We start from the raw sequence: 122,500 nt of genomic DNA on the forward strand, positions 1-122,500 counted from the left end.
TTTTAAACCTCCTTTTGTATGAGAAACACATCTATGGTTGAACGGCACCAATTCGCGCGAAAACGAAAATTCACTCAAGGAACATGTGTTGCATTATTCACACGGCACCTCCTTTGGAGCTCGAATTCTCCTTCGATGTCCTGCTATTAAACAACCGTGGTCATTTTATTTATCTTCGGAGAAATATTGGATTTACTGTGTGAAGAACAACAGGAAGAGAGGAGCGAGTACGACGCGATGACGTGATTTTTCTCTGAGCGTCAGAGCCACGCGCTGTGCGTGAAATAGTCTCGAAGCCAAAATCTGTAGCTGGCCTAGAAAATAGGTTCGCTGCTGATTTCATGTTAGAATGGTGCAACTGGTGTTTTTGAAGAGTCTAGGCATGACCAAGTCTAGTTCCACTTGTTGCCAAGTCTGCATCTGAATATTATGGCCGCCATGACAGTAATCAAAATGGCCGCCATCAGATTTAGTCTTTTTCTTACTGCAAATTGTACTAGCCAGAAATTTGTCATGATTGTGAAATACTATGTAATCTGACACGAGGAACACTATTTTGTGCTTTATTTTTGTACTGGATCACAACTTTTCACATAATTGACAACTTAAAGACGAAATTGAAAATGCACATACGAGCAACAAATGTGAAAAAGAAAATGTTTAGCACTATTGATGGAGATGGGTTTACAGTCAGTCAAAGGTTATTTCAACAGCTGTCAGATTCTTTCTAACACAAAATTATGTTGCTTTGCAGAAGAGAAAAGTGTTGTGAGAACACCCAAGTACAATTTTCAGAGCTATTGATCGGCTTGTACACTGAACGGGTTCCTACAAAGGGCTTTGCATCCACATGCTTTCGTGCAAGGCAGTCCATTCCGTGTACATTTGCACCGTCGAGTTGAGCATGACCCACGGCATTTGCATGTCGTCAGTTCTACACAGTAAGCAGTAATAGGCTGTGCTGTCATGAGTCGCGGCTGAAATGTCTCGTTGCCATCTTTGACGACCTGTTCCCACCCACAGTTCTCAGGTGCAGGTAGATGTGGTTCAGATTCCAAGGCTCTTCTCCACACAAGTCTGGTAGTGCGCTCGCTTGATGTGTAGAATCAGAGCATCGCGAGTTGGAGGCAGATTCTCAATAGCTTTGGTCAGACTGAGAAACAGATCACATCTTACTCGCTGAATTGAGTTATCTTGGCCATGAGGGTCATAAAGCCTGCAGACAAATGACTCAGCATCTGCAATCACACTCTCATCAGGAATTTCCTCTTTGCCTAGGTTATTCAACAGGTGGGAGTTGTTTTGAAAGACAGCCCATGCAGAGCGCTTCGCAATTCCAGCAAACTGGCTTGTGCTGTCTGAACCTGTCACTGCATGAAATGCCAGAAGTGACTCCTCTGCGAATCTGGGATATTGATGGAGTCAATGGGAATGTAGTGTTGCTTTTTGGGTGTCCCTGCATTCATCCAGAGAAAGGGACTGAGATGCGGCTGATAGGCAACAAGGAGAATGAGGACATCAGTGTCCCGGCTAACAACAACAGTTTGCATGTACCCCTGTTCATATGCTTCCTTGGCATGGAGAAGAATGCGAGTATCAGCCTCTTCGTGCTCAGGAGATGACAAGTGTGAGACATCTCTCCCTGACGACGTCCATACTTTTGCAGGATCTGTGAAGCCTCCATTCAGTACCAGCTCCTGTTCGTGATTCTGGAACTTGTTTGCTAACTCTGTGCATAGAAAATTTGCTAAGCTAGCTTTGTTTTCATCGAGGCAGATGAGTGTATTCCATTGCCCCATGGACTGGCTTCTTGTTTGCACGTCTCTTCTGATTGCTTTCTTGCCCCGTATCCTCTGACTTCGAGCTGTTGATTTGATCGTTTTCTTCCTATACTGATCAAAGGCAAGATCAACCCTGGAGCAATAGTTGGAAAAAACATGACTAATATGATCTGCAACAGAATCTGCCCATTCACCAAGCGATTTAGCATTCATCCTGTTCCCGAGTGCCTGGATCAGTGCCATGCCATCGATGATAGTGCATGTCGATAACGGTTCTGGAGCAACGTTTGGCAAGCCTTGCTGGAGAATCTTGCCAAGGTCAGCTTTGTTCAGAGGTAGACGTAATCTGCCATTAGGCATTGCCAATGACAGAGGAACTGCGCATATCTCTTGCTCCAGCATTTTGTTCATGTCAACGTCTCGGCCTGCCTGCATTGCCGTCACCACACGTGTCAGAAGTTTTCTGTCTGCCTTTAGTGTGACCATTTTTTCCTTTCCCACTTTGACTTCAACAGTGTACATGCTCTCGAAAGTGTGCAGATTCTTAGACTTGATTCTGTCATGAAACCTTGTTGTCTTATTGATCAACCGGTCCTCCACGAAGTCTATGACGAGCTGCTTTCCAGTGATTTCAGCATTCAAGAGATCACTTGTCACAACATCACTGGCAATGTCCCCTGTCGTAATTGAGACTAATTCTGGGGAAGTGCGATCAAATGGATTGTGGGTCTTGAATAGGTCAATGAGCTTTAGCACATACTCTTGGTCTTGGATCATTCTCTTGGGACCGAAATCTTTATGCGCACAGTCATGCTCATCATCGTCGTCTTCCTCACTGCCAGCGAGTGTGAACATGTTTTTTGTGTCTCTGGTAAGCTGAGCTCTTTCGTTGAAAGAGAGAGCCCATCTGTCACGGGCAGAGTCTGTTTTTGTTATTCCAACCAAACCTCCAGCTACTTTGCCGGCTTTGTTCACATGTTCAATTGCCTGGTCATCAGGTATTTCATTGAATTTCTGCTTTGTTTCTTTTGTGACAAAGTCTCCTGCAAGGAAACCTCTGTGCACTTCTGGAGCTGTTGTCGGCAACATGTGCATGTCAGCAAGGAAGACAGCTCCCCAGTGAGAGTAATGGAAATGATCAAATGCTGCAAACCAGGGAAGCATTTCAGCAAATGATGTCAGGAACAGGATCCAGTCTCCTTCACGAAGAGCATATGTGAACCTCAAGAGGATGGAGATCAACTTCATGTATGTTCTCCAGAATCTAAAGGTGGCATTTTCTGAACAAGTAGCTTCAAACTCTTGAAACAGGACCTGCACCTCTTCCACCTCAGACAAAAGTTCTCCAAAAGAGGAATTCATTCCTCTATCATCTTTGTTGGCAAAGGCATCTGAAACTCTTCCAGCTGCACCTTTCAAGTCATCCCGGATGAGCTTGTCATTTTCTTTGGCCCATGCTGTGAAGCATGCCCAGAGAACGGACCAAAGTGCCTCTAAAGTCAACTTGTGAACGCGGATGACACGGTTCCACCCTTTCCCTTTGATTACTTGTTCACATGCCTTTCCACCAAGGACTCCACTTTCCATCCAAATGTTCTCCAGGCCTGACGAATCCATGTACTGTCCGAGTACTTTCGTGAAATTCAATTGGATATGAAATCCTCCAAGCATGATGACCAGATCCTGACAGCCGTTCTTATCCCATTGCAGCATCTTTGCTTTGCAGTAAAGCTGTTCATCAAAAGTGATGACAGTGTACTTCTCCCCAATCTTCTTTGTCATTGCCTGGCATTTCTGTAGAACCGTCCACAGCGTGTCAAAGTCATGTGCTGGGGCATTCAGAATCGGCATTGGCCCGATGACTGTCACTGGTGGCTTAACTGTGGACATCTTCTGGTTAAAGCCACTCCAGCCTGGAACGGCCTGATTATTTTGTTGATGCAATCTGGCCAAGATCCAGGCAAGCTCCTGAGTGTTGGCTGCTTTGATTTTCTGTTCAACGGGTGAGTACCATGTATGCTGCAGTGGTTCAGAGAAAACAGGTTCTGGCTTCAAGTTGGTCATATTGGCCTCTTGGACGCTTGTCATTTCAGGAGGGGCACTGAGAACTTTGGAGCGGCCAGGTTTAATCTGAATGTCCATCACTGGCTCTTGTTCTCCCTTGCGTCTGAGGGCCACGCACTGACTTGCATGAAAAGTGCCAGACCCAGTCAGCGTCTCCTCAATTATGTCAATGTTGTCATTAGAATATCTCAAATATCCTGTGGTAGTTGGGATGTTGAGAAAGTTCCTTGGGATCATGACATTTCCATTATCTCGGAAGCATTGTATAACATCATTGGCAATTGCTGTGTCAATGCGCCTCACTGTATCGTACCCAACTGTGTGTGCAGCTGCATGAAAAAGATTGACAAGCTCTTTTGAGCGTGTAGCCTGGTGAAGAGCAAGGCCAAGGCCCAGGTGTTTGGGGGTCAGTTTTTGCCTCCTGAAGCCACATGAATAATGTCTTGGCAGATGCACAGAACTTTGTTCTTGGTATCTGTCTCATCCGCTTCTTCATTGTCCATCTTGTCAGTGCTGTCACCACCACAAAGAAGCTTTACAAGCATGTACAGGGTTTCAGGTACAATTCACTCTGCATTTTCTGTGTTCAGTCCACCGATAATGCTATGCCCTGGAGAGTGTTTTACGTCACTGTAAATCTTTATACCCACTCTGAAGATCCAGCTAAGGATTTTGTTCTCATGATGAGGCAGACTGCACTGGGCCAATTCATCTTCTTCAGAACTTTCACCTTCTTCAGATAAATCATTCACGGCGGTTCTCATGGCAAACTTTGTCACAGTTGAGGACGCAACTATGAGGGGTTTTGTGACATCCAATGGCTGCACGAATGTCACCTTGTCACTACCAAAGTGAACCTCCACTTTCTGCTTGAAATTGTAGCTTTTGTAGGCTCCAGCCTCAATTCCAAAATCATTCAATAACAGCATGCTGTAGTGTTCCCAGATGTTTATCAGGGTAAACACATGTCCCTTCTGCAGCTCTTTCTCAAGCTGGTTCATCACATTTCTGAAACAGATGCTTTCAGGAGACTGGTTTTTCTCTCCACTCTCCTTTTTATACTTTCTGCGAAAAGAAACATAACACTTGAGGTGATATTTACCTTCAGCTGCCATCAAGTCTGAAACACCTGCAAATCTGTGACGCATGGTGGGGTCAAATTGGGCCAAACTAAGCATCCTGGATGATGTGTGATCAAATTCAACATTTGTCAGGACACCAGCTTTTCCAGGAATGTCAGTCTGGCAGAAAGCGCATTTTGACCAATCCATAGCGCTGTGCGCGGATCTTAGTGACTTTGGGACATGGTATTTCTCTGAGGAACCTGATGTTGTGGGTATCTCTTCTGCGTAAGTCACAGATTGTGGCTGAATCCTTGACTTCAGTCTGTCTATTTTTTGTGCGTGAGTAAAGTCACTATAGCAGAATTTGTGCCATTGAATCTTTTCAACGTGCTCCGGTACAGAATATTTTCTGATTCTTGAGAATGAGTCAACATATTTAGCGTCATTATATTTCTCTCTTCTTTGCAACATTCAGCTACAGTTTTCACACCAACGATTGTAGTCTTTCGAAGTGGCGTTGACTTGCTAGTTTTTGAACTGTCCTGGCAAATAAAGCATTTATTCCAGTCTACATGCTCTTCTTCTTCTCGATCCCTTGAACCCCCTGTGAGAAATCTTGCGGCTTTCATTTTTCAGTTAGTCCTGGGTAACAGAAAAACACACAGTTATGTAGTTTAGGTTCATTTTATAGCAAAGTTGTAAAATTCATTGATTGTGCTTTGTATAATCAGACATTCTAATTCGAGCCTGAACATTTCTTTAAAAATAATATAGTGAAAAAAAAAGTCATATTATTTTTAGAAAATGGATGGAGCAATGTTTTTTTCTATACTCCCATCAGCTCAGGCATGCTCAAAAACATGGAAATCGACCCTAATTTTGTAATTTCATGTCAATTTGCGGCTGAAATATGACGAAAAGTGTATTTAATGGCGACCATTTTGTAAACTGTCATGGCGGCCATACTATCCATATCCAGAGTTGGCAACAAGTTGATTCACGTTTCTGTGTGTCTGGACAGTCAATTTACACCTGTTGCACTATTCTAACACGGAATCAGCAGGGTCGTACACTATTCTGCATTGGGCCTCCTGACTAATAATCTTTCCTGGGAAAGCCACATTTCCAACCTTGCCTCCAAAGCCAGTCGCTGACTGGGAATCCTCCATCATGCAAAGTCCTTCCTCGGCCCACCTGAACTCCTGACCAAATAAAAAGCTTTCGTCCGCAGCCTGATGGAGTACTGCTCTCTCCTCAAGGCTGGTGCTCTTGCCCCTCATCTTTCATGGCTTCACGTTATGGAAACTAAGGCGTTTCAGATCATTGGCATCTCCCGCGATGAGGCCAAGTCTTTGGGCCTCTCACTCTCTCACCGCTGGCAGGTCGGTGGCCTTCCTGTGTTCTACAGTCTCCTCTCCGGTCTCGCCCCCATGCTCTCTCTGCGATTTGTCCCCACCATATTTCCCACAGGGGGCTCAAGGTCCACCAACAACCCCCTTCTGGTCAAACTACCAAAATCACGAATCACTGCTCATCTCCCCTCTTTCATTCCTCTTTTTTCCCACCTTTGGAATAAACTCCCTCACTCTGTTCAATCCCATCCTTCCCTCCGGGCCTCAAAACAGTTGTTCACCACCACCTCTTATCGTCCCCCATCCAAAACCTCAATCTTTTCTACCCCCCCCCGTTAATAAACCCCAAACCCACCTCCTTCAAATTCCCTGTAATGTCCATCTTGTACACCCCATTCCCTCTCCCGTCCACAGATCTCCTAATGTCTCTGGTCCCCACAGTTTTGTCCTTCCCACTTCCACCCCTCTTGTCTCGTTGCCGCCTTGCTGTGCGTTGTGTGTTCGCTCTCATACGAGCCTTGACAAGGTATACAAAAAAAGAAAAAAAGAAAAATCTCCCTTCAGCTGATGGTTATGTCCATCCACTGAACATGGCCTTCCTGGCTGTTTTAACTGGAGTTTAAAAAGAAATATCCAACTTGCGGTGTCGTCCGGGTTCAATTATCAATCCAGCATTCAACTGCTGGAGTGGTTCTTTAGCCAAGATATTGCATCCATCACAAAGTGTGCCTCTCAAGGACAGGAAGAGCTCAAAATGGGAGGTTAAATATATTTCTTAACAGCAAAGAGAAAAATAATAATTCAGGAGCGAGGCAGCAGGATGTTGCTGCCCAGCTTATAATTTTCCCACAGGTTTTGATTAATTTGAAGGATCTTTTACTTGGGTGTTTTTTTTTTCTCTCTGAGGAGTGTTTCAGGGTGGGAGAGACAGACAGACAGACACCATTAGCCTCATATGCAGGGTGGGGCAGAGAAACGGGAGATTATAAAAACCGATCTCCGCTATGCCAACATGATCGCAACTTTTTTGACTAATGGACTTGCAACTAGGTTTCCTCAAGTTAATGAGGCCAGTTGGTTTCAACAAGATGGCATGACGTCTCATACCGCCAGATTGTCAATGGCTGTCGTACGCCTACTTTTTCATAACCACATCATCACCAGGAATAGTGACATTACTTTAGGCCATGGGCCAATCACCCAAAATGGACTTCTCATTACCATTTGGGTGGCAAAGGTTGACTGTACTTTTTGGAAAGATCTTTGTCTGGGCCAACTTTTTGGGTATGATTTCCACTCCAAATCGGTAGCTTTATTGTAGTTTTTGGGGAAAATAGGCATTTTTGGGTAAAATCGTGTTTTTTGAATTTTCAACTGGAGAAAAAATATCTGCAACAAAACAACATATTTGAGACTTGGAATAAATAGCTATGCAAAGTACAACCATTTTGGTGTGCTTTGTGTTGGGTTTCAATCGCCGGTTACCATGGCAACAGTCATTTTAAGTTAAAAAAAAAAAAAAAACATGGTTTTTGATCGTGAAACTTAAAAAAATTCATATCTCAGAAATGAAAAATGATTTTTTTAACCATTAAAACGATAAACACATACTGATGCATCTGGGCAGTTTTTAAATTCCATAGTATGAGGGGAGGTTTAAGATAAATATATCGTTTTAGGGTAAAAACATCACATTTTGAATTGCATTTCTCGGTAAATGGAGAGAAAACCCAGTTTTTTGAGCATTTTAAATATTTCTAAATTTTATAAAGTATCAAAAGTCCATTTATCTCTGTAGATGTATTTGCATACGAGGTTGGATGAGATACCTAGTTCAAATAGATTGACGTTGCCATGGAAATGACCAATTTTGGGATAAAACACATTTTTTGACAGTGAAAGTTTAAAAATCCATAACTTGGTAGAAATGTAATATTTTCGAGCAATTTGAACGCCAGCTACCACCCTGACACCATAAGGCTGTTTGTTTGTTCAATAGGTAGAATAACCTGCAGGCAGCTGTCATGTAAGTGTCTTGGATTTACATTCCTTGATCGCTATCATCATCATCATCATCACGTTCATCATCTGCATATACGGTTACGTCTGTGTCTGCTTCGTCATCCTCCTATTGGTTGTCACACAACTGGTTTTTACACATCTTAGTGCATTTCAGTCCATTTCGGATGCACGTACAGTCCTTTGCATCACAGTGGCGTACACAGCTACAGCTCATGAGCTCCAAAACAGCTGATGGAGCTGGTGGACCAGTCATCCAGAGAATCTCAAGGTCACCGCTGTCATCTCTAGACCATCCACAATCTGTTGGTGGGATTACATCAGGAGTGCATTCAAGGGATCTACGCCATATGGCTGCTTGGTAATTTGCCCGCTTGGCATGCTGGAACAGGCAATCTCTGCATGGTGGCAATTGTGCTGAAATCACGTTGCCCTCTTTGATGTGAAGAGCTGATAACGACACTGGTTGACTTCAACTATAGCTCTGTTAGAAACATGGAGATGGCAGGTGAATGCTTCAAGCTTTGCAAACAGTTCATTGGATATTTGCCATGACCGTCCAAGCTCACTGAAGCACTGCTGATAGTCCACGGTCTTCTTGGTAAGTTTTAGTGCATTCAGTTTTCCCTTTCTGGAAAATGCACTGACCGTATCGCACCCCGTAAAGGCGTGCAAGCCAATTAAGGCCTTGCAGACATCTTCACCAAGGGCGTTGGCAATCTTGGTTATGTCAATGTACTTTTGCCGAGTTTTTGTTCCAACCTTTTGATACATGGGTGAACGGATGATTTTGCTGAAACCAATGCAAAGTACCAGAATGTCCGTGTCTTCAGCAGTTATCACAATAGTGTTGCACCCATTTTCTGCTGCTCTGCCGGCATGCAGAAAGATACGAGTGTCTGCCTCTTCCTGAATAGACTTCATTTCAATGACTTCTTCCCATTGGTCCTTGACAAGCTTGAAGCATCGTTCCTCGCATGTAACGTACAGAACTTTTATTCCCAGTTTGAGTCGGTTCTCTGGCCTTTTCCATTCATCAATGATGAATCGGATGAAACAGGATTTGTTTGACGATCTGCGCAAGAATTTCCGCCATTGCCTAATTTTGTGCCCTCAACTGATATTCTTGAACTCTAGACCCTCCGTTGCTCCACGATTTGATCTTTCTGCATTCTTTATAGATTGTTTGCGGTACACGTCAAAAACTACGTCGATTTGTTGGCTATTTTCACCTTCATGAAGTGCATGAGCCAGGCAACAACTGTCTGCAACTTCTGCGAAAGTCTGATTGTCCCCTTTCAAGCGCTGAACTAAACTCATTCCATCGATAATGGTTGCAGACGGTCGAGGGATATTCTCGGCTACCATGCCATCATTGGTCAGCGCTTTGGCGAGAGCAGCTTTGTTTGTTTTCCTCAAGGACCCCTCAGACATTGCTAAGGTTGGACAGACTAATAAGCTTTGAGGGTTGCGGCGGCCATTCAGCCATTAGTTCCTGCCTTTTTATGTCACCTCGCAATAGCAGGGCGGCCCTTGATAGCTCTGCCATCGAATTACTTTGTGTAGCCAGCAATGTTTCAACTTTCATTCTAAGTTCGATGATGCTGCAGGCAAGTTCGTCTCTTGTCAAGGTGTCAGGGTAAACCAAGACTCTGCGACCGTGGCTTCGGACGAAATGGAGTGACTCACCAAACTCACTCTCCAATTTTCGACGCATATGTGTCTTCGTTGAGTCGCTGATCTCGTTGAAACCGTACAAGTTCATCAGTGAAATTAAAGGGGATGTCAAATCAGTGAGGTGCAGAACCTTTGGATTTGGAAATATTTCTTTCCTGATGAAGTCAAATAACTCTTTGTAAGCGGTAGTTTCAGCTGATTCATGGAGAGTTTCTGCTGATGCCTTACTGGTTGCGGCAATTCCACTGTCCGAGGTAGTCGATGCCTTTGTATACTGCTGGTAGCAGGACCTATGGTAATGTGCTTCAGCTGCAACAATCTCTTGACTGACTATGCTAAGAATCTTATTGTCCATTTTTCGCACAGCAGCTTGTCTGATGGCTGTGTCCGCTTCGCAGCTGTTTACACTGCACAAGGGTTTCCTTAGAACGCTGTCCTTTCAAATATTTTGCAACTTTATCACAAAATATGCACTTTGCCTTGTACATGCGGGATGAGACAGCCCCTTGCCTAGGTGTCCCATGTCGGCTGGGTTGCTCGTGTATGTCTGTTTTCTCACATTTAGTCCATTGAGATCCTTTTTGTTGGTAAACACAGAACGGCACCTGCGATGATATTTCACTGGCACAATCTCTCCTTCGGATAAACCTTTTGCAGCAGATAATGTTTTCCATGACCTCGAATTTCTGCAGCCTTTAACAGAGTTGTCCATGAACCGAAATCTATTGGTGACACAAGATCAGTGTCGTCATCAGTGCAGTGGATAACACAGTTGGTACGTGGCCACTTTGGGGGAGGCAATGACTCTTCCATGATCAGTCAGTCACCTGAAAAGAAAAAAAGATGTAAAAACACTGTAATATTTAAAAACACTTCACAATGGTTTCTCCACAAAATTACCGTTGCCATGGAAACGTCATTCTAGTTCAAGTTATTGATTGCCATAAGAGAGAATTCATACAAATTGTTAGCCAAAATGGACTTTTGATATATGGTACGATTGAAAAATCTTTAAAACCAAAGACTTCTCAAAATCTCTGCTTTGACAATTCTATCGAGGAATACTATTGAATAGTTGATGGTTTCACCCTAAAACGAGATAGTTTGTTGACAACCTGCCCTATACATTGAAATAAACAACTTTCTGTGTGCATCGGGGTGGTTTTAGCCTTCAGATCTCTGAAAAATATTATTTCACTTGCAAGCTACAGTATGAATATTTCAACTTTTACCGTCAAAAATCGTGTTTACCCACAAAATTGATCCTTTCCATGGCAACGCCAATCTATTTGAACGAGGTAACTCATACAACCTATACTTGTACATGTAAAGTGATACATAAATACATGTAGACTTTGGATACTCTGTGAAGTTGATAAAATAAATCTTATCTCAAAAAACGGGATTTTCTTTCAGATTAGCAAGAAATGCAATTCAAAATGTGATGTTTTTACCCTAAAACGATATATTTATCTTAAACCTACCCTCATACTATGGAATTTAAAAACTGCCTTGATGCATCGGGATGTGTTTATCGTTTAAATGGTTCAAAAATCATTTCTCATTTCAGAGATATGAATTTTTTAAGTTTCACTATCAAAAACCATGTTTTTTTTTTACCCTAAAATGGTTGTTGCCATGGTAACCGGCGATTAAAACCCAACACAAAGCACACCAAAATGGTTGTATTTTACATAGCTATGGTAAACATATACATAGCATTCGGATAACTCTGCTCTTTGTGTGTTCACTCCCCCCCCCATTGTAAACAAATCCCCTCTTGTTGAATGTCCCAGCTCGTCCTTGTCCTTTCTGTCATTGGTTTGCCGCGCTGCGAACGGGAATTAGGAGGCCTCATTGTTGCCGTAATTGTGAAATTGGCCCGACAGGATTCTGGTACTCTCCGCTCGGGGTACGACTTGGATCCGGCTCGGGAATGGCCCGGATCGCGCAGATCCTGCCGAGGGTGAATTTCCCCGGGAGGTTGGATGACGTGGGTATTTAGGTATATTGAAATTGTCAGTTGACCCTATCCGACATGGTCAACCTATTGGTGATCTTTGGTCCGATAAGGGACCCGTGATCTTTCGGATTTATCGGAAAGGTACAACCTAAATTCCGGGTGTTCGGTGGACCTGACTCTACTGCTCCCTCGAGCGATCGTGCTCGCCACCGAGACCCGGTCCCCAAACAATATCACGTCATGTGTCGGAGTTCAGTGAATCTGTGTTGTTGGAAGCATAAAAGTCTTGCCAGATGGATGTGAGACTTGGACTCTGACCAGGAATCTGAGGCGAAGACTTAATTCCTTTGGTAGCAGGACTCTTCGGGGAATGCTTGGATATCGCTGGTCGGACTTTGTGTCCAACAAGCGGTTGCTGAGAGACTCAAATGAGATTTGTTACCTGCATAGTCTGTGAGCGTCAGCTGTGGCTGTATGGACATGTGGCTCGTTTTCCTGATACTGATCCTGCTCACCAGATTCTGTCAGCAAGGGAGCCTTGTGAGCGGAGGAGGCCAATGGGCCGACCCCATGTCTCATGCTTTCAGCAGGTTGATCAGCATCTTCAGGAGATAGGGATGGGCCAGAGGCATCTGCCTGGTGGATGGCCAGACGGAGGCAATTGGAGTTCCGGCGGAAAGTGGACGCAGCGACGCGCTACTCCAGCGCATGCTCCCATACCTGACTTGACCTGACCTGACCTGACCTGACCTGGCATCCGATGACAGTGCCACATTGAAAGTCACTGAGCTCTTCAGTACAGTCCATTCCACTGCCAATGTTTGTCTATGGAGATTGCATGGCTGTGTGCTTGATTTTATACATCTGTCAGCAATGGGTGTGGCTAAAATAGCCGAATCCACTCATTGGAAGGGGTGTCCGCACACTTTTAGCCATGTAGTGTATATATTGGATATGCATCTTTGAGCCCCTTTTTCAGTTTAAGCGTTCACTTCTTGGGAGAGAAGGACATGTTGAATTTCCAAGCATTCTTTCTGGATTTTGTGGCCTTTTTAGATCAACTTGGAGTTTTAAGTGTTCGTGATAGTCCTTGTTATTAATATTTTGTACAGTTGGTTATTTTCCATCTATAATGCAAAGATGATTCAAAATAAACAATTATTTGATATTTAAGGCTGGATGGAAGCTCAATTCCACACATAATGTGGTAAATCAAGGTCGTGTTTTGTGATGAATATGGATCATTTGATAAACCTACAGAAAAGTTCAAAACAAGGTCCTTATCACACTTCCCTCCTTATTCAATCATCCCTCCTTGATGTCTGAAACATCGAGACTTGAGCTTCTTCAATAACTTGTCCAAGCTCTCAGAAAGTCCTTTCCACTTCACGGGAATCTTCTACTGGAATTGAGGGTGAGAAATTGAGGCTGCGGTGAGAAAAATTCACACAAATTATCTTTACGTCACTATTGCTGTTCCTATCAGGAAACAATGCACTCAAACACACCTGGCACAGTGTAATCCATGACGGAAATGCAAAATTAAAAACCTGAAACAAGCGTGACGTGTCAACAAAAAGAGAAGCAAATGTTCGGCTGTGACTGATAAAATCAGTTTTAAAACAGAGAACTTCAAGAAAGAATAATTTGAAACTCGCCTGCCTGTTACAGTGTTGCTTGGGAAGAAAAGAAAAAAAAGTTTAAAGATTTCTACAGTAAAAACAACAATTTCTTTTTTTGCCATAGAAATCCATTCATTCATTGAAGGAAGGAGTGAGGGGAGAGGGGAGTGGGGGAGAGGTAAGGGAGAGGGGTGAGAGGGAGGGAAGTGAGGGGTGAGAGGGAGGGGAAGTGAGGGGCATAGGGAGGGGGAAGAGGGAGAGGGCAAGAGAGAGGGGAGGAGGAGGGGGGAGGAGGAGGAGGGGGGAAGGAGGAGGAGGTACTGCAAAGTTAGACCGCTTCTCGAAGGGGTTTATTTTTTAATAAATATATCAGGTAATTGTTCTATTTTTATATTTAAACGTATGAGTACTTGCATATAACTCATGAACCAAAACAAAGGGTAACATCATCAGTAAAAAGCAAAATACAACACGTGAAGGTTTACCAGAGCACCGACATGGTGGGTGTATGATTTTCCAAATTACGATTGCCGGTGGAGTCATACCAACTGTCCAGCCAATGGGGTTTCACAGGAACGCTACAGACCCATGCACACAGACAGCTTCATCAACATTTCTAATATATCGGATTTCTTGTGCAGCTTCTCGCCAACACAACAGGAGGTTTTGAAGCTGTTTTTACCATGTGAAGAAGATAGAAAATGAGGAGAGTCTCACAGCTGGTCCGCATGTCAAACAATTTCAAAAGCTGTCTAAAAACAGAAACTCGACTGGGTTTTGGAATTCAGGAAAGAAAACTTGTCAACAACAATTAATATTAAAAACACGGAACGAACCATTTCGATGTCATGTTAAAAGTGTCGGAAGAGTCGAGGCTGCTATTCATCTGGCTCGCCTGTGTGGAGACAATAATAAGTGTGATGACACATTGTGGAAAATCATGGTTTTATTTTGTGATTAACAAGAACCTTTGAATACTCCTCCAGAGAAACTCGAGTACAAATAAGGTACTCATCAAATTCCCCTGATTATTCAATCCTCCCACCTTGACATCTTAAACATCGAGGCTTGAGTCTCTTAAAGAACCTGCGCGGGCATTGCCAAGTTCCTCTGTGCGTCACCTGAATCTCCTGTGAGGGTTTGGGTGTCTCCTCGAGTGGAAACAAAAATCACATGAATTATCTTAAAAAAACGAACACTGTACTCAGCAAGAACGATACAATCACACAGCTCCGGCATTCACGTGTTACCCTCACGAGAGGGTATTGTATTTGGGTCCATTTGTTACTTTGTCTGTCTGTCGACACAAAATGTGCTCTTTTAGGCCACAAACACCACCTGGTGATCGCCATTGTTACATACATGTTATCATTTTTCTCTATAAAGTGTGGTGCCTCGAAAAAGTATGACAATTAGAATGTGAGCACGTCTTTAAAGTACGTTCGATGAGAATGAAAGTCTGTCTATAAAGGATGTACTATTAACATTGTGTGTACGTCTACAAAATATACATGATCGGAACGTGAATCCATGCAATGAATCAGGAAAGGTCTGTTTGGCCGCTGTATTAACATAATCATACGTCGGTCGTGAATACACCATCTCTGAACCACACAAACACAAACACACCAACACACAAAACAAGTCTTGGTGAGAGTCTGCAATTTCTGATTGCTCTTTCGAGTTCCATTTTAAAAATGCATAACAACAAAAAACATCAAAACTATCACGAAGAAGAGATGAAAATGTTCTGTTGTTTTTGATCAATTTACTTTGAAATCTTCAGCAGAAAAATCTAAAATGCTTCACAGCTTCACATCACAACACAACAATCATTAATTCACCACCATGAAGTACAAGGTGCTTACCTCTTCCTGGACAGGTAATGATACCGATTCTGATTCTGGATTGCCATGCACACCATCACTTCTGAAAATATGTATTGATTCAATGTTCTCATAATTCATTTCCATTCCAGCAACTCCTTCATGGACTCTTTTCTTTTCAGCAACAACCTTTGGAGGGCAGGATTCTGAGAAGAGGTCGAATGAGAACAAAAACAAAATTACAGGAGTGAGAATTCCTTTACATGTGATATTTTCTCAATCTAAAAATGGCAAAACTCTGTGAAAAATTGATGAAACGCTGTGAAACTCGAACTTCTTCTGCAACTTATCATAATAAAGCCATGCACAAAGTTTCAGGTGAATATGTTAAAGGGTATGAGGAGAAAAGGCTGAAAAATCACAGGTGGGACGGACAGACAGAGAGAAAACGTGTTGTCCCCTCCGGTGAACGAGCATGGAGTTTTTATTTATCATAAATTCTCATCAAGATGATTGCACACACTCAGGTGATGTGATCACATCATTATCATTGCTGAATTTCAAAATAAGATTTCACTTCAAACACTCAATGTCTCCATGAAGTGGACATTTACAGCGACACCTCCATGTCACAGAGGAAGAAACAGCATCATGACAAAATCTCTGATGTGAGGACAAGGTTCACCAAAGAACTTGAACCTCACGAATCTATCAACGAGCCACCCGGTCATCATCACTCCTGCATCTTATGACCTGATCAGATGTATTTTAAGATATCGATACCATCCCGGCTTTTAACACATATCTCTACAAGTTGATCAATTCTTATATTGAGAGCCCTGTTAAGTGTAGCCATTGCAGGTACACTCAACAAAAGCAAGTCAGTCATTGAAGTTCTTTCAATAAAAAAAGGGTTTTTCTTTAATTTTTGCTGAAGACGTGAAATATGGAAGACGAAAAAAACTCATCAGGGGAAAAATTGGGATCCTCAATGGCAAATTAAACAAATGATGAGTGATGATGCATGGCTTGCATTTTGATGGGGCCGATCGGCCTCGCCCCCGTGATTGACCCGGTGGTCGATTTTCAGGGGGTCTTTTATCGGCCTCGTAAAATTAAGCTGTGAAAAAAAGAAAAATAAAACCTAAGATTACCTGTATGGCAAAACAAAATACCTTTGTTCAACACCATTGGTCTCCTTTTGGACGCGAGAAGCGGACAATGACATGGTTGAAGCCATCTCCACAGATGATGAGAATATTGTTGTGTTGGACTTATCTTCAGGTAGCTCAGGGGATGAATCTCTTTCACAATTATCTGATGAGTCTGATGACAGTGACTTTTGGAGGTTTCTGCCTGAAGATTTACATCAATACTAAACATACTAAAGTTCATTAGTATTTGGTAGAATGTACTGAACACATGTATCTGTTATGTTTCTGGACTGGAGAGAGAGATACTTGTAGATAAATTAGTTTTGTTGAGACAAAAATGCATCAATAAACTCATTAAATTTGCGACTGTTCAGATTTTCTTTTGGGTCATATAGTTTTGCAGCGAATAAAGTTTTAAATTTGTTATGAGAATAAATCTTTTGACATTGTTACTATGTTACTAGTGGATCCAAGTGTGGACATTCAAGTACAACCTACATGACAAGGTAATGGCAGTGAAAAGTCAAGATTTATCCCCATGTACATGTTGAACATAGTGGGCTAGTCCAGGGGAGAAATGGGTTGGACTTGTGTACGTAATACTTGAATGGTCCCAGTTCAATGGCATACATGTAATGTATTGTACCGGCACATCATTCATGCAAATTATTCAGAACATTTGTCATTACAGGTAATAATCCACAACAACAAAGACAACTTAGTTCTTATACTTTTTAATGAAAAGGATTGTGGGAAAGTACTGTGCTTGAGCAGAAAGTTCTGTTTCTCAGAACTTTGTGTTTGGCCCCAAGAAGGGCCGTTTAAGGTACATTTTGAAATTACATAGCTAGGATTAGGCTCAGTTTATTCAGATTCTTTGGCAGTTCAGTTTGTACGGACATTGGTCAATTTGGACCACATGTTAAAACTATTTACAAAAATAGCACCGCAAAGCGGGCGTAACCGCTCAGCCCCTTGACGCAAACCAATTTCAAGATGGTGGCCATATTGAAAATCGCAGCACGGCGCACGCACGCACGCACACACAACACCAGATCAAGTGCGAGTAGAAAAAAAAGAAGAAAAAAAAGAAAAGCAGAGCACCCCATCTGTGATGTCATTTGACATTTATTTTTGCTTTGCAAAATAAAATAAAAAATAAAATCAATCTGTCAAGCCATTCTCAAGTTGTTGTCCGGAAACCAAATTCAAGATGGCTGCCCTAGCCGCCATATTGGATATCGGATTGTGCTGTATATCGAAAGGAACCTTCCTCAAACCACCCCCATTATACCCCCATGAAAATAAAATCAATCTGTCAAACGGTTCTCAAGTTATTGTCCGGAAACCAAATTCAAGATGGCTGCCCTAGCCGCCATATTGGATATCGGATTGTGCTGTATATCGAAAGGAGCCTTCCTCTAACCACCCCCATTATACCGCCATGAAAATAAAATCAATCTGTCAAACCGTTCTCAAGTTATTGTCCAGAAACCAAATTCAAGATGGCTGCCCTAGCCGCCATATTGGATATCGCTTCGCACTGAATATCGAAAGGAAACTTCCTCTACCCAGCCCCAACACAAACTGCAAAAATGGATTTAATCGGACAAGGCGTTCTCCTCGAAATTGATGGAAACCAAAAGTTGACAGACGCCCGGACGGACGCCCGGACAACGCCTATGACGACAATACCCCTAAGCCAATTCTGGCTGAGTGGTAAAAACGAATTCACAAGATTTCGAAGCAATTTTAAAATCAGCCCCGTGGGCAAAAATCAACCCACTCACCCCACATGACGAGGCCGATTTATCAGTCCTGTCCGATTTTGAAAATGCAAGAACTGATGTTCATTCCTTCATGAAGAGAAGGCAAGCTATCGCCGGCACCATGGCCAAGTTCCAACTTCCTTCCAAAACTACTGCAAGGAAGGCGACGGAAAACGACCAAGTATAACCCTTGCTCAGGAAGCTGTTTCGATGGCACCGACGCTCTGTGATGAGCGTGGACCATCAGTAAAAGAGGGAGATAGAGAGAGACGGAGAGATCAGACAATGAAGTCCACAATTGGCATCCCATAACATTCAAGGCAACAGAGAGGGTGTGTGGTGAGAAAAGAAATCAGGCAATTGCTGACAGAAAACAAAAATCAGGCAGGAAGTGTGAAGGAGGTAGCATGGGGAAGATGTCAAATGTCAACAATGTGTCAGTGATAGGGTTTAGCAGTGAAGTGTAAAGGATGAGTCATTGAGAGTGAACACTGAAAAAATAGGGGGTCTGGGGGTTCCAGATCATGACCTCTCCTCTGCCGTTGGGTTGTGTTATTGGGCTGAATGCTCATTACAAACTGGTGGGAATGGCTCTTTCCTTGGTCTTTTTCCTTGTCGGCCTTACACCTGCAGCTTTCAAACGACTCTCATCTCCGAGCAACACTTTGATCCTGTTTTTTTTTTTTTAATCTCCTTGACTATCTAGCTTGAGCAGTTATGAAAGTCTGTGAGGGTCAGACCAATGAAAGATCTTGGTTGGTCAGAATCCCAGGTGCCTTTTAGGTCTTGCGACGACTCGGGGACATTGTCGTCCATCCTGTTTATCAACACCTTTGAGGACATGAAGGACATGAGGACAACACCTTTGGGTTCTATGAAGCAGTTTCTGATTGGGTAAAATAGGGGCAATGGATGTGGTATATCTCGATTTTCAGAAGGTATTTGATAAGGCACCACAAAGAAAGTGGTCAGACATAGTAAGGTGAGGGCTTGCGGAGTGGTTCGTCAGGTGACTGACTGAATTGAAAGCCGCCATGGTGATAGGAAGCATCAAGTAGTTATGACTGACAGGATATAAGTCGTGGGGTATCCCAGGGTTCGGTATTTGGACCATTATTATTCAAAATTTACTTCGATTTGTCCCGTGGTGTTCGGTGTTGGGTTATTAATTTGCAGATGGCATAAAGCTTTGACGTCAGGTAGAGAGCGGAGAGGGAGGTGATCAGATTTTAAAAAGTCAAGATGTTTTCAAACATTGAGCAACAGATTGGGAGATTCAGTTTAACCCTTTGAAGCCTGAGCTCCTTGGACTTTTGGCTTCCCCACCCTGGGCTCCCTGGAGAAAAATCTGGCCGTTCCGGTATGTGGAGGTTTGAATAGCGGCTGGAAAAACGGCCGCTCAGGTTCAAAGTTTTAACATAAACAAATGTGAGGTGCTGGGGATGGGTAAGAATCATAAAAGTGTAGATTACATGCTATAAGGAGCAATCTTGGAACGTGTTGCACACGAGAGGGATCTGGGGGTGGTAATAGATATGGGGGTGGGGGTAAGCAGATTGGGCAGTGCCAGGTGGGTCGAGCAAATAGGGTTTTTGTTTGTATTTACAGGGGGTTAAATTATTAATCAAAAAAGGTGGTTTTAACATTTTATCGGAGTTTAGTGAGGTCTCATCTGAAGAAGGACTTGACTGCCTCAGAGAGGGGTCAGTGTACAATGACAATATTGATTCTGTGACTCAATAGACTAAGCTATGAACAGCGAATGAAGGAGACAGGACTTGAGACATTAGAAAGGAGATTACAAAGGGATCTCACAGAGATTTTTCTTTTTTTCTGCACAGGAGTGGGCTCAGACAAGAGCAAGGTTTGTCTAATAGTGGGCCAAAAATCAAGGCAGAAAACAAATAGAATAAGAGGAAAGGGAGGATGGGAGGACACACTGAAATGAGCAAGAAAAGATGGTTGGTGATCAGATAGGTTATTCATGCAGGAACAAAACTGGGCCCAAAACACTGCCTTGGGGAACTCCAGCCTCCATTGGAAGAGGGAAGGAGAGGGTTCCATTGATGTCAACCCACTGACTGTGTGAAAGTCAAGAGTCCAGGAAAGAAGGCGGCCTCCTATCACAAAGCCAGAGAGCTGTGAAAACAATACAGGATGACAGACTGCATCAAATGCCCGAGATATATCCAGAGAGACGGTCCGAATTAGAGATTTGGTACCTCCAAGTACTACTCAGATTGGAGAAGAAGCATATCCGGAGTTGAGGGACCAGGACGGAATCCAAACTGATGGTTGGAGATCAAGTTGTTTGAAAGCAAGATGGACTGGAACACAGCAATAATGATGGATTCCATGACTTTGCTTGCAATTGTAAACAAGCTCACTGGCCTATCATTGGTAGGGTCTGTTTTTATCCCTTTCTTGGAGATGGTAGTGATGTTTGCTGACGTTGAAACAGAGGGGTGGGTGCCAAAGGAGAAGGACAGACTGAACAGTGCAGATGGAAGGGAAGCAACACCAGATTTTAGGATTTGAGAACATGGCCACCGATGCCATGAGGGCCCAAAACCGAAGCAGGGTCAAGGCCGGAGTGCACTTTCTCTGCCTTCTCGGGTGAGTAGCGTACAAAGGAAAAGTGAGGGTTGGTATGTCGGTGTGCCACAGGGACAGGACAGGATGGGTTAGAAACCCAAGATTTGGAGGCAAAGACAGAGTTTGGACATTCTGCCCTTCCTTCTGCAGTTACACCAGTTGAGGTGATTGGGGGCAGTGGAGGGGGGGGGGTGATAAAAGGGGAGCAAACACCAGAGAAGACTTGACAAAGCACCACCATGACTTGGAGGAAGGAGATGAGCTTGAGAGTTCAGCCTTGAGATTTGTAACTTCATTATTTCGAGCTTTGCCCAGGATGGAAACATATTTGTTGCAAGCCTTAAGGAATAAGTGAAAGCTTCCCTTCATCAGATGAACTTTCCAAACTGAGAAAAGACGCTGTGAAGAGAGGGCATATTGAAGTCCCATCGTTTGGCTCGTGTGAACAACCATATCCTGCATTGGTTGAGGTTGCTCCCTTATAATAGCCAGATAATTAAGACCTTTCAAAGAAAGTGACGTGAAGTTTGCTTGAATTAAACTGTTTGCTTGAATCAATTGATCTGGAGATGTTGTGCAGGCTAAATGGACCCTATTGCCTCCTTCTTCATCAAAGTTCCTTGTGTTTCTTTTGTGTGTGTATCCCAGTGAACAAGATTCATTGCAAAGAGATTCCTCTTCCAGCAAGTCAATTCTCCCACATATTTAGAAAATGTGATAAAACTATATGTTTTTGACAATTGTAATGGAAAAGGAACAGCCATGACTTTGTCTGCAGAAAATCCACCTTTGTGATTTCATGCTTTAGGAGAGTCACAGAAAGGATCAAATGATGATCAAATCATGCGTGCACCAACTTCTGAAAATTACTTCTCGATTGTGACTGAGTTTACCGATTCCTGCTATCACGGAGAAAACATGGCTGTCACTGAAATTCACTCCAAAATGGACAGTGGGGAAAATAGCGCCACCTCTGGTGGGAGCCGGTGTTACACATCTTGTTCATTTATCTTATGATTCGTTTTCATCAATAAAAATTTCTTACAAAAATGACAAAGTGCTTTTTCCAAGACTGACGCAGTACATTACCCACCCAAGGTGGGCTGAGAAAGACACTCCGGCTCGGAGGGCAGGAGTGCTCGCTTGTATTTCCAATTATGCATCCATCGAAAAACCTGAGAGCACAACTTACCATTGACGCCGTTACATTTACCGTTGTTTCTTCAAGGTGTTCCTGGAAAATTCTAAAACCGTGGGTGGTCCACTATTTCCTGATGACAAAACGTTGTACAATAAAGTATTGGAATCACAGAAAAACACCGCATAACCTTTCAACCCTCCCCCCCCAAAAATACCACAGCAAGAACACAACACAAGATCGGCGGCCCAGACCGGACTACAGAACTCGTTTGTGGATTCAAAATAAAATCTCCAAAATTTCCTCTCATTGTGGTCACCAACCTGCATGGAGATCCTCTGCTGCATTTTCACAAATCATGGACAACAAGAGGGAGGGACATGATTTTCTCAGCATTGCTGGAGGATGATATGGAGTAAACTCTTCGAAGGGTGACTCGATTTTCTGTAATGAGATGGTACAGGTACCAAATGATTCATCAACGTCTATAGGTAACGTTCACACTCACCTTGAGCAACAAAAAAAAACACGATGCAAGAAGCCTCACTCCAATTATATCCAAGATGATTTTCAAAGGAAAAAATGAAATGTTCTCTTTCTTTAAAATCTTGGCTCAAGAAAAACTTTACTCAGGTGGGAACAAATTTGGGTAAATAAAAAAAAATTAAATTGAGGAAATTAATCAAAAGGAAGGTGTGGGATGTGAGGTTCATCCCACAGATCGGCAAGCAGCAGCCTCTTCACCCTCTGCAGATGTGGATAAAATCACAAGCTGGTCCAACACATGGAACAGGTCTTTCAATCCTGGCAAATCTCACACTCTCACTGTGTCTCTCTGAAAGGACCATCTGAAAGGACCATCTGGAACACCCCCACCCCCACCCCCATCCACTTTCTCAACAATCCTCTTGAAAAAGTCCTTCCATTCAAGCTTCTGGGTCTCACGATCTGCCATGATCTTTCCTGGGAAAGCAACATTTCCAATCTGGCCTTCAAAGCCAGTCGACGACTGGGCATCCTCCATCGTGCAACATCCTTCCTTGGCACACCTGAGCTCCTGACCATATTCAAAGCTTTTTTGTCCACATCCTAATGGAGGACTGCTCTCCCCTCTGGGCTGGTGCTCCTGCGTCTCACCTTTCTCGGATTCACGCTGTGGAAACCAAGGCATTTAGGAGCATTGGTATCTCCCACAATGAAGCTAAGTCAGTGGGTCACTAACTCTCTCACCACAAGCAGGTCAGTGGTCTTTCTGTCTTCTACCATCTCCTCTCCAGCCTCGCCCCCCACCCCTGCTCTTTCAGAGACATGTCCCCCCCCCTCTTATTTCCACAGGATGCTCAAGGTCAGCCCTCACCCCCCTTCTTGTAAAACTACCAAAATTAAGAATCACTACTCACATTCACTCTTTCATTCCTCTTTTTTCCTGCCTTTGGAACAAATTCCTCCAGTCTCTTCAATCCCACTCTTCCCTCCAGGTCTACAAAAGAGCTGTTCAGCACCATCTCATATCATCTTCCCTCATCCAAAACCACGATCTTTTCAACCCCTGCTCATCCATCGCAAACCCACCTCCTTCAAATTCCTGCTTTCCTTCCTGAAAGTCCCAATCATGTGGGGACCTGCAAGTTCCTGTTGTGTCCATCTTGTTTGCTCTGTGTGCCCTGTTTTGTCATTACCTCTCTCCCACCCTTGTTGTCTCCTGCTCCCCTTGCTGTACGTTCTGTGTGTTCACTCTCACTGTAGCCTCGACAGGGTATATTGAAAAAAAAGGTAGGTTATGGAATTACGAATGGAATGAGAAGATCATTTCAGAAAAGTTTTGATGGGAAAAGGGAGGGGGATTGGATGGGGTGTGTTCAGAGCATTTTGGGAAGGAAAGGGAATGAGGTGAAAATTTTGCCTCATTTTTGGAAATAATTAATAGAGTGTACGAGGTGCGGTGGGACGCAAGAAGCACGTGGGCCACCATCTACTCCGCTTTATTGCGCGACCAGAAGCACAGTCTTCCCACCCCTAGCGGGCGAGGCATGATATACGAAAACCCAATCACGTGACACAGCACACTCCTCCCCTCGTAAAAAAAAAGACCCGTCACACGATGAACAGACAATCACAACATGACCATCTGAAACCCATCAACATTCATAATCCTCCAAGTACCGCGGCCGCACCCTGACCCGCCTCGGATGGGCAGCGCCACCAGACAGCCTAGGCTCAGACGCCTCCCGGCTCGGCCGAGGTGACACCCTCGCCGGACTCGCACTTTCCGCAACACCAGCCACCCCCGACCGCCCAGCCTGCTCGACGTCCCCGGGTAGGACGGCATCAGGCGAAGACCCCCTTGGCGTCGGCTCAACCAGCCCCGGCGACACAACGTCAGGTGCCGGCGATACTACCGGTGGGGGTGCCGCATCGTTCGGCCCGGGGAGGGTGACGGGTGGGGGGGGGTGACGCTGAACAGCGATCATGCATTTGGTCCACGTGCCGCTTCCACACATCCCCACCATCAGTCCGCACCATGCAATTCGCCGGCCCCAGCACCACAGAGACCACCGCCGGCACCCATTTGGACCCGTGGAAATAATCGCGTACCATTACCCACTGCCCCACCTCGAAGCTGCGCAGCCGCGCCGGACGCGACATCGCCCCACTCCCCGACCCTCCAGGTCGCAGCAAATCCAGCCTGGACCGCAAAGCCCATCCATAAAGACGAATGGCAGGCGAATCACCCGTGACAGGATGAACTGCGTTCCTGTAATGGAGCAAAAAGACATCGACCACCGTCTGCACAGGTGCAACACCCCCCCTGCGCAAAGCCCGCTTCAACATCTTGACAAACGACTCAGCTTGGCCATTCGTCTCAGGATGATACGGTGCGGACCTTAGGTGTCGAATACTATTCTGGCGCATAAACTCATCAAATACACCCGCGATGAACTGCGGACCATTATCAGAGACTAAGATCTCCGGCAACCCTTTATTAGCAAAGATCGTCCGCAGTTTCTCTACTGTAATGCTTGCTGATGTATGCTGCATTACTACAACCTCCGGCCATTTAGAGAATGCATCGATCACAATCAAAAACATTTTGCCATTAACCGGCCCCGCAAAATCTACATGGACCCTCTGCCAAGCTCGGTCCAGAGCGGTGGTACAGGCCAGAGACCCGAAGCTCGACGCGGGTTATCAGCATCTGTCTGGCACGTGGCGCAATGCTTAACCAACTGCTCAATGTCTTTGTCCAACCCCGGCCACCACAACAGGCTACGAGCAAGACTCTTGGTCTTCACAATGCCAAGGTGACTGACATGCAGTTCATCCAAACACCGCTGCCTGAACTTCGGTGGAATCACGGTCCTCATTCCCCACATTACGCACCGCTGGACCAACGACAGCTCCGCTGCGCGTGACGTGAAAGGTTGAAATGCCGGTGTCGAAGGCAGATCGCTCCAATTCCCCGTAGAAATCGCCTGGACGACACGGGGAAGCACCGGATCACGAGCCGATTCCACCGCGACCTGCCTGGCCGTGACCGGCCCGCTTTGGACCTGGCCCAGCGCGAACACATCGACCCGGTCGCTCAACTCAGACGCAGCTGGACCCTCCGCACACGGCAAGCGCGAGAGCCCGTCACAGTTAGCATGCTTCTCGGTGCTTCGGAACTGAATATCATAATCGTAAGCACCCAGAAACAGACACCACCGCTGTATTCGCGCGGCTGCTACCACCGGCACCCCGCGTTCGGGTCTCAGGATGAATTGAAGTGGTTTGTGATCCGTCTGCAACGTGAAATGCCGCCCCAGCAGATATTGATGAAACCTCCGCACACCCCAGACGAGGCTGAGAGCCTCACGCTCAATCTGGGCATATCCGCGCTCTGCTGTGGACAGGGTCCGGGATGCAAAACAAACAGGCCGCTCGGAACCATCGTCCATCCTGTGGGAGAGTACTGCCCCGATGCCATATGCCGAGCTGTCGCATGCCAATAGGAGCGGACACGCAGGCTCGTAGTGCACGAGGACCGTATCCTCTGTGAGCAGCCGCTTGACGCGGTCGAACGACGCCTGGTGTGCAGGCCCCCAAGTCCAGCGCTCGTCCTTCTTGAGCAACCGCGTTAACGGCGCAAGTTGTGAGCTGAGCCCGCGCATGAACCTTTGGTAATACTGGGCCATACCAATGAACGAGCGCAGCTGCGTCTTGTCGCGAGGCGGTGGCATGTGTTGAATCGCTTCCACCTTCCGAGGACCTTTCAACAGCCCCTCCGGCGTGATGATGTGCCCGAGGTATTCCAAGCGCTGCTTGAAGAACGCGCACTTGTCCCTGTTCAAGCGCAGGCCGCACGCTTCTAGCTTTGTCAGCACTTGGGCAATGTTCGCAAGATGCTCGTCCGCCGTTTTCCCCGCAATGAGCACATCGTCCAGGTAGGTCTGAGCGGGCAGGCCAATGCACACCTGATCCATAGCTTTCTGCCACAAGGCTGGGGCCGAAGCAATCCCAAAACAGAGTCGGGTATATCGATAGAGCCCTTGACACGTGTTGATTGTCAAAAGCTCGCTACTCCCGGGATCCATCGGCAGGTGAAAATATGCATCACGCAGGTCTAGCTTCGTGAAGTATTGACTCCCCGCCAATCGCGCATATATTTCATCGATTGACGGCAATGGATATTGCTCCACGCTGAGCCCCGGGTTAACCGTGGATTTGAAGTCCCCGCACAATCGGACGTCTCCATTTTGTTTCAGCACCGTGACAACCGGGGTGGCCCAATCCGAGCACGACACCCGTTCGATCACTCCACAGGCCTCCAGCCTATCCAGTTCACCCTTGACCTTGTCCCGCAGGGCATACGGCACCGGACGCGGCTTACAAAACCAAGGAACCACCCCCTCCTTCAGGAAGAGCTTCGCCTCCATGCCCTTGAGTTTTCCAAGGTCGTCGCTAAACAACCCTTGATGTCTTTGAAGAATCTCCTCCAACCGATCCTCCCACCGGCTCGGCACGGGTTGCACAAGGTGAACTGCGGCCCAGTCTAGCCTGATGCGGGCCATCCAATCTCGGCCGAGGAGAGACGGCCCGCTCCCCCGCACGACGTACACCCGAAGCGTGGCGACCTGGCCTTGGTACCACACAGACACGTCTGCCATCCCGACTGGCGTTATCTTCTCGCGGGTGTACGTGAACAGCGCGAAGTTTGACCTGATAAGCTTCAAGCCGTTGAGTCTACGCGCGGTCTGTTCACCGATGAGCGACACCGCTGCTCCCGTATCGACCTGGAACGTGATCGGCGTTTCGTTCACTTCGACTTCCACCGTCATCGGGCGAGCCGTCGCCGGGCCAATTGAAAACAGGCTCAACAACGGCCGCTGGTTCCGCCCCGAGTCGCCTCGCACATCGCCATCCATGACCTTAATGGTGGCCGGCGCCCCACGGCACACACGCGCCAAATGACCCACCTTGTGACAATTCAAACATACGTTGCCTTTACACGGGCATGCAAGGCGCAGGTGTCGACCTCCACATCCCAAGCATGTCCGCGGGGTCGCCCCGCCGCACGCGCGGCCGCGCGGCGACGTCCGACCCGAATCGAAGGTCATGCGCGCGTCCCGGGGTGCTCGCGACCCCGCGTGGCCGGTGATGGCTCGAACATCCCCGCGAGTCTGCTCGACCGCTGTAGCCGTGCTGATCGCCGAGTCGAATGTAATGGCTTCATCCTTCAGCCGTAACACCGCTGAAACCATCTTCGCATCTCGTAAACCAGCAATAAAACGATCTCGGAGCCGAGCTGGCCGCTCCCCCGCCGTGAACTTGCAGGCCATGGAAGAATGCTTAATCCGCGCCACGAACTCAGCGATGCGTTCCCCTGTACCTTTCGAGAGGCGATCGAACTGGAATCGAGCGAGCTGCAATGACTTCTCCGGCGCCATGTGTGCTTTCATTTTCTCCACAATGTCCCGAAACGCCAGCCCGTCATCCCGGGGCCTGTTCGGTGCCACTAAATCACCCAGCAGCTGATAATGCTCCGGCGAAAGCGAAGCGAGCAAGATCGACTTCTGTTTGCTCTCGTCGACCACATCGTTCGCGTGGAAATAGCATTCCAATTGCTCCGAAAACAATTCGAAGTCGTCCCCGTCGAAAACGGGCATAAGTCCATATTCAACCATCCTCGTCAGCCAACTAGAGTGTACGAGGTGCGGTGGGACGCAAGAAGCACGCGGGCCACCATCTACTCCGCTTTATTGCGCGACCAGAAGCACAGTCTTCCCACCCCTAGCGGGCGAGGCATGATATACGAAAACCCAATCACGTGACACAGCACAATTAATGCATTGGACAACGATGTCTTGCAACATAATTAAATTCAGAATATTTATACTTAAAAAATCCAAAGCAGCAACAATACTGCTGTTTGCGAATGAAGATGTTTTTCATGATAACTATTGTTAAGGTTGTAAGCATGGGGGGAGGATAGTTGGGAACCCCCTCCCCCCCCCGGGGAAGGGCAAGCACATGCACGTTGGGTTGAAGCAAGTTATGCCGGAGTATCCTGTTTCACAATTAAGTTATATCGTATGTTTTTTGTGTTAATTTGGGGGATACAGGTTTATTTCTTTAAAAGTTTGATATGCCTTTCGGAAAACAAATCAAAGATTTGTATGCATTCCTTCAAAAAAAATTACTAAAAAAAACATCCAGAGAGTAAAGACATAACCAACGACAAAGAGACATAACCCAGAGATTCTCTATCACAAGGTGCTGCTGAAGCTGAACAAAACCACGTCAGAAAATTTGAATTTAGCCAACACTTTATGAAAGGTTGTGTGGCATCTTTCACATACAGTATAAGTAAATAGTGGAAAATCGATATAACGCTCACTGGTGGGGTCCAAACCGACTCGGGAGTTATAAATGATACAGCGCTATACTGATGCAGTGAAAAATATTTTATGTTACATACAAACCAGAGCCAAAACACGTGGACATGTACTTCCGCCATCTTGGATTGTTGGGGTTGATGACGAAGCGGTCAAGTGAGTTACAAGAGATACGGATGCTATGATGATTTGAATTGAATTGATTTTGTTCATCTCAGCTTCGCCATTTATCTGGGAAAGGTGCGAGAAGATAACAGCTCGTGAGTATTTTCACACCACACGTCAACTCAACACAGGGCGATGACAGTTTGAATTTTTTTCGCCACTTAGCGCTATTTTGGACTAACTTTGTCTCTATTTTCTCACTTTTTTGCCTTTAAACATGAAATAGTAGTATTTTTGGGGGTCCAAGGTCTATGAGCGTTATATCAGTACAAGCGCTATAACGCTTAGCGTTATATCGATTTTCCACTGTACTGTCAGAACACTACAATCGCGGTCCCGTTATTCAAAGAGCCCATGTATTCACTGATCATACAGTGTGTCCTGCTTCCACATTCGTGCATTCACGTTTTATATTTTTGTTTTGAATTTTTTTGCACTTTCGGACTTGTCTCCTCCATCCACCACCACGAATATGATTTTAGCGTGGGAATTCTTCCATAGAAAACGTCTCTCTCTCTCTCTCTCTCTTCTCTCTCTCTCTCTCTCTCTCTCTCTCTCTCTCTCTCTCTCTCTCTCTCTCTCTCTCTCTCTCTCTCTCTCTCTCTCTCTCTCTCTCTCTCTCTCTCTCTCTCTCTCGCACAGATTAATCCCATCTTGTCTTAAATTATCTTGCCATACTCCCGCTCATGCTTCTCTGAATCCTCAGGTGAGACTGTTGCTTTATATAAAACAACTTGCATTCTCCTTCTGGAAGGCAAATCCGACTGAATGCAACCTCAGATCAATCCACAAAGCCGACAACAAGTGTGTGTATACCCTCAGGAGAGAGAGAAAACAACTTGCGTCCAATCTCAAAAATGAACTTTCAAACTTGTTTCCCTCCTCTAAAAGCTGGGGGCACCTTGCCAAGTCTGTCTCTGGTGTATGTTCCCGTTCCATCCCTTTCCTCCCTTCAAATGGCACCACAACCGATTCCACTCGTGAGAAGGCTGAATACCTCAAATTTTTTTGTCCCAAACCTCTTCCTCTCTGAACCCAATGAAGTTGTATCGTGTTAATGGGGATAGGTGTGCTTTGTGAATGCGAGTCAGACCAAGTCCATGCTCTTTCCTTCGTTGACACCCTCATCTCAAACCATTTCCCATAAAAGGCACACAAAGACACATCACAATGTCCCCACATCCTTCCTTTCGCAGAGAAATTGTGGAGAATCCCGCACAATCGGCTCAAGTAAGGAAGGGAATATTAAGGCTACGTGCCAGCTCCCCACAAAAGGAAGCTATCCATCCATTCTGACAGGTGAGCACTCATCTCCGAGGCCCTCCCATTTCTGGAAAAAAAATTATCTGGAAAGTTTGTTCCACCAATCAGGCACTATTGGTTGGTCGAAAGAGAGGAATCCATCAATGACCATCTCGGAGGGTCTTGACCACCCCCGCAAGTCTTGCACCAATGAAGAGTTGCGAAGCAGAGGAGTAAGGGAGGGGGTGGGAAAAGGAATTAAAAAGGAAGGAATGCACAAAGCACAGAGAGAGAATTTTGGATACAGCGTTGAACAGCTTTTCTCTCACCGACCCTCTTCCACACTCGAAAGAAAACTTTTCCCGACACTTCTTCATGTTTCGACTTAGCCAACTTTCATTTCCTCACATTCTTCCGACCTTTTTGACCTTCCATTCCCATCTTCCATACTTTCCATGGCTTTCACCCAGCCAGTGACACACACTTCAAACCCGGCGCAGAATCACATCGTCCTGTTGTCACCACAAGACCACCACATGAGCTCGAAACACCGCACGAGATTCCTGCCAACCATGCCATCCATCGTGTTCGACCGAGGGAACATCTAACCACCCCCGCATGACCGGGACCCTGATAGATTGGAGGAAATAGTCCAGGAGGGAGTGTGCGGAAGGCGAGCCTGAACCCCTGAGCAGAGGTTGACCACAGCTTCAAACAGGATTGCAGGTGTGTAGAGGTGCGTAAAAGACCCCACACTACTTCTTTCTCACCACCATTTCTCACCCGTTTCCTCACATTATTTCCTTTCCTTGGGTGTATGGATCCATTTCACCTAAAGGTGCAAAGTAATTGTGTAAGGCATCTTACGGTGGGTATATCGCACAGTGGATAAGAGGTCGTGTACATGTTCCTGTAAATTTCTGAATTTTGCTTGCCTTGCGTTTCCTGAAGTGTCCCACCATTTCCCATTTGAATTCCCAAAACACCATTTCTCCCACCAATTTTCTGCTTCTGTAACAAATTAATGAAAGACGTGATATCGTGTCCTGACCTTTTGACTGCTGGGGTTTGATCTGAAATAGCGCTCCTGGGATTGGACCAAGTGAATAATTGGTGTGATACCCGAGAGCATGTGGAGCGTAACACCCATTCGCTCGGTCAATTAGTAGTCATTACACAGTTGCAGTTGCGGTTCCCCATCTGCTTCATTCATCTCACAAGTACGGTAAACCAACCCTGGGCATAAAGATTCAGCCGGAGGTGAGTGTTGGAGATGGTGTCCGTGGTCTTTTGATAGACACGCTGGGCTTTCAAAGTTTTCCTACCCATGTCCATAACAATATAAAGGAGGAAGAAAATGGGTCGGTGACATTTGTGAGGTGGGGAGGTGCGGTGTGCAGCCAGCGTGAGTAGGGTGAGTATACTGATTCTGGCTCACTTTTCCCCATGTAAGTGAATGGGGGATTTTCAGCGATTCATATTTTTTCCCCTAAAAAATAAACCCCCTTTTTAGTCCAAGGTATATTTATTTGTCTCCCCTTTTAACCTAGGGGCACTCTATTCAAATAACCAATGCAATAAAATAAAGATTTGTTCAAGTAGTAAAGTGGTAATGTGATTTGTTAAAGGTGATTCTAAAGAAATATCTGAAACATGTAAGCCTCGGGACACTCTATTCAAATAACCAATGCAATAAGATAAAGATTTGTTCAAGTAGTAAAGTAGTAATGTGATTTGTTAAAGGTGATTCTAAAGAAATATCTGAAACATGTAAGCCTAGGGACACTCTTTTTCAAATAACCAATGCATATTGTTAAGCTCACTCATTGAACCTATAATGATTTGTTCATTCTCAAATTCCTTCAATAGTTTAATTTTCCTTGCACAATAATCCCCATCTAAAATATTTAAAAATAAAACATTTGAATCTTTATATTTTTCAAGATACCCCTTTTGTGTCATTATGAAATGATATACTTCTCTCATTGATCTCATCTGACTACCTCCTGAGTTGAATATCATTTTTTTTGCATAAACCACGCCATAAACAAGTTTTGTTTTAAATGTTTTCAGTTCATGCCGTGAAAATGAGGAAGTGTTTTTCGACACGGTCGTGCTGTGAAAATGAGGAAGTGTTTTTGGACAGTCATACTGTGATAAAAATAGGAACTATTCTGTGGGACAAGGCCTCGTGTTTATATTTTAAATCAGAACACTAACAGGCTTTCAAACATAAGTTTAATCAAACTCATTTAAGGGCATTTTAATTATGTTTTGAAAATGATTCATATAATTTGAGAATGTATCGTCCAATTATTTTCCAAGCTGTCTCACCCGAAGCGTCATTTCCTGTGGCCACACCCGATGATTAGGCAATTGCCTCATCGTTGCGTTATAAGTGATTCGCCAGACAAAGTTTCTGCCAGACGGGATTTTCATTTTTACAACTGAGACATGAACGATCTTTCTTCCGACGAACAAAACTGCTCACCCCAAAGTTGGTAAACTTGTTTATAGGTTCCTCTTTGAACGATGAAGCAATTGATTATAAATTAAATAGTGATAATCCTTACATATATTTTTTTTCCTGGCAGGTCCTTGGAAGAAGAGGAGTTTACATATCATGACGAGGTGCATGAAATTAATGCTCTTATTGAAGAGGTCAATGATCTTAGAAGAGAATTGAAAAACATTTTTAATGACTGGTACGAAGTCTCATCACGGCCTCTGATCTCGAAGGAATTAAACCAACGGTGAGACACGTGCGTGTGTGTGTGTGTGTGTGTGTGTGTGTGTGTGTGTGTGTGTGTGTGTGTGTGTGTGTGTGTGTGTGTGTGTGTGTGCGTGCGTGCGTGCGTGCGTGCGTGCGTGTCTCTGTCCCTGTCTGTGTGTCTCTCTCTATCTCTCCCTGTCTGTCTCTTTGTATCTCTCTCTCTGTTTGTCTCTCTGTCTGTCTTTCTACCTACCTCTCTCTGTCTGTCTCTCCATCAATACCCTTGACTCATTATTTTATTTTTTTTCAGCTCGATCACACAACGTAAGCTGTTGAAGCAATCTGGTACAACACATGATTTTCTGGAGGTAAATGTTTCTGAATTATTATTTAGTTATTTGTTTATTTATTCTTTTATTAATATCACTCTCTCTTTGGAATGTCGCCTTATGTTGGTTGTATCATTAGTTTGGACGCGGTTATGCCTGTACACTGGAATTCATTTTATTGGCCTCGGAAGGATGACAGGCTGAGTCGGCCTCCTGGTGTGTTAATTCAGTGGTCAAAGAGGCTTGAACTTAGAACCAACACCAGGCTTATTAATATTACCATGTAATTATCTTTATAAAACCTAATTATTATCCACTTTTTGTTTCAAAACAGAATATGGTGTCTGAGTTTCGAAATCACAAGACATCTGAAGAAGATTGCTGGGAGAGATTATACATTCTCGCAAATGAATATTTAATATTTTCAATTTTGATTAATTATATATATGTATATATATATATATATATATATATATATATATATATATATATATATATATATATATATATATATATATATATATATATATTTTTTTTTTTGTATACATTGTTGAGGCTCGTATGAGAGCAAACACACAACTCACAGCAAGGGGGCATGAGACAAGAGGGGCGGGAGTGGAAGGGACAAAACAGTGGGGAACAGACACATTAGGTGAACTGTGGAAGGGAGAGGGATGGGGATGGGACGGGGAACATGGCGAAGAGAAGATGGACATTACAGGGACTTTCAGGAAGGAAAGCAGGGGAATTGAAGGAAGTGGGCTTGGGTGGATTATCGTGGGTAGAAAAGATTGAGGATTTGGATGGGGGAAGATAAGAGGTGGTGGTGAACAGCTGTTTTGAAAGCCTGGAGGGAAGAATGGGAAAGAATAGAGTGAGGAAGTTTATTCCAAAGGCTGGAAAAAAGACGAATGAAAGAGTGAAGATGAGCACTGATTCGTGATTTTGGTAGTTTTACCAGAAGGGGTTGTTGGCGGACCTTGAGCGCCCTGTGGAAATGTGGTGGAGACAAATCGCAGAGAGAGCAGGGGGGCAAGGCTGGAGAGGAGTCGGTAGAAGACAGAAAGACCACCGACCAACCTGCGGTGATTGAGTGAGAGGCCCAAAGACTCAGCTTCATTGCGGGAGATGCCGATGATCTTAAATGCCCTGGTTTCGACAGCATGAAGCCGAGAAAGGTGGGAGGCAGGAGCACCAGCCCAGAGGGGAGAGCAGTACTCCATCAGGCTACGGACAAAAGCTTTGTAAGTGGTCAGGAGCTCAAGAGGGCCGAGGAAGGACTTTGCACGGCGGAGGATTCCCAGTCGGCGACTGGCTTTTGAGGCGAGGTTGGAAATGTGACTTTCCCAGGAAAGGTCATGGCAGATAGTGAGACCCAGAAGCTTGAAAGAAGACTTCTTCCAGAGGATTGTTGAGAAAGTGGATGGGGGTGTTTTCTAAATGGTCCTTTCGAAGAGACATAGTGAGAGTGTGAGATTTGTCTGGATTGTAAGACATGTTCCACGTGTTGGACCAGTTTGTGATTTTATCCAGATCTGCAGTGAGCGAAGAAGCTGCTGCTTGCCGGTCTGAGGGATGACAGATGGTACGGCAGAGGGTGGAGTCGTCGGCAAAGAGATAAAGAGGATTTTCCAGAGAGTCGGAGAGATCATTGATGAAAACCAGAAAAAGAACAGGGCCCAGAATTTTGTTGACAATTACTTGATTTTGAATTTCAAAAAAAGAGTCAAGACATGAAGGAGAGGGAGGGGGGAGGGGGGTAGGTGCGCTCCCCCAACGACCCATCACCCCCTCATCCCACCCCTCCCCTCCCCGTGTGTGGGTGGGGCTTGTGTGGGCAGGGTTTATGTGGGAGGGGTTTATGTGGATGAGGCTTATGATGATGAGGTTTGTGTGGATAAATGGATGGGTGGAGAGATGGGTGGATGGGTGGATGGGTGGATGGGTGGAGCTTGTGTGGATGGGTGGATATTTTTTTAATTAAATAAACATGTTGTGTGTGGGGAACTAATTAACTAATTATGTGAATATGATGAATGTGGGTTGAGCTTGTGTGGGGTTTGTGTGTATGGAGCTTGTGTGGGGTATGTGTGGGTGGAGCTTGAGTGGGGTGGAATTTGTGTGTGGAGCATGCGTGGGGTTTGTGTGGGGTGGGGTTTGTGTGGAGCTTGTGTGGGGTTGGGTTGATGTGAGTGGGGTTTGTGTGGGCAGGGTTTATGTGGGTGGAGCTTGTGTGGGGTTTGTGTGGGGTGGGGTTTATGTGGAGCTTGTGTGGGTTGGGGTTTATGTGGAGCTTGTGTGGGACGGGGTTTATGTGGGTGGGGTTTGTGTGGGCAGGGTTTATGTGGGTGGAGTTTGTGTGGGCAGGGTTTATGTGGGTGGAGTTTGTGTCTGGAGCTTGTGTGGGGTTTGTGTGGGGTGGGGTTTGTGTGGAGCTTGTGTGGGGTAGTGTTTATGTGGGTGGGGTTTGTGTGGGCGGAGTCAAAAAGGGGCAGAGTCAAAAAATTCCAATTTATCTTTGTCTTTTGTAATTCCTGTGAATAAAATGAACCTAAAATCTCTTCCATTTTTAAATCATATATCTTATAAGTCCAAGGAACCATATCTATTACATAAACAATTTTAAAAAGTTCGTTCGTCCATCGTTTAACATAACCTTCTTCAAAATGAGATTTCCAACAAAAAATTCTTACGATATCACCAACTTTGAACTTAGGTTTTCTGACATTAATCTCTTTTTCATATTTTAATTTTGTAAATGTTTCTGATGGTTTCATATTTGTTGACGTGTGAATTGTGTCATTATACTTATCCACAATATCCTGAATGAAAGATGACCATTGTTGTGAACCGAGTTGTGTGATTTTTTTATAGTCTCTCTTTTAAGGTACGATTAAAACGTTCAACAACAACGGCCTTCCCTTCATTAAAGGTACTGTATAATGTAATACTCTTATTTTTTAGAAAATTCATAAATGTCTTGTTATAAAACTCTCTACCCTCATCAGTCCACAATTTTTTAGGTTTTCTCTTACTTTTATTAAATATCTGTTGAAAGGCTAACATAAGAGTATTACCTGTTTTGTTTTTAATGGGACAACCCATGCGTATCTACTCCTCAAATCAATAACGGTTAAAGTATACTTGTACCCATTATCATTAATGGGTTCAATCAAATCAGCGGACCAGATATAATCAACTTCCTTGGAATAAACTTTCCTTCTCTGAAACTTTGTGAATATTGGTTTATTTAATTCATCAGCTAATTGCTCTTCAGTCTAAATGACATCATTGGAGCCTATCAGTTTTTGAATTTCCAAATCCAAGTTTCAATTTAGCACTGATCATCTTCTTCACGATGAACCTATCAACTTTTTCTCTCAAGGTTGGATTTTGTATCAGAGATAAATTATACAACATTTCTCTATCGGCTTCATGTTTTTCTTCCAAAGTTGTGGTATTCCCATAATCAATATCGTGTCTCATGCACACTTCATCAACTCTCTTGATGGGCTCACTCCAGGATTTAGGATTGTCTGCCTCATCTAATCTTTTATCCAAGTTTGTGCCTGGACCACAGAAAGAATACCCTGGTAGATGTAATTCCCTGGTATTCCAGTAGTTGTAAATTTACTTCCTGATAAAAACTTTTGTATATCTCCTCCGAGTTTGTGTTTGGAGATAAATTGATTTTTTTTTGAACCACATACCGAACATATACCTTTTTGTATAACCCTGTTATTTTTACTTTTAAAATATGAGATTTTTTAGTATAAGTTTTCTTTTTACATTTGAGACAATAACTCATTTATTTAGGAGAAAAATTCCGACAGAGTGCAAAAACCTTTTTAGTTTCCAACATGCACATTTGAATCCTAATTTTTAAAACATAAAGAATCATTCGAAATGCCTTCACTCTCTCCTCCATTAATTGAAGAAAAAAATAAAAAAAAACTTTAATTAACATCAATATCCTCTCCATGAAAACGATGTCAACGGTCTTGTCGAAAATACTGCTAATAGACTTGTCAATTCTTTGTTTTCCTCCTCGGTGGGTTGAGTTATTTTCTGTAATACCACCAATCTTTTTTTAATCTCACTGGTTTCCATATTTTGATATTTATTCAGTCTCGCTCTTTCCTCCCTCTCCTCCCTCTGTCTCTCTTGTCTCTCTTGTCTCTCTTGTCTCTCTTGTCTCTCTCTCTCTCTCTCTCTCTCTCTCTCTCTCTCTCTCTCTCTCTCTCTCTCTCTCTCTCTCTCTCTCTCTCTCTCTCTCTCTCTCTCTCTCTCTCTCTCTCTCTCTCTCTCTCTCTCTCTCTCTCTCTCTCTCTCTCTCTCTCTCTCTCTCTCTCTCTCTCTCTCTCTCTCTCTCTCCTTCTCTCTCCACCTTCTCTTTCTTCTCCCTTTCCTCTTTCTCTCTTTCCTCCCTCTCCTTTTCCTCCTCTTCTCTCTCTTCACCTCCTTCCTCATCCCTTACTATCCTTGAATCACTTACACCCCATAGAATATCATACATATATTCATCGGGATTTCTTGTTATTCCTGTATCCAAAATAATTTTTTTTACAACAGGAAACCAATAAAATTTCTTTTGAATTTCTAAAAGAGCCTTTCGTTTTCTTAACTTAATAATTTTTTCATGATTTAACATTCTAATTAAATCCAAAGTTGTTGGTTTATTTACATCAGTAGAAAGCCAATCTTTCATTGAAAATTACTCATTCTTATGTTGTAGAACATATTTATTAAAATACCAAATACCCTTTTCTTGAAGGTATGCTTGGACACAGAAATGATAATTTTCTTGAAGCCTTCTTGCTGTCATTTATGTATTAGAAATATATGTTAGAATAATATTATGGCATGAAACACCTCCCAATCTTCCCATAGTTAAATCATTTTGTATTTCCCTATTTATTTTATATAATCCTGTTTTTTCTGTTTTCATCATATAAACTAGGGCAAAACCATTATTATATTTACCCTTATTAAATTCTTTTATTTGTTGTTTACTAATCGTGGCTCCACAAAACTCATTCTCGATACCAAGTGGATAACATTCTTCCTTACGAGACTGATTTAATTGCTCCAGGTCTTTTAGGTCAATTTGAAACGACCAATTATACCCTAAATCATTCATATCATACCCCCATTGTTCTATTCTCATTCAAACGATACGCCCTCCTTTATAAAAATTTATTTTAATTCGAACTGTGAATTCTGTATGACCTGGAGATAAAATCAACACTTCTGTATCTTTGGAATACACGGCCGTTTTATTTAAGGATATATATTGTGATAAATCGCTTAATCTCACCAAGTCATTCGCGTCAATCGGGCTTGGATAATTTTTTAATTTATAAGATTTTTCAGATGAATATATTTGGTTATATTATATTTATGTCATTCAGCCTGTGCCTTTACATAATAATTTGATAAATCAATACCCAGTTCTTGGGATACACCAAAGATAGAACCATCTTTCCCAACATAAGTCATTAATATTAGATTAAAAATAATGTCATAAAAAAATTCTTTTTGTTGAGTTGAAATAACACATATAGACATAATTGACCACAACACTTGGAATTTAATTATTGGACTTGAAATGTTTGATAAACACCATTCTGTAAGAACTTTATGACTTCAACTGGTGGTGGAAGACCAAAACTATCAAAATAATATTTGTCTTGATTATTAAAAATACAAACCCAATGAGAACCGTTCCCATTATTATCTTCTAAGTTCATAATAATATTCTTTGTATGTTTAGGCACGTTTGTTAATTCATCTCTCATACAAATAACCACATTATGAATTTTTAATTTCTTACAATATTTGACAAGCTGTAAATTTGATGTTGTATTCTTTCCAAATTCTTGAAACCACTCATCAATGCTCATTTATTTATTAGAAAGATACAATCCATTACCCCTTTTAGTTAATTTTACACCTGCTTGTGCGACAGAAGAAAGTACATCTCCAACTAACAATCTCACTTTATCAGGCAGACCTTCAAGTTTTTCAGCAAAATCGACAATTACACCACTTCCACTAATTTGTTTCTCCAACTCTTTGTTATGTCTTTCCAATTCTTTTTGAGCCCGGAGTTGAACCTTCCTTTCGTTGGCAGTTTTCACCGCTGTTGAAATACCACCCGTCAATGCTCCAACCGCACTTAAACCAGCAAATAAAGGAATTATAAATGGGAGAAATCCTCCACTCGTCTCTCTTATTGAATATTTTTTCAACATTGCTTTTGTCATTTTAATTTTAAGTGAGCCAGTATCGTTCAAGATTTTAACCTGTTCTCTTGTGAGCAAAACATCAATTCTTACTGCTCCTTTTCTCTGAATTGTATTAACGTTAATCGTACAAGGCTTTTGATTTTGAATGCAAGATGATAGTTTATGAAGATTGATTTGACTAACATATACCCCAGTTGGTACTTTGCCACTCATTTATTTAACAAAAAATTATGTGAGACTAATCATAACACCATTATGTGTATTAATCTGCAATTCTGTTTCTTCCAATAGCAAACAATATGTATCAACTTCTTCACTCTCTCCTCTTTCAATGTACGGGGAAGTATCCACTTGATTAGACTTTATAGTTTGTTTTTGAGCACTCAGGTCAAACGCATAGATTGTATACAAACTTTTAAATGCTATCATATCCAAAATAGGTTCTTTATTTCCATTACTTTCGCACACCTTTTGGTAAGACTTGTATGCTTCAGCAAAATCATTTTTTTCCCCAATTAATTTCCAATCTATCTCGTGGGTAAAATGTTCCATCTCGAGAAACACGAAGTTGTTTCACCTTAGCATTATCACTCAATGCATTATTCTTATCAGTCGCAGTATCACCATCTGGCTTTTTTAAAATGATCCACAGATATCGTGGCTTTCCTTCCAGAACACCCAAATTCCACGTGTAAGTGGTTTGGTTGAGTTTAACGTGTTGACATCTTCGTTTGAGGTATGATACACCGAGGGGTTTCTTTGAGTTAAGTCTTCTATTCAACATCTCTTCTGTTTTAAGATTAGGAGTATATTCACGAATATACCAACTCACTTCATCAATTACAAATTTATTCTGCTCACCAAAAGCACTACCAACACCAAAAAGTAATCTATTTTCATTATCATTCCTTTGTAGTTGAAATCTAATTTTAACTATTACCTGCTATTGTATCATCATTATACATTCCTTTCCTTTGAGTATATCCAGGGTCTGTGTTTGTTCCCGTTGACATATCAGGAATAAAACCTTCGACAGCCCCCTTTCCCATTCTATCATCGAATGAATATAGTGTAAATTTTATCATTTCAGATACAGCAGAGACATAATCAACTGCTTCAACTTCTTGTGTTCCAATGTAAAAACGAACACTATCAAACATTTTCCAGAAGAAATAATTTACAAGTGTAGCGTTTGTGTTATTCCCAGCTTTATTGAATTTAAATTTACACAACAAGAAACTTTCGGAGAGATTCAAATAGGTTTGTTGATTATTTATTTCAAAAATTTTTGTACCATTTGCATTCCAGTCTGTTCCAGTTATTGCATTTACCTTGAAGTTATCTTCTTTTTTAGTGGAGTTTGAGATAATAATAGTATCATCCAAATAATAGATACTATCAATTGCTTCCATACTTGTATTTATTTCGGAAAAAAGATGTTAAAACTTTTGAAACCCTGATCCAAGTATTCAAATTATTTTCTCTCATTCTTGGGGAGACAACTGGGTTTTGCCTTTCTTAATTTCTTTTATTGCTTGTAATTTATGAGATTCCTTTTGGGCATCTTTTATACTCTTTATAGCACCTGCTACATTTCCCACAGCAGAAGCAGTTGAACCAATTAGGTCTTTATGTTCAAGAATAGTTGAACCGATACTCATTGGAGTATCAATTATCCCATCTCCTCTAAATTGATGTCCGACACCCCTTTGTCTCGTAGGTTTATAGTATCCTCTACCAAGATACATACCTTCACCCTTGTAGTATGGGGAAAGGAACATCCCATCCCCTGTAATTATTTTATATTTTCCCAACTCGTGTTTCCTCACAATAACCATCGTATTTATTTATTGGAAAACTTCACGTAGGTGAATTCTGATGGATATAACTTCCCCATTGAAAGAAATCATACGATTATCTTGGTCGGTTATCCTAAAATTTACTCTGTGTATGTTTTTTCCTGACACAGGGAGATAAACCAAATTTTTGGGTTCCATATTGAATTTATAACCAATTGGGGTTGAGTTTGCGCTGAATGAAAATATTGTATTTGTTTTTATTCCATCATTATAAACACCATCAATCAAATCACAGTGAATTAATACCGAATTTATTCCTGAGGATATTTGAATGACATTATCACTGTAAAACGTCCCATTAGTTTCAATCTTTTTTGAGGAGAAACCCAATAACTCTCTGAATGAATTATCAATTGTGAAATCAACCTTGTAGTTATTTTTAAGTTTAATCGTTGATTTTGAAGTATGTTTTTGAATATCTAAAACAATATTTTTTGGTTGATCACCCTGTTCTTTCATAAGACGAGCAATTTCGGAAGATATTTGAGAAATCTCATATGCTCCGGGTGAAAACTTATCGTTTTGTATCCACTTCCCGGATTACAACTAAACTTGTCATTTTTCTCGATTATATGAAATAAGGTATTATAAGTTTCCATGGACAATAAAGATGCCTCATATTCTTTTGTTGGGTCAAGTTGTATTGGGTATGGGAATGAAGATGTGTGTTCGCTTGTTGTGAAATTGAAACAAAAGATTGTGCTTCTCATCTTATTTAATATGAGATAAAATGTCTTTATATTGATATTTATTAATTATTTTCATGTTCATCAACTGCTCTAAAATGGCTGATGCTTCATTAAAACAATTGTTATTTCCAGCCTTCTTACTGCCTAACAACAATAACAGTCGATTAACTAATTGTGATGGGTCATTTGGAAGAAAACTAACACCTGAACCAAGGATACTTAAAGCCTGAATAATGTGTTTCTCCTTCTCATTCTTCCTACTTTTACCAGAAAGAATAACCCTATAATCAACAGAGTTCAGCAGATCAATATATACTTTATCATCATTATTTTTCATATCCAATGGTTTATCAATATACTTTGATTCATCCCTCACAGTTGAACCTTGTCTTCCATCTTTTGTGAGAAGAAACATAAATCTCGGAGTTAGTTTGACAGGGGGTTGAGCAGAACTCAAGAACCTTAATTCATCATTAAATATCAATACCTTTTCTTGAACAAGATGAAATATTGCTGATTGTTCTGTTGGAATGAGCCCTGCTTTGGTTTTTGAATCCGCTGAATATTCATTGCTTTGAAGAGCATTCACAATATAATCAGGGGGTTGATTGATCTCTTCCAGTTGTTGAAATAATCCTTCATCATCATATTCTAATTCTCCTATATGCTCTAATTCTTCCTTCGTCATTTGACTGAAATCTTTTAACATTTTGAGCTTTCTCGGAGTATATTTTATTGTGGGAACTGTGGAAACATCTAAAAAATTTTCTTGCGAAGTTTTTAAAAGTGGTTAAAAAAATTTCTCTTGTTTTCTTTCAAATGCTTCTTCACCCGTTAGTTTTTGTCTGCGTTTCTTCTTTATGTCTTCCTGTTGTTTTTCAACTTTTGAAACCAATTCTTGATGTTCCCTAAATCTTCTTGCTCTTTCTTTCGCGTCCATTTATTGATTGAAAAATATCATTTAATATCTCATCTTGTTTCACAACAATATATTTATATTTTTCAATCGTGTGTTTCATGTAATCCCCAAATTCCTTTTTACTACATAATGTAGAACAATTGTCTCTCCAAAAATTGTTTATATCTATTGAATTTAACTTGAATAAAATAAAAGTATCAGCATTGTTTCTGATGGAACGACGAGGAAGTTGAAAGTACGATTGACTATGATAAATACAATTACAAGAAGAATGTCTCCCTCTTGTGTAGTAGCTGTCCATTATCATTTCGTTTCTCTCATTAACACAATCATCAAAGATAACAAGGTTCTTTTTTGATTTATCCAAATCTTGGGGAGACGGTATATCATCCGTATTATCACTGAGAATACAAGTTATCGGTTTTGATTTCTTTTTACATCTCTGTGTATCACAAAATAGTTGAATTATATCTTCAATGTTATAATCATTTCGGTTTTTTTGAAGTTTAAATAAACCGATTATATCTTCTTTTTGAAGACCAGCATTAAAACCTTGTGAGAGTAGTTGATACTCTGGTTGAAAACTGGACTTTGTAAAAATTATTAAATTATCATAATCTAAAAAGTTGGGAGTCAGAAGCATCGTCAAAAGTAAGCAGGTTTTTCCACATCCGCTTGAACCAACAATGAGACATCTTAATGAATTTGGAAGATTTTTATGATTGTTAAATTTTATCTTATTTTCCCAAATGGGTAAAAAATCATTCATTTATATCTTTGGAAAACAGGTTATTTTATTTATTATTGGCTTTTTTAGAAACTCTATATTTTATCCTAAGTTCAGGTTTAATTTCAAGATAATCCATTATTTTATTGTTGCAATATCTTGTGTTGATATTTCCCTGAAAATGACATCCATGAATAATATATAACAACAATCCTTTGAACATTTCTCGAATACTTTCAGGTTCTTCCATTGTAAGGAAAGGTGTGTTATCACCCTCATACTTTACATTCATTTCTCTAATCAATCTTGCAAAGTAATTCATTTTTGGTGTAAATCTAAAAGAATTATTTTCCTTTTTAAATTTTTTATTATCATTAATTAGAAGATAATCACAGAGTATACATTGTTTATAGGCTTTTGACTCTGTGTTTAACCCCCGTCTTTCACATGCAGGACAATTCTCAAATTTGTCATGTGGAGAATCAGGAAAGTCTAGCATATTTATAAAGTAAAACTTTACTTAAATTGAAATTCATCTATACTTTTCAGTTGCATATTGACTCATATTTAACAATATTACCATCGATATCTATATACTTTTTTTCATTACCAGATTCAACGACAACATTTTTTATATTAAAGGTAATTTTAAAATGATCCTTAACTACTATTGAACGAAATGTCATTTCACCTGATATATTAACATCCTTTATTTCATCAGGATTTACATCTTCAGGGTTGTTGAAAAAATACAAATTTCTCCTTGCATATTACAGATGGTCTTATCTTTTCTTTCTAAAGCTTCATCCATAAGGTTTTTGTTTTTTGATACTTTTTCTTGTTTCATTGCTTTTCTAGTTTTGAATATATTACCAGAAGGAGAGGAGAAACTTTTGTTAGAGATACTTTAATTGATGTTCTACCAGGTATATTAAAAGCCCTTCCACTGAAGGAAATTGAAGAACTCATCATATCCACCATAATTGTTTTTATCCAATAGTTGTTATATTTATCTTTGTTCAATTTTACATCCTTGACATATTTCTCAGTATCTTTTACAAATGAAGAGATTGATTGAAACTTGTCTTTTGTGTCTTGAAACATTGTATTTATAAAGTGAAAAAAGTTGGAGGATAAAATGGTTTGAAGCACAGATTCACCTATAAATTAAACAAAATTTTCATCAAGAAAATTTTAGTTTAAGCAAAGTTTTATGATATAAATATGGTGAATACAATGTACTGCGATGTTTGTAATCACGAATATAAACATTATAAAAAACACCTTCGAACCAACAAACACACATATAAACTAATTCATCAAATATCTCCTCTTGAGTTGGAAAGAAAACATTGTGATATCTGCTCAAAGGATGTTTTGAAGAGTCGTTATAATGGACATCTTCAATCATAACAACACAAGAAAAATGAGTTTAAAGTAAAGGGAGACTATTATATTGAAACACTGATGGGGCATTTAAAGGGCATATAAAAATAAGGATTTTTCAATTTGGAGAACCCGGTCCATCATCAATAGCTGAATCAATTGAAATAGTGAAACCTGATGTTGAAAAAGTTATTAAAAAGACATTAAAAGAAATGAAAACTTTAAAGTTTTATATGGGAGTGAAAATGAATATGAAAATACAAGATGAAGAACAAACTCCTTAAATGAGAACAGATCTTCATTTTATAACATCATTTCAAGATTTTTTGAACAGTGGGGTTTATGAAGAACTATCAAGACAAGAGGAGGATGTTGATAATACAGTGGTAGGAAGTGGATTTTATCTTTAAAAAATCATCTTTTTAGATATACACATTCTAAAATCAAACCCTTTTAAAGCTTCTTCTTATATTGAATTACCAAAAGAAATAAAACTAAATAAGGCAGTTGTTAATATTAAGAACAATGATAATAAATGTTTTCTCTGGTCTGTTCTTGCTCACTTACATCGACCAAATTGTAATTCAGAAAGAGTAAAACAATATATGAAATATGAGAATACCTTGGACATTAAAGATTTTAAATTCCCAATGCCACGAACAGATATTCCTAAATTTGAGAAAAATAATAATCTTTCTATTAATGTATATGGATTAACGGATACAAACAAAGTTCAAATATTAAAAATTTCAAACAACTATAAAAATGAAGAAACACACATTGATCTTTTATATTTTAGTGTTGGAAAGAATTCACATTATACATACATGAATAATTTAGTAAGATTAATCTCTTCTCAGGTATTCAGAAGAGCAAACAAAATATATCCTTGTAAGCGATGTCTTAATTCATTTCATACAAAAGAACGATTAGAACAACATTCAAAATATTGTAGTAATCATAAATCAACTGCAATTACAATGCCGAAACCTGGTGCAAAGATTTCTTTTGAAGATTATAATAAATCTCATCATGCACCCATTTGTGATATATGCTGATTTTGAATGTATCCTAAAAAAAAAAATACTGCTTCTCCTAATCCAAAAGAATCACATACAAATAAATGTCAAAAACATATTCCTTGTGGTTTCTGTTATTATCTCAAATCATCTGTTGGAGAAAAGTAGAATAAACTTGAACATTATAGTGGAAAAAAAACAACTTGTACCGGTGTGTACCCCGGTCAGAATAGGTACACCGTATCCCTGCGTGTCGTAAAAGGCGACTAAAAGGGTTGGCTAAAAGGGGGAGTGTTGTTGAAGCTGAAGGGAAAGGTGTATGCTTCATGTGTGAGGAGTACGATGATTTATGGGAGTGAGACATGGGTACTGAACATGGAGCAGCAACAAAGGCTGGAAAGGGTGGAAATGCGAATGGTTCGGTGGATGTGTGGAGTATCGTTGAGAGAGAGGAAGACAAATGATGACTTGCGGAAGATGATGGGAATAGAGTCTGTGATGGAGGTTGTGAAGAGAAACAGGTTGAGATGGTTGGGTCATGTGTTGAGGAAGGATGAAAGTGACTGGGTGAGAGGAGTGTTGGAAATGAGTGTAGTTGGAAGTAGAGGACGGGGAAGACCGAGAAAAACTTGGCTAAATGTGGTGGAAGAGGAAATGTGGGCAAGGGGATTAAGAAGGGGAGATGCAGAAAACAGGGTAAAGTGGAGAAGATTGTCATGGGGCCCGCAAGGCTAACCCCCACTTTAGCGGGGAAAATGGCCTTTAAATGCTTGTGTGTGTGTGTGTGTGTGTGTGTGTATTATAGTGGAAAAAAAGCTTCACAAGAGTTTGTAAAACGATTAGAAAAGGATTGTATAAGACTAACTAAATTAATGAAAGAAACAAATGAACCGATGAAATTAACCGAATAAGAAAAATTAGAATTTAGAAAGACCATATCTGTCATATTTGTGAGGAGGAAATTGAGGAGTCAAAAGTTAGGGATCATTGTCATCTTACTGGTAAATATAGAGGTCCCACTCATTCCTGTTGTAATCTTAATTATAAATTTCCTTCTTTTATTCCAGTCTTTCTTCACAACAGCGCCAACTATGATACACATCAATTCATAAATGAACTTTCAAAAACACCAGGGAATATTTCTGCCATAACAAACACAAGTCCAAAGTATATTTCATTTACAAAAATGATATTCACAAAACCTTTAACTCGTATTCGGTTTCTAGATTCTTACAAGTTCATGGGAACACCACTAGCCTACCTAGTATAAAATCTAAGCTCCACGAGGTCTTTTCCAAATCTTAATTCATTCTTTCCAAAAGAGGAAATTCCAACGAAAGAGGAAATTCAGATTAAAGAGAGAATTCAAAGTAAAGAGGAAATTCTAATGAATGAGGAAATTAAGGAAGAAATTCTAACTGAAGATGAAATTCTAATTATAAAGAAAATTCAAACAATGAATGAAATTCTAACTAAAGAGGAAATTCTGATTAAAGATGAAATTCTGATTAAAGAGGGAATTCTAACTGGAGAGGAAATTCAAACAAGGAATGAAATTCAAATTAAAGAGAAAATTCTTACAAGTAAGGGAATTTATCCTTCTGATTATATGGATTCATTTATGAGATTTAAAGAAACATAACTTCCTTCAAAAGAAAGTTTCTATCATAACCTTTATGAAGAAGAGATAAGTGATAAGGAATATAAACACGCACAAGAAATTTGGAAAATATTTAAGATAAAGAACCTTGGAGAATATCATGATTTGTATCTAAAAACAGATGTTTTATTGTTCGCTGATGTGTTTGAAGCTTTTAGATGACTCTGTCATAATAAAAATTGTTATGGATTATATCCTGCCCACTATTTCACAGCTCCTGGTTTTGCTTGGAGTGCAATGTTAAAAATGACAAAATAAGATATAGATTTAATCAATGATGTAGATATGCTTTTGATGATTGAGAAGTCGAATAGAGGTGGAATATCACAAGTATGTTCAAAAAGATATGCTGAAGCAAATCACAAATATCTTCCAAATTATGATAGTGAAAAAGACAGTAATTATTTGATGTATTTTGATGCTAATAATTTGTATGGATGGGCAATGTCTCAATCTCTGCCTTGTTGTAAATTAGAGTGGGTGGAAGAAAAGGATTATGAAAAGGCTTTGATGAATATTGTTATTTCTTCTCAAGATGAATTGAATGAGGAAGAAGAAGGTTATTATTTTGAAGTTGATTTGAGGTACCCGAGTGATCTTCATAATAAGCATAAAGACCTTCCTTTTGCATGTGAGAAAGAAACCCCAAAGAAAGAATGGTTAAGTGGTTATCATAAAAGTTTTAAAATTAAACGCAAATCAACAGAAAAGTTATTAACAACATTCTATGATAAAGAGGGATATGTTTTGCATCAGAGAAGCTTGAAACAGTTTTTGAGAGAAGGATTGAGAGTAGCTAAAATTCATAGAGTTTTAAAATTTAAACAAAGTCCTTGGATGAAAAAGTATTTTAAATCGAACACAGATATGAGAACAAATACAAAAGTAAAATTTGAAGGGGAATTCTATAAATTGATGAATAATGTTGTCTTTTGAAAGACAATCGAGAATGCTAGAAACAGGCAAAACATTATATTTGTAACATCTTGGAAAGAAGCTTCGAGATTGATTAATAAACCAACTTTTAAGAGAGAAGAGGTTTTTTCAGAGAACTTTTCTGCGATTCATATGGAAAAGGAAAGTATTGTAATGGATAAACCAATTTATATTGGAACAGCAGTTCTTGATTTCTCAAAGATATTGATGTATGATTATTTGTATAATGGCTTAAAGAAAGACTTTGGTGAAAATGTTTATTGTTGTATATGGACACTGATAGTTTTATCCTCGATATAAAAACTGATGATGTTTATAAAGATATGAAGAAAAATATTGGAGAATATGTAATATGTAATATGTAATGAAGAAATCAATAACTTTAAGAAATTATTATAATTGTTTGATGAAAAAGAAAGAAGAATATAGGAAAATGAATACAATAACAAGTTATAAACATAACATATAGAGTGAAGAAGTAAATAAAAAGGCATTAGGAACCTTTGATGAAAAGAGATTTATTTTAGATAATGGAATAGATTGTGTTCCATATAGATATTGTATGATAGAGTGAAAAGAATAGATTGTGTTTTAATGATGGGAAGATGGGAAAGGGTTTTTTAAGGCTACCGCCACATTTTTTCACAATATATATATGGTCAAACCAAGTATTAATCAAATTAAAGAGCGAGAAAATCTCAGTGTTGGAATATAAATGGAAAACATAATGAATGTGAAAAATATCAAATAAGTCTTGTTGAAAAAATAACTAAAACAAAGGTAAATAAAACAAATAAGCGAATCAATTTAAAAACTAGTAAGTTGGAGGATGTAAAGAAAAAAAAAATATCCTTGAATGGACTGAAAACTTTGATGGTTATTAATTGAACAATGAATAAACAATTTACTATAATCTCAAAATGATATGTGGCTCAGGAGGTGGTCAAACAACAGCATGAAGAGAAGTTTATCATTTCGTAATGGCACAAAAGGGGTATCTTAAAAAATATAAAGATTCAAATGTTTTGTTTTTAAATATTTTAGATGGGGATTATTGTACAAAGAAAATTCATTTGAAATTTGAGAATGAACAAATCTTTATAGGTTCAATGAGTGAGCAAAACATTATGCATTGGTTATTTGAAAAAGAGTGTCCCTAGGCTTACATGTTTCAGATATTTCTTAAGAATCACCTTTAACAAATCACATTACTACTTTACTACTTGAACAAATCTTTATCTTATTGCATTGGTTATTTGAAAAAAAGTGTCCCGAGGTTAAAAAGGGAGACAAATAAATATACCTTGGGATAAAAAGGGGGTTTACTTTTTGGGGGAAAAAAATATGAATCGCTGAAAATCCCCCATTCATTTACATGGGGAAAAGTGAGCCAGAATCAGTACATTCACCCTACTCATGTAGTAGCTGGTTCCCTCCGAAGTTTCCCTCAAGAGAGCTGGAGCTATCGCTGGATGCACAGTTTTATCCGGCAAAGCGACAGACGAGAGGCATTGGGGCCGAAACGGCTTCAACCTATTCTCAAACTTTGAATGGGGAAGACGCCCGGCTTGCAGATTCGGAGCCGGGCGTGCGCGGTGCGTGGGTGAAGAATGCGAGCTGCCCAGTGGGCCACTTTTGGGAAGCAGAACTGGTGCTGCGGGATGAATTGAACGCCGGGTTAAGGCGCCGATGCGAACGCTCATCGGAGCCCTGGCAAAAGGTGTTGGTTGGTCGAGACAGCAGGGCGGTGGCCATGGAAGTTGGAATCCGCTAAAGAGTGTGCAACGACTCACCTGCTGAATCAACTGGCCCTGAAAATGGATGGCGCTCGAGCGTCGGGCCTATACCCGGCCGTCGCAGGCGATGTACCGTTACTTTGCTCGTCGCCGTGATGCGGCGCACGGTTCGTGCGCAACGCCGCGACAAGTAGGAGGAGGGCCGCCGCGGTGGCGCTGAATACTTGGGCGTGGGCCCGGGTGGAGCCGCTGTAGGTGCACATCTTGCAAACGAGAGACTTTGAAGGCCCAGGTGGAGAAGGGTTCCATGTGAACAGCGCTTGGACATGGGTGAGTCGGTCCTAAGTGACGGGCGAAGGCCTTGCGGACGATGTTGGGCGATGGGCTCTCATCCGCCCTGGTGCGAGCGAAAGCGAAATGGGCTCAGATCCCTGAACCCAGAGTGCGGAGAAAGGTGGGGGGATGGTTCGCGTGCTTGCACTTTGTGCTCGTGGTGGCTGCCCAACGTTGCGGTAACGCAAAGCGCGCCTGGAGACGGCGGCGGGAGTGCGGGGAAGAGTTTTCTTTTCTTCGTGAAGGGACAGGCGCCCTGGATTGGGTTTTACCCGAGATTTTACCCGGCTCCTGCGGCGTCCGGCGGGCCCTCGCCGCCCCATGAAAATCCGGGTGCGATGACTGAATCTCGCTCTGGGCCGTACCCATATCCGCAGCAGGTCTCCAAGGTGAACAGCCTCTGGTGCGATGGAACAATGTGGGCAAGGTAAGTTGGCAAGCCGGATCCGTAACTTCGGGACAAGGATTGGCTCTGAGGGCTGGGTCGGTCGAGCCGGGGTGCGAAGCGGTCTACGGGAACGCGCTCGCGGTCGGGCGAGCCTCCGTTTCCCGGGGCTCCTGGCCCGTCGCCCGGTCCGCCGGCGCCATGCGGCGTGGCGTCGGGTTCTACCGCCGGCGTGGGCGGTGTGTTCGGCCGCGCCGTTCGCTCCTGCCGTCCGGGGCGGTGTGTGCGGGGTGCCGTTCGGGGCCGTCCCGCCCCACCCCCCGCTCGGGCGTCTTTCCTCCACCGTTGTCGAGCGCTCCGTGTGGCGCGCGGCGACCCGCGTTCTGCGGTCGCGTTTCCGTCGCTATCTTCCCCTCCCCCCTCCTTAGTGGGGGTGAAGGGGGGTCGCGGCGGGAGCTTGGCCGCAACGCCCGTCGTCCACGCGTCCCGTCGGGGGTCGAACGTGCGGCAGGGGAGGGGGGAGCGTCTCGGCGGGGGGCGGGCGAGACGCTTCGGCCAGTCTCGTCGCTGCCCCGGGCGCGGTCGCGTGTCGACGCGCGCCATCGATCCCCGCCTTTGCGCCGGCGGGCCCGTGCCCTCTCGCAGGGCGTCGGCGTCGGGCGTCCTGGGCCGGATCAGCCCGGCGGCGGTCCCTGAGCGTGAGGGACTCTGTTGCGAACGTGAGCCGTCGCCTCCCCGTGGAGCGCTCCGGCTGCGGCGCGCGCGGTCTGCCCGGACCCGCCGCGTCCCACGCCCGCTTCCGAGCCTCGGTCGTCGGGCAAAGGTTTGATGGTGCGAGGCTCGGGTAGGCGCGCGCGCCTCGGCCGGCGACCAATAGTCGCCTGAGAACCGGTGTGGACAAGGAGATTCCGACTGTTTTAAAATTAAAACAAAGCATCGCGATGGCCGGCGATGTGATTTCTGCCCAGTGCTCTGAATGTCGAAGTGATGAGATTCACCGACGCGCGGGTAAACGGCGGGCCCCGATAAGGTAGGTTTGCTGGGATTTGGTGTTAGATTTGTGCAAATATGAGTGTTTAAAGCGAAGGGCGCACGACGCGCATGGCCGACGGCGCCTTGCCTAGTTGTAGGCCGCGGCGCGTTTTCGATAAAGAGGGTGTTTAAAAGTCATTTTTCATCCCAATAAAGGTTATCATCACATGCCTGACTTGCTAAGCCGTCGGATTATGTCAAGATTGTTGGTGGATGGCTTTGAAATCGTATTTTCTGACTTTCATAAAAAATAATTAAATAATTGCGTGAATTCCTGTGGAGAATTGAAATTTTTTGCTTCGTTCGACGTTACGAGTCCGTTTTAACTTGAATCGCAATTCTGTTTTCACTTTTGGTAATGGCGAAGTATGCCGAACACTCGGTTGTCGAAATTCCGGAAAAATCGGATGTTTTATGAGACTTAGGTTGGGTGTCGTGTCTCGTCTTCGCGTCCGTTTCAATTCTGTCTTCACTTCAAATTCAATTATGTTTCCATCTTTCATGTTGCAGAATGTTGATCGACACTGAAATAAAGCGAATTCGACGTGAAAATCACGTTTAATGAGGAAAATGCATCGAGTGCGTGGGGTGGTTGTGGATGCCGGGGATGCCGCGGATTCTGGCAGACACGGGAGAAAGCCGATAATTGTCTCCTCGAGGGAATGCTTACTGTTGGCGTTTGGGAGATTAATGTTTACATTTCTGAAGGTTTTAGAACACGCTTTACAGGTTTCTGAAAGAATTCCGGGGCAAAATAGACGTTTTAAGATTGTATAAAAATATTTCGTCCGCTGCATCACGGCTCGTCACGTGACTACACGTTGAGTTACGTAACGCTTTTGCGTGTGCGCGTTGACGTCATCGCGCGTCCTCCCGGCTTCCTTTCGAGTTTGAAAGGGCCGTCGTGTCCGTCCTTTACGTTATGTTAATCCGCGGTTAGCTGTAAATCGTTTCGTAATACCCCCTCTCCCAACGTCTGCTTTTACCTGCCTAATTGATCGCCTCATATTTCTCCCTTCGGCATATACAAGTGGTCAGGGCCGGATTAACGACAACGCCCGTGAGGCCCGGGCCTTGGCCTACGAAAATATCCGACGCCGTTTTTTTTTTTTCTTTCTTTCTTGTCTCTTCCAGTCTTAATTATGTGACTTGACATGTGCAGGAAGGCTGACCACACCGTAAGCGAAGGCAGCTGGCACGCTGCCGGACAGTGATCGTCGACAGCGAGCGTGGGAACCATGTGATCACATCACAATCAGCCAATCACAGGCGTCGCCGCTATTGTCTGGCTGATGGGTGGAGTAACGTTCGTGCTGAGTATGAACATACTGGCACCCTCTTACTTTCTTGTGAGTTATCGAGCATCCTGACGCTTGCAGTTCTTCGTTTTGCTCTTATTTGTCGTTTTTTATTCTTGACTATGGCCGACGGATATATTCGGCACCACGAAAGTGGTACTTGCAAACGCGACAAAATGAAGAGGCGTGAAACAGAAACAAAAAGACTGTCTGGATCCATCTTGAAGTTTTTTTCACCTCACCAGAGTCGAGATGAGCAAACGGAATGTGCGCATGCAGAGTCTTCTGATGTCAATGTCGAAGGATAAAGTAATCTCGCACATTTAGTCCTCTTTTATTACCCCATGACAAATCTCGTAATCACGAGGTGAAAACGGAGAAATGTTTGTTCAGGGGAAAACGGTTCCGGTTTGATTCGATGGTTTTAAAATCACGTTACCATGGTTACCTGACATTGGAGCTCCCCTTCTCAGTTCAGCTCAGTCCATCGCCACATCTCGCAACAATGTCTATGGACATCCACATATTACGCACCAAAATTTCGGACAATTTTGTTAAATCCTCTACCCCCTCTTAACACGACACATAATTTTTTTTTGGTGGGGGAGGGGGTGTGATCTGTGCGGGGAATAAAACGTGTTGCCACGACCCAAAACGACCGAAGATGAAGAGTGTGGCAGATCGTTTGGACCTCCCCTCACATATCGCACCCTGAGATTTGCAACAGGATTTATATGTTTAGACCATGACATGACCTTGATTCCTTTCAACATCGGTATCCGGGTTCGGCAATGGAATTATCACCCCCATCTTTATTCTATAATACAATTTGAAGAAAAAAAGTATTTTCATTTCATGCCGCCAAAAAGAAGGGAAACACACTTTCAGCACCTTTAAAGTAAAAAAGAAAAAATCCTCACTTTACTGTCATGCGAAGGAAAAGACATTTAAAACACCATCTGAAGTGAAGAAATCACTGTATTACATCACAAGAAGAGGCACTCAGTGCAGCGCAAACCTCCGCCACTGAATATCTCATCTTCGAGAACATATTGGGCCCAATGCCTTTTTGAAATATCTTGCTACATATCGTTTTTGGCACTATCTCTCAATGGTGAAGGAAAACTTAAAGAATTAAATAATTCTCGTATCCAGATCAGATTTGGATCTTCACCAAAATCGAATCAGTTTGTCCTTGTGTCTTCAAAATTACATCCGAATCCATCCACAACTTTTTGAGATGTCCTGCAGACAGACAGACAAACACACAGAAAGGGGTGAAAACATAACCTCCTTCACCCTCGGTGGTGCAGGAAAGAAGGTGCAAAAACTGATCAACTTTACTCCAGCCTGATCAGTTTACTTCCAATTATCAACAAAGTCCGGGAATCCGCCATCGCAGATTAGAGGAAATTCTTACATTTTTCAAAAAACTTCATGTCAAATCACTAATATGGTTTCAGACCACGTCACTCAACCTTGGATGTGGTACGACTACTCATCAAACAATGAATCGAGGCTCTTAATGTCAGACATGACATCAGGGTCAGCTCTTTGGACTTTTTTACGTGCTTTTGATACAGTCTGGCATGCAGTCTTGCTCTTCAAACTCTCTACATCTGGCATCCAAGGTCAACTCCAGAAGTCGCTACATTGCAACACTTTCTCAACTCTCATAACCAACATGTGGCACTCAATGGAATCCTTTCATCTCCTCTCCATGTCAAGTCTGAAGTTCCCCAAGGCAGCTTTCTGGGCCTGTTCTTTTTTGGGTTTTCATCAACGATCTCGCCGACTCTAGAAAATCCTCTATCTCTTTGCTGATGACTCCATCCTCTGCTGTACCATTTGTCAACCCTCAGACCGGCAAGCAGCAGCTTCTTCGCTTACTGCAGATCTGGGTAAAATCAGCAACTGGTCCAACACGTGGAACATAACTTTCAATCCCGACAAATCTCACACTCTCACTATGTCTCTCCGAAAGGACCGTTTGGAACCCACTCCATCCACTTCCTCAGCAATCCTCTGGAAGAAGTCCTTTCTTTCAATCTTATGGGTCTCATTATCTGCCATGATCTTTCCTGGGAAAGCCACATTTAAAACCTGGCCTCCAAAGCCAGTCATCGACTGGGAATCCTCCATCATGCAAGTCCTTCCTCGGCCCACCTGAGCTCCTGACCACAAGCAAAGCTTTCGTCCGCGGCCTGATGGAGTACTGCTCTCCCCTCTGGGTTGGTGCTCCTGCCTCCCTCCTTTCTCAGCTTCACGCTGTGGAAACGAAGGCATTTCAGATCATTGGCATCTCCTGTGATGAAACTGAGTCTTTGGGGCTCTCACTCTCTCAACGCCGGTAGGTCGGTGATCTCTCTGTCTTGGACCACCACCTCTCCGGTCTAGCCCCCCCCCCCCCCCGCTGTGTCTGCGATTTGACTCCACCATAGTTATGCAGGGCGCTCAAGGTCCGCCAACAACCCCTTTCTGGTATAATTTCCAAAATCACAAATGACTGCTCACCTTCACTCTTTCATTCCTCTTTCCCGCCTTTGTAATAAACTCCCTCACTCTGTTCAATCCCATTCTTCCCTCCAGGCCGTCAAAACGGCTGTTTACCACCACCTCTGATCGTCCCCCATCCAAATCCTCGATCTTTTATACCCCCATCAATCCACTCCAAACCCACCTCCTTCAAATTCCCTGCTTTCCTTCATGAAAGTCCCTGTGATGCCCATCTTGTATACGCCATGTTCCCCGCCCCATCGCTCTCCCTTCCACAGACCTCCTGTCTCGGTTCCTCACTGTTTTGTCCGTGTTGCCCACCCCATCCCTCTCCCTTCCACAGATCTCCTGTCTCTGTTCTCCACTGTTTTGTGCTTCCCACTCCCGCCCCTCGTCATATACGCGCCGTTCTGTGCGTTGTGTGTAAGCTCTCATACGAGCCTCGACAAGGTATACAAAAAAAAACAAGTGAAATCCTTCAATACAGCGCGTGTGGTGAAGCAAATGAGTACAATAATGTTAAAATATGCAATTTATTCTTTTTCAGTTGAAAAACAATTCAAAAGTGTACTCAATATTTGAAATGCAAAAATCTTATTGTTGTGATAAGCACCTTTATATATAACAGAAGGAATGAAATCGTTCGATTCAGTGTGGCAGGAGGCCGCAAAAGAATGACAGCATAAGAAGAACTTAGCTTTCAGCGTTCGGCTCGAAATGCGATGGTGCGCGGAAAGGACGTCTTTCATTCGTTCGTACATGAGAGGGGCACGTTTCTTGGTTTTTTTCCGTCAAGCAATAAATTCAATGGTTTTCACATATATAACACGTTAGTTTCACAAATTTCCATTGAAATACTCGGGTATTTCCGTCAATTGTCACCATTTCCGTCAAGGTTACGTCTAGGACAGGCGTCAGCAACCAAAACCAGGCCGCGGGCCACTGGGCCACGTTCGGGCCACCTCGCGGGCCGCACCCCCCTCCCAACCCAAAAAAATAACAAACACACCTAAAATCAATGATAATAAATGTAATTGTAAATTGAACCTGAAGACCTTCAGCCATCTGAAACAACAACGAAAAAATATTTTAGACCAAGTTAAGTGGACGAGATGCGAAAATAATTTATTGTGACGTACAGAGACTGTGATATATGTGGAAGAATCATATGTCCACATATGTTAAATTTGCCGTCGGCTGAGAAAAATGTTTCACGGGCCGCACGTAATGGAAATCCGGACAAGGTGCCGTGGGCCGCATTTGGCCCGCGGGCCGCAGGTTGCCGACCTCGGGTCTAGGAAATGGTTACGCCATTTCCATCTCCCGGACGGCTGTCATTGGCTGTCTTGAGCCACGTCGTGGGGGGGGGGGACACCGCAGACGTGGTCGACACCGGGGACATTTCACACTCGGTGCAATTGTATGCAGCACACGCTGTAAAAATGCATGTCTGAGAAATGGTTGAGGACGTGTTCAATTCTGGGTTATTTTCCAACTAAAATGGCCACCAGTCTACCAGTCGACCATTTTTCATCAGATCACAACACAAAGTGAGGTGCATGTGTACGTCATCCAGTGCAGACTGTGCTTGTGCCAAGTTTGAACAAAATGGCATCCAAGGTCAACTCCAGAAGTGGCTACATTGTTACACTTCCTCAACTCTTATAACCAACATGTGGCACTCAATTGAATCCTTTCATCTCCTCTCCATGTGAAGTCTGAAGTTCCCCAAGGCAGCTTTCTGGGCCCTGTTCTTTTTCTGGTTTTCATCAACGACTCTGGAAAATCCTCTTTATCTCTTTGCTGATGACTCCACCCTCTGCTGTACCATCTGTCATCCCTCAGACCGGCAAGCAGCAGATTCTTCGCTTGAGGCACTGTCACACCTTGACGATTTCGCCAGCGTATGCTGACGTATGCAAAATTTGGCTAAAACGCTGGCACACGTCGAATACGTTATGGGTAAGTTTGTATATGTTAAGTGCACGCTGGCATACGTCGTAGGACGCTGGCTTTCATTAGGTCATCTCTATCATCTCAATAGAGATGACCTAATAATAAGTCTCAAAGTCTGTCCGTCCGTTCGTCCGTACGTACGTCCGTCCATCCACAATCAAACTGAGTGGAGACAAATAACCAATAGTGGAATGGATAGAGATCGATGAGACATGCACAACGATATAACTTTCAAGGTCGTCCAAGGTCGAGGTCAACGTCACGAGGCTGTCAAAGTTGCGAAAATCGTCGATTTCAAATCGTATCTCCTCCCTCATTTATCAAGAGAGATCAAATGTTATTCGTGAATCAGATAATACGGACTGTTATCTGGAAGAACACGAGCCATTTTTTTGAAATTTGCTCTCGTTCTAATTTTATAGCCCTTCAAACTTCACTGATTCCCCGTCTGGGCCGTTCATAAAGTACATACAAAAAGTATTAACTTAAGAACCGGAACTCTCCGAGACAAATATTACATTTTAAGCTTTTGTCAGATTTACCTAAAACAATGGAGCACAAGTTTATATGCACACTTACTTTCATTTATGACATTAACATTGTCTTGAATGTCAATTTGTACTTTTATTTTCATAAATGACGTGCTGTGATATTAAAAGAAAAAGGTAAATTACACCGCTCGGGACTGCATTGTCATGACTTACAAACATTGGTTCATAAGGAACTGCTTTGCAAGCGATTAGCGATGTATGAGGGGGGTGGGTGGTTTAAAGCCCGCGTACGAGCTGCGTACAGGGGTGGGTGGGTGGTACGACAGCTGCATACAGAGGGGGGTAGGTGCTTTAAAGCCCGCGTACGAGCTGCGTACAGGGGTGATATGATGGCTGCATACATACTTTATGAAAGTGGTGTCGGACTACATGAAAGCGTTTCAGAAGATGAAGGTAAGCCTGTCGTCATCGCGAGGGGGAAAAATATCCCCTTTCACAGGAACATTTTCGACGTGATGTTGAATCCGTGGACGTCAATAATTGTTCCATATTACTGTATTACCGTAGTAAATAATTACTGATGCATTTGAGATAAATCTACAGTTCGTTGTAATCTTCAAGTATTGTGATGATATGAGACGCATATGGGGGTGGGTGGGTGGTCACTCGCCTGCATACAGAGGGGGGTGGGTGGTTTTGAAACCCGGAAGTGGAGCGTACGTACTTTATGAACTGCCCCTATTCCAGTCTGGCACAGAGTTACTTTCGACCTCTGGCAGAGATGACCGGCACTCCTGCTCGGGGGTATTTTTTTAACCTCCGCCCTCGAAGATCGGAGGTTGCTTTTTTCACCCCTTTCTGTTTGTTTGTTTGTTTGTGAACAATATTGCGGAAAAACTCCTCGACGGATTTCGACGAAACTTGGTGGGGGTTGAGGTATGGTCCAAGGACCATGCCATTAGATTTTGGACTCGGTCCAAAATCCAATATGGCTGCTATGACGCTAACAGCTTTGTTTCTACATGTTTTAAGTGATTTCCAACCCCCCCCCCCCAAAAAAAAATGTTGGAGAAAAGAACTATAACTCTGTCAGCACTGTTGACGTCATATTTAATGAATAAGATATAAGGTTCACTTGAGTGACCCAGCAGTATTGGCGGCGGAGGTTTTGCACTCCACCGAGTGCTCCCCCTCTTGTTTGTGTATGTGTTTAATTGTAATGTATCTTTAATGACAGTTCTTGGGCATGCTTTATGGACACACAGTCTAGGCTATACAGTGCTGATGGAAAGTCTACACCCCCTTTCTAAACTTTCACCTCTTGCTGCCTTATAGTCTGGAATTAAATCAGACTTTTTCCACCTTTATTTACAGATCGTAACCCACAACTTCCAAGTGAAAAGCAAATTCTACAAATTTCAGATAATTCCGTATAAACCGTGGCCGTGTGTAAACTGCATCCGTTTTTCACCCTCAAAGGGTGTGTGTGTGTGTGTGTGTGTGTGTGTGTGTGTGTGTGTGTGTGTGTGTGTGTGTGTGTGTGTGTGTGTGTGTCCCTCTCCCGCACCCTCTTTCACACCCTCCCTCCCGCAATGAATAGCAACATCTGGTGTGGTGACGCCGCTCTCCCCACCTCCCCCCGAGCTCCACCTTCTTCGTCCTCCCTGCCTCCTCCTCTCTCTCTCTCCCTCCCTCTTTATCCCCCCCCCTTATTGTTCCCGTTAGTGAGGTGATGGGTTGTATTTGCGAGGAAATGAATATTTTGTTCATTTTATTTTCTTTTCGAGATAGAAATATGTTTGTACATTAACTTTGTACGGAACAAAGTGACGGAGATATCAACATGCTTACTCCCATGTCCGCTTAATTTCGTCTAACAGTCTTATTCTTATTTTCAAGATGATGGAGAGAGGAGAGGCTACCAAGAAGTTTTTATTTTTCTTTCTTATTTTTTAATATCATTAAGAGGATTTTTTTGTGACGAGAAAAAGGAAGAAAAAGGATTCAAACTCTTAAACTGAACCTATTTTCAAAATTTTAATGCCGGAATTGAGCTTACCAGCAGTTCCAACTGCTACAAAAGTGTTCGTTTGGAATATAATTGAAATTCAGCATTGATCGTTTTTAAGACTGAATTTTTTTTTTTTTCTATACCTGTGGATAAACCACACCCCCAACTTTTACCTTTGTTACCAATAAAAACGTGCTGTTTATACACTGGAAAATACGGTAATTAAAAATACGAAACTATAATATTGTTGAGGCCGGGGATAGGGTGAGAAGACCATTGGGGGGAGGGAGGGGTGGAAGCTATCTCGGGTTCCCACCGGACTCCCCGGAATTGCCAGCCATCGCACACGGATAACTAAGTGACACGGCGGATTGCTAACCGACTGTGAATGCCAATAACTCAACCACGTGCCTTAGGGTCCTCCGTCTAATACCGGTTACCTAAAAATAATCACGTGATCCATTTACCGGGGGACACGCCCTCGGTACGCCTTGTCCGAACCGGATCAACTTACCTGATCAGATACAGCCGAGCGACACTGCCTAGGAACGTACCGGCTAAAAGGAACGGATCGTTGGGAATAAAGGCTAGGCTCGGATACAGACCTTGCTGGATCAATGAAAGAAAAGACAAAAACGAGCTGGGAACATTTCTCCATAAGGATTTATTACAGGCAGGTGACGAAAGATATGTGTCACAGTGAGTCGATTTATTGTTGTTTTTAAAGAAGGGATAGCAAGAAATGTGAGGTGGGACAATAAAAACAAGCAACTTGCAAAAGCAGGCACAGAGCAGATCTATCCCGATATAATTCTTCTGAAATGTTAACTTAAGCGAGGACAGGCGCGCGTGCGCACACACACACACACACACACACACACACACACACACACACACACACACACACACACACACACACACACACACACACACACACACACACACACACACACACACACACACACACACACACACACACCCCGATGAAGAAGAGATAATGAGCAATAAGAAGAGGATATGAGGCTAACGGTTTCGTAATACCTTATACGATTGACTAACCACGACACTCAGTCAGTTTTTGGGGGGATGCTCCGCTGAACGATCCCTCCTTGATAGTTGGCGAGTCGTCTCCTGCTTGGCTACAGTGCAGCAAAGCGTCTGCGCCGATCCAGAGTTCGCGACCGTCAGGCATGAGGGAGGGACTTTGGTGATGGCTTCATTCTGGCTACCCTCCCGTAAGGCCAGACTTGTAGAGTGCTTGGAATGTTGTTGTCACGTGCACACAGTGACCAGTCTTTGCCATAAAGGCATGTAGTTCTTTCAAAGTTGCCATTGGCCTCTTGGTGGCCTCTCTGATTAGTCTACTCCTTGCTTGGTCATCCAGCATGGCAGACTGCCTGATCTCGGCAGGGTCTTGGTGGTACCATACACCTTCCACTTATTAATGATCGTCTTGACTATGATCCAAGGGATATTCAAGGTCTTTGAAATATTTTTATACCCATCCCCTGATTTGTGCCTTTCCACAACTTTATTCCAGAGGTATTTTGAAATCTCCTTGGTGCTCATGGTTGAGTCTTTGCTGTGACTGGCATTCTCCAACAGAGGAAACCTACAGGAACAGCTGTTTTCATTCTGAAATAATCAGAATCACTACAATTCAACACAGGTGGAGGCCAATTTACACGGTGTCTGATTTTGAAGGTGATTGGTTACACCTGAGCTCATTAACCTCTGCCATCGAAGATGGATATAGTTACTGTTTTCACCCCTGTCTGTTTGTTTGTGAACTATTACGGAAAAACTCCTGGACGGATTTCGACGAGACTTGGTGGGGGGATTAGGTATGGTCCAACGATCATGCCATAAGATTTTGGACTTGGTCCAAAGTGCAATATGGCCGCGATGGTGGCCATTTTGGAAAAATATTTGAATTTTTGTTTTTGCATTTCTACATGTTTTAAGTGATTTCCAACCACCCCCCAAAAAAAATTAAGAGAAAAAAAAAATAATTTTGCAACTTTTTTTTCAAAAAAATTTAGAATTTATTTGAAAAATATTTGAATTTTTTTTTGCATTTCTACATGTTTTAAGTGACTTCCAACCCCCCCCCAAAAATTTTGTTAGAGAAAAAAACCCAGAAATTTTGCAACTTTTTTTTCAAAAAAATTTCGATTTTTTATTTATTTATTTATTTATTTTTGGGCATTTCTACATGCGCTTCAATCTAGTTTAGTTTATTCCATCGTGGTTCAGTAGAGTCTGATCCATTTTGACCTACAATGAATAGGATATCAGGTTCACTTAAGTGACCCAGCAGTATTGGCGGCGGAGGTTTTTCACTCTCCCGAGTGCTCACCCCCGAGTTTACAATTGCTATTATAAGGGGGGTTTTGACACTTATCCAATCAAGATATTCTAGTTTTTACTTTATTTCATTAATTTTATGGAATTTGTGGAATTCATTTTTCATTTGGATGTTGTGGGTTCGATGTGGAAATAAAGCTGGAAAAAGTCTGTTTTAATGCAATTTAATTCCAGGCAACGAGGCAACAAAAGGTGAAAATTTTGAAAGTGGTGTCGACTTTGTATAGGTACTGAATCTAATTCCAAAGCTATTTAAGTTACCGGTAAATCATCTTACATAGAACCCACAAAGTCTTCATCTTCTGTGAAACAGCTGAAACAATTGTGTGTCCATCACAATCCACATGGTCATCACACTCATCCTCTCCGAAAATTGGCCCACTTTTTCGTCAACTTTCATTTTGAGTTCGGCCGTGAAACTTTTAGGTTTTCTCTTACTCGTACTAACAGCAGGAGTGTGTTCAGTTACCAAACAGCCAGATAGCGCTTGCCGAGCCGCCATTCCTTATCAACGCTTTCAAATGGAGTGCTTGCTTGAGTGCTCTCCAAGAAACTTGGTAACTGAATACACCCCTGACATTGTGCAGCAGGAACTTGTAATGGTATGGACGATTTTGTGGAATGATATATAATTAAACAGCCTGCAGGGGACTTGTACATTTCTGATGGATGGGTAGCATGGTTTGCGGTCACATTGGTACCAGAAACCACGCTGGTTTTTAACACATCATTGCAGTAAACTTTAATTATTACAACAACCCTTTCTCAAGATATTCATTTTAATGTCATTTGGTTATTTGCCACAGTTGTATCTGAAAAGAGCCGTTTGCCCTTGACAACAAACCCGTGTCGGCTGCTGGAAATATGGAGAGAGTGTATTTCCCAGTCGTATGGAGAGGAAATATGGCTTATGGGGGTATACCGGTGTGTGGATTATATGTATCTGAAATTTTCATCACATCTTCTTCCTTGGGTGTGGGGTATACGAGGTGGCAGATTATTTGCACGAAAATACGGTACTGCACTTTAATATATAGATGTTAAATGGTTGGCAAGCGATAGGAAAAGTTTCCTGCCCCCTCCACCCCACCCCCCCTTCCCTTTTCATTGCTAGAAAACCAGTATATAAAATTGTACTTTGTAATACTTGATGTTGCACATTCTGTCAGAGGTTATATTTGAAGATGTGAAGTTGAGTCTCTGGAATCACATTGCATTAAGTAATATGCTTTTTTTCTGACCACAGCCTTGGAAACCTGGCTGTGTCTCCTAAGAGCCAGCGTGACCAAGATCGGCGTATACGCCGCGAGATCGCGAACAGCAACGAGCGGCGAAGAATGCAAAGCATCACTGCTGGCTGGCTTCCAGTCCCTCAAAACACTCATCCCACACACAGACCAAGAGAAGCTCAGCAAGGTTAGCTGTAACACCAGCACACATTGCACCATTTCCTACTCCTATCAGTTCTGTACCCCAAGGCTGTTGGGTTGTGTTGCTCAGCCTTCATACACCTGCATGCTTCCATCATTTCTCTCTGCACGCAGCACGATAATTACTTACTTTGCTTATATTTGCATGTATCAAAAATGTATTTCAAAATACAGATATTTGAAATTGGGCTTGATTATGATCCGGTATCTCGGGCCGAAAGCCAGGTTTGTATCTGAGCGATCAGTTGAGCACTCAAATCTCATTAAATCGCACAATTTCAATTGTGTACTACTATGTTGGCGAATCTTGAACAAGTAGTTGCACAACAAGTTGCCCCGTTGTAGAAGTGTGTGCATAGTCAAGAGTTATACAACCAGTCGTAGTGCACGTGATAAAATACGTCGCTACAAACCACCCAGCACATTAATTAAAAGTCCAGCCTTTACTCTGCCATACGCAACCAGTTCTGCAACTGCTTTCAAGCTATTTGCAGAAATGCCATCATATTAGCGATTCAGGTGCATGTCACCAGTTTGTGCAACTGATCTCCTGAGTGTGGATCTGGCTAAAGGCCATCAAAAGTTTACTGCACTCTGAACTCATTGCTTACGTCAAGTGAGCACTCTCTCAGACGTCCATCAATCAATGGATTTCCGCTTTATATTGATCCAAAATGGATGTCCTTCATTGCATTTATGAACACCCTTTCTTTCTGCTTGATGCTTTGACACCATTAATCAGGACTGTTTACAGTTTGTTTCATATGAATGAGCAGGAGAAAAGCTTTTCTTTGTTTGAATTTTTTTCACTTTCTTTTGCAGTATTCTTATTTTTAGGTCATCTCTACCGAGATGACCTAATTAAGCCGGACCAAATGTCCGTCCGTCCGTCAACAATTTTTCTTTCTGATCTTGATGAAACTTAGTATGTGGGGAGAGGTCGATGAGTGTTGCACAAGGATATAACTTTTCTCCGGGTTCAAGGTCAGGTCAAGGTCACGAGGTCACGTAAGTTATAAAAATCGCCATTTTTAAAACCTATCTCGTCTGCCATTCTACAAGATATTCGGCAACTGTTTATTGATTATGATAGTAAAAAATATTATCTTGTATCTAACCGGACAGATTTTTGAATTTCCGTCCCATTTGGCTGCCACGTAACCTGGAAGATGGTCAAAAACACCACCCGGTACAAAGAAAACTTTTTACTTCCGGTCTTGATGAAATTTGGTATGTGGGTAGAGGTCGATGATTGATACCCAACGACATATTTTTTCCCCGGATTCGAGGTCAGGGTCAAGGTCACGAGGTCACGAAAGTTGTGAAAGTCGCCATTTTCAAAACCTATCTCGTCTGTCATTTGAGGAGATATCTGGCAACGGTTCATCGATTATGATAGTAAAAAAAACATAATAGAGATGACCGTCACCCCCACACGGGGGTAATTTTTTCGTAGTACGCTGGCATACGTCGTAGTATGCTGAGGTGTTAGACAAATTTTCCTTGCTTGAAATTTTTCGACGTATGCCATGTGTTTTCGACTTATGAGTAACGTACAAGTAACGTGTGTCGAGGTGTGTCAACGATCGCGTAACGTGCCTACAACTTATGTCAACGTATGCTGAACGTGTGTCATACGCATAGTATGTCGAGAAATTTTCAACATGCTGAAAATTTCTCGACGTACTCGGCGTATGACGACATATGCCAGCGCACTACGACGTCTGCCAGCATACTACAACGTATGCCAGCATGCTCTTAACGTATACAAAACTTATCCATTACGTATTCGATGTGTGCCAGCTTGTTTCTGCAAATTTTTCATACGTCGGAATACGCTGGCTAAAACGTCAAGGTGTGACAGCGGCTTCACACTTCGATGTTTACTGCGGTTATGATGTGAATCGTCGAGCCGCAGCCTATGAATAGCATATGCCACGTTATCGTCGGCGATACGCTGCCGCGCTATGCATAAGTTAGACGATCGTTGGGCATAATTTGTGAACGCCGACAACACCCTCAGCATTCGTTGGTATAAGTTATCTAGATGTGATTGAAACGTTCTGTGTACGTTACGGATACGTTATGCATACGTCCAACACGTTATTATATGCCTAAAACTTTAAAAAACATCAATAGTTCAGTGTACGCCAGCGTTTTACATACTGTTGTAGATTTTCCGTCCGTCGGCGTGCGAACGGTCTAACCAAAAGCGGTCGCTTCGCCCACCGAACGGACAATCCAGTCGCGGCTTTCCGGATCAACGCCGGAAACCAGCCACGGGTGTTTTTAACCACACCACAACCTTGTCCGCACTCTACCTGCGCTACAGGGTCCGATCGCCAAATCTTCGATTTACCTAATTATTCGCGCGGGTGGGTTACCGAGAGATTGTACCTCAACAGGACCGCTTGGAAACGAGCCGCTTAAGCAGCTCGCTTCCTTTTGGGATAACCGAGCGGGGTATTATCGCGCAGTCCCATTGGACCTGATCACTTTCCCGGCTATTTAAAAACCAACTATATTCCGAGTGCAAGATGGGGCAGTTCAATGAGGGAATGGACGCAACGAACAGGTTTTATTCACACAAGGACATTTATTATAATAAAGCACGTATGCAATTAAACAAGGCAAAACACGAATGCAATGATACAAGCAACAAAAGCACGACAAAAGAACTACAACCGTCTACTTATTATGTACAGTCACTTGCACTAAACAGCAGTTCCTACTTATGAGACGGGCCCACGGAAACATGTACGCATACACACACACACACACACACGCATACACACGCATACACACACACACACACACACACACACACACACACACACACACACACACACACACACCCAAGAAATGGAGGCAGAGGCCTTTAATAACGAGCTTCAGCTCGGAGGACAGGTGAGCTGAAACCCAGAGCCCATCTCTCCACCTCGTGTGGTCTTCAAGTTGTTCGGACCCGGGCTCCAGCGAGAGCGAGCTGGATCCAATCGCCGTGAGCTGCGATCCTTCCTGAGCTCCCGCGAATCCTCCCGCGCTTCTCAACACGTGCTGGTGAGTCGAGGGGCCGATCCTTCCCGTCGCTGCGTCGCTTCCCCGAGGAACCACCTCCAAGAAGAGGTCGATGAGTCACACCAAGCCAGGAACCAAAACGGAGAAGAAAGAGCTCCAGAAACCAAGAAGAAGAAGCCACCACTCGCATCTCGAGCCGATCGACCAGCTAAACTTTCTTCCAAACAGGGCAGCTTGAAGCAAAAAGCTCTCCCGAGCCAAGCAGAAGCCGAAGCTCACGGAACCATCAAAGCAAAAAGCCTCCAAAAAGCCTCCTCCCGAGCCAGGCCTCAGCCGAAGCTCACTGAGCCAGCCGAAGCAAAAAGCTTCCAAAGGCCTCAACCCTAACCCAAGCCAAGCAGGACCCGACGGTCTGCTGAACGACTCCCCTCAACTCCCTTCTCCAACTCTGCCCCCGAACAAAAGAAAAGATCTCCTCTTATCCTTCTCCCGCCCTTCCCCCGCTCCCGGCGTGACTCATGACTCATGCCCTCGTGCTCCACCCCCCCGCTCAGCCACGGGTGGGAGGGAGTTGTTGACATCATGAGTCACGGGACGGCAGGGTTCTTCTTGCTCTTCACAGAAGAGCGGGAGGGATGTTTCCATTGTTCGTTCCCCAACTATTAAATCGATCCGCAGCGCATCCAATCAATTTCTGAACATTTAAACAATGGAACGTGAGCTATCTTGGGAACAAGCACTGATCGACATAGCTTTTTCTGGTTTTCATCAATGATCTCTCCAACTCTCTGGAAAATCCTCTTTATCTCTTTGCTGATTACAACACCCTCTGCCGTACCATCCGTCATCCCTCAGACCAGCATGTAGCAGCTTGTTCACTCACTGCAGATCTGGGTAAAATCACAAACTGGTCCAACACGTGGAACATATCTTTCAATCCGGACAAATCTCACACTCTCACTATGTCTCTCCGAAAGGACCGTTTGGAACCCCCTCCATCCACTTCCTCAGCAATCCTCTGGAAGAAGTCCTTTCTTTCAATCTTATGGTCTCATTATCTGCCATGATCTTTCCTGGGAAAGCCACATTTCCAACCTGGCCTCCAAAGCCAGTCGTCGACTGGGAATCCTCCATCGTGCAAAGTCCTTCCTCGGCCCATCTGAGCTCCTGACCACATACAATGCTTTCGTCCGCAGCCTGATGGAGTACTGCTCTCCCCTCTGGGCTGGTGCTCCTGCCTCCCTCCTATCTTGGCTTCATGCTGTGGAAACCAAGGCATTTCAGATCATGGGCATCTCCTGTGATGAAACTGAGTCTTTGGGCGTCTCACTGTCTCAACGCCGGCAGGTCGGTGGTCTCTCTGTCTTCGACCACCACCTCTCCGGTCTCGCACCCCCCCTGCTTTGTCTGCTATTTGTCCCCACCATATTTACGCAGGACGCTCAAGGTCCGCCAACAACCCACTTCTGGAAAAATTACCAAAATCACGAATGACTGCTCACCTTCACTCTTTCATTCCTCTTTTTCCCTGCCTTTGTGATAAACTCCCTCACTGTTCAATCCCATTCTTCCCTCCAGGCCTTCAAAACGGCTGTTTACCACCACCTCTGATCGTCCCCCATCCAAATCCTCGATCTTTTCTTCCCCCATCAATCCACTCCAAACCCACCTCCTTCAAATTCCATACTTTTCTTTATGAAAGTCCCTGTAATGTCCATCTCGTATCCGCCATATTCCCCGCCCCATCGCTCTCCCTTCCACAGATCTCCTGTCTCTGTTCCCCACTGTTTTGTTCTTCCCACTCCCGCCCCTCTTGTCACATGCGCCCCTTGCTGTGCCTTGTGTGTTAGCTCTCATACGAGCCTCGAGAAGGTATTCAAAAAAAATGCAAGTCTGAGAAATGGTTGAGGACGTGTTCAATTCTGGGTTATTTTCCAACTAAAATGGCCGCCAGTCTACCAGTCGGTCATCTTTCATCACATCACAACACAAAGTGAGGTGCACGTATACGTCATTCAGTACATACTGTGCTTGTGCCAAGTTTGAACAAAATCGGTCCATACATGACCGAGATATGGCTGCACACGGATGGATGCGTAGAAAGATGAGACCAAATCCATCAGCCCCCGTTTCGGACCAAGTACAACGGGGTTATAAAAAATAAACAGAGAACATGGTGGTAAAATGTTTGTTGTTTTTTCTGGAATGAAGCATGTGATAATACCTTCCGGTAAGACGTGGGAAGCATGTTGGCAACCCGTGCCCACGAAGACCATAAAAATCCTTTTGGCTCCTCAAGGACGGGATTCTGTGTGAGAGAAACAACAACAGCAACAATCAAAAATTACTTCTTTCACTGAAATGATCAAGATTGCATAGGTCAGAGGGGGAAGTGAGTGGACCAGTGTAAATCTTTATCGATTTCTCCTTGAAAAATTGTGAGTGAACCCACAATGATTTCTCACGTGCACTCGTCTTCCCGTGATGAAAAATGTAAATAAGAATGGAAAGTACAAGTTGTTGAAGTGAGAGAACATGCAGCCTTGGTGAACACATGGTTTTCCTATTTTGTTCGCATAGGAACACGAACACACTTGCATTTTCCTGTAAACATGGGTTCTAATAGGGCGAGATATCTTGCTTGGTAAGTGAGGTCCCAGAGAGTGATGGAACACACGCTCACACAACGGATGAATACAGACTCGGAGTAAATGTACGTCAGTCAATCTGGATTTACTGGTTTGTCTGTGACCGCCCAATGTGGAGTACCATAAGGAAACATCCATGACAAAGTGGGTCACCTGATCAACATCGGGTTATGTGGAGTTTCTTCAACGATTTCCATCGATGACATCTTACACAGTCATCATCTCAGCTCAAACCGTGTGAGTGAAATTTGTTTTCGATCTCATGAGAGAGAATCTTGTTCTGTCAAGATAATGTGCTTGTGTGTTGTGTGATCAAAGTGAGTGAAGGAGGAGTTATCTCTCTCATGAGATAAAACATTATTTCCACATCTTCATCTTGATTGGCCTGCTCGTCTCCATTCCCCACTTCTCCCTGATTGTGAGGGAGGTGTTTTGTGCTTTATCTTTACTTTTTGTTGAGTTTTACATCCTCTTATAAATGACCTTCTCTGGTTGTTTTTCTCAACTGTTGCTCGTACAGTAACTATGGTAAATGATATGGAGTGTTACGTTATACATGAAGAGGAAGAACTTTTCTGAGCCTCTCCAATATGTTCTCTGAATATGCTTGTAACTTGTGTTTGAGACGTGGACACAAAAAACAGATTGCATAAGACAAAATTATTTGGACGCACACGCACACGCTCACTCACACGCACACACACACTGGTACTTCAAGACCTGAGAGGGCTCCGTTCCACCTTCTGAAACCCGTATTTGAGTTCATAACCAACAACACACCAAATACTTCTGGAGTATTATACTTGATCGTCCATCATGCCTGAAAGGGAAGAACATTCCTGAGTTTGTCCCACACAAAGATGTCCTCGGGATATTCCTGCAACTTCTGTTTGAGAGACACGGACACGGACAAATCGGAGTCGTTTCCACTGAATAATTAATTTAATTTACTTGTTCACTCTGGATGGAATCAAACCCTCACAGAGCATCAAACATCCGTGGACAAACTACATTTAAATACTTTAAAACGTGCACGTAAATTTTTCCACCCGATTCACTCTCACCTGTTGAAGTTCTGGCAGGTAACTCAGACAACACACTAAAAAGCATGACAGCACAAAGCCAAGAAAGAGCCGCGTTCTCTCCATCTTGTAAAAATGCTTCAAGTGCGAGAAACAACGTGTGGGTAACACGATCATAAAGTTCCCACCACTCTGTAACTTCACGCCTAAATGTGACGTCATCTTCAAGGGAGCCTTTCATTTTCAGTTCAATTTAAATCCCCAAATGATGTTTAATTTCAAGTTCGTTCATTAACTAATCGAGAATGAGGAACACTCGGCCCGTGCACACTCTTCATGGTTTATTTTTCATTATCTCTCCGTTTCCATGATCACATTTCCCATTTAATAATCCTGTTTGATATGACAACATATTCCGATGACGTTTAGTCCTCTTTTATTACCCCGGTGACGAAGAAATCTTGAAATTACGAGGTGAAAACGGAGAAATGTTTGTTCGGGGGGAAAACGGTTCCGGTTTGATTCGATGGCTTTAAAATCACATCACCATGGTTACCTGACATTGGAGCCCCCCTTCTTCTCAGTTCAGCTCAGTCCGTCACCACATCTCGCAACAATGTCTCTGGACATCCACATATTACGTACCAAAATTTCGGACAATTTTGGAAATCCTCCACCCTCCTAACACGACGCATAATTATTTCTTTTTTTGGGTGGGGGGGGGTGATCTGTGCGGGGAATAAAGCATGTTGCCACGACCCAAAACGTCCGAAGATGAAGAGTGTGGCAGATTGTTTGGACCTCCCCTCACTTATCGCACCCTGAGATTTGCAACAGGATTTATTTCTAAAATTAGCAAAAAATACATGTACACCTCGTCAAAAATTATTTTCTGAACAAAAATGATTCAAAGTCGTTTTAATGCACATTTGTGGCTGAGAACCCTTTTCTGAAACATTGGAATCTTCACTTTCAACACAGCGATTCTGTGTTTGTGGTTCCTTGAACTGTATTTCAGACTGGAAGTGTTATTGCTGTTCACATTGCAAACACCTTTGTTTCGCCATTGCTGATCCCCTTGTCTGTGTTCACGCCGCCATGTTGCTCGGTCCAGTGAATGATTCACTGCGGCCCACGTTGCGTTATTTTTATGTGAGAAAGTGTTCATATCAACTTTTGATTTTCAACATAAAATGAAAATTCAATATCCACCGAGAATTTATTACACGAGTTAAAATATATCTGCGACCCCGAGAGAGCGTACCAAGATGGCGCTTGGTGGCGACATAATTCGCACCTCATAATCTCTCCAGTCTTTCTGCAGTTCAGTGACTGGTTTACTGTATTATTTTCCACACAACGAAAATCGACTTCCAACCGCCTGCAGTCAATACATTGTGTGGAAAATTAAGGGGTAAAATCGCCTGCCTCAAATTCCCGAAAAATTAACGTATTAATAATTTTCCATTTGATATACCGTATAGTTTCGAGATTTGCATTTCAAGTGGTGTATAAATGAGTGAATGCAACATCACACCCAACAATTTTTATGATTTAACTCGCAAATAAATTCTTCGCTTCGCTGACAGGGACACGAAAGTGTGAGGGGAGAGAGATATATATATATATATATATATATATAGATATATAGATATATATATATATATATATATGGCTGGTCCAAACAAATGAAAGTTTCTCGCGGGCATGTTTGCGATGGAACAATGTTGGCAAGCCGGATCCGTAACTTCGGGACAAGGATTGGCTCTGAGGGCTGGATCGGTCGAGCCGGGGTGCGAAGCGGTCTACGGGAACGCGCTCGCGGTCGGGCGAGCCTCCGTTTCCCGGGGCTCCCGGCCCGTCGCCCGGTCCGCCGGCGCCACGTGGCGTGGCGTCGGGTTCTACCGCCGGCGTGGGCGGTGTGTTCAGCCGCGCCGTTCGCTCCTGCCGTCCGGGGCGGTGTGTGCGGGGTGCCGTTCGGGGCCGTCCCGCCCCACCCCCCGCTCGGGCGTCTTTCCTCCACCGTTGTCGAGCGCTCCGTGTGGCGTGCGGCGACCCGCGTTCTGCGGTCGCGTTTCCGTCGCTATCTTCCCCTCCCCCCTCCTTAGTGGGGGTGAAGGGGGGTCGCGGCGGGAGCTTGGCCGCAACGCCCGTCGTCCACGCGTCCCGTCGGGGGTCGAACGTGCGGCAGGGGAGGGGGGAGCGTCTCGGCGGGGGGCGGGCGAGACGCTTCGGCCAGTCTCGTCGAGGCCCCGGGCGCGGTCGCGTGTCGACGCGCGCCATCGATCCCCGCCTTTGCGCCGGCGGGCCCGTGCCCTCTCGCAGGGCGTCGGCGTCGGGCGTCCTGGGCCGGATCAGCCCGGCGGCGGTCCCGGAGCGTGAGGGACTCTGTTGCGAACGTGAGCCGTTGCCTCCCCGTGGAGCGCTCCGGCTGCGGCGCGCGCGGTCTGCCCGGACCCGCCGCGTCCCACGCCCGCTTCCGAGCCTCGGTCGTCGGGCAAAGGTTTGATGGTGCGAGGCTCGGGTAGGCGCGCGCGCCTCGGCCGGCGACCAATAGTCGCCTGAGAACCAGTGCGGACAAGGAGATTCCGACTGTTTTAAAATTAAAACAAAGCATCGCGATGGCCGGCGATGTGATTTCTGCCCAGTGCTCTGAATGTCGAAGTGATGAGATTCACCGACGCGCGGGTAAACGGCGGGCCCTGATAAGGTAGGTTTGCTGGGATTTGGTGTTAGATTTGTGCAAATATGAGTGTTTAAAGCGAAGGGCGCACGACGCGCATGGCCGACGGCGCCTTGCCTAGTTGTAGGCCGCGGCGCGTTTTCGATAAAGAGGGTGTTTAAAAGTCATTTTTCATCCCAATAAAGGTTATCATCACATGCCTGACTTGCTTAGCCGTCGGATTATGCAAAGATTGTTGGTGGATGGCTTTGAAATCGTATTTTCTGACTTTCATAAAAAATAATTAAATAATTGCGTGAATTCCTGTGGAGAATTGAAAATTTTGCTTCGTTCGACGTTACGAGTCCATTTTAACTTGAATCGCAATTCTGTTTTCACTTTTGGTAATGGCGAAGTTTGCCGAACACTCGGTTGTCGAAATTCCGGAAAAATCGGATGTTTTATGAGACTTTGGTTGGGTGTCGTGTCTCGTCCTCGCGTCCGTTTCAATTCTGTCTTCACTTCAAATTCAATTATGTTTCCATCTTTCATGTTGCAGAATGTTGATCGACACTGAAATAAAGCGAATTCGACGTGAAATTCACGTTTAATGAGGAAAATGCATCGAGTGCGTGGGGTGGTTGTGGATGCCGGGGATGCCGCGGATTCTGGCAGACACGGGAGAAAGCCGATAATTGTCTCCTCGAGGGAATGTTTACTGTTGGCGTTTGGGAGATTAATGTTTACATTTCTGAAGGTTTTAGAACACGCTTTACAGGTTTCTGAAAGAATTCCGGGGCAAAATAGACGTTTTAAGATTGTATAAAAATATTTCGTCCGCTGCATCACGGCTCGTCACGTGACTGCACGTTGAGTTACGTAACGCTTTTGCGTGTGCGCGTTGACGTCATCGCGCGTCCTCCCGGCTTCCTTTCGAGTTTGAAAGGGCCGTCGTGTCCGTCCTTAACGTTATGTTAATCCGCGGTTCGCTGTAAATCGTTTCGTAATACCCCCTCTCCCAACGTCTGCTTTTACCTGCCTAATTGATCGCCTCATCATTCTCCCTTCGGCATATACAAGTGGTCAGGGCCGGATTAACGACAACGCCCGTGAGGCCCGGGCCTTGGCCTACGAAAATATCCGACGCCGTTTTTTTTTTTTTCTTTCTTTCTTGTCTCTTCCAGTCTTAATTATGTGACTTGACATGTGCAGGAAGGCTGACCACACCGTAAGCGAAGGCAGCTGGCACGCTGCCGGACAGTGATCGTCGACAGCGAGCGTGGGAACCATGTGATCACATCACAATCAGCCAATCACAGGCGTCGCCGCTATTGTCTGGCTGATGGGTGGAGTAACGTTCGCGCTGAGTATGAACATACTGGCACCCTCTTACTTTCTTGTGAGTTATCGAGCATCCTGACGCTTGCAGTTCTTCGTTTTGCTCTTATTTGTCGTTTTTTATTCTTGACTATGGCCGACGGATATATTCGGCACCACGAAAGTGGTACTTGCAAACGCGACAAAATGAAGAGGCGTGAAACAGAAACAAAAAGACTGTCTGGATCCATCTTGAAGTTTTTTTCACCTCACCAGAGTCGAGATGAGCAAACGGAATGTGCGCATGCAGAGTCTTCTGATGTCAATGTCGAAGGATAAAGTAATCTCGCACATTTAGTCCTCTTTTATTACCCCATGACAAATCTCGTAATCACGAGGTGAAAACGGAGAAATGTTTGTTCAGGGGAAAACGGTTCCGGTTTGATTCGATGGTTTTAAAATCGCGTTACCATGGTTAACTGACATTGGAGCTCCCCTTCTCAGTTCAGCTCAGTCCATCGCCACATCTCGCAACAATGTCTATCGACATCCACATATTACGTACCAAAATTTCGGACAATTTTGTTAAATCCTCTACCCCCTCTTAACACGACACATAATTTTTTTGGTGGGGGGGGGTGATCTGTGCGGGGAATAAAACGTGTTGCCACGACCCAAAACGACCGAAGATGAAGAGTGTGGCAGATCGTTTGGACCTCCCCTCACATATCGCACCCTGAGATTTGCAACAGGATTTATATGTAAAATTAGCAAAAATTACGTGTTCACATCGTCAAAAATTATTTTCTGAACAAAAATGATTCTAAGTAGTTTTAATGCACATTTGTGGCTGAGAACCCTTTTCTGAAACATTGGAATCTTCACTTTCAGCACAGCGATTTCTGTGATCATGGTTCCTGGAACTGTATTTCAGACTGGAAGGGTTATGGCTGTTCACGTTGCAAACACCTTTGTGTCGCCTTTGCTGATTCCCTACTCTGTGTTCACGTTGCAAACACCTTTGTGTCGCCTTCGCTGATCGCCTTCGCTGATCGCCTTCTCTGTGTTCACGCCGCCATGTTGCTCGGTCCAGTGAATGATTCACTGCGGCCCACGTTGCGTTATTTTTATGTGAGAAAGTGTTCACATCGACTTTGATTTTCAACATAAAATTAACATTCAATATCCACCGAGAATTTATAACACGAGTTAAAATATATCTGCGACCCTGAGAGGGCGTACCAAGATGGCGCTTGGTGGCGACATAATTCACACCTCATCTCTCTGGTCTTTCTGCAGTTCAGTGATGTGGTTTACTGTATTATTTTCCACGCAACTAAAATCGACTTCCAACCGTCTACAATCAATACATTGTGTGTAAAATTAAGGGGTAAAATCGCCTGCCTCAAATTCCTGAAAAATTAACGTATTGTGATGTCCACGGGACTTGAACAGTCCCGCCAACGTAGAATGAGCCGAAACGATGGAGGCGGTTTATTTATTTATAACCCAAACATGGCGGTTCTAATCGCTCTACCGCAAACGGGACGAGGAAGGTGGCACGAGTCACTTTTCACTGAGTTGATGATGTTTATTTGTTTTTATTATTACCAGAAATAACAAGACTCGGCAAGAAGAGGGATCCGGGGCGATTCGAGGGGATGGTGTGGGATCGGGCGTGGGGAAAAACACAGACAATTCCAATGAATATACAGTTCTCAATCCCTCTAAGGCGCCAAGCACGCGCACGCACACACACACACACACACACACACACACACACACACACACACACACACACACACACACACACACACACAAAACGTAGCTATTTCTGGTGGTCAGGCTGGACCGTGGTGTGGACGCAACTGTCCCTGCATCGGCGTCGGACGAGCTGTCCTTGCTCTCGTCAGGGGGGGCAGGAGAAACCGTGGTGCTGTCGACCTCCTGGTCTTGGCCCAAGTCCGCTCACAGCCGCCAGGGAACCAGTTCTGGCGCCAAGTTGCGAGCAGGAGAGGGAGGCAGGTCCGCCCGCCGTTCGACCCCGTACTCCGAGTCAGCAGAACCCCAGAGCCAACCAAGGTGAGGCACGAGGCTCAGCAAGGCTCCAAGACACGATCAAGAACACGATCGAATCGGCACAACAACAAGGATGCTCCCCGCGCAACAGCCTCCCCACCAAAAAAACACGATCTTTTGGTTGTAATCTTCTTCCTCTTCCTTTTCGACCCCGAACAGAACCTTTTTATCCTCCTGTCCTCATCACTTCCAATCGAGCCGTTTATTGGCCCACCGCCGTCGCCTTCTGCCAATCGTGATCACGGGGCGGAGCCATCCGCTGCACTGTCCTGTGACGTCACGGCCAGTCTCCAGAGAATACCAAAAGGGGTTTACGCAGACACACTTACCCGATCCCGTGTCCCTATCTAATTACGTGACAATTATCATTTCCCCCCTTGAAGAAATGAACATTTACTAGACAACTTATCACCACTGAATTGCTACTTATTACATCGAGATCCTGGTAAACTCGAACAGCATGGCATTCCTAATTAAACATCCTAATTACCCTTTGAATGCATACCCCCCCCCCTCAAACGTAACAGTATTAATAATTTTGCATTTGATATAAAGTATAGTTTCGAGATTTACATTTCAAGCGGTGTATAAATGGGTGAATGCAACATCACACCCAACAATTTTTATTATATAACTCGCAAATATGCCCTTCGCTTCGCTGACGGACACTAAAGTGTGAGGGGGGAGCGAGAGAGAGAAAGAGAGGTGGAGAGGGAGAGATAGAGAGGTTGAGAGTTGTAAATTGTGTCCGTGGTTTCTTAAAGACAAGCTGTGCTTTCGGAGTAATCCAGAGGTGACGTCCACCACAACATATATTGTGTATAAAACTTTTACCCCAATATTATCAAAAAATGTACTGAGTGGAAACCATAACATCATACCTTTAAGGAAGGAATGAGGTTGAGCAATCCTTTAAAGAGCCGCTCCGAAAAACTTTGAAGCTTCTGCATGACAAGTATAAAAAAATATCATGTATCAGTGAAATTGGATTTCCTGAATTGTCTGTGACCACCGAGGGTAGAGTACCACATGGAAATATATTATGACAAGTTGGTTCACCCGATGAACATCGGGTTATGTCGAGTATTATTGCGTGCATCCAACCAGACCATTGATCAAATGGATGTGCAAGTCTATCTTTACTTCTGTACGTCCGTCCATCCGTCCATCAGTCAACATTTTGGTTTCCAGGTTGTAACTAGACAACACCTTATCCGATTGACGTCAAATTTAACATGGTTGTAGACCATGACATGACCTTGATTCCTTTCAACATCGGTATCCGGGTTCGGCAATGGAATTATCACCCCCATCTTTATTCTATAATACAATTTGAAGAAAAAAAGTATTTTCATTTCATGCCGCCAAAAAGAAGGGAAACACACTTTCAGCACCTTTAAAGTAAAAAAGAAAAAATCCTCACTTTACTGTCATGCGAAGGAAAAGACATTTTAAACACCATCTGAAGTGAAGAAATCACTGTATTACATCACAAGAAGAGGCACTCAGTGCAGCGCAAACCTCCGCCACTGAATATCTCATCTTCGAGAACATATTGGGCCCAATGCCTTTTTGAAATATCTTGCTACATATCGTTTTTGGCACTATCTCTCAATGGTGAAGAAAAACTTAAATAATTAAATAATTCTCGTATCCAGATCAGATTTGGATCTTCACCAAAATCGAATCAGTTTGTCCTTGTGTCCTCAAAATTACATCCGAATCCATCCACAACTTTTTGAGATGTCCTGCAGACAGACAGACAAACACACAGAAAGGGGTGAAAACATAACCTCCTTCACCCTCGGTGGTGCAGGAAAGAAGGTGCAAAAACTGATCAACTTTACTCCAGCCTGATCAGTTTACTTCCAATTATCAACAAAGTCCGGGAATCCGTCATCGCAGATTAGAGGAAATTCTTACATTTTTCAAAAACTTCATGTCAAATCACTAATATGGTTTCAGACCACGTCACTCAACCTTGGATGTGGTACGACTACTCATCAAACAATGAATCGAGGCTCTTAATGTCAGACATGACATCAGGGTCAGCTCTCTGGACTTTTTTACGTGCTTTTGATACAGTCTGGCATGCAGTCTTGCTCTTCAAACTCTCTACATCTGGCATCCAAGGTCAACTCCAGAAGTGGCTACATTGTAACACTTTCTCAACTCTCATAACCAACATGTGGCACTCAATGGAATCCTTTCATCTCCTCTCCATGTCAAGTCTGAAGTTCCCCAAGGCAGCTTTCTGGGCCTGTTCTTTTTCGGGTTTTCGTCAACGATCTCGCCGACTCTAGAAAATCCTCTATCTCTTTGCTGATGACTCCATCCTCTGCTGTACCATTTGTCAACCCTCAGACCGGCAAGCAGCAGCTTCTTCGCTTACTGCAGATCTGGGTAAAATCAGCAACTGGTCCAACACGTGGAACATAACTTTCAATCCCGACAAATCTCACACTCTCACTATGTCTCTCCGAAAGGACCGTTTGGAACCCCCTCCATCCACTTCCTCAGCAATCCTCTGGAAGAAGTCCTTTCTTTCAATCTTATGGGTCTCATTATCTGCCATGATCTTTCCTGGGAAAGCCACATTTACAACCTGGCCTCCAAAGCCAGTCATCGACTGGGAATCCTCCATCATGCAAGTCCTTCCTCGGCCCACCTGAGCTCCTGACCACAAGCAAAGCTTTCGTCCGCGGCCTGATGGAGTACTGCTCTCCCCTCTGCGTTGGTGCTCCTGCCTCCCTCCTTTCTCAGCTTCACGCTGTGGAAACGAAGGCATTTCAGATCATTGGCATGTCCTGTGATGAAACTGAGTCTTTGGGGCTCTCACTCTCTCAACGCCGGTAGGTCGGTGATCTCTCTGTCTTGGACCACCACCTCTCCGGTCTCGCCCCCCCCCCGCTGTGACTGCGATTTGTCTCCACCATAGTTACGCAGGGCGCTCAAGGTCCGCCAACAACCCCTTTCTGGTATAATTTCCAAAATCACAAATGACTGCTCACCTTCACTCTTTCATTCCTCTTCCCCGCCTTTGTAATAAACTCCCTCACTCTGTTCAATCCCATTCTTCCCTCCAGGCCATCAAAACGGCTGTTTACCACCACCTCTGATCGTCCCCCATCCAAATCCTCGATCTTTTATACCCCCATCAATCCACTCCAAACCCACCTCCTTCAAATTCCCTGCTTTCCTTCATGAAAGTCCCTGTGATTCCCATCTTGTATACGCCATGTTCCCCGCCCCATCGCTCTCCCTTCCACAGACCTCCTGTCTCGGTTCCTCACTGTTTTGTCCGTGTTGCCCACCCCATCCCTCTCCCTTCCACAGATCTCCTGTCTCTGTTCTCCACTGTTTTGTGCTTCCCACTCCCGCCCCTCTTGTCATATACGCGCCGTTCTGTGCGTTGTGTGTAAGCTCTCATACGAGCCTCGACAAGGTATACAAAAAAAAACAAGTGAAATCCTTCAATACAGCGCGTGTGGTGAAGCAAATGAGTACAATAATGTTAAAATATGCAATTTATTCTTTTTCAGTTGAAAAACAATTCAAAAGTGTACTCAATATTTGAAATGCAAAAATCTTATTGTTGTGATAAGCACCTTTATATATAACAGAAGGAATGAAATAGTTCGATTCAGTGTGGCAGGAGGCCGCAAAAGAATGACAGCATAAGAAGAACTTAGCTTTCAGCGTTCGGCTCGAAATGCGATGGTGCGCGGAAAGGACGTCTTTCATTCGTTCGTACATGAGAGGGGCGCGTTTCTTGGTTTTTTTCCGTCAAACAATAAATTCAATGGTTTTCACATATATAACACGTTAGTTTCACAAATTTCCATTGAAATACTCGGGTATTTCCGTCAATTGTCACCATTTCCGTCAAGGTTACGTCTAGGACAGGCGTCAGCAACCTAAACCAGGCCGCGGGCCACTGGGCCACGTTCGGGCCACCTCGCGGGCCGCACCCCCCTCCCAACCCGAAAAAATAACAAACACACCTAAAATCAATGATAATAAATGTAATTGTAAATTGAACCTGAAGACCTTCAGCCATCTGAAACAACAACGAAAAAATATTTTAGACCAAGTTAAGTGGACGAGATGCGAAAATAATTTATTGTGACGTACAGAGACTGTGATATATGTGGAAGAATCATATGTCCACATATGTTAAATTTGCCGTCGGCTTAGAAAAATGTTTCACGGGCCGCACCTAATGGAAATCCGGACAAGGTGCCGTGGGCCGCAGGTTGCCGACCTCGGGTCTAGGAAATGGTTACCCCATTTCCATCTCCCGGACGGCTGTCATTGGCTGTCTTGAGCCACGTCGTGGGGGGGGGGGGACACCGCAGACGTGGTCGACACCGGGGACATTTCACACTCGGTGCAATTGTATGCAGCACACGCTGTAAAAATGCATGTCTGAGAAATGGTTGAGGACGTGTTCAATTCTGGGTTATTTTCCAACTAAAATGGCCACCAGTCTACCAGTCGACCATCTTTCATCAGATCACAACACAAAGTGAGGTGCATGTGTACGTCATCCAGTACAGACTGTGCTTGTGTCAAGTTTGAACAAAATGGCATCCAAGGTCAACTCCAGAAGTGGCTACATTGTTACACTTCCTCAACTCTTATAACCAACATGTGGCACTCAATTGAATCCTTTCATCTCCTCTCCATGTGAAGTCTGAAGTTCCCCAAGGCAGCTTTCTGGGCCCTGTTCTTTTTCTGGTTTTCATCAAAGACTCTGGAAAATCCTCTTTATCTCTTTGCTGATGACTCCACCCTCTGCTGTACCATCTGTCATCCCTCAGACCGGCAAGCAGCAGATTCTTCGCTTGAGGCACTGTCACACCTTGACGATTTCGCCAGCGTTTGCTGACGTATGCAAAATTTGGCTAAAACGCTGGCACACGTCGAATACGTTATGGGTAAGTTTGTATATGTTAAGTGCACGCTGGCATACGTCGTAGGACGCTGGCTTTCTTTAGGTCATCTCTATCATCTCAATAGAGATGACCTAATAATAAGTCTCAAAGTCTGTCCGTCCGTTCGTCCGTACGTACGTCCGTCCATCCACAATCAAACCGAGTGGAGACAAATAACCAATAGTGGAATGGATAGAGATCGATGAGACATGCACAACGATATAACTTTCAAGGTCGTCCAAGGTCGAGGTCAACGTCACGAGGCTGTCAAAGTTGCGAAAATCGTCGATTTCAAATCGTATCTCCTCCCTCATTTATCAAGAGAGATCAAATGTTATTCGTGAATCAGATAATACGGACTGTTATCTGGAAGAACACGAGCCATTTTTTACAATTTGCTCTCGTTCCAATTTTATAGCCCTTCAAACTTCACTGATTCCCCGTCTGGGCCGTTCATAAAGTACATACAAAAAGTATTAACTTAAGAACCGGAACTCTCCGAGACAAATATTACATTTTAAGCTTTTGTGAGATTTAACTAAAACAATGGAACACAAGTTTATATGCACACTTACTTTCATTTATGACATTAACATTGTCTTGAATGTCAATTTGTACTTTTATTTTCATAAATGACGTGCTGTGATAGTAAAAGAAAAAGGTAAATTACACCGCTCGGGACTGCATCGTCATGACTTACAAACATTGGTTCATAAGGAACTGCTGGCTTTGCAAGCGATTAGCGATGTATGAGGGGGGTGGGTGGTTTAAAGCCCGCGTACGAGCTGCGTACAGGGGCGGGTGGGTGGTACGACAGCTGCATACAGAGGGGGGTAGGTGGTTTAAAGCCCGCGTACGGGCTGCGTACGAGCTGCGTACAGGGGTGATATGATGGCTGCATACATACTTTATGAAAGTGGTGTCTGACTACATGAAAGCGTTTCAGAAGATGAAGGTAAGCCTGTCGTCATCGCGAGTGGGAAAAATATCCCCTTTCACAGGAACATTTTCGACGTGATGTTGAATCCGTGGACGTCAATAATTGTTCCATATTACTGTATTACCGTAGTAAATAATTACTGATGCATTTGAGATAAATCTACAGTTCGTTGTAATCTTCAAGTATTGTGATGTGATATGAGACGCATATGGGGGTGGGTGGGTGGTCACTCGCCTGCATACAGAGGGGGGTGGGTGGTTTTGAAACCCGGAAGTGGATCGTACGTACTTTATGAACTGCCCCTATTCCAGTCTGGCACAGAGTTACTTTCGACCTCTGGCAGAGATGACCGGCACTCCCGCTCGGGGTATTTTTAACCTCCGCCATCGAAGATCGGAGGTTGCTTTTTCATCCCTTTTTGTTTGTTTGTTTGTTTGTGAACAATATTGCGGAAAAACTCCTCGAGGGATTTCGACGAAACTTGGTGGGGGTTGAGGTATGGTCCAAGGACCATGCCATTGGATTTTGGACTCGGTCACAAAATCCAATATGGCCGCTATGACGCTAACAGCTTTGTTTCTACATGTTTTAAGTGATTTCCAACACCCACCCAAAAAAAAAAAAAAATGTTGGAGAAAAGAACTATAACTCTGTCAGCACTCTTGACGTCATATTTAATGAATAAGATATAAGGTTCACTTGAGTGACCCAGCAGTATTGGCGGCGGAGGTTTTGCACTCCACCGAGTGCTCCCCCTCTTGTTTGTGTGTGTGTTTAATTGTAATGTATCTTTAATGACAGTTCTTGGGCATGCTTTATGGACACACAGTCTAGGCTATACAGTGCTGATGGAAAGTCTTCACCCCCTTTCTAAACTTTCACCTCTTGCTGCCCTATAGTCTGGAATTAAATCAGACTTTTTCCACCTTTATTTACAGATCGTAACCCACAACTTCCAAGTGAAAAGCAAATTCTACAAATTTCAGATAATTCCGTATAAACCGTGGCCGTGTGTTCACTGCATCCGTTTTTCACCCTCAAAGGGTGTGTGTGTGTGTGTGTGTGTGTGTGTGTGTGTGTGTGTGTGTGTGTGTGTGTGTGTGTGTGTGTGTGTGTGTGTGTGTGTGTGTGTGTGTGTCCCTCTCCCGCACCCTCTTTCACACCCTCCCTCCCGCAATGAATAGCAACATCTGGTGTGGTGACGCCGCTCTCCCCACCTCCCCCCGAGCTCCACCTTCTTCGTCCTCCCTGCCTCCTCCTCTCTCTCTCTCCCTCCCTCTTTATCCCCCCCCCCCTTATTGTCCCCGTTAGTGAGGTGATGGGTTGTATTTGCGAGGAAATGAATATTTTGTTCATTTTATTTTCTTTTCGAGATAGAAATACGTTTGTACATTAACTTTGTACGGAACAAAGTGACGGAGATATCAACATGCTTACTCCCATTCCCATGTCCGCTTAATTTCGTCTAACAGTCTTATTCTTATTTTCAAGATGATGGAGAGGAGAGGCTACCAAGAAGGTTTTATTTTTCTTTCTTATTTTTTAATATCATTAAGAGGATTTTTTTGTGACGAGAAAAAGGAAGAAAAAGGATTCAAACTCTTAAACTGAACCTATTTTCAAAATTTTAATGCCGGAATTGAGCTTAACAGCAGTTCCAACTGCTACAAAAGTGTTCGTTTGGAATATCATTGAAATTCAGCATTGATCGTTTTTAAGACTGAATTTATTTTTTTTCTATACCTGTGTATTAACCACACCCCCAACTTTTACCTTTGTTACCAATAAAAACGTGCTGTTTATACACTGGAAAATACGGTAATTAAAAATACGAAACTATAATATTGTTGCGGCCGGGGATAGGGTGAGAAGACCATTGGGGGGGGGGTGGAAGTTATCTCGGGTTCCCACCGGACTACCCGGTATTGCCAGCCATCGCACACGGATAACTAAGTGACACGGCGGATTGCTAACCGACTGTGAATGCCAATAACTCAACCACGTGCCTTAGGGTCCTCAGTCTAATACCGGTTACCTAAAAATAATCACGTGATCCATTTACCGGGGGACACGCCCTCGATACGCCTTGTCCGAACCGGATCAACTTACCTGATCAGATACAGCCGAGCGACACTGCCTCGGAACGTACCGGCTAAAAGGAACGGATCGTTGGGAATAAAGGCTAGGCTCGGATACAGACCATGCTGGATCAATGAAAGAAAAGACAAAAACGAGCTGGGAACATTTCTCCATAAGGATTTATTACAGGCAGGTGACGAAAGATATGTGTCACAGTGAGTCGATTTATTGTTGTTTTTAAAGAAGGGATAGCAAGAAATGTGAGGTGGGACAATAAAAACAAGCAACTTGCAAAAGCAGGCACAGAGCAGACCTATCCCGATATAATTCTTCTGAAATGTTAACTTAAGCGAGGACAGGCGCGCGTGCGCACACACACACACACACACACACACACACACACACACACACACACACACACACACACACACACACACACACACACACACACACACACACACACACACACACACACACACCCCGATGAAGAAGAGATAATGAGCAATAAGAAGAGGAGATGAGGCTAACGGTTTCGTAATACCTTATACGATTGACTAACTACGACACTCAGTCAGTTTTTGGGGGGATGCTCCGCTGAACGATCCCTCCTTGATAGTTGGCGAGTCGTCTCCTGCTTGGCTACAGTGCAGCAAAGCGTCTGCGCCGATCCAGAGTTTGCGACCGTCAGGCATGAGGGAGGGACTTTGGTGATGGCTTCATTCTGGCTACCCTCCCGTAAGGCCAGACTTGTAGAGTGCTTGGAATGTTGTTGTCACATGCACACAGTGACCAGTCTTTGCCATAAAGGCATGTAGTTCTTTCAAAGTTGCCATTGGCCTCTTGGTGGCCTCTCTGATTAGTCTACTCCTTGCTTGGTCATCCAGCTTGGCAGACTGCCTGATCTCGGCAGGGTCTTGGTGGTACCATACACCTTCCACTTATTAATGATCGTCTTGACTATGATCCAAGGGATATTCAAGGTCTTTGAAATATTTTTATACCCATCCCCTGATTTGTGCCTTTCCACAACTTTATTCCAGAGGTATTTTGAAATCTCCTTGGTGTTCATGGTTGAGTCTTTGCTGTGACTGGCATTCTCCAACAGAGGAAACCTACAGGAACAGCTGTTTTCATTCTGAAATAATCAGAATCACTACAATTCAACACAGGTGGAGGCCAATTTACACGGTGTCTGATTTTGAAGGTGATTGGTTACACCTGAGCTCATTAACCTCTGCCATCGAAGATGGATATAGTTACTGTTTTCACCCCTGTCTGTTTGTTTGTGAACTATTACGGAAAAACTCCTGGACGGATTTCGACGAAACTTGGTGGGGGGATTAGGTATGGTCCAACGATCATGCCATAAGATTTTGGACTTGGTCCAAAGTGCAATATGGCCGCTATGGTGGCCATTTTGGAAAAATATTTGAATTTTTGTTTTTGCATTTCTACATGTTTTAAGTGATTTCCAACCCCCCCCCCCCAAAAAAATAAATTAAGAGAAAAAAAAATAATTTTGCAACTTTTTTTTCAAAAAATTTAGAATTTATTTGAAAAATATTTGAATTTTTGTTTTTGCATTTCTACATGTTTTAAGTGACTTCCAACCCCCCCAAAAATTTTGTTAGAGAAAAAAACCCAGAAATTTTGCAACCTTTTTTTCAAAAAAATTTCGATTTTTTTTTTTTATTTTTTTTTATTTTTTATTTTTTTTGGCATTTCTACATGCGCTTCGATCTAGTTTAGTTTATTCCATCGTGGTTCAGTAGAGTCTGATCCATTTTGACCTACAATGAATAGGATATCAGGTTCACTTAAGTGACCCAGCAGTATTGGCGGCGGAGGTTTTTCACTCTCTCGAGTGCTCACCCCCGAGTTTACAATTGCTATTATAAGGGGGGTTTTGACACTTATCCAATCAAGATATTCTAGTTTTTACTTTATTTCATTAATTTTATGGAATTTGTGGAATTCATTTTTCATTTGGATGTTGTGGGTTCGATGTGGAAATAAAGCTGGAAAAAGTCTGTTTTAATGCAATTTAATTCCAGGCAACGAGGCAACAAAAGGTGAAAATTTTGAAAGTGGTGTCGACTTTGTATAGGTACTGAATCTAATTCCAAAGCTATTTAAGTTACCGGTAAATCATCTTACATAGAACCCACAAAGTCTTCATCTTCTGTGAAACAGCTGAAGCAATTGTGTGTCCATCACAATCCACATGGTCATCACACTCATCCTCTCTGAAAATTGGCCCACTTTTTCGTCAACTTTCATTTTGAGTTCGGCCGTAAAACTTTTAGGTTTTCTCTTACTCGTACTCACAGCAGGAGTGTGTTCAGTTACCAAACAGCCAGCTAACGCTTGCCGAGCCAGCCATTCCTTATCAACGCTTTCAAATGGAGTGCTTGCTTGAGTGCTCTCCAAGAAACTTGGTAACTGAATACACCCCTGACATTGTTCAGCAGGAACTTGTAATGGTATGGACGATTTTGTGGAATGATATATAATTAAACAGCCTGCAGGGGACTTGTACATTTCTGATGGATGGGTAGCGTGGTTTGCGGTCACATTGGTACCAGAAACCACGCTGGTTTTTAACACATCATTGCAGTAAACTTTAATTATTACAACAACCCTTTCTCAAGATATTCATTTTAATGTCATTTGGTTATTTGCCACAGTTGTATCTGAAAAGAGCCGTTTGCCCTTGACAACAAACCCGTGTCGGCTGCTGGAAATATGGAGAGAGTGTATTTCCCGGTCGTATGGAGAGGAAATATGGCTTATGGGGGTATACTGGGGTGTGGATTATACGTATCTGAAATTTTCATCACATCTTCTTCCTTGGGTGTGGGGTATACGAGGTGGCAGATTATTTGCACTAAAATACGGTACTGCACTTTAATATATAGATGTTAAATGGTTGGCAAGCGATAGGAAAAGTTTCCTGCCCCCTCCACCCCACCCCCTCCTTCCCTTTTCATTGCTAGAAAACCAGTATATAAAATTGTACTTTGTAATACTTGATGTTGCACATTCTGTCAGAGGTAATATTTGAAGATGTGAAGATGAGTCTCTGGAATCACATTGCATTAAGTAATATGCTTTTTTTCTGACCACAGCCTTGGAAACCTGGCATCGTCAAAAATCGTCGTGTTCACATCGTCAAAAATTATTTTCTGAACAAAAATGATTCTAAGTAGTTTTAATGCACATTTGTGGCTGAGAACCCTTTTCTGAAACATTGGAATCTTCACTTTCAACACAGCGATTTCTGTGATCATGGTTCCTGGAACTGTATTTCAGACTGGAAGGGTTATGGCTGTTCACGTTGCAAACACCTTTGTGTCGCCTTTGCTGATTCCCTACTCTGTGTTCACGTTGCAAACACCTTTGTGTCGCCTTCGCTGATCGCCTTCTCTGTGTTCACGCCGCCATGTTGCTCGGTCCAGTGAATGATTCACTGCGGCCCACGTTGCGTTATTTTTATGTGAGAAAGTGTTCATATCGACTTTGATTTTCAACATAAAATTAACATTCAATATCCACCGAGAATTTATAACACGAGTTAAAATATATCTGCGACCCTGAGAGGGCGTACCAAGATGGCGCTTGGTGGCGACATAATTCACACCTCATCTCTCTGGTCTTTCTGCAGTTCAGTGATGTGGTTTACTGTATTATTTTCCACGCAACTAAAATCGACTTCCAACCGTCTGCAATCAATACATTGTGTGTAAAATTAAGGGGTAAAATCGCCTGCCTCAAATTCCTGAAAAATTAACGTATTGTTATGTCCACGGGACTTGAACAGTCCCGCCAACGTAGAATGAGCCGAAACGATGGAGGCGGTTTATTTATTTATAACCCAAACATGGCGGTTCTAATCGCTCAACCGCAAACGGGACGAGGAAGGTGGCACGAGTCACTTTTCACTGAGTTGATGATGTGTATTTGTTTTTATTATTACCAGAAATAACAAGACTCGGCAAGAAGAGGGATCCGGGGCGATTCGAGGGGATGGTGTGGGATCGGGCGTGGGGAAAAACACAGACAATTCCAATGAATATACAGTTCTCAATCCCTCTAAGGCGCCAAGCACACACACACACACACACACACACACACACACACACACACACACACACACACACACACACACGCACACAAAACGTAGCTATTTCTGGTGGTCAGGCTGGACCGTGGTGTGGACGCAACTGTCCCTGGATCGGCGTCGGACGAGCTGGCCTTGCTCTCGTCAGGGGGGCAGGAGAAACCGTGGTGCTGTCGACCTCCTGGTCTTGGCCCAAGTCCGCTCACAGCCGCCAGGGAACCAGTTCTGGCGCCAAGTTGCGAGCAGGAGAGGGAGGCAGGTCCGCCCGCCGTTCGACCCCGTACTCCGAGTCAGCAGAACCCCAGAGCCAACCAAGGTGAGGCACGAGGCTCAGCAAGGCTCCAAGACACGATCAAGAACATGATCGAATCGGCACAACAACAAGGATGCTCTCCGCGCAACAGCCTCCCCACCAAAAAAACACGATCTTTTGGTTGTAATCTTCTTCCTCTTCCTTTTCGACCCCGAACAGAACCTTTTTATCCTCCTGTCCTCATCACTTCCAATCGAGCCGTTTATTGGCCCACCGCCGTCGCCTTCTGCCAATCGTGATCACGGGGCGGAGCCATCCGCTGCACTGTCCTGTGACGTCACGGCCAGTCTCCAGAGAATACCAAAAGGGGTTTACGCAGACACACTTACCCTATCCCGTGTCCCTATCTAATTACGTGACAATTATCATTTCCCCCCTTAAAGAAATGAACATTTACGAGACAACTTATCACCACTGAATTGCTGCTTATTACCTCGAGATCCTGGTAAACTCGAACAGCATGGCATACCTAATTAAACATCCTAATTACCCTTTGAATGCATACCCCCCCCCCCTCAAACGTAACAGTATTAATAATTTTGCATTTGATATAAAGTATAGTTTCGAGATTTACATTTCAAGCGGTGTATAAATGGGTGAATGCAACATCACACCCAACAATTTTTATTATATAACTCGCAAATATACCCTTCACTTCGCTGACGGACACTAAAGTGTGAGGGGGGAGCGAGAGAGAGAAAGAGAGGTGGAGAGGGAGAGATAGAGAGGTTGAGAGTTGTAAATTGTGTCCGTGGTTTCTTAAAGACAAGCTGTGCTTTCGGAGAAATCCAGAGGTGACGTCCACCACAACATCTATTGTGTATAAAACTTTTACCCCAATATTATCAAAAAATGTACTGAGTGGAAACCATAACATCATACCTTTAAGGAAGGAATGAGGTTGAGCAATCCTTTAAAGAGCCGCTCCGAAAAACTTTGAAGCTTCTGCATGACAAGTATAAAAAAATATCATGTATCAGTGAAATTGGATTTCCTGAATTGTCTGTGACCACCGAGGGTAGAGTACCACATGGAAATATATAATGACAAGTTGGTTCACCCGATGAACATCGGGTTATGTCGAGTATTATTGCGTGCATCCAACCAGACCATTGATCAAATGGATGTGCAAGTCTATCTTTACTTCTGTACGTCCGTCCATCCGTCCATCAGTCAACATTTTGGTTTCCAGGTTGTAACTAGACAACACCTTATCCGATTGACGTCAAATTTAACATGGTTGTAGACCATGACATGACCTTGATTCCTTTCAACATCGGTATCCGGGTTCGGCAATGGAATTATCACCCCCATCTTTATTCTATAATACAATTTGAAGAAAAAAAGTATTTTCATTTCATGCCGCCAAAAAGAAGGGAAACACACTTTCAGCACCTTTAAAGTAAAAAAGAAAAAATCCTCACTTTACTGTCATGCGAAGGAAAAGACATTTTAAACACCATCTGAAGTGAAGAAATCACTGTATTACATCACAAGAAGAGGCACTCAGTGCAGCGCAAACCTCCGCCACTGAATATCTCATCTTCGAGAACATATTGGGCCCAATGCCTTTTTGAAATATCTTGCTACATATCGTTTTTGGCACTATCTCTCAATGGTGAAGAAAAACTTAAATAATTAAATAATTCTCGTATCCAGATCAGATTTGGATCTTCACCAAAATCGAATCAGTTTGTCCTTGTGTCCTCAAAATTACATCCGAATCCATCCACAACTTTTTGAGATGTCCTGCAGACAGACAGACAAACACACAGAAAGGGGTGAAAACATAACCTCCTTCACCCTCGGTGGTGCAGGAAAGAAGGTGCAAAAACTGATCAACTTTACTCCAGCCTGATCAGTTTACTTCCAATTATCAACAAAGTCCGGGAATCCGTCATCGCAGATTAGAGGAAATTCTTACATTTTTCAAAAAACTTCATGTCAAATCACTAATATGGTTTCAGACCACGTCACTCAACCTTGGATGTGGTACGACTACTCATCAAACAATGAATCGAGGCTCTTAATGTCAGACATGACATCAGGGTCAGCTCTCTGGACTTTTTTACGTGCTTTTGATACAGTCTGGCATGCAGTCTTGCTCTTCAAACTCTCTACATCTGGCATCCAAGGTCAACTCCAGAAGTGGCTACATTCTAACACTTTCTCAACTCTCATAACCAACATGTGGCACTCAATGGAATCCTTTCATCTCCTCTCCATGTCAAGTCTGAAGTTCCCCAAGGCAGCTTTCTGGGTCTGTTCTTTTTCGGGTTTTCGTCAACGATCTCGCCGACTCTAGAAAATCCTCTATCTCTTTGCTGATGACTCCATCCTCTGCTGTACCATTTGTCAACCCTCAGACCGGCAAGCAGCAGCTTCTTCGCTTACTGCAGATCTGGGTAAAATCAGCAACTGGTCCAACACGTGGAACATAACTTTCAATCCCGACAAATCTCACACTCTCACTATGTCTCTCCGAAAGGACCGTTTGGAACCCCCTCCATCCACTTCCTCAGCAATCCTCTGGAAGAAGTCCTTTCTTTCAATCTTATGGGTCTCATTATCTGCCATGATCTTTCCTGGGAAAGCCACATTTACAACCTGGCCTCCAAAGCCAGTCATCGACTGGGAATCCTCCATCATGCAAGTCCTTCCTCGGCCCACCTGAGCTCCTGACCACAAGCAAAGCTTTCGTCCGCGGCCTGATGGAGTACTGCTCTCCCCTCTGGGTTGGTGCTCCTGCCTCCCTCCTTTCTCAGCTTCACGCAGTGGAAACGAAGGCATTTCAGATCATTGGCATGTCCTGTGATGAAACTGAGTCTTTGGGGCTCTCACTCTCTCAACGCCGGTAGGTCGGTGATCTCTCTGTCTTGGACCACCACCTCTCCGGTCTCGCCCCCCCCCCCCCGCTGTGACTGCGATTTGTCTCCACCATAGTTACGCAGGGCGCTCAAGGTCCGCCAACAACCCCTTTCTGGTATAATTTCCAAAATCACAAATGACTGCTCACCTTCACTCTTTCATTCCTCTTCCCCGCCTTTGTAATAAACTCCCTCACTCTGTTCAATCCCATTCTTCCCTCCAGGCCATCAAAACGGCTGTTTACCACCACCTCTGATCGTCCCCCATCCAAATCCTCGATCTTTTATACCCCCATCAATCCACTCCAAACCCACCTCCTTCAAATTCCCTGCTTTCCTTCATGAAAGTCCCTGTGATTCCCATCTTGTATACGCCATGTTCCCCGCCCCATCGCTCTCCCTTCCACAGACCTCCTGTCTCGGTTCCTCACTGTTTTGTCCGTGTTGCCCACCCCATCCCTCTCCCTTCCACAGATCTCCTGTCTCTGTTCTCCACTGTTTTGTGCTTCCCACTCCCGCCCCTCTTGTCATATACGCGCCGTTCTGTGCGTTGTGTGTAAGCTCTCATACGAGCCTCGACAAGGTATACAAAAAAAAACAAGTGAAATCCTTCAATACAGCGCGTGTGGTGAAGCAAATGAGTACAATAATGTTAAAATATGCAATTTATTCTTTTTCAGTTGAAAAACAATTCAAAAGTGTACTCAATATTTGAAATGCAAAAATCTTATTGTTGTGATAAGCACCTTTATATATAACAGAAGGAATGAAATAGTTCGATTCAGTGTGGCAGGAGGCCGCAAAAGAATGACAGCATAAGAAGAACTTAGCTTTCAGCGTTCGGCTCGAAATGCGATGGTGCGCGGAAAGGACGTCTTTCATTCGTTCGTACATGAGAGGGGCGCGTTTCTTGGTTTTTTTTCCGTCAAACAATAAATTCAATGGTTTTCACATATATAACACGTTAGTTTCACATTTCCATTGAAATACTCGGGTATTTCCGTCAATTGTCACCATTTCCGTCAAGGTTACGTCTAGGACAGGCGTCAGCAACCTAAACCAGGCCGCGGGCCACTGGGCCACGTTCGGCCCACCTCGCGGGCCGCACCCCCCTCCCAACCCGAAAAAATAACAAACACACCTAAAATCAATGATAATAAATGTAATTGTAAATTGAACCTGAAGACCTTCAGCCATCTGAAACAACAACGAAAAAATATTTTAGACCAAGTTAAGTGGACGAGATGCGAAAATAATTTATTGTGACGTACAGAGACTGTGATATATGTGGAAGAATCATATGTCCACATATGTTAAATTTGCCGTCGGCTTAGAAAAATGTTTCACGGGCCGCACTTAATGGAAATCCGGACAAGGTGCCGTGGGCCGCAGGTTGCCGACCTCGGGTCTAGGAAATGGTTACGCCATTTCCATCTCCCGGACGGCTGTCATTGGCTGTCTTGAGCCACGTCGTGGGGGGGGGGGGGACACCGCAGACGTGGTCGACACCGGGGACATTTCACACTCGGTGCAATTGTATGCAGCACACGCTGTAAAAATGCATGTCTGAGAAATGGTTGAGGACGTGTTCAATTCTGGGTTATTTTCCAACTAAAATGGCCACCAGTCTACCAGTCGACCATCTTTCATCAGATCACAACACAAAGTGAGGTGCATGTGTACGTCATCCAGTACAGACTGTGCTTGTGCCAAGTTTGAACAAAATGGCATCCAAGGTCAACTCCAGAAGTGGCTACATTGTTACACTTCCTCAACTCTTATAACCAACATGTGGCACTCAATTGAATCCTTTCATCTCCTCTCCATGTGAAGTCTGAAGTTCCCCAAGGCAGCTTTCTGGGCCCTGTTCTTTTTCTGGTTTTCATCAACGACTCTGGAAAATCCTCTTTATCTCTTTGCTGATGACTCCACCCTCTGCTGTACCATCTGTCATCCCTCAGACCGGCAAGCAGCAGATTCTTCGCTTGAGGCACTGTCACACCTTGACGATTTAGCCAGCGTATGCTGACGTATGCAAAATTTGGCTAAAACGCTGGCACACGTCGAATACGTTATGGGTAAGTTTGTATATGTTAAGTGCACGCTGGCATACGTCGTAGGACGCTGGCTTTCTTTAGGTCATCTCTATCATCTCAATAGAGATGACCTAATAATAAGTCTCAAAGTCTGTCCGTCCGTTCGTCCGTACGTACGTCCGTCCATCCACAATCAAACCGAGTGGAGACAAATAACCAATAGTGGAATGGATAGAGATCGATGAGACATGCACAACGATATAACTTTCAAGGTCGTCCAAGGTCGAGGTCAACGTCACGAGGCTGTCAAAGTTGCGAAAATCGTCGATTTCAAATCGTATCTCCTCCCTCATTTATCAAGAGAGATCAAATGTTATTCGTGAATCAGATAATACGGACTGTTATCTGGAAGAACACGAGCCATTTTTTTTACAATTTGCTCTCGTTCCAATTTTATAGCCCTTCAAACTTCACTGATTCCCCGTCTGGGCCGTTCATAAAGTACATACAAAAAGTATTAACTTAAGAACCGGAACTCTCCGAGACAAATATTACATTTTAAGCTTTTGTGAGATTTAACTAAAACAATGGAACACAAGTTTATATGCACACTTACTTTCATTTATGACATTAACATTGTCTTGAATGTCAATTTGTACTTTTATTTTCATAAATGACGTGCTGTGATAGTAAAAGAAAAAGGTAAATTACACCGCTCGGGACTGCATCGTCATGACTTACAAACATTGGTTCATAAGGAACTGCTGGCTTTGCAAGCGATTAGCGATGTATGAGGGGGGTGGGTGGTTTAAAGCCCGCGTACGAGCTGCGTACAGGGGCGGGTGGGTGGTACGACAGCTGCATACAGAGGGGGGTAGGTGGTTTAAAGCCCGCGTACGGGCTGCGTACGAGCTGCGTACAGGGGTGATATGATGGCTGCATACATACTTTATGAAAGTGGTGTCGGACTACATGAAAGCGTTTCAGAAGATGAAGGTAAGCCTGTCGTCATCGCGAGTGGGAAAAATATCCCCTTTCACAGGAACATTTTCGACGTGATGTTGAATCCGTGGACGTCAATAATTGTTCCATATTACTGTATTACCGTAGTAAATAATTACTGATGCATTTGAGATAAATCTACAGTTCGTTGTAATCTTCAAGTATTGTGATGTGATATGAGACGTATATGGGGGTGGGTGGGTGGTCACTCGCCTGCATACAGAGGGGGGTGGGTGGTTTTGAAACCCGGAAGTGGAGCGTACGTACTTTATGAACTGCCCCTATTCCAGTCTGGCACAGAGTTACTTTCGACCTCTGGCAGAGATGACCGGCACTCCCGCTCGGGGGTATTTTTTAACCTCCGCCATCGAAGATCGGAGGTTGCTTTTTTCACCCCTTTCTGTTTGTTTGTTTGTTTGTGAACAATATTGCGGAAAAACTCCTCGAGGGATTTCGACGAAACTTGGTGGGGTTGAGGTATGGTCCAAGGACCATGCCATTAGATTTTGGACTCGGTCACAAAATCCAATATGGCCGCTATGACGCTAACAGCTTTGTTTCTACATGTTTTAAGTGATTTCCAACCCCCCCCAAAAAAAAAAAAAAAAAATGTTGGAGAAAAGAACTATAACTCTGTCAGCACTCTTGACGTCATATTTAATGAATAAGATATAAGGTTCACTTGAGTGACCCAGCAGTATTGGCGGCGGAGGTTTTGCACTCCACCGAGTGCTCCCCCTCTTGTTTGTGTGTGTGTTTAATTGTTATGTATCTTTAATGACAGTTCTTGGGCATGCTTTATGGACACACAGTCTTGGCTATACAGTGCTGATGGAAAGTCTTCACCCCCTTTCTAAACTTTCACCTCTTGCTGCCCTGTAGTCTGGAATTAAATCAGACTTTTTCCACCTTTATTTACAGATCGTAACCCACAACTTCCAAGTGAAAAGCAAATTCTACAAATTTCAGATAATTCCGTATAAACCGTGGCCGTGTGTTCACTGCATCCGTTTTTCACCCTCAAAGGGTGTGTGTGTGTGTGTGTGTGTGTGTGTGTGTGTGTGTGTGTGTGTGTGTGTGTGTGTGTGTGTGTGTGTGTGTGTGTGTGTGTGTGTGTGTGTGTGTGTGTGTGTCCCTCTCCCGCACCCTCTTTCACACCCTCCCTCCCGCAATGAATAGCAACATCTGGTGTGGTGACGCCGCTCTCCCCACCTCCCCCCGAGCTCCACCTTCTTCGTCCTCCCTGCCTCCTCCTCTCTCTCTCTCCCTCCCTCTTTATCCCCCCCCCTTATTGTCCCCGTTAGTGAGGTGATGGGTTGTATTTGCGAGGAAATGAATATTTTGTTCATTTTATTTTCTTTTCGAGATAGAAATACGTTTGTACATTAACTTTGTACGGAACAAAGTGACGGAGATATCAACATGCTTACTCCCATTCCCATGTCCGCTTAATTTCGTCTAACAGTCTTATTCTTATTTTCAAGATGATGGAGAGGAGAGGCTACCAAGAAGTTTTTATTTTTCTTTCTTATTTTTTAATATCATTAAGAGGATTTTTTTGTGACGAGAAAAAGGAAGAAAAAGGATTCAAACTCTTAAACTGAACCTATTTTCAAAATTTTAATGCCGGAATTGAGCTTAACAGCAGTTCCAACTGCTACAAAAGTGTTCGTTTGGAATATAATTGAAATTCAGCATTGATCGTTTTTAAGACTGAATTTATTTTTTTTCTATACCTGTGTATTAACCACACCCCCAACTTTTACCTTTGTTACCAATAAAAACGTGCTGTTTATACACTGGAAAATACGGTAATTAAAAATACGAAACTATAATATTGTTGCGGCCGGGGATAGGGTGAGAAGACCATTGGGGGCGGGGGGGGTGGAAGTTATCTCGGGTTCCCACCGGACTACCCGGAATTGCCAGCCATCGCACACGGATAACTAAGTGACACGGCGGATTGCTAACCGACTGTGAATGCCAATAACTCAACCACGTGCCTTAGGGTCCTCAGTCTAATACCGGTTACCTAAAAATAATCACGTGATCCATTTACCGAGGGACACGCCCTCGATACGCCTTGTCCGAACCGGATCAACTTACCTGATCAGATACAGCCGAGCGACACTGCCTCGGAACGTACCGGCTAAAAGGAACGGATCGTTGGGAATAAAGGCTAGGCTCGGATACAGACCATGCTGGATCAATGAAAGAAAAGACAAAAACGAGCTGGGAACATTTCTCCATAAGGATTTATTACAGGCAGGTGACGAAAGATATGTGTTGTTTTTATGTGTCGATTTATTGTTGTTTTTAAAGAAGGGATAGCAAGAAATGTGAGGTGGGACAATAAAAACAAGCAACTTGCAAAAGCAGGCACAGAGCAGACCTATCCCGATATAATTCTTCTGAAATGTTAACTTAAGCGAGGACAGGCGCGCGTGCGCACACACACACACACACACACACACACACACACACACACACACACACACACACACACACACACACACACACACACACACACACACACACACACACCCCGATGAAGAAGAGATAATGAGCAATAGGAAGAGGAGATGAGGCTAACGGTTTCGTAATACCTTATACGATTGACTAACCACGACACTCAGTCAGTTTTTGGGGGGATGCTCCGCTGAACGATCCCTCCTTGATAGTTGGGGAGTCGTCTCCTGCTTGGCTACAGTGCAGCAAAGCGTCTGCGCCGATCCAGAGTTTGCGACCGTCAGGCATGAGGGAGGGACTTTGGTGATGGCTTCATTCTGGCTACCCTCCCGTAAGGCCAGACTTGTAGAGTGCTTGGAATGTTGTTGTCACATGCACACAGTGACCAGTCTTTGCCATAAAGGCATGTAGTTCTTTCAAAGTTGCCATTGGCCTCTTGGTGGCCTCTCTGATTAGTCTACTCCTTGCTTGGTCATCCAGCTTGGCAGACTGCCTGATCTCGGCAGGGTCTTGGTGGTACCATACACCTTCCACTTATTAATGATCGTCTTGACTATGATCCAAGGGATATTCAAGGTCTTTGAAATATTTTTATACCCATCCCCTGATTTGTGCCTTTCCACAACTTTATTCCAGAGGTATTTTGAAATCTCCTTGGTGCTCATGGTTGAGTCTTTGCTGTGACTGGCATTCTCCAACAGAGGAAACCTACAGGAACAGCTGTTTTCATTCTGAAATAATCAGAATCACTACAATTCAACACAGGTGGAGGCCAATTTACACGGTGTCTGATTTTGAAGGTGATTGGTTACACCTGAGCTCATTAACCTCTCCCATCGAAGATGGAGATAGTTACTGTTTTCACCCCTGTCTGTTTGTTTGTGAACTATTACGGAAAAACTCCTGGACGGATTTCGACGAAACTTGGTGGGGGGATTAGGTATGGTCCAACGATCATGCCATAAGATTTTGGACTTGGTCCAAAGTGCAATATGGCCGCTATGGTGGCCATTTTGGAAAAATATTTGAATTTTTGTTTTTGCATTTCTCCATGTTTTAAGTGATTTCCAACCCCCCCCCCCCCCAAAAAAAAATAAATTAAGAGAAAAAAAAATAATTTTGCAACTTTTTTTTCAAAAAATTTAGAATTTATTTGAAAAATATTTGAATTTTTGTTTTTGCATTTCTACATGTTTTAAGTGACTTCCAACCCCCCAAAAAATTTTGTTAGAGAAAAAAACCCAGAAATTTTGCAACCTTTTTTTCAAAAAAATTTCGATATATTTTTTTTTTTTTTTTTTTTGGCATTTCTACATGCGCTTCGATCTAGTTTAGTTTATTCCATCGTGGTTCAGTAGAGTCTGATCCATTTTGACCTACAATGAATAGGATATCAGGTTCACTTAAGTGACCCAGCAGTATTGGCGGCGGAGGTTTTTCACTCTCCCGAGTGCTCACCCCCGAGTTTACAATTGCTATTATAAGGGGGGTTTTGACACTTATCCAATCAAGATATTCTAGTTTTTACTTTATTTCATTAATTTTATGGAATTTGTGGAATTCATTTTTCATTTGGATGTTGTGGGTTCGATGTGGAAATAAAGCTGGAAAAAGTCTGTTTTAATGCAATTTAATTCCAGGCAACGAGGCAACAAAAGGTGAAAATTTTGAAAGTGGTGTCGACTTTGTCGGTACTGAATCTAATTCCAAAGCTATTTAAGTTACCGGTAAATCATCTTACATAGAACCCACAAAGTCTTCATCTTCTGTGAAACAGCTGAAGCAATTGTGTGTCCATCACAATCCACATGGTCATCACACTCATCCTCTCCGAAAATTGGCCCACTTTTTCGTCAACTTTCATTTTGAGTTCGGCCGTGAAACTTTTAGGTTTTCTCTTACTCGTACTAACAGCAGGAGTGTGTTCAGTTACCAAACAGCCAGCTAACGCTTGCCGAGCCAGCCATTCCTTATCAACGCTTTCAAATGGAGTGCTTGCTTGAGTGCTCTCCAAGAAACTTGGTAACTGAATACACCCCTGACATTGTTCAGTAGGGACTTGTAATGGTATGGACGATTTTGTGGAATGATATATAATTAAACAGCCTGCAGGGGACTTGTACATTTCTGATGGATGGGTAGCGTGGTTTGCGGTCACATTGGTACCAGAAACCACGCTGGTTTTTAACACATCATTGCAGTAAACTTTAATTATTACAACAACCCTTTCTCAAGATATTCATTTTAATGTCATTTGGTTATTTGCCACAGTTGTATCTGAAAAGAGCCGTTTGCCCTTGACAACAAACCCGTGTCGGCTGCTGGAAATATGGAGAGAGTGTATTTCCCGGTCGTATGGAGAGGAAATATGGCTTATGGGGGTATACCGCGGTGTGGATTATACGTATCTGAAATTTTCATCACATCTTCTTCCTTGGGTGTGGGGTATACGAGGTGGCAGATTATTTGCATGAAAATACGGTACTGCACTTTAATATATAGATGTTAAATGGTTGGCAAGCGAAAGGAAAAGTTTCCTGCCCCCTCCACCCCACCCCCTCCTTCCCTTTTCATTGCTAGAAAACCAGTATATAAAATTGTACTTTGTAATACTTGATGTTGCACATTCTGTCAGAGGTAATATTTGAAGATGTGAAGATGAGTCTCTGGAATCACATTGCATTAAGTAATATGCTTTTTTTCTGACCACAGCCTTGGAAACCTGGCTGTGTCTCCTAAGAGCCAGCGTGACCAAGATCGGCGTATACGCCGCGAGATCGCGAACAGCAACGAGCGACGAAGAATGCAAAGCATCAATGCTGGCTGGCTTCCAGTCCCTCAAAACACTCATCCCACACACAGACCAAGAGAAGCTCAGCAAGGTTAGCTGTAACACCAGCACACATTGCACCATTTCCTACTCCTATCAGTTCTGTACCCCAAGGCTGTTGGGTTGTGTTGCTCAGCCTTCGTACACCTGCATGCTTCCATCATTTCTCTCTGCACGCAGCACGATAATTACTTACTTTGCTTATATTTGCATGTATCAAAAATGTATTTCAAAATACAGATATTTGAAATTGGGCTTGATTATGATCCGGTATCTCGGGCCGAAAGCCAGGTTTGTATCTGAGCGATCAGTTGAGCACTCAAATCTCATTAAATCGCACAATTTCAATTGTGTACTACTATGTTGGCGAATCTTGAACAAGTAGTTGCACAACAAGTTGCCCCGTTGTAGAAGTGTGTGCATAGTCAAGAGTTATACAACCAGTCGTAGTGCACGTGATAAAATACGTCGCTACAAACCACCCAGCACATTAATTAAAAGTCCAGCCTTTACTCTGCCATACGCAACCAGTTCTGCAACTGCTTTCAAGCTATTTGCAGAAATGCCATCATATTAGCGATTCAGGTGCATGTCACCAGTTTGTGCAACTGATCTCCTGAGTGTGGATCTGGCTAAAGGCCATCAAAAGTTTACTGCACTCTGAACTCATTGCTTACGTCAAGTGAGCACTCTCTCAGACGTCCATCAATCAATGGATTTCCGCTTTATATTGATCCAAAATGGATGTCCTTCATTGCATTTATGAACACCCTTTCTTTCTGCTTGATGCTTTGACACCATTAATCAGGACTGTTTACAGTTTGTTTCATATGAATGAGCAGGAGAAAAGCTTTTCTTTGTTTGAATTTTTTTCACTTTCTTTTGCAGTATTCTTATTTTTAGGTCATCTCTACCGAGATGACCTAATTAAGCCGGACCAAATGTCCGTCCGTCCGTCAACAATTTTTCTTTCTGATCTTGATGAAACTTAGTATGTGGGTAGAGGTCGATGAGTGTTGCACAAGGATATAACTTTTGTCCGGGTTCAAGGTCAGGTCAAGGTCACGAGGTCACGTAAGTTATAAAAATCGCCATTTTCAAAACCTATCTCGTCTGCCATTCTACAAGATATTCGGCAACTGTTTATTGATTATGATGGTAAAAAATATTATCTTGTATCGAACCGGACAGATTTTTGAATTTCCGTCCCATTTGGCTGCCACGTAACCTGGAAGATGGTCAAAAACACCACCCGGTACAAAGAAAACTTTTTACTTCCGGTCTTAATGAAATTTGGTATGTGGGTAGAGGTCGATGATTGATACCCAACGACATATTTTTTCCCCGGATTCGAGGTCAGGGTCAAGGTCACGAGGTCACGAAAGTTGTGAAAGTCGCCATTTTCAAAACCTATCTAGTCTGTCATTTGAGGAGATATCTGGCAACGGTTCATCGATTATGATAGTAAAAAAACATTATAGAGATGACCGTCACCCCCACACGGGGGTAATTTTTTCGTAGTATGCTGGCATACGTCGTAGTACGCTGAGGTGTTAGACAAATTTTCCTTGCTTGAAATTTTTCGACGTATGCCATGTGTTTTCGACCTCGACGTGTTTCGACTTATGAGTAACGTACAAGTAACGTGTGTCGAGGTGTGTCAACGATCGCGTAACGTGCCTACAACTTATGTCAACATATGCTGAATGTGTGTCATACGCAGAGTATGTCGAGAAATTTTCAACATGCTGAAAATTTCTCGACGTACTCGGCGTATGACGACATATGCCAGCGTACTACGACGTCTGCCAGCATACTACAACGTATGCCAGCGTGCTCTTAACGTATACAAAACTTATCCATAACGTATTCGACGTGTGCCAGCTTGTTTCTGCAAATTTTTCATACGTCGGAATACGCTGGCTAAAACGTCAAGGTGTGACAGCGGCTTCACACTTCGATGTTTAGTGCGGTTATGATGTGAATCGTCGAGCCGCAGCCTATGAATAGCATATGCCACGTTATCGTCGGCGATACGCTGCCGCGCTATGCATAAGTTAGACGATCGTTGGGCATAATTTGTGAACGCCGACAACACCCTCAGCATTCGTTGGTATAAGTTATCTAGATGTGATTGAAACGTTCTGTGTACGTTACGGATACGTTATGCATACGTCCAACACGTTATTATACGCCTAAGACTTAAAAAACATCAATAGTTCAGTGTACGCCAGCGTTTTACATACTGTTGTAGATTTTCCGTCCGTCGGCGTGCGAACGGTCTAACCAAAAGCGGTCGCTTCGCCCACCGAACGGACAATCCAGTCGCGGCTTTCCGGAGCAACGCCGGAAACCAGCCACGGGTGTTTTTAACCACACCACAACCTTGTCCGCACTCTACCTGCGCTACAGGGTCCGATCGCCAAATCTTCAATTTACCTAATTATTCGCGCGGGTGGGTTACCGAGAGATTGTACCTCAACAGGACCGCTTGGAAACGAGCCGCTTAAGCAGCTCGCTTCCTTTTTGTGATAACCGAGCGGGGTATTATCGCGCAGTCCCATTGGACCTGATCACTTTACCGGCTATTTAAAAACCAACTATATTCCGAGTGCAAGATGGGCAGTTCAATGAGGGAATGGACGCAACGAACAGGTTTTATTCACACAAGGACATTTATTATATTAAAGCACGTATGCAATTAAACAAGGCAAAACAGGAATGCAATGATACAAGCAACAAAAGCACGACAAAAGAACTACAACCGTCTACTTATTATGTACAGTCACTTGCACTAAACAGCAGTTCCTACTTATGAGACGGGCCCACGGACACATGTACACACACACACACACACACACACACACACACACACACACACACACACACACACACACACACACCCAAGAAATGGCGGCAGAGGCCTTTAATAACGAGCTCCAGCTCGGAGGACAGGTGAGCTGAAACCCAGAGCCCATCTCTCCACCTCGTGTGGTCTTCAAGTTGTTCGGACCCGGGCTCCAGCGAGAGCGAGCTGGATCCAATCGCCGTGAGCTGCGATCCTTCCTGAGCTCCCGCGAATCCTCCCGCGCTTCTCAACACGTGCTGGTGAGTCGAGGGGCCGATCCTTCCCGTCGCTGCGTCGCTTCCCCGAGGAACCACCTCCAAGAAGAGGTCGATGAGTCACACCAAGCCAGGAACCAAAACGGAGAAGAAAGAGCTCCAGAAACCAAGAAGAAGAAGCCACCACTCGCATCTCGAGCCGAGCGACCAGCTAAACATTCTTCCAAACAGGGCAGCTTGAAGCAAAAAGCTCTCCCGAGCCAAGCAGAAGCCGAAGCTCACGGAACCATCAAAGCAAAAAGCCTCCAAAAAGCCTCCTCCCGAGCCAGGCCTCAACCGAAGCTGAGGCTAACCCTAACCCTAACAGCAAAAAGCTTCCAAAGGCCTCAACCCCAACCCAAGCCAAGCAGGACCCGACGGTCTGCTGAACGACTCCCCTCAACTCCCTTCTCCAACTCTGCCCCCGAACAAAAGAAAAGATCTCCTCTTATCCTTCTCCCGCCCTTCCCCCGCTCCCGGCGTGACTCATGACTCATGCCCTCGTGCTCCACCCCCCGCTCAGCCACGGGTGGGAGGGAGTTGTTGACATCATGAGTCACGGGACGGTAGGGTTCTTCTTGCTCTTCACAGAAGAGCGGGAGGGATGTTTCCATTGTTCGTTCCCCAACTATTAAATCGATCCGCAGCGCATCCAATCAATTTCTGAACATTTAAACAATGGAACGTGAGCTATCTTGGGAACAAGCACTGATCGACATAGCTTTTTCTGGTTTTCATCAATGATCTCTCCAACTCTCTGGAAAATCCTCTTTATCTCTTTGCTGATTACAACACCCTCTGCCGTACCATCCGTCATCCCTCAGACCAGCATGCAGCAGCTTGTTCACTCACTGCAGATCTGGGTAAAATCACAAACTGGTCCAACACGTGGAACATATCTTTCAATCCGGACAAATCTCACACTCTCACTATGTCTCTCCGAAAGGACCGTTTGGAACCCCCTCCATCCACTTCCTCAGCAATCCTCTGGAAGAAGTCCTTTCTTTCAATCTTATGGTCTCATTATCTGCCATGATCTTTCCTGGGAAAGCCACATTTCCAACCTGGCCTCCAAAGCCAGTCGTCGACTGGGAATCCTCCATCGTGCAAAGTCCTTCCTCGGCCCATCTGAGCTCCTGACCACATACAATGCTTCCGTCCGCAGCCTGATGGAGTACTGCTCTCCCCTCTGGGCTGGTGCTCCTGCCTCCCTCCTATCTTGGCTTCATGCTGTGGAAACCAAGGCATTTCAGATCATGGGCATCTCCTGTGATGAAACTGAGTCTTTGGGCCTCTCACTGTCTCAACGCCGGCAGGTCGGTGGTCTCTCTGTCTTCGACCACCACCTCTCCGGTCTCGCCCCCCCCTGCTGTGTCTGCTATTTGTCCCCACCATATTTACGCAGGACGCTCAAGGTCCGCCAACAACCCACTTCTGGAAAAATTACCAAAATCACGAATGACTGCTCACCTTCACTCTTTCATTCCTCTTTTTCCCTGCCTTTGTGATAAACTCCCTCACTGTTCAATCCCATTCTTCCCTCCAGGCCTTCAAAACGGCTGTTTACCACCACCTCTGATCGTCCCCCATCCAAATCCTCGATCTTTTCTTCCCCCATCAATCCACTCCAAACCCACCTCCTTCAAATTCCATACTTTTCTTTATGAAAGTCCCTGTAATGTCCATCTCGTATACGCCATATTCCCCGCCCCATCGCTCTCCCTTCCACAGATCTCCTGTCTCTGTTCCCCACTGTTTTGTTCTTCCCACTCCCGCCCCTCTTGTCACATGCACCCCTTGCTGTGCCTTGTGTGTTAGCTCTCATACGAGCCTCGAGAAGCTATTCAAAAAAAATGCAAGTCTGAGAAATGATTGAGGACGTGTTCAATTCTGGGTTATTTTCCAACTAAAATGGCCGCCAGTCTACCAGTCGGTCATCTTTCATCACATCACAACACAAAGTGAGGTGCACGTATACGTCATTCAGTACATACTGTGCTTGTGCCAAGTTTGAACAAAATCGGTCCATACATGACCGAGATATGGCTGCACACGGATGGATGCGTAGAAAGATGAGACCCAATCCATCAGCCCCCGTTTCGGACCAAGTCCAACGGGGATTATAAAAAAAATAAACAGAGAACATGGTGGTAAAATGTTTGTTGTTTTTTTCTGGAATGAAGCATGTGATAATACCTTCCAGTAAGACGTGGGAAGCATGTTGGCAACCCGTGCCCACGAAGACCATAAAAATCCTTTTGGCTCCTCAAGGACGGGATTCTGTGTGAGAGAAACAACAACAGCAACAATCAAAAATTACTTCTTTCACTGAAATGATCAAGATTGCATAGGTCAGAGGGGGAAGTGAGTGGACCAGTGTAAATCTTTATCGATTTCTCCTTGAAAAATTGTGAGTGAACCCACAATGATTTCTCACGTGCACTCGTCTTCCCGTGATGAAAAATGTAAATAAGAATGGAAAGTACAAGTTGTTGAAGTGAGAGAACATGCAGCCTTGGTGAACACATGGTTTTCCTATTTTTTCGCATAGGAACACGAACACACTTGCATTTTCCTGTAAACATGGGTTCTAATAGGGCGAGATATCTTGCTTGGTAAGTGAGGTCCCAGAGAGTGATGGAACACACGCTCACACAACAGATGAATACAGACTCGGAGTAAATGTACGTCAGTCAATCTGGATTTACTGGTTTGTCTGTGACCGCCCAATGTGGAGTACCACAAGGAAACATCCATGACAAAGTGGGTCACCTGATCAACATCGGGTTATGTGGAGTTTCTTCAACGATTTCCATCGATGACATCTTACACAGTCATCATCTCAGCTCAAACCGTGTGAGTGAAATTTGTTTTCGATCTCATGAGAGAGAATCTTGTTCTGTCAAGATAATGTGCTTGTGTGTTGTGTGATCAAAGTGAGTGAAGGAAGAGTTATCTCTCTCATGAGATAAAACATTATTTCCACATCTTCATCTTGATTGGCTTGCTCGTCTCCATTCCCCACTTCTCCCTGATTGTGAGGGAGGTGTTTTGTGCTTTATCCTTACTTTTTGTTGAGTTTTACATCCTCTTATAAATGACCTTCTCTGGTTGTTTTTCTCAACTGTTGCTCGTACAGTAACTATGGTAAATGATATGGAGTGTTACGTTATACATGAAGAGGAAGAACTTTTCTGAGCCTCTCCAATATGTTCTCTGAATATGCTTGTAACTTGTGTTTGAGACGTGGACACAAAAATAGATTGCATCAGACAAAATTATTTGGACGCACGCGCACACTCACACGCACACACACACTGGTACTTCAAGACCTGAGAGGGCTCCGTTCCACCTTCTGAAACCCGTATTTGAGTTCATAACCAACAACACACCAAATACTTCTGGAGTATTATACTTGATCGTCCATCATGCCTGAAAGGGAAGAACATTCCTGAGTTTGTCCCACACAAAGATGTCCTCGGGATATTCCTGCAACTTCTGTTTGAGAGACACGGACACGGACAAATCGGAGTCGTTTACACTGAATAATTAATTTAATTTACTTGTTCACTCTGGATGGAATCAAACCCTCACAGAGGGGATTCAATTTAAATCCCCAAATGATGTTTAATTTCAAGTTCGTTCATTAACTAATCGAGAATGAGGAACACTCGGCCCATGCACACTCTTTCTGGTTTATATTTCTTTATCTCTCAGTTTCCATGATCACATTTCCCATTTAATAATCCTGTTTGATATGATAACATATTCCGATGACGTTTAGTCCTCTTTTATTACCCCGGTGACGAAGAAATCTTGAAATTACGAGGTGAAAACGGAGAAATGTTTGTTCGGGGGAAAACGGTTCCGGTTTGATTCGATGGCTTTAAAATCACATTACCATGGTTACCTGACATTGGAGCCCCCCTTCTTCTCAGTTCAGCTCAGTCCGTCGCCACATCTCGCAACAATGTCTCTGGACATCCACATATTACGTACCAAAATTTCGGACAATTTTGGAAATCCTCCACCCTCCTAACACGACGCATAATTATTTCTTTTTTTTTTGGTGGGTGGGGGGTGATCTGTGCGCGAATAAAGCATGTTGCCACGACCCAAAACGACCGAAGATGAAGAGTGTGGCAGATCGTTTGGACCTCCCCTCACTTATCGTACCCTGAGATTTGCAACAGGATTTATTTCTAAAATTAGCAAAAAATACATGTACACCTCGTCAAAAATTATTTTCTGAACAAAAATGATTCAAAGTCGTTTTAATGCACATTTGTGGCTGAGAACCCTTTTCTGAAACATTGGAATCTTCACTTTCAACACAGCGATTCTGTGTTTGTGGTTCCTTGAACTGTATTTCAGACTGGAAGTGTTATTGCTGTTCACATTGCAAACACCTTTGTTTCGCCATCGCTGATCCCCTTGTCTGTGTTCACGCCGCCATGTTGCTCGGTCAATTCAATGCGGCCCACGTTGCGTTATTTTTATGTGAGAAAGTGTTCATATCAACTTTGATTTTCAACATAAAATGAACATTCAACATCCACCGAGAATTTATTACACGAGTTAAAATATATCTGCGACCCCGAGAGAGCGTACCAAGATGGCGCTTGGTGGCGACATAATTCGCACCTCATAATCTCTCCAGTCTTTCTGCAGTTCAGTGATGTGTTTACTGTATTATTTTCCACACAACTAAAATCGACTTCCCACCGCCTGCAGTCAATACATTGTGTGGAAAATTAAGGGGTAAAATCGCCTGCCTCAAATTCCTGAAAAATTAACGTATTAATAATTTTCCATTTGATATACAGTCTAGTTTCGAGATTTGCATTTCAAGCGGTGTATAAATGAGTGAATGCAACATCACACCCAACAATTTTTATGATTTAACTCGCAAATAAATCCTTCGCTTCGCTGACAGGGACACGAAAGTGTGAGAGAGAGAGAGGGAGAGAGAGAGAGGGAGAGAGAGAGAGAGATATATATATATATATATATATATATATATATATATATATATATATATATATATATATATATATATATATATATATATATATATATATATATATATATATATATGAGGGTGGTCCAAACAAATGAAAGTTTCTCGCGGGCATGTTTGCCAAAACGTTCCTGACGTTGAAAAACGCAAAGAAACAAAAAAATTAGCAGATTTGGAGGTGGTTTGGGGTCCATCAAAGTCTCTCAACAGATTCATTATAATGTCACAATTCTAATAGGAAAAATGAAAGGAAAGAGCATAAAATGTTCTCTCTGAAATAGTTTTCAACTCAATGGGGGTGAGGGTCGTTGCGCCGGTGAGCTTCCACCACCTGGAGCAGGTCCTGCTTGGTTTTCTCATCCTTGGTTCGGGAGTCGTTGTACGATGAAATCATTGCCACCCTACGCTCGGCCCCGTCGTTTGTGACGCTGAGGTTCTTCACTGTGGACACCCCATTCTGGTACGCAGGGTTTGCTTCCCACTCATCCACAGGGAGGGAAAGGAAAGAGATGTCGATGTTGAGGAGGGTGAGCGCGTGAACAGAGGCGTTGGAGGTGAGTGAGGGGAGCGAGGAGTTGAGCTGATCCACAGCCTTGTTGAACCGGATTCGGTCAAGGTCCTTTTCCTTCCTCGTCTCTTCAGCAATCTTCTTCTTCTCCTCCATGCTGATCCTCTCCGAGAAAAGAGACAGCCCCACGAGATCGGCGCCGAGGTACCAGAGATGGCGGGAGAATGTGGTGAGGGTCGTCTTCCCAATCGCTCCATTGATCTCCTGGAAGTGGTGCAGGTCCTTCACGAGGTTGAGGTCGTTGTACGCAGCTTCGGTCGCCAGCCCCGCCTCCATCCACGCGCGCGAGTGGATGAGAACGACGAAGAGAGCGATCTCTTCAAGCCCCTTGCCTTCCCGCGTTGTCATTTGCACGTGGGACCGGAACATGCGGATCTTGAGAACGCAGATTGCCTTTGCCATCCAACGGGCGTGGTGGAAGGCTCCCGGCTTCTTGATCGGCTGACGGAGGTTTCCGGTGAGGTCGAAGAGGGACAGGTTGCACAACTCGCGGTAGTCCTCTCGGACTTTCTTCGACTGGATCCCTCTCTCCATCGCACCGATCGATGCCTCCTTCCACGACGGAACGAGATCGATCCTCGGGTCGACGACGTTGTCGATGGCTTCGGGATCTTCATGAGGGATGGAGGGCCACTGTTCCCGGAATCGCTTGAACAACTGAATCGTTGTTCCAGAGGATGGCCCCATCACCTCCTTGAACGTAGCGGCCAGGATTATTTCGATGACGTGGTGGCGACAGGCAAGGTTGAGAAGGGGTTTCCCCAAAGCTTCTTCTAGAAGCCGACAGCAACCGGTATGAATTCCTGTATTGCTGGCTGTCGTGTCGAAAGACATACCGACGACCTTCTCCTTGATACCCCACTCGCCGAGAACTTCCTCCACCTTTGTAGCCATCGCTGCTCCCGTTCCCGCTGGGAGCTTTGGCATTCCAAGCAGCTTCTCTTTTTCCAGGGCAGGACAGGAAACTATGATTGGAAGATTATCTGCAAGATTCCCTTCTCCTTCTCCAGTTAAGTCGGGAAGCAATTTACCATCCCAGTGAACGATCAGAGGAGGCTCCTTCTGCATTGATGAACTCTTGGAAGGAGGTCTTGATGTCCTCCGCAAGCGCCGTCCTGGTCATCATTCTGGATCGACGAAGTGTGCTTCGGGAAGCAGGCGTTAATCCTGAGCCGGAAGCCACAGCCTGGAGGAGTTAGGTCGCCTTCCGGTCTGAGAGGTTCGTCCTGTCCAGCGCAGACACCACTTTCGGTGTAACCTTCAGCCGCTTCTTGGGGGAGCTGCTGACCTGCGATGATGTTTCCCCTCAAAACGGGGAATTCTCCTGGGACGATGGTCCAGATGACGGTGACGAAGAGTCGGTAAGGTCCACGGTCGCAAACTTCTCAGCCTTTGCCATCTTCTCCTTCTCCGCCATCTCACTTTTCTGCGCCAACTTCCTCATCCGCATCGTTTCCTTCCTCACCAGCTCTTGGTCTACTCCGCCCAGTGCCATTTTCTGCTCCGTTCGCTGATCCCTCAGGAAGGCTTGGTCCTCTTTGTTCTTCATGGACAACAAAGCATCCTTATGCGATATGTCGAAGAGGCGACTGAGTTCGTTCTTGAAATTGACTTCCTTTGCTTGTTGAGTGTGCGTACTCCTCTTCCTATGAATTTTCAGCTTCTCGTATTTCTTCACTACGGATTCCAACTTGACTTTGATGGAACGGATCTCCATTGTTGGGATTCTGGCTTTCCCTCACACTTCCACGAGTTCAGTGACAACAGCCTCCCGGTTGCTCTTTGAGTTACATCCGAATGAGTACAACTGACGCAGCACTTCTTCTCCAGTGGGCAACTGGCAGTTGGTGAATTTCTCCAATGGTTGATCCAAGAGGAACAGTTCCGTGCTTTTCCGTGTAGAACATGCCATACTTACTCACTCTGGGAATCAAAAAGAAGAAGAAAAAAATTAGAGATTAAAAAAAAGAAAAATAAAAGAGTACTTTTATTTGAACACCGACCGACAGCGAACTGAAAGCTCAACTTACGTCTCCCTCTCTCCCACTGACGTCGTCTTCTCTCCCACCGGATGTAACAACTTCCTTCCTCTTGATGGACCCCTAAATATTTTTTGAACTGTGGCAAATTTGGCCAGGAGTATTTTCCAGTCAGGTAGAACAAAATAATCAACATGCCCCAAGAATATTCAAATTTTGAATTTTTCCCTTATGATTTTGGACGACCCTAATGTGTGTGTGTGTGTGTGTGTGTGTGTATATATATATATGTATATATATATATGTATATATATATATATATATATGTATATATATATGTATATATATATATATATATATGTATATATATATATATGTATATATATATATATATATATATATATATTGTTGAGTGTTGTAAATGGCGTCCGTGGTCTCTTAAAGACAAGCTGTGCTTTTGGAGTTATCCAGAGGTGACGTCCACCACAACATATATTGTGAATAGAACTTTTACCCCAATATTATCAAAAAATGTACTGAGGTGAAACCATAACTTCATACCTTTGAGGAGGGAATGAGGTTGAGCAATCCTTTAAAGAGCCGCTCCAAAAAACTTTGAAGCTTCTGCATGACAAGTATAAAAAAAATTTCATGTATCAGTGAAATTGGATTTCCTGAATTGTGTGTGACCGCCGATGGGAGAGTACCACATGGAAATGTATCATGACAAGTTGGGTCACCCGATGAACATCGGGTTATGTCGAGTATTATTGCGTGCATCCAACCAGACCATTGATCAAATGGATGTGCAAGTCTATCTTTACGTCCGACCATCCGTCAGACCATCCGACTATGCGTCCGACCATCCGTCCATCAGTCAACATTTTGGTTTCCGGGTTGTAACTCGACAACTCCTTATCCGATTGACGTCAAATTTAACATGGTGGGAGACCATGACATGACCTTGATTCCTTTCAACATCGGTATCCGGGTTGGGCAATGGAATTATCACCCCCATGTTTTTTCTATCATACAATTTGAAGAAAAAAAAGTATTTTCATTTCATGCCGCCAAATTGAAGGGATACACACTTTAAACACCTTTAAAGTAAAAAAAAATCCTCACTTTACTCTCATGCGAAGGAAAGGACATTTTAAACACCATCTGAAGTGAAGAAATCACTGCATTACATCACAAGAAGGGACACTCAGTGCAGTGCAAACCTCCGCCACTCAATGCCTGATCTACGAGAACATATTGGGCCCAATGCCTTTTTGAAATATCTTGCAACATATCGTTTTTGGCACTATCTCTCAATGGTGAAGAAAAACTAAAAAAAAAAAAAATAATTCTCTCGTATCCAGATCAGATTTGGATCTTCACCAAAATCGAATCAGTTTGTCCTTGTGTCCACAAAATTACTCAACGTATCCACGAAATTACATCCGAATCCATCCACAACTTTTTGAGATGTCCTGCAGACAAACAGACAAACACACAGAAAGGGGGTGAAAACATAACCTCCTTCACCCTCGGTGGTGCAGGGAAGAAAGTTGCAAAACTGATCAACTTTACTTCAGCATTTTCAGTTTACTTCCAATTCTCAACAAAGTCCGGGAATCCGTCATCGAAGATGAGAGGAAATTCTTACATTTCTCAAAAAACTTCATCTCAAATCACTAATATGGTTTCAGACCACGTCACTCAACCTTGGATGTGGCACGGCGACTCATCAAACAATGAATCGAGGCTCTCAATGTCAGACATGACATCAGGGTCAGCTCTCTGGACATATAACGTGCTTTTGATACAGTCTGGCATGTAGTCTTACTCTTCAAACTCTCTACCTCTGGCATCCAAGGTCAACTCCAGAAGTGGCTACATTGTAACACTTTCTCAACTCTTATAACCAATATGTGGCACTCAATAGAATCCTTTAATCTCCTCTCCATGTCAAGTCTGAAGTTCTCCAAGGCAGCTTTCTGGGCCCTGTTCTTTTTCTGGTTTTAATCAACGATCTATCCGACTCTGGAAAATCCTCTTCATCTCATTGCTGATGACTCCACCCTCTGCTGTACCATCTGTCATCCCTCAGACTGGCAAGCAGCAGCTTCTTCGCTTACTGCAGATCTGGGTAAAATCACAAACTGGTCCAACACATGGAACATATCTTTCAATCCGGACAAATCTCACACACTCACTCTGTCTCTCCGAAAGGATCGTTTGGACCCCCCCCCCCCCATTCACTTCCTCAACAATCCTCTGGAAGAAGTCCTTTCTTTCAATCTTATGGGTCTCGCTGTCTAGCATGATCTTTCCTGGGAAAGCCACATTTTCAACTTGGCCTCCAAAGCCAGTTGTCGACTGGGAATCCTCCATCGTCCAAAGTCCTTCCTCGGCCCACCTGAGCTCCTGACCACATGCACAGCTTTCGTCCGCAGCCTCATGGAGTACTGCTCTCCCCTCTGGGCTGGTGCTCCTGCCTCCCTCCTTTCTCGGCTTCACGCTGTAGAAACCAAGGCATTTCGGATCATTGGCATCTCCTGTGATGAAACTGAGTCTTTGGGCCTCTCACCGTCTCAACGCCGGCAGGTCGGTGGTCTCTCTGTCTTCGACCACCACCTCTCCGGTCTCGCCCCCCCCCCTGCTGTGTCTGCGATTTGTCCCCACCATATTTACGCAGGACGCTCAAGGTCCGCCAACAACCCACTTCTGGAAAAATTACCAAAATCACGAATGACTGCTCACCTTCACTCTTTCATTCCTCTTTTTCCCTGCCTTTGTGATAAACTCCCTCACTGTTCAATCCCATTCTTCCCTCCAGGTCTTCAAAACGGCTGTTTACCACAACCTCTGATCGTCCCCCATCCAAATCCTCCATCTTTTCTTCCCCCATCAATCCACTCCAAACCCACCTCCTTCAAATTCCATACTTTTCTTTATGAAAGTCCCTGGAATGTCCATCTTGTATACGCCATATTCCCCGCCCCATCGCTCTACCTTCCACAGATCTCCTGTCTCTGTTCCCCACTGTTTTGTTCTTCCCACTCCCGCCCCTCTTGTCACATGCGCCCCTTGCTGTGCCTTGTGTGTTTGCTCTCATACGAGCCTCGACAAGGTATTCAAAAAAAATGCAAGTCTCAGAAATGGTTGAGGACGTGTTCAATTCTGGGTTATTTTCCAACTAAAATGGCCACCAGTCTTCCAGTCGGCCATCTTTCATCACATCACAACACAAAGTGAGGTGCACGTATACGTCATCCAGTACATACTGTGCTTGTGCCAAGTTTGAACAAAATCGGTCCATACATGACCGAGATATGGCTGCACACGGATGGATGCGTAGAAAGATGAGACCCAATCCATTAGCCCCCGTTTCGGACCAAGTCCAACGGGGGTTATAAAAAAAATAAACAGAGAACATGGTGGTAAAATGTTTGTTGTTTTTTTTCAGGAATAAAGCATGTGATAATACCTTCCGGTAAGACGTGGGAAGCATGTTGGCAATCCGTGCCCACGAAGACCATAAAAATCCTTTTGGCTCCTCAAGGACGGGATTCTGTGTGAAAGAAACAACAACAGCAACAATAAAAATTACTTCTTTCACTGAAAAGATCAAGATTTTCGAGGTCAGAGGGGGAAGTGAGTGGACCAGTTTAAATCTTTATCGATTTCTCCTTGAAAAATTGTGAGTGAACCCACAATGATTTCTCACGTGCACTTGTCTTCCCGTGAAGAAAAATGTAAATAAGAATGGAAAGTACAAGTTGTTGAAGTGAGAGAACATGCAGCCTTGGTGAACACATGGTTTTCCTATTTCCTTAGCAGAGGAACACGAACACACTTGCATTTTCCTGTCAACAAGGGTTATAATAGGGCGAGCTATCTTGTTTGTTAAGTGGGGTCACATGGAGCGATGGAACACACGCTCACACAACAGATGAATGCAGACTCGGAGAGACTGGGGAGAGAAGTGGGAGTCGTCTTGGCACCAAAGCATGACTTTGGGTATGAAGATCTGGCCATAGCTGCGTGTTGCAAATGGTGTCAGTGGTCTCGTAAAGACAAGCTGAACTCTCGGAGTTATCCAGAGGTGACGTCCACCACAACATATATTGTGTATAAAACTTTTACCCCAAATTATCAAAAAATGTACTGAGTGGTAACCATAACTTCATACCTTTGAGGAGGGAAGGAGGTCGAGCAATCTTTCAAAGAGCCGCTCCGAAAAACTTTGAGGCTTCTGCATGACAAGAATAAAAAAAAACATCATGTATCAGTGAAATTGCATTTCCTGAATCGTCTCTGACGGCTGATGGGAGAGTACCACATGGAAATATATCATGACAAGTTGGGTCACCCGATGAACATCGGGTTATGTCGAGTATTATTTCGTGCATCCAACCAGACCATTGATCAAATGGATGTGCAAGTCTATCTATACTTCTGTGCGTCCGTCCATCCGTCCATCAGTCAACATTTTGGTTTCCGGGATGTAACTCGACAACTCCTTATCCGATTGACATCAAATTTAACATGGTGGTAGACCATGACATGACCTTGATTCCTTTCAACATCGGTATCCGGGTTGGGCAATGGAATTATCACCCCCATGTTTATCATACAATTTGAAGAAAAAAAAGTATTTTCATTTCATGCCGCCAAATAGAAGGGATACACCCTTTAAAGTAAAAAAAAAAATCCTCACTTTACTGTCATGCGAAGGAAAGGACATTTTAAACACCATCTGAAGTGAAGAAATCACTGCATTACATCACTCGTCGGGGCACTCAGTGCAGCACAAACCTCCGCCATGCAATGCCTGATCTACGAGAACATATCGGGCCCAATGCCTTTTTGAAATATCGTGCAACATATCGTTTTTGGCACTATCTCTCAATGCTGAAGAATCACTTTAAAATTAAATAATTCTGCAATCCAGATCAGATACGGATCTTCACCAAAATCGAAGCAATTTGTCCATGTGTCCACAAAATTGCTCAACGTGTCCCCAAAATTACATCCGAATCCATCCACAACTTTTTGAGATGTCCTGCAGACAAACAGACAAACACACAGAAAGGGGTGAAAACATAACCTCCTTCACCCTCGGTGCTGCAGGAAAGAAGGTGCAAAAACTGATCAACTTTACTTCAGACTTATCATCATACTTCCAAATATTATCAACAAAGTCCAGGAATCCATCATGGCAGGTTAGAGGAAATTCTTACATTTCCCAAAAAACTTCACCTCAAATCACCAATATGGTTTCAGACCATGTCACTCAACCTTGGATGTGGTATGACTACTCATCAAACAATGAATCGAGGCTCTCAATGTAAGACATGACATCAGGGTCAGCTCTCTGGACATATAACGTGCTTTTGATACAGTCTGGCATGCAGTCTTACTCTTCAAACTCTCTACCTCTGGCATCCAAGGTCAACTCCAGAAGTTGCTTCATTATTACACTTCTTCAACTCTCATAACCAAAATGTGGCACTCAATAGAATCCTTTCATCTCCTCTCCATTCAAGTCTGAAGTTCCCCAAGGCAGTCATCTGGGCCCAGTGTTATTCCTGAACTTCATAAATGATCTCTGACGCTTTGGAAAATCCACTTTATCTAATTGCAAATGATTCCACTCTCGACCCTGACATCACTCCTCCTTCAGACTGGCAGGCTGCAGCTTCTTCCCTCTCTTCAGACTTTGACAAAATCACAAGCTGCTCAAACACTTGGAATCCGTCTTTCAATCCTGACAAATCTCATAATCTCAGTATCTCTCTCTGAAAGGACCATATGGCAAACCCTCCTGTATACTTTCTTCACAATCCTATACAGGAAGATCAGTCCTTCAAACTCCAACATCTTGCAATCAGCCATGATCTTTCTTGGACGAACCACAGATTAAAGTTGGCCTCCAAAGTCAGACACTGACGAGTACTCTTCATCATACACAGTTCATCCTCGGTGCAGATGAAATACTATCAACCGAGAAGACTCTCAGAAGCAGCTTTGTTGAACACTGCTCTCCGCTCTGGACTGGCTCCCTTGCCTCATATCTTGCTCAGCTGAAAGCCATGGAAACAAAGGCCTTCAAGATTCATCGAATATTCTCTCGATGAAGCTGAATATACGTGGTATGTTCAAAAAGTATCCAACCTTAATTTTTTGTGCGTAAACAAATGAAGTGAGGGAGGCGTGGTTTGGTCGGCGATCCTAATCCGTATGCATGAATATTTTCCCGCCTGCAGAAGCTGTCAGTCGCCGACAGACCGCCGATGAGTGAGGAAGTGTAAGTGAGCGCCGTCGGATTTTCGTTTTTGACAAAATGATGGAATAACTTGAACAACGCTTCTGCATCAAATTTTGTGTAAAGCTTGGCGATTCCCAAGTGGAAACGATCCGCAAGATTCAACAGGCCTCCGGGAACGAAGCAATGGGCACCACAAAGATAAAAGAGTGGTACAACCGCTTCAAAGATGGTCGCATGTCAGTGGAAAGTGAAGGACGTTCTGGTCGGCCCTCAACATCCCGAAATGAGATCGTCATTGACCAAGTGAGGACCCTGCTGATGAAGGATCGTCGAATCACGATCAGAGAACTTGCAGACGAGGCAGGCGTCAGCATTGGATCTGTTCATTCCATTGTGACTGAGGATTTGGGCTTAAGGAGAATCTCAGCGAAGTTCTTGCCAAAGCTGCGAACGATCGAGCAGAAGCAACTCCGTTTGGAGATCGCACAGTACATGCTGGAGACTGTGAACAGCGATCCCAACTTCTTCAACACAGCGCTCACTGGCGATGAGACCACAGTGATCCGTCATTTTGTCAAAAACGAAAATCCGACGGCGCTCACTTACACTTCCTCACTCATCGGCAGTCTGTCGAAGATTGACAGCTTCTGCAGGTGGGAAAATATTCACGCATACGGATTAGTATCGCCTACATACATGCACCAAACCATGCCTCCCGAGCTTCATTTGTTTACGCACAAAAAATTAAGGTTGGATACTTTTTGAACACACCTCGTGTGGGCCTATCTCCTCACAATCGCAGACAGGTGTCAGGCTGCTATGAAGTGTGGACATGCTGGGGTATCTGCTTTAGTGGGTGATATGTTCGTATATACATCCTGGTGTGCAGTTTCAGGAGTGAAGCAATGCACTGAAATCAATGAGAAAAACACATAAAATGTGACAGCAGACACGAGGATGATTCTTCCTGCGTGCAGTCTCTCCCAGGGTAATGGTCGCTCAATTAACCGCTGTGATGATCCTGATGTCCTGGTCCTTCTCGTGTTCTACCAAAGCAGAGGACAGCGAACTCACCAAGTATTCATGTATGCTGGACATTATGGCAAGGAGCGGTACATCCCAGTTCATGAAATTGTGGACCGACTTAGTCCGACAGTTTGTGGTAGCCTCCTTGCTGCTCACGCCCAGACAGGATGTGATACGATGTGTTCAATGAACAGGATCGGCAAGAAGACTGCCAACTCCAAACTTGTCAAAAACATTGACAGTCTCGCAGATTTGACAACCTTTCATGGGAATGATGGGAACGTTGCACAGGTGTTTGAATTGTTGCTGTACGGAAATAAGGGAAAAGATGTCCAAACTCGAAATGAGATGCACTTCCTCATGGCAACAACGATGGACAAAGAAGCTTCAATGCTTCCGCCCACGGAAGACGCGTTCAAACAGCACGTCCTGTGTGCTAAGTACCATACTACGACCTGGTGGAACAGTCATTTTGTGAACCAGGAGGAAACAACCAATTGGTCATGGTTGGAGCGCTTGTGATGATGGAGGCATCACACTGACCATGTTCTCAAAGCCACCGGCTCCAGTCGAGGTGCGAGACCTCACTCACTTGTACTGCAAAGATAAGGACTGCTCCAATGGAAGGAAATGTCCTTGTCAGCTTGCTGGACATAATTGTATTGATGCTTGTTCATGCAGAGAGTATCAAAATCAAAATAACACCAGCAGGACAGGAAAAAATGAGATTGACACGAAGACACATTTGTAAAGGTGGTTGGGGTGAAATTGAATCGAGTCATCTCATCAGAATTTATATTTTTCATTTTCATGAAAGATGCTTCACGGTTCTGTTATGACAAAAAAGTAGAACAATGTCGGTGAATGTCCGTCTGAGAAACGGTTGAGGACGTGTTCAACACTGGGGGTTTTCCAACTAAAATGGCCACGAGTTTACTGGTCGGCCATCTTTCATGAGACCACAACATAAAGTGAGGAGCACGTGAAAACCATCCTGAACAGATTGTGTTTGTGCCATGTTTGAACAAAATCAGGCCAAACATGTCCGAGATATGGTGGCGGATGGAAAGACGGACGCACGGAAAGATGAGACCCAACCCGTAAGCCCCCGTTTTGGACCAAGTCCAACAGGGGTCGAAAAAAAACAGCAAGAGAACATGGTGGTAAAATGTTTGTTGTTGTTTCTGGAATGAATCATGTGATCATACCTTCAGGAAAGATGTGGGAAGCGTGTTGGCAATCCTTTCCCAGAAATAGTATGAAAATCCTTGTTGCTTCTCAAGGACGGGACTCTGTGTGAGAGACACAACAACAACAACAACAACAACAACAACAATCAAAAATTACTTATTTCACTGAAATTATAAAGATAACAGAGATCAAAGGGGGAAGTGAGGGGACCAGTATAAATCTGCAACGATTTCTCCTGGATCACCGATCCATTCAAAGTCCGAGTAAATCACAATGATTTCTCGCGTACACTCGTCTTCCCGTGTTGAAAAACGTAAATACGAATGGAAAGTACAAGTTGATTAAGTGAGAGAATGTGCAGCCTTGGTGAACACATGGTTTTCCTATTTTCTTACCAGAGGAACACGAACACACTTTCATTTCCCTGGAAACATGGGTTCTAATAGGGGGAGACATCTTGTTTGGAAAGTGGGGTCACATGGAGCGATGGAACACACACACACACACACACACACACACACACACACACACACACACACACACACACGCACACACGCACACGCACACACGCACACACGCACACACGCACACACGCACACACACACCTTCTTCAAGACCTGAGAGGGCTTCGTTCCCCCTTCTGAAACCCGTATTTGAGTTAATAAGCAACAACACACCAAATACTCCTGGAATATTATACTTGATCGTCCATCTTACCTGAAAGGGAAGAACATTCCTGAGTTTGTCCCACACAGAGATGTCCTCGGGATATTCCTGCAACTTCTGTTTGAGAGACACGGACACGGACAAATCGGAGTCGTTTACACTGAATAATTAATTTAATTTACTTGTTCACTCTGGACGGAATCGAACCCTCACAGAGCATCAAACATCCGTGGACAAACTACATTTAAATACTTTAAAACGTCCACGTAAATGTTCCCACCCGATTCACTCACCTGTTGAAGTTCCGGCAGGTAAAGGACACAGCACAGGAAAAAGCACGACAACACCAAGAGAAGAAAGAGCCGCGTTCTCTGCATCTTGTAAAAATACTTCAAGTGCGAGAAACAACGTGTGGGAAACACGATCATAAAGTTCCAACCACTCTGTGACGTCACGCCTATTGTGACGTCATGGTCAAGGGAGCCGTTCATTTTCAGTTCAATTTAAATCCCAAAATGATGTTTAATTTCAAGTTCGTTCATTAACTAATCGATAATGAGGAACACTCGACCCGTACACACTCTTTTTGGTTTGTATTTCATTATCTCTCAGTTTCCATGATCACATTTCCCATTTAATAATCCTGTTTTATATGATAATATTGTTGCGGATTCGCGCCCGCAGGCGTGCGAACGGCCACGTAACTCGAATCGCGGCACGTCGCCCACCGGACGGACAATCCCGTCGTGACCCTCTCGGACTAACGCCAGGAACTAGTCACGGGTGGACCTTTCGGCCTCACCACGATTGTGCCAATCGGCCCCCCGCGTGGGATAGGGTTGCTCGCCAAATTCGACCGACCTAAGTACCCACACGGAGGGTAGACCGGGCGATCGCACCTCGCCGCAGGTCGACTTCGGACACGGGCCACTTTAAGCGACCCGTTCCGTACTATCGGGATAACCGAGCGGTGTTATCGTCGGCCTCGACGGTTCGATTAATTATCGGGCGTTTTAGCCCACGACCAAACCTTTACGTGAAGTAAGATGGAGATTCAATAGAGGAAAAGACGAAGCGAAGCGGGAAAACAGTTCAACATAAAGCACATTTATTTCACGATGAACGGAAAGCACACATATACAATTACACCAAAAGCAAATGTAAAAGAAGAAGAAGAAACACAATATTACACAAAAGCAAATATAAAAGAGAAACACAATGCAGATCTATTACCGACTACGCGAGCACACGGCAACACTTATGCAGTTTTACTTCACAGACGGCGCCGACAACACATATCCCCAAAGCAAAAGAAAAGGACCACCCTCAAGGATGAGGCGGACCTGGGGCCGAGACCGCGTCGGGCCTACCCGTCTGGTGATGAGCCGCGAAATGGCGCTGGCGCCCCGACTCCGCGGGCCTCGCTGGGACTGCCTGGTATGGGGTGGGGACGGGGCCCCCTTCTCGCACTATCTCAGCGCGGGGGGAAACAGGAGGGGGTTGTTGATGCTCGGGGGAAAGGAGGATATCTCCCTGTCTCGGGTCCCGCGACGAGCGTCTCCACCACGACCTCGGTCGCGCCGCCGGCCTCTCCCTCCGCAGCTCCCCGACTCCGACACGAGCACCCCCTCGACCGCCTTCGCCGCCGCCACCTCTCCACAGCTCCGTCCTCTTCACTCTGACTACTACCACTTCTTCCCAGCTCCACCGACAACTCTCGAACTCTTCACTCTCAACTCACAACTCTTAACTCTGGCTACTACCACTTCTTCCCAGCTCCACCGACCACTCTTAACTGCGAACTGCCTTGACTGACGAACGCAGCCGTTTATATCCCCCGTGGCCTCGCTCCTTCACCTTTGACCCTTTACCTCCGACCCTTCACCTCTAACTGGCTCCCCATTGGACCGAGGAAAAGTGGGCGTGAATGCTTTTTGATCCATGAATTTGCATATAGCGACCACACTCCAACGTACCTGGAGGCGGGGCCAAATCGCCCCACGCTCACCGATAGGACGGAACAG

At 43.8% G+C, this 122,500-nt stretch overlaps 1 protein-coding gene, 1 long non-coding RNA gene and 1 pseudogene across 3 annotated transcripts; 2 read left to right on the forward strand and 1 right to left on the reverse strand.

Moving 5' to 3' along the window:
• Nucleotides 1-14,097: 14,097 nt before the first annotated feature.
• On the reverse strand, nt 14,098-22,139 carry LOC147022238 (uncharacterized). Its single transcript, XR_015060645.1, has 5 exons — nt 22,079-22,139; nt 18,313-18,515; nt 14,588-15,574; nt 14,379-14,437; nt 14,098-14,214 (listed from the first exon to the last, which is right to left on the reverse strand). It is a non-coding gene; the product is annotated as an uncharacterized LOC147022238 (long non-coding RNA).
• A 27,405-nt stretch (nt 22,140-49,544) lies between these two features.
• On the forward strand, nt 49,545-51,266 carry LOC147022239 (28S ribosomal RNA; annotated as a pseudogene).
• An 880-nt stretch (nt 51,267-52,146) lies between these two features.
• Nucleotides 52,147-103,034, forward strand: LOC147022240 (uncharacterized). Of its 2 annotated transcripts, XR_015061125.1 has the most exons (4): nt 52,147-52,275; nt 53,440-53,626; nt 64,143-64,312; nt 100,548-103,034. XR_015061125.1 is itself a non-coding variant. In XM_085892932.1 (3 exons), the coding sequence occupies exons 1-3, from the start codon at nt 52,187-52,189 to the stop codon at nt 101,048-101,050; spliced, it is 762 nt and encodes a 253-aa protein (XP_085749058.1). In that variant the 5' UTR covers nt 52,147-52,186; the 3' UTR covers nt 101,051-103,034. The 2 variants fall into 2 exon arrangements, 1 of the variants encoding a protein (XP_085749058.1); XM_085892932.1 differs by lacking the exon at nt 53,440-53,626.
• Nucleotides 103,035-122,500: the final 19,466 nt, after the last annotated feature.

The sequence above is a fragment of the Eptatretus burgeri genome, chromosome 8 (assembly GCF_056783735.1).
Source record: "Eptatretus burgeri isolate ZD-2024b chromosome 8, Ebu_testis_v1, whole genome shotgun sequence".
Taxonomy (NCBI): domain Eukaryota; kingdom Metazoa; phylum Chordata; class Myxini; order Myxiniformes; family Myxinidae; genus Eptatretus; species Eptatretus burgeri.

Coding starts and splice junctions, on each gene's coding strand:
- LOC147022240 (XM_085892932.1), top strand. CDS start 52,187: ATGGCCGGCGATGTGATTTCTGCCCAGTGCTCTGAATGTCGAAGTGAT. Junction 52,276..64,142: donor AAACGGCGGGCCCCGATAAG/GTAGGTTTGCTG, acceptor TTCTGACCACAG/CCTTGGAAACCTGGCTGTGT. Junction 64,313..100,547: donor ACCAAGAGAAGCTCAGCAAG/GTTAGCTGTAAC, acceptor TTCTGACCACAG/CCTTGGAAACCTGGCTGTGT.